Below are 144179 nucleotides of genomic sequence, written 5' to 3' on the forward strand. Positions count from 1 at the left end.
CAGGGGCTGAGGGAGAGAGAATCTCAAGCAGGCTCCACACTCAGCACAGGGGCCCAAAGCAGGGCTCCAAGTCACCACCGTGAGATCAACACCTGAGACGAAATCAAGAATCAGATGCTTACCCAACTAAGCAACCCGGGCGCCCCTGAAATGCTATTTTCTGAAGAGTAAACTACGTCATGAGGAGTTCTGTTTCAGACTTTTCCAGAATTAAAGGGTTGTGGTCTCTGTAATTTTTTCCATTAAAGAACCTCATGGCATAGACCTTAGGAAGAACATTTTGAGGCTTTATAACGTGAAATATTTTATTCTTGTCTGCTTTTTTAACCATGAATATTACTAATAATTAGAAGCTAATTTTTACAAATGAGGGATTTTTTAAGTCAGGAAAAGGTATACAATTTTTTTCAAAAGAAAAGGAAAAAAAACTATTTTTTATATTTTTAATGTTTTTATTTATTTTTTTTTTTTAATTTTTTTTTTTCAACGTTTATTTATTTTTGGGACAGAGAGAGACAGAGCATGAACGGGGGAGGGGCAGAGAGAGAGGGAGACACAGAGTCGGAAACAGGCTCCAGGCTCTGAGCCATCAGCCCAGAGCCTGATGCGGGGCTCGAACTCACAGACCGCAAGATCATGACCTGGCTGAAGTCGGACGCTTAACCGACTGCGCCACCCAGGCGCCCCTGTTTTTATTTATTTTTGAGAGAGAGGGTGTGTGAGTTGGGGAGAGGCAGAGAGAGAGGGGGACAGAGGATCTGAATCAGCCTCTGGGCTGACAGCACAGAGCCCAATGCGGGGCTCAAACTCAGGAATCTGAGCCTAAGTCAGATGCTTAACGGACTGAGCCACCCATGTGCCCCCAAAGGAAAAAAACTTTGAAAGAACTGATGAGTAATCAAGGAAGGGAGGTTTCCCTTCAGTTCCTTTCCTAGTATCTACCAATTGCTACAATTTCATAGATTTACTAAAATATTATAAGTGGGTTGGTGAATGTGTTATAGGAAGTAAATAGTAATTTTGGATTTTAGTTTTTATGGTATACTAGGTTATAAATGAACTAACTTAGAATTTGACACTCATTCAAAGATTATTAACATTGTCAAGATTTTCTGATCTAAATAATTTTTCAACTGAGTCTTTTAATAAGGTGTAATATTTTCAATTAGTAGCTTTGGTAATATGAAATCTAATTAAATTTTCCAGAAAAGCAATCTCTTAAAACTGAAATCATATGTGGTTACAAATAACCTAAATTACTGTTCTACTTTGGAAAGAGAAAAAAAAAATACATTTGGGAGAATTTTTCTTATAGATATTTAATTTAGTACATGAAATGTAATAGTTATCCAAAATTTGAAAAAAATATATATATTTGTGTAGAGTTCTAAAGTTAGAATGATAGGGGCGCCTGGGTGGCGCAGTCGGTTAAGCCTCCGACTTCAGCCAGGTCACGATCTCGCGGTCCGGGAGTTCGAGCCCCGCGTCAGGCTCTGGGCTGATGGCTCAGAGCCTGGAGCCTGTTTCCGATTCTGTGTCTCCCTCTCTCTCTGCCCCTCCCCCGTTCATGCTCTGTCTCTCTCTGTCCCCCCAAAAAAAATAAATAAATAAACGTTGAAAAAAAAAAAATTAAAGTTAGAATGATAGATCACAGTATATGCTAATTTTAATTTTAATACTTATACTCATTTACTAACTTATACTACAACTTTTGATATATGAGAGTAAATCTTTTCTCATACTTCATCAGTACGGGTTGTTTATAATTTTTTGTTGTTATTTAAGAAGTAAAAAATTATTAAGAAGTGATAAGTTGTAGAATTTTTGTTTCGGATAATTGCTGCAGTTAAATTTGTGATAGCAAAGAATTGGAAATGTCCTAAACATTAATCAATATACAAATAGTTACAAATTAGGGAATATACTTATTATGGAATACCTACTCTTTGCCATGAAAAAGAATGACGTAGATCTATTTTTAATTATTTCCCCAAAACTTAATTTTTTTAAAATGTCATACTTATTCTAAAGAGAGAGACAGAGCAGGAGCAGGTGAGTGGCAGAGCGAGAGAGAATCGGAAGCAGGCTCCAGGCTCTGAGCTGTCAGCACAGAGCCCGACGCGGGGCTGGAACTCAGGAACTGCGAGATCATGACCTGAGCCGAAGTCGGACACTTAACCGACTGAGCCACCCAGGTGCCTTGTTCCCCAAAACTTAAATGGTGTTTCTATGTGCCAGAACAATGTTAAACACTTTACATGTATAGACTCTTCTAATTCTCATCACAACCCTATGTGATAAGCACTATACCTATCTCACAAATGAAGAACCAAGGTAGTACGTCATAGCAATACTATAGGCTACTATGCAGCAATTAAAAAGAGGTAGGTGGGCCTATTTGTATTGATCTGGAGCAATATCTGTAATGTACTATTAATTGCAAAAGCCAAATGTGAGAGCAATATGAATAACATAATTCCATTATATATTTTAAGAATATAAAGGTTTATATGGGGCGCCTGGGTGGCTCAGTCGGTTAAATGACTGTCTTCAGCCCAGATCATGATCTCACGGTCGGTGACTTTCGAACCCCGGGATGGGCTCTGTGCTGACAGCTCAGAGCTTGGAGCCTGCTTCGTATTCTGTCTCCCTCTCTCTGCTCTTCACGCTCTCTCCTTCCCTCTCTCTCTCTCTCTCTCAAAAATAAACAAACATTAAAAAAAGAAGAAATAGAGTTCATCCTCAATGGTGAACCAAACTAGGGGCTAGACAATGTAGTAAACAGTCCTTTTCTTCCACCTGGTGATGGAGGGGTGATTCATTAATCTACTGTGAAATTGGAAGCATTCACAGAAAACCTACCTCTTTGGTTTGCTTAGACAAACTCACTCAGGTTCTCCCAAACTTGCTGTTTATTATATGGTCTGATATTGGCTACATTACAAATTGTGAATCACCACTTTCTTCCCATTCTTTACTTGCAGTACTAGCCTATAGGTGTTTTTTTCTCTGAAAGCAACAACAAAATATTTTATTTTTTTAAACGTCTATTTATATTTGAGAGAGAGAAAGAGAGAGAGAGAGTGTGTGCGTGTGAGGGGCAGAGAGAGAGGGAGACACAGAATCTGGAGCAGGCTCCAGGCTCTGAGCTGTCAGCACAGAGCCGGACACAAGGCTTGAACTCAGGAACCGTAAGATCATGACCTGAGCCAACGTGGGATGCTTAACTGACTGAGCCACCCAGGTGCCCCAAAAGATTTTGTTTCTTAATTTTTTTTTCATTTGTATTTATTTTTGAGAGAGAGAGAGACAGAGTGAGAGCAGGGGAGGAACAGAAAGAGAGAGGGAGACGCAGAATCTGAAGCAGGCTCCACATTCTTAAAAGTCTTTCACTGATCATCTTATTATATTGCTCTGCAACAAAACACAAAAATATGTGAATAAATAGTTGAAATTAAAAATTTTCTAGGCCCATAAAACTAAGTATTAAACATTTTGTATCAGTGAATATGAAATAAATAAATTGATAAATTTTTATCAATAAATTACTAAACCAACATGACGTATTACACATTTTTAAAAATGTTTATTTATTTTTGAGAGAACGTAGGCAGGGGAGAGGCAGAGAGAGAGGGAGACACAGAATCCGAAGCAGGCTCTGTGCTGACAGCAGAGAGCTAGATATGGGACTCAGACTTACAAACTGTGAGATCATGACCTGAGCCGAAGTTGGATGCTCAACATACTGAGCCGCCCAAGTGCTCATTTTCAATTAACAATTACACATTTTCTTTTTTTTTTTTTACATTTTTTTTTCAACGTTTTTTATTTATTTTTGGGACAGAGAGAGACAGAGCATGAACGGGCGAGGGGCAGAGAGAGAGGGAGACACAGAATCGGAAACAGGCTCCAGGCTCTGAGCCATCAACCCAGAGCCTGACGCGGGTCTCGAACTCCTGGACCGCGAGATCGTGACCTGGCTGAAGTCGGACGCTTAACCGACTGTGCCACCCAGGCGCCCCAACAATTACACATTTTCAATTAACAATTTTTGAAAAGTTGAATTTCATAAAAATACCTCAATTGCGTAGAAAGGAATTTTAAAAGTAGCTCATGAATCTTTGGATGAATATAATTTTTGCTATAATGGGCCAGATTCTATTTTCCCCCTTTTCAGTTTTATGGATGTAAATGATGAGAAAACTGGTTAACATAAATAAGTAGATTAAAGTAGGAGTAGGGGGAGAGGGGCGAATGGGTGATGGGCACTGAGGGGGGCACTTGTTGGGATGAGCTCTGTGTGTTGTATATAAGCAACAAATCATGGGAATCTACCCCCAAGACCAAGAGCTTACTGTGCACACTGTATGTTAGCCAATTTGACAATAAATTATGTTAAAAAATAATAAAACAAAATAGGTTATATAAAAAAGTAGGAGTTTCATTTAATGCAGTTTCTCAATTATTTTTAACTCTTTGGAAATTACCTGCTAAAAGCTACACATAGAAATCTGTGTTCATTTCCTAGGGCTGTTTTTTTTTTAACTTTCTAAAAAAGTTTATTTATTTATTTTGAGTGTGAGAGAGAGAGAGAGAGCTCTGAAGGAACAGAGAGAGAGGGAAAGAGAAAGAGATTCCCAAGCAGGCTCTGTACCATCCACACAGAGCCTGATGTAGGGCTTGAACTCAAGAACTATGAGAGCATGACCCAAGCCGAAATCAAGAGTCAGTCACTTAACTGACGGAGCCATCCAGGCGCCCCTCCTAGGGCTGCTTTAATAAAGTGCTAAAACTTGAGTGGCTTAAAACAGCACACAATTTTTTTGTCTTATAGTTTTGGAGGCTAGAAATCTGAAATCAAGTTGTTGGCTGAGCCAAGCTCTCTGCGGACTCTAGAGGAGAATCCTTCCCCGCCTCTTCCAGCTTCTGTGGTTTGCTGGTAACTCTCTGCATTCTTTGCCTTGTAGATGCATCATCCCAGTCAAGTGGCCATCTTCTCTGTGTCTTCCCATTGCCTTTTCCTCTGTGTGTGCCTCTGTGCCCAAATGTTCCCTTTTGACAAGGAGAGCAGTCTTATTGGATTAGGACTCACCCTTGTGAGCTTTTAAAAACTTGATTACCTCTGTAAAGGCCTTATTTCCAAATAAGGTCACATGTAAGATACTGGGGGTTAGGATTTCTGAACACTTTTAGGAGCAAGGGACAAAATTCAACTCAAAACCCCACCTGTTATCAAAAGTTATTTTAAGGACTTATCAGTTGACATCCCTAAGTTTTGTTGAAAATAAAGAATCTTTAAAAAGTTGTTACTCAGTCGTAAGAGCCATCAATTTACATTAAAACTTACACCAGTATTTCAAATTGCCCTTTCGTTGGGCACCATGCCTGCCTTTTGTTTTCAAGTGGGAGAAGGTGGATGTGAAAGCACAGCTTTACCCTAAGGAGTTCTCAGGCGGGTCAATTTTAGGAAAGAGTACTGCTGAACTTGAGGATGTGGAAACTGATCTGGTAAAGCTGCTTTTGCCCCTGTACTATTTGGAGAGTGTAAATCCCAGGGGTATGTGTACCCAAATATGAAGTTTCTGACTTAAAAATGAAATAGCTCACCAGACTGAGTGGAAGTCAAGTTTTTACTAGTTTGAGGTTATAGAACAAAGTCAGTGTCTATTAGAAGTGTCCGGAATGGTTGGGGAAGAATAAATCATCCAGGGTGCTTAGCATGCTGGCTGTGTAAAAAAATTTTTTTCATGTTTATTTACTTTTGAGAGAGAGAGGGGGGTGGGTAGAGAGAGAGGGGACAGAATCTGAAGCAGGTTCCAGGCTCCGAGCTGGAGCCCGATGTGGGTCTCGGGCTCACAGACCGTGAGATCGTGACCTGAGCCGAAGTCGGGGCCACCCAGGCGCCCCGACATGATGGCTGTTCGAGAGGAACCAGAGGGGAGTTGAGGGTGGATTAGTGGGCAGCATTGTGAAGTATTTATGGCCATTAAAAGAACTCTGGATTCTATATCCTTTGGGCAGCCTTGGAAGACACGGGTCTTTCTTTACTACTTCTCTTTTGAATATTTAAAAGCTCTTCTCTTCACCCTCATCCTTGGTCACTCCTTCCCTCCATCTACCACTCTGCATTCTGTGATCGTCCAGTTCCTAAGATGAGTTTAATTCTTGCCTTTCCTGCGATTTAGGACAATATTCCTCTGGTTATTCAAAACAGCCGCTCCTTTGGCAGATCTATTTAAATGTTACTGCCTCAGAAAGATCTTCCATATGACCATGAGTCTCCCCTGTTATTCTCTATAAAGAAGTTCTGTTTGCCAAAGCATAAGAGACTCTTAAAAACTGAGAACAAACTGAGGGTTGATGGGGGGTGGGAGGGAGGGGAGGGTGGGTGATGGGCATCTTTTGGGATGAGCACTGGGTGTTGTATGGAAACTAATTTAAAAAAAAAATTTTTTTTTTTTTAACGTTTATTTATTTTTGGGACAGAGAGAGACAGAGCATGAACGGGGGAGGGGCAGAGAGAGAGGGAAACACAGAATCGGAAACAGGCTCTAGGCTCTGAGCCATCAGCCCAGAGCCTGACTCGGGGCTCGAACTCACGGACTGCGAGATCGTGACCTGGTTGAAGTCGGACGCTTAACCGACTGCGCCACCCAGGCGCCCCGTATGGAAACTAATTTGACAATAAATCTCACATAATAAAAAAATTAAATTAAATTAAAAAAAAGAAGTTCTGTTTATTTCCTTCTTAGCACTCAAGTGTAATTATTTTATTTATTTTGCAGGTTCCGTGCTTGTTGTCTCCTTCTAGTCTAGGTTGTCCATTCCATGAGGGTAGGGATTACATCTTATCCACTGTTCTATGCCCGGTACTTTTCATCGTCTCTGACATGACATAGACACTCAATATTTGTGGAATGAATGAACAAAGATCTTAATACAAGTTCCACGCTAAGCTAGTAACAATGACAACTTTTTATTACCACCACTAAACATCAGTTGATAAAACCTTTCTGTCACATCAAGTTTGATAACTCTAATGTTGATTACAATTCTTTTTTCCTTGTTACATTTAAAAAATGATGGTCAGGCAGACAGCCTCTCCTTTGCTGACCTGCCCTCTACTCCCTTGCAGTATATTCAATGAATTTCTATCTCCTTAAAAAAAAAAAAAAAAATTAGATCCAAAATTAGTTCCTTCCCACCAAAGATATAGTCTCAAAAGCATTTTCCACAAACTATTTTGTATCACATCACACAGTAAATAAGTATGTCTAGTGTTTTTATCTTCCTACCAATTACGAGTATGCGGTGTATCTCAAAGTGCCACTTTTTCATGGGTGGATCCCTAAACCTGATTTCTTACCCAAAATTTACTGGTAGAAGGAAGCTAAAGTGCAATTCTTTTTGTAGCTTCATATTAGTCTCTACTATACGCATCTCATCTTAAAGTCTCTTTACCCGTCTGACAAAAGCAAAATGAAGATGATGACCCTATTTTCACAGGCGATTTTATTCCTCTGATCTCACCAGTTCTTTAGAGGAACTTTTCTTCATGTCTATGCCACACCATAAAAAAGTTACCAAGAGATAGTTTTGTGAGTGTTATAAATATTTTTAAACTTTGTGGAAAAGGGGGCACCTGGGTGGCTCAGTCTGTGGACCAACTCTTGATTTTGGCTCAGGTTGTGATCGTGGGGTTGTGAGGATTCTCTCTTTCTCTGTCCCTGTCCCTCTCCCTCTCTCTCTCTCTCTCCTCCCCTCACACATTCTCTCTCTCAAATAAGATTAAAATGTTTTTTCCTGTGGAAAAATAAAGTAAAAAAATATTGGTATGTCAGCATGTCGACGATGTAAAACGAGATACCACTACACACCTACGAGAACGGTAAAAATCCAAAACACAGGTAACACCGAATGCTGGCGAAGATGTCCAACAACAGGAAGCCTCATTCATTACTGGTGGAAATGCCAAGTTCCAATTTGGAAGACTTTTGGCAATCTCTTATAAAATTGCACATACTCTTATAGTCATATCCAGCAATCTCACTTCTTGTGTTTATCCAAATGAATTGGAAACTGACGTCCACACAAAGACCTGAACATAGATGTTTGTAGCAGCTGTATTCATAATTGCTAAACTTTGGGAGCAACCAAGATGTGCTTCAATAAGTGAATGGATAAATTGTGGTATATCTAGACAATGGAATATTATTCAGTGCTAAAAAGAAATGAGCTACCAAGCCAGAAGAAACGTGGAGAAACATTAAGTTCTTATAGCTAAGTAAAAGAAACCAATTAGACGGGCGCCTGGGTGGCTCAGTCGGTTAAGCGGCCGACTTCAGCTCAGGTCACGATCTCACAGTCTGTGAGTTCCAGCCCCGCGTCGGGCCGTGTGCTGACAGCTCAGAGCCTGGAGCCTGCTTCCGATTCTGTGTCTCCCTCTCTCTCTGCCCCTCCCCCGTTCATGCTCTCTCTCTGTCTCAAAAATAAATAATACGTTAAAAAAAAAAAAGAAACCAATTAGAGAAGGCTACATTAACATATGATTCCAATTATATGACATTCTGGAAAATGCAAAACTATGGGCTAAGTAAAAAGGCCAGTGGTTGCCATGAGTTAGGGGGCAGGGAAGGATAAATAGATGGAGAACAGGGTATTTTCAGGGCAGTGAAACTATTCTAGATGATACTATAATGGTGGATACATGTCATGATACATTTAGCAAAACACATAGAATGTACAATACCAAGAGCAAACCGATGTAGTGATGTAGTCTATGGACTTTGAGTGAATACCATATATCAACGTAGGTTCATTCATTGTAACAAATGCACCACTATGGTGTGGAATGTTGTGAGCGGGGGAGGCTATGCATGTGTGGGGACAGGAGGAATATGGGAACTCTGGGGGAGGCTATGCATGTGTGGGGACAGGAGGAATATGGGAACTCTTTGTACTTTCTACTCAATTTTGCTATGAACCTAAAACTGCTCTAAAAAGAAAGGTGTTGAAAAAGATGTTAACAATAGTTATCTTTGGGTGCAAGGATTATTGGTAAATTTTTTCCTTCACATTTTCAGGTTTTCCAAGTGTTTGGGTTTTTTTTTTTTTTCCCCACTGTGGAGACAGGAAAAATATTTAAAAATATAAATACATAAATTCAAACTGTTAGACCTGCTTAATTTTAGGTTTTAATGTCTTAGAGAATAACTACATAGCACAGAAACTCAAAAAATAATAGTTGTTAATATGAGGAACCCATAATGGGCAAAATTAAACTTGAAATTATTTTCAGCTTATGATTTTATAAGATCATATAACTGAGTTACAGGAAAGGACCTCCATAGTCATCTAATATATATATTCTCTCTTAAAATTTGCTTCTATTTTCCAGTGAGTACCTCTAAAGCTTAGAAGGCGCTTGGGTGGGCAAAACTGTCGGGCACATAAAATGAGGAACATGAGGGCTTCCCAGACTCCAGTGTGAACCAGGGAAGGAGGAGTGAAGAGCCATCTTTGCAAATAATATAGGGTAACCATATTTTATTATTTCATAAAATAGCCATAGGAGCTGACATGAAAGGATGGAGTGTTCATAATAAGCTGGAAAAGTAAGAAAGGGTTGGTTGAAGGTATTGGGATCCCAGGGGATAAGAAAGGAAAGGAAAGGAAAGGAAAGGGGGTTTTTCTTTACAGGCATATTGTGTACAATTCATTTTATTGAAGAAGAAACTGAAGCTCAGAAAGGTCTAGGGTCACAAAGCTAATGAGTGGTGGGATCAGTGTCCACTCCAACTCTGCATTCTTTCTAAATTGATACATTGCTTTTCCAGAGATGTTGTTAATCAGCTGCATTACAGTTTTATCAAGTGTAAAGCTTGTCGTTAGGAAGGAATAAGGAACTCATATATTTAGGAAGAATGACAGCTTAAATCTCTATTTTTAAAAATGAATTTGGGGCGCCCGGGTGGCTCAGTTGGTTAAGCATCAGACTCTGCTCAGGTCATGATCTCCAGGTTCATGGGATCAAGTCCTGCGTCAGGCTCTATGTTGAGGGTGGAGCCTGTTTGGGATTCTCTCTCCTTCTCTCTCTGCCCCTCCCCATACATGTGCACACGTCGGTGTTCTCTCTTGCTCTCTTTTCTGTTTCTCAAAATAAACTGAAAAAGAAAATGAGTTTTTCAACCCATAGTTGATTCTGGATTACTCAGTTTCTGACATCATCTTGTGTTTTTACTTCTGTTTTAGAATTTGATTTTATCCCTGATTTGCTTTCTTCAGAGTAGTGTTTTTCAAACCACAGTTTATAATCCATGAAATCAACTTGGAATGATGAAACCACTATTTATTTTTTTAAAAATGGAAGAAAACAGTATAGACTAGATTTAAATAGACTAGAATAGAAAATATTGAATTGATCTTAGGTACTAAAGGAAATAATTCTACTATGAAACTTTTGCTATCCAGTAATGAATATAGGTGACTTTGCAATTGGTCTCTACGCATAATATATATCCTAGTGGTTGTCAGGGTCAAAAAGTTTATAAGCCACTGCTCCAGAGTGTATTATTGGACTGTGTTTTGAATTATCTAAGATGATGTATTTAAGAGTTTAATTTTAAGAATTAGAAGAAGACTATCCTGGAGGGGCAGAATGCTGAGGTGGTTAAGAGTATGACTGTGGGGTCAAGAATCCTGGGATCATGAGTCCCTCTCCATCACTTTGTAGCTATGTGACCTTGAATAAATTCCCTAAACTTTTTTTTTTATTCTTTATTTTATTTATTTATTTTTAAACAGCAAACGCTACACCCCACATGGGGCTTGAAGTCATGACCCCAAGATCGAGGATAGCTTGCTCTACCAACTAAGCCAGCCAGGTGCCCTGCCCCTCTAACCGTTTTTCTCATATGTAAAAGTGGGAGAGTGATATTAACTACTTAGTAGAGTTCAGAAGATAATGAGTTATTACTCACAATGAACATACACAATTCCTGGAACTATAAATACTATACAAGCAGTTTATTAAGTAAAATTGCACAATTGACTTGTTTTAATTTTTCAGGACTTCATCTTTTCTTCTCAATGGTAGAATACCATTATTAAGATTTTTGATTGGTATAATATGATACCAAACATCGCCCAGTATAAGCAAATTAATAAAAGTCAAACATGCTAAAACTAACAATTTTTATTTGATATTATTTTTAATTCCACTAGAAGCAGTCTACCCAGGTGTACTATTTTTGTAAAGCAATTAGCCATGTTGAGCTGCTTTCACTTTCTCTTCCTTCTCCCACAGAAAAACTTCCCCAGTGCTTCAACAGTTAAATTATTGCTTTTTATGTCCTTCTCTTTTTTTTTTAAAGTTTATTTATTTATTTATTTTTTAAATTTTTTTTTCAACGTTTATTTATTTTTGGGACAGAGAGAGACCGAGCATGAATGGGGGAGGGGCAGAGAGAGAGGGAGACACAGAATCGGAAACAGGCTTCAGGCTCTGAGCCATCAGCCCAGAGCCCAATGCGGGGCTCGAACTCGAGGACCGCGAGATCGTGACCTGGCTGAAGTCGGATGCTCAACCGACTGCGCCACCCAGGCGCCCCTAAAGTTTATTTATTTTTGAGAGAGAGAGAGAGAGAGAGAGAGAAGCAGAGTGTGAGGGGGGGAAGGGTAGAGACACAGGGGGAAATAGAGAATCTGAAGGCAGCTCCAGGCTCTGAGCTGTCAGCACAGAGCCTGATGTGGGGCTTGAATTCTGGAACGGTGAGATCCTGACCTGAGCCGAAGTCGGAGGCTTAACTGACTGAGCCACCCAGGCGCCCTGCTTTTTATTTCCTTTTCAACAGTAAAAGTTAAAATGTTAGTCTGCATTAGCTCTCCAATCCCCAGCCTCAAACAAGTCTTCTTTCTGAACTTCTAGTTTCCTACAATCCATACTGGGAAGATGAGACATACTATGTGATTATACTAAGCTCCTTTCCAAGAAAAAAAAAAGGACTTTGATTTGAAATACATTTTTTCTAAGATTTGTGATGGTGATTATGATTATGATTGTGTGTTTTAGATTATGCACTAGCATAGTATTGATGGTAGATATATCAGTATGTTTCTCTTCCTCACATAATATTATAAAGAATTTAAAAAAATTCCACTAAATCAGTTATCAGTAATAAAAACAGCTAAAGCTTTGAGGTCCTAACAAGTATGAGGTGCAAATTTCACATGTGTATGCCCATTGAATCCACCCCCCAAAAAAAACTATGTGAAAGTGAAATTATTATCTACATTTTACACATGTTAAAACTTAGAAAGTTAGCACATCACTAAAATCACCCAGCTGGTTGTGGATAAAACCAGAATTCAAACTTGGACATTCTGGCTCCTAAGCTGTGCTCTGAATAACTATTATATTGCATGTCAATTACTGGTGAGCTCTTCTACACACACACAAACACACACACACACACAGTATAACTGTATTGATATATACAGAGAGAGAGAGAGAGAGAGAGAGAAAGGGAGAGAGAGAAATGATCACCACAGTAAGTCTAGTTAATATCAATGACCACACAATTGCAAATTTGTTTTTCTTGTGATGAGAACTTTTAAGATATACTCTCTTAGCAACTTCTAAGATTTTTATGTTCTAACACTTGAACAGAAGTTATTTGGTTGTTACAACAACGCTGCATTACTTTCTTTTATAAGTGACTGTGGGGCACCTGGTTGGCTCATTCGGTTAAGTGTGCAACTTCGGCTCAGGTCATGACCTCACAGTTCCTGAGATTCAGCTCTGCATTGGGCTCTGTGCTGACAGCGTGGATCCCACTTGGAATTCTCTCTCTCTCTCTCTCTCTCTCTCTCAAAATAAACATTAAAAAGTGACTATACTGAGGCTCAGAGAGAAGGTATTTTGTTCAAGGTTTTGAGTGGCCAACAAGTTGTTTATGTTGCCTTCCTTCAACGCTTAGTATGCTTTTGTGATTAGTACTGAATAATTCCACAAACGCACACACACATAGGCACACATTAAGCAACAGCTTTATTGAATTATAATTTGTACCATAGAATTCTCCCACTTAAAATGAACAATTCAATGTTTTTAGTGTATTCATAGATGTCCAACCCTCACTACAGCTAATTTTAGACATTGTTCCTTCTCCATTCACTCCCTACCTCCCTATGCCTAGGCAACCAATAATCTTTCTGTCTTTATAGATACACTTAGCCTAGACAATTCACATACAATGAGTGGTCTTTGGACTTCCGTTTATTTCCCCTGGCATAATGTCTTCAAGGTTCATCCATCCTGTACCGTGGATCAGAACATCATTCCTTGTTACAAATAATATTTCATTGTATAGATATTCCACTTTTGGCTTATGCATTCAATCAGTTAATGGACATTTGTGTTGTTTCTACCTTTAAGGAAATTAAGTAATGCTGTTATAAATATTCAAATATTTATTTTTAGAAATACTTTTATATAAAATTAAGTGTAATTTTTATTTAAATTATGACATACAAAGTTGTTTTTTTTTTTTTTCCCTACCAGTTCTAAGCTTTCAACTAGATTTCTCCGTGATATTATGCAGGCAACCCAGTGAACATTTTCTTGGACAAATAGATTTACTTATTTTTGTTAACAATTTTTAAGTTTATTTACTTATGAAAAAAATTTTAAATGTTTGTTTATTTCTGAGACAGAGAGAGACAGAGTGTGGGTGGGGGAGGGTCAGAGAGAGGGAGATATGGAATCTGAAGCAGGCTCCAGGCTCTGAGCACAAAGCAGGGCTTGAACTCACCAACTGCGGAGATAATGACCTGAGCTGAAGTAGCGTGCTTAACAGACTGAGCCACCCAGGCGCCCCAAGTTTATTTGTTTCGAGAGAGAGCGAGCAAGCAAGCAGGGGAGAGGCAGAGAGAGTGAGAGAGAGAATCCCAAGCTGGCTCCGCACGGTCAGTGCAGAGTCCAATGCTGGAACCCATGAACTGTGAGATCATGAGCCGAGCTCAAGCCAAGAGTCAAACTCTTAATGGACTGAGCCACCCAGGTGCCCCTTCCTGGACACATAGATTTAAATGAAGGGATACAAATGTGAATAATATATCCTACTGTAATTATCATTCATATTAATTAATTATAAAATGGCAATAATGCCAGGAATTGGTAGCAGTTTAGAACTTCCTCAAATTAGGGGTGCCTGGGTGGCTCGGTCGTTAAGCGTGGGGCAGTGATCTCATGGTTGGTTAGTTCAAACCCCACATTGGGCTCTGTGCTCACAGCAGGAGCCCACTTGGGATTCTGCTTCCCTCTCTCTGCCCCTCCCATCCTCATGCTCTCTCTCTCTCAGAATAAATCAATAAACATTAAAAAAAAAAAAAAAGAACTTCCTCAAATTGAACAACATGTGGAAGTCTCCGACAGAGCTTACTGGAAAGTATCGGTATTCAAGCCTTTCAACTATAAACTCAATGAGTACTGTCTATTGCCATGGTATAAGGTTACGGAAGAGGGATGGTGTAAGTTTTCAACAGAATTATTACAAGGATGCCCCGCATCTGGTAATAGAGGGTGTTTCTGTTGTGAAGATAGTGACATCAAGAACGTCAATGTGAAACAGCACTGTGTAATATAATATAAAGTCTTGCGAGGATATTGTATTGAAAACTGACAAAAATTTCAATTATGAAATAAAATGCTGAAAAATAAAAGCAAGCAATACTGTTCTGAGCTGGTTGACATACACGCTGGATATTCTCCAACTTAAATAAAGAACGGTGTATTTATTGCAATTAGCTCTAGGCGGAAGGATTATTTGATTTTTCAAGTCACAGTGAATGAATAAATTTCAATATCTGCTAGATGATGCTATGTAGTCAACGTCTAAAACACGTTTAACGGCAGTCTACCGAGAACTTGGATGATTAACTCACTAAAAAATTCGTGTTCCTCATCATCGTGTTGAACTTTAAATTGTAACAGAACACGTCTACGTATTAATAGGCAGTGTGTTAGATCATCATGAAATTGAGAAGTCTAATTTATCCATCCATTTATTACCCCAACACCGTCCGTTGTAATCCCACGAACAACCGCTAGGGTGAGACGAAAGAGGCCTCGCTTTCATCTTTACATGGAATCTTGGATGTCGCACGGCACCCTGACGTGCGCCGAAGACGTAGGTGTAGACGATGAACAAAAGAGAAGCCCCATCGTCGATGTGGCTTCTCCGGGCACACCCGCCCCGGGGCGCGCCGCAACGCCGCGCACCTTCGCTCGGCTCCCCGCAGCCAGGCCGGCCCCGGTTGGGCGAAGCGATGGAGCAGGCGGTGGAGTGGAGACCCCATCGACCGTTGAGGACCAGGCGATGGTGGAAGGCAGTGGGGAGGCCGGGTAGAGGCTGGGGGAGGGCACCCGAAAGAGGCCGCGGAGGAGGACGACGGCAGCGGCGAGGGACGCACCGAGGGGAGGCTCCGGCCCTTCCAACAGGCGGGAGCCCAGCTCCAGGGGAGCCCGCAGCTTCCTCCATCTTGGTTGATGGAGGCGGGGAGCGGCGTCTGGGTCCCTCCACCGTGGCGCCCGTCCCCCAGGGCCCCTCAGACGCAGACGCCGGCATCAGGGGCCGTCCCCCCGGCCGAATGGCGGAGCCCAGTTGGGGCTTCGCGGGAACAAGTTTCCCAGCCCCACGGGGTCTGGTTTTGAACTGGTCCCAAGTTCCCACAGCAGTCCCGACAAAATGGAGGACGTCGTCTCCTCCCGCAGCCATGACGGGAGGTGGGGGGACTATTCCCCACGGGGGTGAGGCGAGGGTGGAAGCGCTCCCACTCCCCGCGGCACGTTCGGGAACCCACTTCACCCGCTGCCCCGACCTCCCACTTTCAGTCGCTCCAGCCCGTGCCCGGGCTCGCCCCTCTCGGGGGGCTTCAGGAACTGGACAGGGAGGGCGTTGGGGACATCGAGGCGAGGCCGCGTCTCTCCTCGGGCAGGGTCGTTGGGAGCGGCTGCAGCAGCCTGGGCGCCCAGGCCCGAGCCAGGGCAGGCGGCCACGGCCTCAGATTCGCGGGCTGTCCCGGGCCCTGGGGGGCACCCCGGGCGCCCAGGGCCGGAGCCCGCGGCCGGTGCAGCGGGCGGCGAAACTCGGGCTGCCTGACCCTGACGGACCCGGGGGTGGGGGCGGGGTGGGAGGCGGGGGTAAGGAGGGGAGGGGACGCGGCCGAGGGCCGAGAGCGGGCGGAGGGGGGGAGTGGAACGGCGACGCCGGGGGGTGTGGCCTGCGCCTGACGGACAGCCTTTCGGACCACCCCCCCGAGGGGGGTCCTGAAGGAAGGCAGATGTAGCCAATGGACGTGCCCGAGGCGCCGCGGCCCGCCTTTCCGGCCAGCCAATGAGGGCGCGGAGGGCGGGGCCTCTCCGGGCTCGGCCGCACCGCCGCCTCCTCCGTCTCCTCCGCCTCCTCCTCCTCACCAGCGCTAAACCCGGGACTGGACCGAGCGGAGTTGTGCGTGTTGCCGAAGGGGGGTGGGCCGGGGGAGGGGAGGTTCGTTCCGCGGAGCCGCAGCCAGAACCGGGTGAGGCTTATCCCCGCTGTCTTTCCAGCCCAGGTCCGCCGATAGTGGGGGTGGCTGGGAGCAGCGCAGCCTCGGGAGGAGGAGGCGGAGGCGGAGGCGACTGGGGAGGCGGAGATGGGTGAGGGCAGCCTCCGGAGCCTCCCACCGACCCGGGATTAATACCCCGCGGCGCGGCCGCCGTCGCCGCTGCCGCGTCGGGGCCTCGGGGTCTCCTCCGGGCTCCGCTCATGTCACAGGCGTCTTCGCGTGCGGCCCGAAGGGCTGCGAGAGTGAGGGCGAGGCCGGGAGGGCTGGGTGAGGCGGACGCCAGAGGCGGGGGTCGCTCGGGGGGGCGGGGGTTGCCCGGGCCGGGGCGGTGGGAGGTCGCGGGGTATTTTTCCCTTTCTTTCTTGCGGGGGGGGGGGGGGGCGGAGGAGGTAGAAAGGTGGGGGGAGGGGCGCCTCAGTTCGTTCTCCCGCTCTCGGGGCTGCGCTCCCGCTGTCTCCGCGGTAGCCCGAGGTCCCCAAGTTTTTCGGGGCGAGGGTGCTGCCTCTTCCCCCACCGGGTCCCCTCCGTCGCTCTTCTCTTCCCTGGGCTGCGCTGCGCGGCTCTTGCTCTTCACGTATTGTTTGGCTGGGTCTCTAATGGCGGACGGGGAGGCAGCGCTGCCGGTCGCCGACTGCAGGGGGGGGGGGCAAGTCTCGGGCCCAGGGCAACTGCTTGGGGCAAATATGGGAGATAGCAGCCCAGCGGTGACGTGAGCCGCCCCTTACCTCCGAATTGGTGCCCCGAGTGACGGGGATGACGCCGGGTGGGCAAATTTAGGAGGGAGTACAATTCCCCTGCTGGCGTCGAGGCAACGTTTTCCCTTCCCCCCCCTCCCTTCCCAGTAGCAGGCTTGGTGCCCTCCAGCCGCCTCCCTCCGGATTTTGCCTTTCACGTGGGCTTTGGTCCCAAATATATGTTTTGCGCCGTTTTGCTCCACTTTACGTAGGAGGGGATTGTTGGTCGCGGGCTGTGGAGTAATAATAGAGGGGCCAAACCTCCTTGACCTCCTACTCCCGTCTCGGCCTCCTCTTGGTGGAATGGGCTTTGGTTCTCCCACCTGGTTAGATGTTCCTGATCCATTTGCCATTTTTCCTTTTACCCCAGGACCAGGAATCGCCTTCAACCCCAGCTGGTGCATCTTTGGCAGAAAGTGAGGAAAACACCCCCATTGTGAGTCCTTCGCCTCCAATTTGTTGCTCTTAGAGGACGTGGTTGGGTTGTAGGGGTTTAGCCGAGGGACTTGTCTCTCCCCGTTGTTTTGAGGGGGAGGAGCCTTTCCTTGGGTGGCAGCTGCCCCCGGGGTGAAGCCTGGGTAATGGCTGGTGAGGCAGCTGGGAGTGGGCGCTGCTGTTTCCACCGCTGCAGACATCTCTCCTGCTGCTGCAATACCAACCTCAGCAACCAGACGACGGGCTCCTGCAGCTGCTCACGTTACCCGGGAGGAGGGGTGGTGCAAAGGAGGGCATATTTCTGGTGCCCTCTAGAGTTCCAAAGTGGGAATTGAAGGTACTCGTTGGAAATGCTGTGCATGCAACCATCTTTAACACTTTTTCTTCCTTTGCAATGGATAATTGATTGTAGGGATTGGAAAAAATAGGCTCCCTGAACTTTTTGTTTGTGTCTAATTTGAAAGACGAGTTTCGACTCTTAGGGCTCATGAGTTGATGGACGGCGCGAAGTCCACTCTTCTAGTGTTGTAGCTCATCCAGGTGGTTGACCAACTAGTATGCTGATGACACTGGTCCACTGCTCCAGTTAAATCTCCCCCCGCCCCGTCTTCGGTGTTGATTGGTCTTCACTGGAGCCATTCTTGGATGTGTCACCTGAGTTATTGTTTAATGCTTGTAATCTGTTGGTTTTAAGGAAACGGTCTTGTAATATGCTAGCTAGTAGAATAAAGATGACTTGTCAGTTGAAATTAGTTACAAAATATCAATGAAGCCAGCACTCTGGACACATTGTCTTTCCTGAGCTCTGGTCACATTGTATCTCATGGACAGTTGACATTGTAACTTGTAGATTTCTGTCAGAGGTGACATAAATACAGTAGCTTATGCTTCGATATTAAGTCCCTAATGGTTCAGAAGATAGCTAATTGAAGATGAATATTTGCCGAATACTGATTGCGAATGATAACGTGAGGATGTTAATGTATATTTTAATACACAACATTCTAGACACACTGCAGGGCCCTTTCATGTATTACTTCCTTTAATCTTAGCAGTTATCCTGCGGAGTAATGAAAATAGCACATATTGACCCCTTAGTATATGGCAGTATAATTCTGAGTTTTAAAAAAATGTTTGTTATGATAACTTAAATTTGTGAGTGAGGATAGTATGCTGAACCTTTGTGTGCCTGTTATTTATATTCTATAATTATCAACACATATCCAAACTGATTTCTAATATGCATTTAATAATTTAATCCTCACAAAATGAGGTCCTCTCTGATAGTGTGACACTGTGAGAGATCAGTGATATAAGTAGTTTATATTCCTAATTTGTAGAGGAGGAAACAGAGGATACCCAGGTAGAAGTAGTGTTAGTATAAAACAGGCAGTTTGATTACAGTGCCCAAGTTTAGCTCCTATGCTGTCCTGTTTCAAAGTACTTAATATTCTTGTTTTACACATTTAGAAATTGAAACACTGGAAGAGCCAAGGTTAGAATTCTCTCAGCTTCTGTTCTTTTCCTAGAGAAGAGTGTGTAAACAAATAGCAAATGTTTGAATCTTACTGAGTATCTTTTTAAAAAGTTCTAGAACTGCAGTTGTCGATTAGATTATTTTACTGTCTTATTTAAAAACTGTATTTGAATCAGAAGTAATATGTTCCCTTTTTTCAGTATGTCTGTATACATTTTAGGGTCTATAATTGTTTCCTAAATACTGCAACTTGAATGAGTAGAACTTGTCTCACGAGTTTAAAGCTCTTTTCAGGTATTAGATCATTCAGATAAAATGGATCAAGGATCAGATCTTTCACATAAAAGGGCAAAGCTTATATTATTAACACATAGTTTCATGAAAGATTTAACTTTGTCATATTTTTTTCCTTTGTTCTCAGCTGTGATGTGGGGAAGGTTGGTAATTGGTTTATATTTAATAGACATTTGGGGAGGAGGACGTAGAAAATGTATAATCTGGATTATCTGTAATGTCAACACATATATACTAATGAAGGCCGTGGTTCGGTCTGATAATACCAAAATGTTGTCCTTGTTCTGCTTAATGATTTAGCTCAGAATTTAAAATTCCTTTGCTTAAAAGACACCAACTAATGGTGCTTTAATGTGCCAGGTAGTAAGATGAAGATAACATGATTTTTAATTGACCTTGGCTAAATAAGTTCTTTATTATACTTACTGTCAGACACTTAATGTGAGTTAGGTGCTTTTTATGTGTACTTATGAAGTGTTTTGGCAGTTAAAAATACGTTGCATATTAATGGCATCTTTCTTCAGAGCATCCTTAACAGTATGTATTCCCATCTCCTGCCTGCCCTTTTAAACACTTGGAAGAAAGATACAGGGTGGTTTCTACTTTTCCCTGTTATATATATAATCTCATGGGCTGGACCTTTGTATCTCATGTGGTGGGACAACCCCGTTTCACTCAGATATCACACAGGTGCTGACATGAATGTTTCAAACTTGCGTGATACGGAGCTTAATGTATGTACCGTCTTTGTATAACAGTGTTATTAAAGATTCTTCTATTTTGCCCTTGTTTGAGGTACATAAGTGCATACTCTTAATACATTTGAGACAAAGTCTTAAAATCAGATGGTATGGTATATTACTGTGATGGAAAGAATATATATGAAATCCTGGAACACTCTCTTTGTTGTCAAAAGGTGTATAATTGGAAATTTTATATTTTTTGTTTTCTAGGCGTTAATATCTCTGTCTATCCCCTTAGCAGTGTTACTAATGTACGTATTATTATATTGAATAATATTTATTTTAAGAATATTGGCATATTCAGTTTGCCTGTATTTTTTAGGTGAGCACAGTGGATTCTCAAATAGTATTTTGTGAAGGACATTTTAAATTAGGAAACAAGCATAGAGATTACTTTGTCTCTGCATTTCCCATTTTTTAATTTCAGTTTGTTAATTTTCTCCTGGTCCTGTGAGATCATAGAATTGGGATTAAAAAAAATTTTTTTTTTAATGTTTATTTGTTTTTGAGAGAGAGACAGAGTGCCAGTGGGCAGGGACACAGAATTTGAAGGAGGCTCCAGGCTCCGAGTTGTCAGTGCAGAACCTGACAACGGGCTGGAACTCAAAAACCGCGAGATCATGACCTGAGCCGAAGTTGGATGCTCAACTGACTGAGCCACCCAGGCGCTCTTGGAATTGGGATTTTAGACTTGAACAGGAGTTTTGAACTATGCAAATCTAAAAGTTCTCATGTGCAACTAATCTGTAAGACCTATAAAGTCTGTGAGAAAAATTGCTGTTGGATAAATTCATGAGTTTGAACTATGGAATTCTGGGTAATAACTGTAGCTTATTTTTTATTTTGGTTTGGCAAGAAAATTGTTTTACATAGTTGCAGTTGCACATTTATTAAATCTGCAACCTGTTTTTTAAACAATTCACTTTGTAATCTTAGGTTTCTGTTATTAGAATAGAAATGGGAAGGGAATTATGCGGGCCAGCACCATTCACATACTTAGTAATAAGATAAGTTGGTCATCTTAAAATGTCTTAAAATTTGGATCGCAACACATTTTGAGCTTATCTATTTTATTGCACATTTTAAAATCTATTAATTTTTTGCCTCAAGTTTCATTCAACACTAATAGCACTCTAGAACTGCAGAAAAAAAATTGTAAACCAATGGAGAAATCTATTGTAGAGTTAAAAATTGATGTGTAGAGAGGTTTGCAAAATCACTTGGTCACATGATTAGTTTGGGATTTGTTCTTAGTTCTATTTTATTTTTAACTTCATAGCAGTACATTGAAAGAAGTAATACAATTGAATAAAAATTCATGGACTTTAATTTGAAAGAAGGATATGACCATTGGGGTTTTATTGTTACTGATTTGATTAGTGTCCTATAAGTATTGATATTTACTGTTACAAGATATGATTTAAGAGTAAACTTCGGATATTAGGATAAGTAGGTAATGAATATTTCATAGCTCTGATTTAAGAAAAAACTTCTGAATATGTGTTTCATTATCCTGTTATCTAGTTTTTGTTTATCCTTCTTGAAGAGTTACATTACTGTTAAAGAATTTTAACCACTCTTATTTATTTTTTTAATGTTTTAATTTATTTATTTATTAAAAAAATTTTTTTAACATTTATTTATTTTTGAGACAGAGAGAGACAGAGCATGAACGGGGAAGGGGCAGAGAGAGAGGGAGACACAGAATCGGAAGCAGGCTCCAGGCTCTGAGCCATCAGCCCAGAGCGCGACGTGGGGCTCGAACTCACAACCGCGAGATTGTGACCTGAGCTGAAGTCAGACGCTTAACCGACTGAGCCACCCAGGCGCCCCTTATTTATTTTTGAGAGAGCATGAGCTGGAGAGAGAGAGAGGGAGACACAGAATCTGAAGCAGGCTCCAGGCTCTGAGCTGTCAGCACAGAGTCTGATGCGGGGCTTGAACTTGTGAACCAGCAAGATCATGACCTGGGCCAAAGTTGGGCGGTCAACCCAGGGTGCCACTAACCACTCTTTTAGTGTCAATAGACTGCCAAGGGTCAGGTTTCTCTTCTCCAGAGGGTTCTAGATTTTTTTTCCTCTGGTGTTCTTAGTGAATTCAAAGATCAAATTTGTTACATGAATTTAAAATTTAAAGGTTAAGGGATGCCTAGGTGGCTCAGTTGGTTAAGTGTCTGACTTTACCTCAGGTCATGATCTCGCAGTTTGTGAGTTTGAATCCCGTGTCGGGCTGTGTGCTCACAGCTCAGAGTCTGGAGCCTGCCTGGAATTCTGTGTCTCCCTCTCTCTTTGCCCCTTCCCCACTCACGCCCTGTCTGTCTCTCTCTCTCTCCTTCAAAAATAAACGTTAAAAATTTTTTTTAATTAAAATGTTAAAAAATCTACCTAAACTAATAAAATGTTATATGTCAATTTGATCTTAAGTTTTAAAAGGTTTTACAACATTTTATTCTTAAATTATTAAATATTTTAGTATGATTCTGATATTTAAAATTAATATTAAATTGTAATTTAAGATAATTGTAATTTCCTAGGAGTAGAATTGTTGCAACCTCATTAGAATAATTGAGAATGATATTATAATTCTTAGAGTAAACTTCTTTTTAACTGTACCTTTAGGTTGGATTAAAAAATACTTAAATGGCTATTTTAAGTAAGATTGTGGTGCTTACTTCAGATGGAAGAAAGTTCCCAAAATGTGACAGAATGAGACAAATTCTTCAGTTTTTTTACTTTGTGGCCGTGCCATGTGTATATTACTTTTGCCGTAGTCACCTAGATAGAGCTGTTGTCTGGATTTAGTGTTACAAGAATTTGGAACTGATATTATGGTTCTGTAACCAAAAGACATTAAAGTTTGAGACATTTTTTGTAATACTATAACAATTTTATAATTTATTTCTAAGAAGCATGTCTTTTGACTAAGAGGGATGTTTCTTGGATTATTGAGTTCACTGGACCAGACTGAATATAGTTTAGGGTAATCAGAAATCACTTATTAAAAAAATTGTGTATTATAACATTTACTATATATCAAGTAATTGTACGAAATGTGTTCTGTTAAGAGTTGGCCAGCCCTCTCTTTGCCTCAGTGCTTGGAAGAGCATTTCATTTAGACTTCTAATGCTATATTCTAGGACTTTAATTTGGAATTTGTAAGCTTTTGGTTAGGCCAGTGATGATCAGATTGGTTAATTGTGTTTCCAGTTCTATAGCATTAAAGAAATGTCAGAGTAGAAGTAAAAATTCAGTTTAAATAAAATTTTAAGGGGTACCTGGGTGGCTCAGTCAGTTAAGCATCTGATTCTTGGTTTTGGTCCAGGTCATGATCTCATGGTTTGTGGGATCCAACCCTGCGTCAGGCTGTGCACTGGCAGCACAGAGCCTGCTTGGGATTTCTCTCTCTTTCTCTCTATTTCTGCCCCTCCCTGGACTTGTTCTCTCCCTCTCTCTCTCTCTCAAAATAAACATTAAAAAATGAAATTTTTATTTTATCCTTTTGTTTTAGATCTCTTTGTGTTATGTATCGTCATATTTTACCTATCTATCTATCTGTCTATCTATCTATCTATTTATCTATCGAGAAGAGAGGCAGGGAGAGGGAGAATCCCTAGCAGGCTCTGCACTGTCACCTTGGAGCCTGGCGTGGGGTTTGAACTCATGAACCGAGCTGAAACCAAGAGTCGGACACTTAACTGACTGAGCCAGCAGGGGCTCCTTTATTGTTATATTTTAATTACTTAAGTTTATTTTAATTAATTCTGGCCCTCACATGGTATCTAAATTCTTACATGTTCATGGTTTTGTTTCTAAAGTAATGAAAATTTTGTTTTTGTTTCAATTTTATAAAATCATTACTATAAAATTAATCTAGTTTTAATTTTACAACTTTAATTATTATGCATATTGTCTCACTTTGTGTTTTTAATTTTGTTTGAGTCTCTTAATAGTGTATAGTTCTGGTTCTTAAGTTTTAACTCTTGCCTAGGAAGTCCTGTCATTCCAGTTTTATGTTGCATATCAAAGAGAAGCTTCTGTTTAAGTTAGTCTTTGTCTTTCATGACCCTGGCTCCTGACTTCTATGATGCCTTATTTTCTTCATTTGTATATCACATTTTCCATCCTTATGTCCTTGCCCAGCTGTTTTCATCCTATCTTTCTCCTGGATTTAAGTGTTCATTTCTCTTCTTCATTTCTAACTCATTTTGCATTTAGAAAAAAAAATACCACATAGTCTGTGTACTTTTTTTGCTGTACTTGTATGAGGCATATCCAAATTTTAGTAAACTTTTGAATTTGCTGAGATCATGGAATGTGGGTGTGGTTCTAGTGGTATGTTGGGGCCTCACATGGAAGGGGGACTAGTGGGACTTAATTTTAGAGTTTTTTCTGCCTAAAATTTTTATTTTTGTTACTTGATGTTGCTAGGGGATTTGCAGTGTGACATGAGTTTGAAGACGAGAGATTTGGGTTCAGATCTACCCTTACGAGGGAATTTTTGGGGTGATGAAAGTTTTCTTAAACTAGATTGTATTGATGACTGCATAAGTATATAAATTTACTAAAAATTTTCACTAAAATGAATAAATTTTTATCACATGCAAATTATGCCCTGATGAAACTGTTAAAACCAATTTTGCTCTACCATTTATTTACTAGTTTGTGATCTCTGGTAAGTTATTTAACCTATGAGCCTTGGTTTACCCATTTGATAAATGTGTATGATGATGCCTGCTTTTTTGTGATTGTTATGTGATAAGAATTAAAAATAATACAGAGTATATGACTGGCCAATAGATGTGTGGTTAACAGCAGCTAAGATCTATAATCTGTTTGAATGGACCAAATATGAGTTTCTTGCCAGTAGACTCACTGAATTGAATGCTCATCTGATCGAAGGAATTCTCTTTATCTTCACTGACTTCTCTCTGCCTGCTCCTTTGTTGGTCTATAAGAATGCTAAAGTGCTCTATCCTTCAGAATCTCTACAGAATCTTTTGCACATCTTCTGCTTCATTTCCCATACTTTTCAAAAGAAATTTCACTGATTTCACTCACAACACTATACAGATACTTTTTTTGAGATCACTGGTGATTTAATAGTCAAATCCTTAAGTGCTTCATTTTTGTCTTAATTCTGTAGCATTTGGAATTAAATACTCCTTGAAACTCTTGATTTCTGGGTCTGTGAAGTAACATGGTTTTATATTTCTGACCGTCTCCTTCACCTACCCTCGTTAGACTCTCAAATGTTGAGACCTTTAAGTGTTCTTTTATTCTAAGGCACTCCACTCTCTCTTGTTTTGTGTGTTGACCATAGTCCGTTTTGTTAGATAATAGGGATTTATATATACAAAGCAACTTTCATTCTATTCCTTATTCCAGTCTACAACCAGATTAATTTTTTCTAAAACCCGGTCTGATCACATCTCTTAGTTTGTAAAAACTTCAGTGATTCTTGTTGGCATGTGAAACAAAATAGGAACTAAGCTTTAAAACCCTTAAAAAAAAAAGCAATTAGGAAATGTCATATGTGATTTTTAGGTAGGTTCTCTGTGTTCATTTTGAGGAGACAATCATGTAAATGAATGAATATAAACGATGCATAATAGAAAATATACAGACATGAATAGTTACATGCATGTCAGAAAGGACAGTTCTTTCCTTATTTATTTTTATTTTATTTTAGAGAGGGAGAGAGCATGAGCAGGAAGAGGGGCAGAGGGAGGGAGAGAGAATACAAAGAAGGCTCCATGCTCAGAGGGGAGCCTGACTCTAGGCTCCATCCTACGAATCTGGGATCATGACTTGAGCCAAAATCAAGAGTTGGTCGCTCAACTGGCTGAGCTACCCAGGCGCCCCAGAAAGGAGTTTTTAATACTTTGGTTATAAAAATAAAACATGCCCTAGTGGTGCCCGGGTGGCTCAGTTGGCTAAGTGTCCATCTTCGGCTCAAGTCATGATCTCATGGCGCATGAGTTCAAGCCCCACATCGGTCCCTGTGCTGAGAGCTCAGAGCCTGGAGCCTGCTTTGGATTCTGTCTCCGTCTCTTTCTGCTCCTCCCCTCCTCATGCTCTGTCTCTCTGTCTCAAAAATAAATAAACCTTAAAAATAAATAAAAACAAATAAAACGTGCCCTTAAGTACTAAAATCTTCAAGTACTAAAAAAAATGTGGTGGAGAAAATGGAAGTTCCTCCTAATCCCATTTTATATGAGATGTTTCTGTTTTTAAATGTATTCCTATAATTGTTTTCCCTGTTCAGCATACTAATATTTCGCACGTATACTATTATCAGTAATTGACATTTTCTACACAAGTCTGACATTCTTGTAATTCCTTCCCTATCCTTAGGTTGCAAAAGTCTTCAGTTGATGTTTGAATTCTAGTGGTCGGTATATTAGAATAGTTCATGAGTCTCAGTTCTTTGTGATTAAGGGATGGTGTATAATGAAAGGTATGTGGACTTAGGCACAAACCCTGGTTTTGTACCTAACAGTTACAGTATACCATAGGAAAGCTACCTGATTACACAAAATAGCTTACTCATCTGCCAAATGGGGTAATAATAATATATTTAAGATATCTATTATGAGGTATATTTTAAGGTAGTTGTAATGAGTATGGTACCAAGTATGTCTTTTAAAATTGGTAGTTGTGGGGCACCTGGGTGGCGCAGTCGGTTAAGCGTCCGACTTCAGCCAGGTCACGATCTCGCGGTCCGTGAGTTCGAGCCCCGTGTCAGGCTCTGGGCTGATGGCTCGGAGCCTGGAGCCTGTTTCCGATTCTGTGTCTCCCTCTCTCTCTGCCCCTCCCCCGTTCATGCTCTGACTCTCTCTGTCCCAAAAATAAATAAACATTGAAAAAAAAAATTTTTAAAAATAAAATTGGTAGTTGTTATATTAGGTGTGTGATAAAATTCAGAGACAAAAATTAGAACTCAAGTCATGAAGGGGCTGAAGAAAAGGGATAAACTGAAATAAGACTGCCTCTGCTTCAGAGATTCACCTATTTATTAGACAGTTTAAAAAACAAAAAACCGTGGCTGTTGGGTGGTCAGTCAGTTGAGCGTCTCACTTTGGCTCAGGTCATGGTCTCATGGTTCGTGAGTTCAGTCCCCACATTGGGCTCACTGGTGTCAGCCTGTCAGTGCAGAGCCTGCTTCGGATCCTCTGTTCCTGTCTGCCCCTTCCCTGCTTGCGCTCGCCCAAAAATAAATATTTTTTTAAAGTAAAAAAAAAAAAAAACCCAACTACATTGAATTGTAAACGATAGGTAGGATTGTATACTTAGTTTCCATAATTTGTCTACCAAGGAGAAGAAAACACAGATTTTCTTTGGTATACTCCATGTTCTTTTTGTATTCCTTTCATTTTAAGAGCAATCAGTGAATCTCTGAGGAACATATCTCTAGGAAAGAATTCTAGTAATAAATTGAGTCTTAAAAAACACAGGGAATAGGTTTTTATTTAGTAGTAATCTGTATTGGAAAAGTAGACTCAGTACCTGAAGCTTTTTTGAATCTGTGGTTTCATTTGCTTATTGATGCAGTTATTATTGTGTCTTTAGGTTAGATGAGTCAGTCTTTTTTTTTTTTAAAGTAGGCTCCATGCCCAGCATGGAGCCCAATGTGGAGCCCAACGTGGGGCTTGAACTCACTACCCTGAGATCAAGAGCTGAGCTGATACTAAGAGTTGGACGCTCAACCAACTGAACTACCCAGGCGCCCCCCCCCCATTTATTTATTTATTTTTTTTAGTAAGATGGGTCTTAATCGTGGGACTTTTGAATTCATGTAAAGAAGATACATTCTTTTTAAAGCCATTTACTCAATCGTGTTAAAAAACATTGGGAAACAAAGTGATTACACTAGATCATAGATTAGGAATACCAAGTGTTTTAAGAATAAATGAATGTTTGTTTCCAAATTAACATATGTAGTTGAAGTTTACTTGTGTTGTTGTAGATTTTAAATTATGTTTGGAGAAGGAAGTGTGGGCTTATTTAGCTTCTTTGATTAAGGGTTAAAGAAGCTAGGGTAGGATAACCTTTTATTAGGGTCTAAGATTAACCATGTTACCAATTATGTATGTTGAGTATGGAAGTAGTAAAAAGTGATAACCAAAGATATGGGGCAGATTTCAGTTTTTCATCTTTTGAGGACTTTATTTTAATTTCCTATTCTATAATGGGTAAACTGAAGCTCAAGGGTGAAATGATTGTGCTTTGGACAACAGGAAGGGAGGGGGAGATAGAGTTAGAATTCACTTGTGGGGAGGTAATAGTGGGATAGCAGAAAAACAAAACAAAGAACAACCCAGAAAAGTTATTTGTTACCTCCCTTTATTAGAGAAAAATAGTAAATTTTGGCCAGACATTACGTTAAGTACGGAGGATGCAATAATAGACAATAAGGACATAGGTCTTTGCCCTCATGGAACATACAGTATAATGGGGGATACAGATGACAAAGTAAACTAAATTACAGGGGCCCTTGGGTGGCTCAGTCGGTTGAGCGTCCGATTCTTCATTTTGGCTCAGGTCATGATCTCATGGTTTGTGAGTTCGAGCGTTGGTTCCAGGCTGTGTGCTGACAGTGCAGAGCCTGCTTGGAAATCTCTCTCTCTCTCTCTCTCTCTCTCTCTCTCTCTCTCTCTCTCTCTCTCCCTCCCTCTCTCCCCCCCTCTCCCCCCCCACTCGTGTCTCTCTCTAAATAAACTTTAAAAATCGAAAAAAAGCCCATAAAATTACAAATTGGATAACTATAGCCGAGGAAATGTGTGTGATAATATAGTAAGGGAGAACTTACTTAGACCAGGGATGATGGGTTAATTAAATGTTTGACAGAGAAAGATCTTGGGAGAGTGACATTTACCTTTATTTTTTTAAGTTTTTATATAAATTCCAGTTAGTTAACATACAGTGTAATATTAGTTTCAGGTGTATAATACAGTGATTCAACACTTCCATACATCACCCAGTGCTCATCACAACAGGTGCCCTCCTTCATACACCATCACCTGTTTCACCCCTCCCCTCCCACATCCACCTCCCTTCTGGTAACCATCAGTTTGTTCTCTGGAGTTAAGAGTCTGTTTCTTGGTTTGTCTCTTTTTTCCTTTTGTTCATTTTTGTTTTTTAAATTCCACATATGAGTGAAATCATACGGTGTTTGTCTTTCTCTGACTGACTTATTTTCTTCAGCTTAATACTCTAGATTTCATTCTTTTTTATGGCTGAGCAGTACCCTCCTGTGTGTGTGTGTGTGTGTACCACAACTTATTTACCCATTTGTCGTGGACACTTGGGCTGTTTCCATAATTTGGCTGTTGTAGATAATGCTGCTGTAAACATTGGGGTGCATGTATGCTTTTGAATTAGTATTTTTGTAATTTTTGGGTAAATACCTAGTAGTGTGATTGCTGGATGAAAGTTTTAGCTTTTTGAGGAACCTCCATACTGATTTTCAGAGTGGCTGCACCAGTTTGCATTCTCCCCAGCAGTGCAAGAGTCTTCCCCTTTCTCCACATCCTTGCCAACACCTGCTGTTCCTTGTGTTGTTGATTTGAGCCATTCTGACAGGTGTGAGGTGACATCTCATTGTAGTTTTGTTTTGCATTTCCCTGGTAAGTGACGTTGAGCATCTTTTTACCTGTCTGTTGCCATCTGTGTGTCTTCTTTGGAGAAATGTCCTCTCATGTCTTCTGCCCATTTTTTAATTGGGTTATTCATTTTTTTTGGGTGTTGAGTTTTATAAGGTATTTATTTAAACACTTTTAAATGTTTTTATTTATTTTTAAGAGAGAGACAGAGCGCAAGCAGGGGAGGGGCAGAGAGACAGGGAGACACAGAATCTGAAGGAGGCTCCAGGCTCCCTGCTGTTAGCACAGAGCCCCACGCGGGGCTTGAACCCACGAACTGTGAGATCATGACCTGAGCCGAAGTTGGACGCCCAACTGAGCCACCCAGGTGCCCCTAGTTTTATAAGTTATTTATATATTTTGGATACTGACCCTTTCAGATAGGTCGTTTGCACATACCTTCTCCCATTCCATAGGTTACCTTTTAGTTTTGTTGTTTCCTTTGCTATTGAGAAGCTTTTTATTTTGATGTAGCCCCAGTAGTTTGTTTTATTTATTTATTTTTTAAGTAAGATCAAGGCCCAGTGTGGGGCTTGAGTTCATGACCCCGAGATCGAGAGTTGTATGCTTTACCAGCTGATCCAACTAGCCCCTCAGTAGTTTTTTGATTTTGTTTCCCTTGCCTCAGGAGATGAGGGAGTGACATTTAAACAGTGCCTGGAAAGATGTTCAGGAAAGATTGTTTCAGACAGAGGAAGATTGTGTGCATAGGGTCCCTTGAGCCAAGGAGGATTTTGGGCTCTTCCATGAACTAAAAGAAAGCTTAGTTTAGCAGAACCTTAGTGATCGAAGTGGGGAAGAGCAGTGCTGAAATTGAGCCTAGCAGGTAGGCAGGGATCAATCAGGCAGGAATCGGGGCACCTGGGTGGCTCAGTCGGTTAAGCCTCCGACCTTGGCTCAGGTCATGATCTCAGGGTTCGCGGGTTTGAGCCCTGTGTCTGGCTCTGTGCTGACAGCTCAGAGCCTGGAGACTGCTTCGGATTCTGTCTCCCTCTCTGCTCTTCCTTGGCTCACACTCTGTCTCTGTCTCTGTCTCTGTCTCTGTCTCTGTCTCTCTCTCTCTCTCAAAAATAAACATTTTTTAAAAAGTTAAAAAAAAGTTAAGAATGTTACAGGTCAGGGGGAAAATCTTAGGTTGTCTCCTTAGTACACTGGAAAGTCACGTAAGAAGTAATTGGCATTGTCTGATTTAATTTTTAAAAGGATCTTTGGGTACTCTGGTAGATAATGTCAGTAATCCAGCATCAAAATGATGGCGAATTTTTAGGGTTAGAGGGATATCGGAAGAGATGGATTAAAGTGGACAGTTTCTTGAAATGAAAAAAACCAAAAACTAGAATTTAAATAAAAATTTGAAAAGGAAAAAAAAATGGACATTTTCAATATTTATTTTGGAAGTAGGTTTGGATTTGGGGATGACATGACTGGAAGTGAAGAAAAAAGAAGTTGAGAATGACCTCCAGATTTCTGGTATGAATAGCTAGACATAGCTGGCAACGACTGGAGGAGTTGCGGCTACAAGAGTGAGAAACCGAGTTAAAAGAACTAGATGTAGGAAGCAGACAGTTTTGGGCTTTGAAACCACTTGATTGAGATAAATTAAGGAGACTAGGGTATTGGTAATATTTAAAATCAAGGGAATGGATGAAATCCCCACAGAAAGTTAAAATTACTTGAAAGTACTTTGCAGTTAAATTGTGGTCCTATGGGAAAGAAATGATTCCATATGCCTAGAAATTCTGTGCCCTAGAGATAACCTGAATGAGTTAATTGATTATTCAGTTATTAGATCAAAGAGATATTTGTTTAGATTCTATCATAACTCTTGAGTGGATTTTAGTATATAAATGATTTTCTATCAGTTTCTAAAACCACAGTAGCATCATTTTGAGTAACTGATGAAGAACTGTTAAAAAGAAACTTGTGGCTATATTGTAAGCATCATGAGGGTATTGATCTATCTGTTAAATCATCAGTCAGTGGTCTCTTGGCCTCTTTCTTCACTTCCTCAGAGATTAGTAGTATTACCAGTTTAGTGTTTATTACTCCAGATACTTTTCAGTGCACATACTAATATGTACCCATAAGAATTATAATTTCATGTGTGCATTTGTGGGTGTGCGTGCGTGCATGTGTGTGTGCGTTTTAAAAACGTATACTGTATATATCTTCCTGCTACTTGCTCTTCACTTACTGGTATGTTTTCTATATCTTTGAGTTAGTACATAAGGATCTACTCGTAGCTGTTGTGTGATATTTCATTTGGTGGATTTAATAACATAGTTTAGACATTCTTCTGGTGGACATTTAGTTTATTTGCAATTTTTTATAACAGTGCTGCACAGAATATATGTGTAGTAGTTTCTCTGGGTTCATGTGTGGTTTTGCTGGGGGAAATTCTGATGATAGGTGTGAAAATAGGAATTGCTGAGTCAGAGTATTTGTTTATGTATTTTAATAGATAATTGCCAAATTGTCTTCCTCTGGACCACTGTATTGACCGCATTTCCACTAGTTTCTCCACATTCTTGTGAACACTGGATATTATTGAATAATTAAATTTTTGTCAGTTTAATTTGTGTTCTTTCTAAAGTATAGATGTCAATTCTTTGTTATATCTATTAAAAAATATATGTAAATATAGAATGTGTATTTTTTATTTTCTACATTTCTACACCTTGTTTTTTGTTTTTTTGCTATGTAAACATTTTATAAGGTAATGGGAAAAAAATCCATGTTAGTATTGCAAGATAGAATAATTATAATGAATATATAAGGCTTTTATGAAGGAACTTATAAAATAATACCATAGGACATATAAGATAACCATAATGGAAAGGCATGCATATGTCTGAATGGGAAGGCTTCAATAATGTCAAAACGTTAATTTTTTTGTCTCTAAATTAATCTCTAAATTCAGTGAAACCCTAATCAATTCCAAGTGTATATGGAAATGGTACCAAATTTAAAAGGTAGAAAGGATAAACAGTGAGAAGGAAGACTTTCCTCTTCTCCCAACCCATTGGCACAGTTCTCTTCCCTAGAAGCAAACCACTGTTATCATTTTCTTAGATATTTATCTAGAGATAATATACGCATATGTGTGTGCATATGCTTCTCTGTGTGTGTATGATGTTTGTGTTTATCCATTGTTCTGTACCTGGTTTGCACTTAATTTAAATGAGAAGTTGTTCCATATTAGTATGTAAGGAGATTTTTAGAGCTGCCTTGTGTCCAGGACTGCAAAATACTGTATTGTCTTCATCATCATTCAATTTATCAGGCTTTTGAGAGAAATTTAGGGTGTTTCAATCTTTTTACTTTTCAACAAGTATCCTTTGATGTTTTGTTTTTAAAAAATGAGATAATGTGTCTGTAGGAAGGATGCTTAGAAGTGGAATTGCTTGGTTAAAAATATTTTTTTGAGGTGCCCTCCATAAAAGTTATACCAATTTACACTGACTTAGGGTATGAGGCTCTTCCTGTACTGTTAAGCCTTTATTTTTCTTAAGTTTTTATTTAAATGTTTATTTTGAGAAAGAAAGATTGCATGCACATGTGAGTGGGGGAATGGCAGAAAGAAGAGGGGAGAGAATAGACCCCGGGCTTATCCCATGACCATGAGATTACAACCTGAGCTGAAATCAAGAGTCGGACACTCAACTGACTGAGCCACCCAGGACCCCTCTTAAGTTTTTATTTAAATTCCAGTTAACATACAGTGTAATACTAGTTTCAGGTGTATAATGTAGTGATTCAACTCTCCTGTACGACACCTGGTGCTCACTATGACAAGTGCTCTCCTTAATCCCCATTACCTACTGAATCTCCCCCATCCACCTCCCTTCTGGTAACCATTAGTTGTCTATAGTTGAGAGTCTGTTTCTTGGTTTGCATCTCTCTCTCTTTTTTACCCCTTGTTTTGTTTCTTAAATTCTGCATATGAGTGAGATCATAGATATTTGTCTTTCTCTGACTGACTTATTTCCCTCAGCATAATACTCCCTAGCTCCATCCATGGCCTCGCAAATGCCAAGGTTTCATTCTTTTTTTTTTTTTTATGGCTGAGTAATACTCCATTGTGTGTGTGTATAAAGATACGTATATGTATGTGTATGTGTGTTCATATACATACATACATATATTTATATACATGTATATATACACATATACACACACACAGACCACAACTTCTTTATCCATTTGTCAATCAGTAGATACTTGGGCTGGTTTCATCATTTGACTGTTGTAAATAATGTTGCTATATAAACATTGGGGTACATGTATGGCTTTGAATTAGTATTTTTGTATTTTTTGGGTAAATACCTAGTAGTGCAATTGCTGACTCGTAGGGTAGTTTTTAACTTTTTGAGGAATGTTTTGATCTTTGTCAATGTAAGCGAAAAGTGGTTTCCCTTTAGAATTTAAATTTGCATCTTATAAATATTTCATATATTTAAGAGCCACTGTATTTCTTTTTCTACTGAACTGTATTCTTTTTTTTTTTTTTTTTTTTTGCCCTTTATTCTCTTTGGTTGTTGGTTTTATCTTATTGACCGTAGGACCTTTTTGTCTTGATTTTTTTTTTTTAGGATATGAGTTGTAAATAGTGCATCATTGTGGCATTCAACCCCCCCCCGTAAATGTCTGGTAAAATAAAGGAATGTAAAATTTATCATTTTTTTCTTCTAAGTATACAGTTCAGTGGCATTAAGTATACTTACAAATGTTTTGCAAAGATCACCATTATCTATCTAGAACTTTTTCATCATCCCAAACAAAAATTTTGTACTCTTTAAACAATAATACCCAGTACCCCTTTCCCCCACTTCCTGGTGACCTCTGTTCTATCTTTTTGTCTGTATTAGTAGGCACCTCAGATAAGTAGAACCATAAAATATTTGCCCTTTTTGTGTCTGAATTAGTTCATTTATCATAATTGTTTCCAAGGTTTTCTGTGTTGTAGCATGTATCAGACTTTTTAGGGCTGAATAATATTCTGTTGTGTGTACATTTTGTTTGTCCATTCATTTGTTGACAGACTTTGGGGCAGTTTCCAGCTTTTGGCCGTTGTGAATAATGCTGGTGTGAACATTGGTTCACAAGTAATCTATATGAGTCTCAGGTTTCATTTCTTTTAGGTATATACCAAGAAGTGGAATTGACTGATCATGTTAATTCTGCATATAACTTTTTGGGGAACCCCGAACTGTTCTCCATGGTGGCTGTACCCCATTTTACATGACTCTGGCCAGCAATGCAGAAGTGTCCAAGTTTTTTTCAGAAGTATTCTAATTTTTGTGCATTTTTGCCTTGTTATTATTTATAAAAAAAGAACTCCTTCCTAACTGCTGTGAAGTGGTTATCATTTTGTTTTTTTTCCCTTATTTTGTTTTATTTTATTTTATTTTATTTTTTTAATTTTTTTTTCAACGTTTATTTATTTTTGGGACAGAGAGAGACAGAGCATGAACGGGGGAGGGGCAGAGAGAGAGGGAGACACAGAATCGGAAACAGGCTCCAGGCTCTGAGCCATCAGCCCAGAGCCCGACGCGGGGCTCGAACTCACGGACCACGAGATCGTGACCTGGCTGAAGTCGGATGCTTAACCGACTGCGCCACCCAGGCGCCCCCCTTATTTTGTTTTAAATTGCATAAAACACATATAAAATTTACTGTCTTAACCATTTTTAAGTGTATAGTTCAGTAGTGTATAGCTCAGATATCCACATTATCACACAGCGGATCCCCTGAACTTTTTCATCTTGAAAAACTGACACTGTACTCATTAAACAATTCCCTATGTATCCCTCTCCTAAGCCCCTGGTAACCACTCCTACTTCATATTTGTATGAATTTGGTTTGTTTAGGTATTTCATGTAAGTGTGATCATACAGAATTTTGTCTTTTTTCACTTCATGTAATATCCTCACTATTCATCCATGTCATAGCACATAGTAGGTTTTCCTTTCTTTTTATGGCTGAATAATATTCCATTGTATGTGTATATACACATTTTACTTAGCTATTCATCTGCCCATGGACATTTGGTTGCCACCTCCTGGCTATTTGTGAATAGTGGTGCCATGACTGTAAATGTGCAAAAATCTCTTGGGAGATCCTGCTTTCATTTCTTTTAGATATATTTCCAGAATTGGGATTGTGGTATCATATGGTTATTCAGTTTTTAATTTTTTGAGTAACCTTTGTACTGTTTTCTATAGCTACTGCTCCTGTTTTAACCATCAATGCACAAGGCATCACATTTCTTCAACCAGCCAACCAACCAACTGACCAGTTGCCCCTCACCAACAATTACTACTTTTTGTTTGTTGTAGCCATCCTTATGGAAGTGAGATGATATCTTCTGGTTTTGATTTGCATTTCTCTAATTAATAATGTTGAGCATCTTTTCACGTGCTTATTGGTCATTTGTATATCTTTTTTTTTTTTTTTTTTTTTTTTTTGTATATCTTTAAGATACAGAAAGTACTTAAGTCTTAAGGCCCATTTTTAAATTTTTTGTTGTTGACTTGTATGAATTGTTTATATATTCTAGATACAAATCTCTTTATCAGATGTATGAGTTGCAAATACTTTCTTTAGCATTTTTTGCACAGAAGTTCTAAATTGTTTTCAGCTTTACCAGTGAATTTTATACTTTTTTTTTTAAGTTTATTTATTTGTAGAGAGAGACAGCATGAGCAGAAGAGGGACAGAGAGAACAAGAGAGAGAGAGGGAGAATAGATCCCAAGCAGGCTCCATGCCCATTGCAGAGCCTGACCTGGGGCTTGAACCTATAACTGTGAGATCATGACCTGAGCCAAAATCAAGAGTTGGATGCTTATTTGATTGAGCTACCCAGGCGCCCCTGAATTTTATACTTTCCATATGTTTTCCTGTTATTTTTATTTTTTTTTCAATGTTTACTTATTTTTGAGAGACAGAGTGTGAGTAGGGAAGGGGCAGAGAGAGAGGGAGGCACAGAATTCAAAGCTGAGCTGTCCGCACAGAGCCCGATGCAGGGCTAAAACCCATGAACCGTGAGATCACGATCGGGCCGAAGTCGGACGCCCAACCGACTGAGCCACCCAGGCGCCCCTGTTTTCCTGTTATTATTAGTGCCCTTTTGTTTTAGATGAGAATTCTCTTTAACATGTCTTGTAAGGTCAGACTAGTGATGATGAACTCCAGCTTTTGTTAGTTTGGAAAATTCTTTATTGTCTTCAATCCTGATGGAAAACTTTACTAGGTAGAGTATTCTTGATTGTCCGTAGTTTTCTTTCAGCATAACATTTTTAATTTTGATGATGTCAAGTTTATCTAGTTTTTCTTTTATTGCCTGTGTTTTTGATGTTTTGTATCCAGGAAATCATTAACAAGTCCAAAGTCATGAAACCTTTCCTTTATTTTAAGAGTTCTATAGTTTTAGTTCTTTAAATGTAAGTCTTTGATCCATTTTGAGTTAATTTTTTATATATGGTGTAAGGGTTCTGTTGCACCTTTTTTTTTGAAATGACCTTTATCATTGATTGATCTTGGCATTCTTGTGAATGTACCTGACTATCTGGAGATTTCTTTCTCGGCTCTATTGTTTGTCATTGGCCTATATATTTGTGTTTCTGTCAGTACCAAGCTGTTTTAATGTACTGTAGTAGCTTTGTAATAAGTTTTGCAATCAAAGTGTCAGACCCCTCTGGCTTTGTTCTTTTTTTTCAAGATTCTTGTCCCTTGAGATCCACATGGATTTTAGGATGACACTCTGCAAAAAAAATTTGGGTTTTGTTAGGGATTGCATTAAATCTGTAGATTGCTTTAGGTATAATATCGTCCTCTTCATGTTAATCTTTTCATCCATGAACATGGTATATCTTTCCATTTATTTGTGTCTTTAATTTTCTTTTAGCAGTGTTTTGTAGTTTTCATAATACAAGTCTTTCAACCTCCTTGGTTAATTTATTTCCATGTATTTTATTATTTTTGATGTTACTGTAAATGGAATTGTTTTCTTAATTTCCTTTATGGATTGTTCATTGTTAGTGTGTAGAAATGCAACTGATTTTTCATGTTGATTTTGTGTTCTGAAACTTTGCTTATCTTTTCAAAATATAAGATTATGTCATCTGCAGAAATGATTTTACTTTTTGCTTTTCCTATTTGGATGCCTTTTATTTCTTGCTTAATTGCTCTGGCCAGAACTTCCTGTACTATGTTGAATTAAAATGGTGAGAGTAGGGGCGCCTGGGTGGCGCAGACGGTTAAGCGTCCGACCTCAGCCAGGTCACGATCTCGCGGTCTGTGAGTTTGAGCCCCGCGTCAGGCTCTGGGCTGATGGCTCAGAGCCTGGAGCCTGTTTCCGATTCTGTGTCTCCCTCTCTCTCTGCCCCTCCCCCGTTCATGCTCTGTCTCTCTGTCCCCAAAATAAATAAACGTTGAAAAAAAAAATTAAAAAAATAAATAAAATGGTGAGAGTAGGCATCTGTGCGTTCTAATCTTAGAGGAAAGACATTCTATCTTTTACCATTGAGTGTGATGTCAGCTGTGGTTTTTTCCATATGTGGCCTTTATTATGTTGCGGAAGTTTCCTTTGTAGTGTGTTATTTCTATCATGAAAGCATGTTGTATTTTGTCACAAAACTTCTTTGCCTCAATTGGGATGATGATGTGTTTTTCCCCCCTTTTTATGTATTAATATGGTATATTATTTTGATTTTCTTACGTTGAATTACCCTTGCATTCTGGGATAAATCCCACACGGTCCTGATACATAATCTTTTTTATGCTTCTGATTTTCTCCTGTTTTGTTGGGGATTTTTGCATCTATATTCATAAGGAATATTGGTTTATGGTTTTCTTGTAATGTCTTTGTCTGGATTTGATATCAGAGTAATGCTGGCCTTGTAGAATAAATTTGGAAGTGTTCTCCCCTTCAGTTTTTTGGGGAAGAATTTGAGAGGGAGCAATGTTAATTCTTTAAATGTTTGGTAGAATTTATCAATGAAGTCATCTGTTCCTGGGCATTTCTTTGTTTGGAGATATTTGATGACTGATTTAATCTCCTTGCTTGTAGATCTGTCTAGGTTTTACATTATCTTATCCAATCTAATCTCTGCACCCAGTGTGGAGCTTGAACTCACAACCTGGAGATCAAAAGTCTACCAACTGAGCCAGCCAGCTGCCCCTAGATTTTGTATTTCTTCCTAGGGTAAGTTTTGGCAGTGTGTGTATCTAGGAATTTAGCCATTTTATCTTGGTTATCTGATTTTGTTGGCATATAATTGTTCATTGTGCTCTCTTATAATTGTTTCTATAAAATCAGTAGTGATGTCTTACTTTAATTTCTGATTTTGATAATTTGAGATTTTCTTTTGCTTCATAGTCTAGCTAAATATTTAATTTTTTCAAAGAATCACCTTTTAATTTTGTTGATGTCTCTTTTTTTTTCTCTATCTGTGCGCTAATCTTTATTGCATTCTTTCTGCTAGGCTTGGGTTTAGCTTGCAGATTCTGATTTCTTAAAGTATAAAAGTTATTGATTTCGGATATTTTTAAATGTAGGTGTTAATAGCTGTAAGTTTTCTGCTGAGCACTGCTGTCATTGCATTCCATATTTTGATATGTTTGTTATGTTTGTGTTTTGTCTTGTAAATTATAGGAAAAAAGTACTCATAAATTAACAGTACAGTAATACTGGCTTTCTGTTGATTTATGTAGGTAATTTCACTTACATTCTTTATTTCTTATGGCTTCAATTTATTCTGTAGTGTGTTTTTATTATTGCCTAAAGGGTAGCATTTCATGCAGGTAGTAACATTTCATGCAGGTAGTAAACTCCTGCTTTTGTTCTCCTGGAAATGTCTTAATTTCTCCTTAATATTGGAGGAATTTTTTGCTGGATTTAGAATTGTTAGTTGACGTTTTGTGTTGTTGTTGATCACTTTAAATATGTCATCTCACTAGCTTCTGGCGTCCATGGTTTCTGATGAGAAATGAACTGGTAATCTAAATTATATTGAGCATTCATTGCACGTGATGAGTTCTTTCTTAAAATTATCTATCTTTGGTGTCTATAATTTGATTATTATGTGTCTTGTTGTGGATATCTTTCAGTTTATCTGACTTGGAGTTTGTTGAGCTTGTTGGATGTGTGTCATCCAGCATTTGGGGCTTTTTTTGCCATTATTTCCTCAAATATTTTTTCCTGTCCCTTTCGTTCTGTTTATGATACATATGTGGGTATGTTTGGTAATGTTTTGTAGATTCCTCAGGCTCCATTCATTTTTCTTCCCTTTTTCCCTTGCTCCTCAGACTGGATAGTTTCAGTTATTCTCTCTTCCAGCTTACTGATTCTTCTGCCTCTTAAGATCTGCTATTGATCTTCTCTAGTGAATTTTTCATTTGTTATTATATTTTTCATTTACAGAATTTTTACTTGGTTACTTAAAATTTTTTTTTTTTTAACGTTTATTTATTTTTGAGACAGAGAGAGACAGAGCATGAACGGGGGAGGGTCAGAGAGAGGGAGACACAGAATCTGAAACAGGCTCCAGGCTCTGAGCTGTCAGCACAGAGCCCGACGCGGGGCTCGAACTCTCGGACCGCGAGATCATGACCTGAGCCGAAGTCAGCCGCTTAACGGACTGAGCCACCCAGGCGCCCCACTTGGTTACTTTTTATAATTTGTATCTGTTTGTATTTTCATTTTGATTATGCATTGTTTTCACATTTCCTTTTGTTCTCTGTCAATGCTTTCCTTTAGCTCATTGAGCATATTTAAGATAGTTGATTTAATGTCTTTGACTACTTTTTCCAATGTTTGGGATTTTTCAGGGACGGTTTCTGTCAAATTCTTTTATTACTGTGAATAGGACATACTTTTTCTGTTTCTTTGTATGTTTTACAACATTATGAGTATATTATGTGTAACTCAGGATGTCTGACTCTCCCAGTCTTCACAGATGGCTGAGTTTTTACTTGTTGAGGGATGGAGCCATTTGTTTTTTACTTTTTCTAAGTAACTTTTTAACAAAATGTATATTTCTTGTTGTCATTGAAGTTTCTGTTCCATTATTCCTGTGGTGAACTAGTGACTGGACAAAAATTTCCTTAAGTATTGGGGTAAAAAAAAATGAGATAAAGGGTCATGTCTCATTAGATAGATGCTTTTGGGAAAGCTGCTCCTGCCTATACAGATGAAACCAGGAGAAGATCGGCTCCAGACCACCCAAACACAGTCCCAAATTTTTAGAAGTTCCTCACTGCCAGTCCTCTGACAAGCCAGACTCTCCAGGAATGCAGGATGCTAACCCCATAGCCAAGTGGGGGTGAGGAATCGGGGATGGTTGCTGGTTCATGCATTTGCTCACTTGTGAATGATCAGCGTTATCTTCCTCAGGCACTACCCTGGTGATTAATGAGTGTGTTCAGTGGGGTTTCAGGGATCTATAATTGGTTCCAGTCACTCTGTCCAGCTCAGTGGTTACTTGGGTGGAGGGACCCTTACCTAGAACTTCCCACTTTGCCATCTTGTTGATACCTGTCTTGATTTATTTTTCATATTGTACTTAAGAGGACCTATCGCTTTGTTCCTCTGAAAATTTTGTGGTGATCGGGATACTTTTTACCTTATGACACTTGAATCTTAACTACAAGTTTAACTTTACTTGTAATTTAGTCATTTCAAAACTTTATTAGGTGTTAAAAGAATTTTACCTTTTTGAGGCATTCAGTCATGATGAATCCATGCTGTTCTGTTTTTCCTTTTCTAACATTTTTTACTGTAAATTTATGTTGTCTTCATTTTATTTTACTTATTGTTTATTTTTTTTTTTACATATTATTTATTTTTGAAGGAGAGAGAGCACAAGTGGGCCACCTTGAGGTGCAGAGAGAAAGGGAGACACAATCTGAGGCAGGCTCCACGCTCTGAGCTGTCAGCACAGAGCCCGATGCGGGGCTCGAACTCACAAACCGTGAGACCATGACCTGAGCTGAGCCGAAGTTGGACGCCCAACTGACTGAGCCACCCAGGCACCCCTCTTTATTTTATTTTATATATTTTTAAATATAATTTATTGTCAAGGTAGCTAACATACAGAAGTAAAACAATTTGCTCATTGTAAAATAGCTAATTAGAATTGACTCGGTGCAGGGGCGCCTGGGTGGCGCAGTCGGTTAAGCGTCCGACTTCAGCCAGGTCACGATCTCGCGGTCCGCGAGTTCGAGCCCCGCGTCAGGCTCTGGGCTGATGGCTCAGAGCCTGGAGCCTGCTTCCGATTCTGTGTCTCCCTCTCTCTCTGCCCCTCCCCCGTTCATGCTCTGTCTCTTTCTGTCTCAAAAATAAATAAAACATTAAAAAAAAAAAAAAAAAAAAAAAAAAAAAAAAAAGAATTGACTCGGTGCAGAAAAGGGCCTAATGATATAGGCTTTATATAGATAATGTAGAAGTGGTCAACTTTTAATCAGATTTAAATCAGATTTAATCAGTTCAACTTTTAATCAGATAAAAGGAGTAAATTAAGTGTTGGGTGGTTGAAACATGCTCAGTGACATGTAGAGGTGGCGAAATTTATTTATAGTCTAGGATTTGGGAACAGTTGTTATAGTTGAGTACTTACTCTGTTGTTGAGAAGTTGATTACTGCAGAGAACTAACTGTGGTAAAGAAAGTTCTATTCTCTGCTCCACTGTTTTCTTCCGAGAAGAATGAATTGGTACCTAGCAGCCAGCCACCAGAGGGAAGTCAGTTCTAGCTTTTCTGTCTTGGAAATCGTTGTGTTTTAGGTGTGCTAAAACCATAGAAAGGATCCAGAGAACTTCTGCATTAAAAGCCTATACATTTCATATCATAACATCAATAGATTTATACCTTATTCCTCCGAAAATTGTTACCTTGATAAGGATATTTCCTGCCTTATGGCACACGAATTGAATATTAACTGCAAATTAAAGTTCATTTGTTTTTTTAAATCCGTTTTAGCCTGGCACTTGGGCTTGATACCTCTTTTTTTTTTTTTTTTTTTAATTTTTAATGTTTATTTTTGAGAGAGACAGATACAGAGCATGAGAGGGGGAGGGGCAGAGAGAGAGGGAGACACAGAATCCGAAGCAGGCTCCAGGCTCTGAGCTGTCAGCACAGAGCCCAATGCGGGGCTCAAACCCATGAACTGTGAGATCATGAACTGAGCCGAAATCGGACACCCAACCATCCGAGCCATCCAGGTGCCCCAGGCTTGATATTTCTTCTTTTGGATACTTGCATATTTTGAATATTGAGTTGGTTTTTGTGTTACTGAATTTTTTATTAATAAGAACTGTGCTATATTATCTTATTGTTTAATATTTAATTACATACTGGATATCATGAATATTCAAATCCTGACATCTAACTTCTTGTCTGTGGTCTTGGGCAACTTAGCTTTGAAGATGATAATGATTATTTTTTTAAGTAAGCTCTAGGCCCAACGTGGGACTTACACTTACATCCCTGGGATCAAGAGTTGCATGATCAACCAGCTGAGCCAGCCAGCACCTCTTGTTTTTAGATCTGTATAAAGAAGACAAAGTGATTTCCTTCATGGATTTGCTTTAACATGAATATTTGGCTCATAACAAGCATCAAATAAATGTTAAATATTACTGGATGGATGCACTAATTTTTAAAAAATTTCATTGAGTTATGAAAATTTTGAATCAATGTTATTCAGCATATTTCAACTTTTAATACCTTCTGTAGAGTGGTAATGTTAAAAATTTTTTGATGTTTACTTAAATTTATGTGAAGGCCTTATGTGAAGGTTTCCCTTAGCATATATTATTGTTTTACCATGAAGAAGTCTTCCTTAGTGAGGAACTGTTTTAGAGTAATGGTGTATATATATTTTAGTTTTTGGAAATATTTAAAACATCTTAGAGTGTGGAATGGTAATTTGTAGATCTTTGTGAAAGGCAAGTAGTCACCCCTTACAGTTTTATATACAATTATCCATTTTCTTTAAAGCAGATATAAATGTATCTTCTGCCATTTTTCAGTATTAGCATGTCATCCACACTGGTGCACATACAGCTCTTGCTCTCAGAGCAATGATTTTGAGACTGGTTTTGGAATTCACCTTTTATTTATTTTTTTTTAAATTTACATTCAAATTAGCATATAGTGCAACAATGATTTCAGGAGTAGATTCCTTAGTGACCCTTACCCATTTAGCCCATCCCCCTCCCACAACCCCTCCAGTAACCCTCAGTTTGTTCTCCATATTTATGAGTCTCTTCTGTTTTGTCCCCCTCTCTATTTTTATATTATTTTTGTTTCCCTTCCCTTATCTTCATCTGTTTTGTCTCTTAAAGTCCTCATATGAGTGAAGTCATATGATTTTTGTCTTTCTCTGACTAATTTCACTTAGCATAATACCCTCCAGTTCCATCCACGTAGTTGCAGATGGCAGGATTTCTTTTTGATTGCCGAGTAATACTCCCTTGTATATATAGACCACATCTTCTTTATCCATTCATCCATCGATGGACATCTGGGCTCTTTCCATACTTTGGCTATTGTTGATAGTGCTGCTATAAACATGGGGTACATGTGTCCCTTCGAAACAGCACACCTGTATCTCTTGGATAAATACCTAGTAGTGCAATTGCTGGGTCATAGGTTAAGTCCTATTTTTAGTTTTTTGAAGAACCTCCACACTGTTTTCCAGAGTAGCTGCACCAGCTTGTATTCCTATGGAATTCAGCTTTATATATAGTACTTGAATTCTGATGTCTTGGAACCATGGGTAGTTTTAATGTATTGAAGTATGGCTTTATTATAGAAAAGTTAAAATCTATTTTATTTAACTCAGAAGAGGTTTTTGTCAACAGTTAAGTGAAAATACAATAGCCATTCCTATAAAATACTGTTTGTTACTACAAACATTTCATTACTATGTTAAATAGGATGTGATGCCCTCTGGAAACTAAACTTGGTTTAAGTAAGAGGCTTAATGGTTAGAGAATAGCACAATATATATCAAATAAGGGATCAGAATTTTATAAGTAAAGGTTACTTAAAAATAACTCTGGTAATCAAAGTTAACGTAGGGGTTTTTGCCTTCTTGCCTTTCCACAAATATTTGGGAAAACTGAGTGTATACTCTGTGCCCAGGCACTGTTTTAGACATGCAGTGAGAAGAGCAGTTAGTTATGGTCTATCCAGTGTTTTCCTAAAATGGTTGATATACCCCTATTTAATGTCTATGAAAAGTGCTTAACCTGTATTCCTCTTATATCTGGTGATAATTCCTTCATCTTTAACGCTTTATCAACTTTTTTAAATTTATTTTTTATTATTTATTTATTTATTTTTTTCCCAACGTTTATTTATTTTTGGGATAGAGAGAGACAGAGCATGAACGGGGGAGGGGCAGAGAGAGAGGGAGACACAGAATCGGAAACAGGCTCCAGGCTCTGAGCCATCAGCCCAAAGCCTGACGTGGGGCTCGAACTCACGGACCGCAAGATCGTGACCTGGCTGAAGTCGGACGCTTAACCGACTGCGCCACCCAGGCGCCCCTCAACTTTTTATTATTTTCTGTACTGACTCCTGTCTTCCCCATTATTTGTTTTTAAAAAACATTTATTTATTTAAATAATCTCTACACCCAATGTGGGACTCGAACTCATCACCCCAAGATCAAGAGTCACATGTTCCTCTGATTGAACCAGCCAGGTGCCTGTTTTTTCCATTATTCATTCAGGTGCTTAGCTGCCTGAAATTCTTTTTAGATTAATGTTGACTCTTAAGTACAATTTTGTGGGACTCCTGCGTGGCTCAGTCAATTGACTGAGTCTTGATTTTGTCTCAAGTCATAATCCCAGGATCATGGAAATGAGCCCTGTGTTGGGCTCTATGCTGAGCATGGAGCCTGCTTGGGGTTCATTCTCTCTCTCTCTCTCTCTCTCTCTCTCTCTCTCTCTCTTTCTTTCTTTCTTTCTTTCTTTCTCTGTCCCTCTACCTCTCTACCCCTCTGCCTCTCTCCTCTGCTTGTGTGCTCTCTCTCTCTCTCTCTAAAAAATATAAATAAATCTGAAGTGCAACTTGTTGGTCACCTCTCTTACTCAGACTCCCTGCTTCTCCCATAAGCAATGTCTATCAGTATAGTGTGATCCTTACAGAGTTTTTTTTCATGAATTTACATAAAAGTTATGTAATTTAGGAAAAATAGAATATGTGTGTGTATGGGTTTTTGGGGAATGCATAACGTTGTAGTAATAATACTCTGTTTTCTTGTAACGTTTTTTCGGTCCACAGTAATCTTACTGATCTTTTCATGTTAGTAAGATCTGCTTTTTAAAAAACCCTAATCTGTTCAGTTTTTTTCCATCTCCTGTCGTCACCTTTGTTTTCAGCTACCATCATCTCTCAGCTGGATCAATGGCCTTCTAGGTGGTTTCTTTGCCTCTGGTCTTTCCTTCTCATCCATTTTCCACATAGCAGCCCGGGAGATATATTAAAAACATAAGTGACATGTTAACCTTTTGGTGGAAACACTGCAATGTTTCAACCTGTTACAGTAAAATCCAAACTTGTGTTTAAAATTCATGATTTCTGATTGCAGGGATGTGTTTTGTTTGTTGATTCCCACTCTCCCCCCACCGCCCTCAGGTGTCCAGATCAGTGTCCTGTGCATACTAGGTTGGATGCTTTGTAAATCTTTGTTGAATGCAGTTAATGAATTAACTTGTTGTCATTGGAAGCTTGTTCTGTGCATGTTTTTATATCTCCTACAATTCTTCCCTACCTTGTTCAGCCACATTGGTCTTTATTTTATTGCTTGGATTCACCAGCTTCATTGCCTCAGGCTTGAATGTAGGAATGCCCTTCCTACAATTTTGCTACAGTGAATCTTTCTTGTCATTCCAGATTTCAGTGTAAATGTCACCTGGCCAAAGAGGTCTTCTCTGATAACTCTATTACCAATTTGTTGTTAAAAACTTTAAATTTTGCTTTAAAAACAAGTGAGAAATTGTGTTCAAAAATTAAGAAAAACACTGAAATATACAATGAACAGTTTCTCTATCCCTGTCCTTGTTACTCCATCTGCCAAAGTGATATGTATAGTAGTGTCATCTTCATTGTTTCAGAAGCTCTTTATAGCAAAATAAGCAAGTGGCAGCATATATGAAGTAGTAAATGTTCTTAAACCACCCGTTTTGTTTTTTATTTTTTTAAACCGGGCTAAATGACTTTATTAGAGAAAGAGGATTACAAAAGACTCAAGAGTTGGCCTTGGGGCTCTTGAACCAGTCTTTTAAGACTTGTACAACCACTGTTTTCTCACCATCTCAGAAAACCTACTTTATGAAAATTAGGCTACCATGTATAAACCACTTCAAATTCCCATCCACCTTGTCTCCAAACTAACCTACACCCCCCCCCGTCCCTTTTTTTTAACCTACAATCTATATCCACCCTTTATCCTCTGCCTGTTCTATATTTTCTTTCCTGTTTAGTCACTGAAACTGAGGTGATTGATGTTCAAGATTAGTGACCTCATCTTCTCCCATTGCTCAAGAACTTACCTTCTTTCTTTTCTGGCTCTTCACTGTTAACTCTTTGCAGTCTCTTTGGCTTCAGCATAGCCCTGCATATTTATCAGGAGCTCAGAAAATAATTGGTTGAATACAGCAGAGTAATGAAGAGTTTGGACTACTGAGTTATAAAGACCTGGGTATGCATTTTAGCTGTGTGACTTTGGCAGGTTAATTAGCATCTCCAAGACATAAATTCTTCTTCATTAAAATGGGACAGATATTATAACTATATCAAGTGTTATATTGAAGATATAACTAGGAAGTGTAGTGTGTATATTTCCTGTGGCCATTGTAACAAATTACCATAACCTTGGTGGCTTAAAACAATAGAAAATTTTTGCTCTCATAATTCTGGAGGTCAGAAGTTGGAAATCAGTGACACAGGGATCAAATCAATGTGTCAGCAGGGCCAGGCTTCCTCTGGAAGCTTTGGCAGAGAATCCATTCCTTGCCTCTTCTACATTCTGGCGACTGCCAACATCCCTTGGCTGCATCACTTCAGTCTCTGATCTGCCTCTATGCCTGTAATTTCCTTCTACCTCCCTTTGCAAACTGGTGCATTTAGGGCCCACCTAGCTAATCTGTTTCTAAATTCTTGACCTTAATCATATCTGCAAAGACCCTTTTACCATGTAAGGTAACATTTACAGGTTCCAGGGATTGGGATCTGATATCTTTGGGGGCCATTATTCAGCCTGATACACGGATATAAAGCATACAGCAATAGTGCCTGGCAAATAAGGATTTAAGCTTTCTGGATAAGGTCAACAAGGATTTCAGATTCTCAGAAGGATTCAATTATATAGTTGTAAGGGGGCCAGGGAATATGAAAAAAAAGGGATTAAAAAAAGATGAGGCAAGGGAAGTTAGGGATTAGATCATGTCACCTTATTCAATACAGTAGATACATAGGATAAATGTATAGACAAGGGATTTTTATTGCCAGGTTTTTGTTATTTTCCTGCTCAAACGTATATTGAAGGATTTATCGATGTTTCCAATGGTAAAGTTTATAGCTTAAATAGTATGGTAGAAAGGAGGTGGTGGAAGTGGGAATATACTACATATCATTACCGAAAATTGGAGGATTACCTTTTTATATGGCAAGAGGTTCCCATGGAAACTATATGAAATTTAGTGAATGACATCATAGAATGGATACCAAATTTTTCCTTTATTTAATAAGAATTGTCATTTAGAATAAAAAAGAAAATTACCTTTAAAAAGTTCTTTCAGGGGTGCTTTGGGTGGCTCATTGGGGCGTCTGACTCTTGATTTTGGCTCAGGTCATGATCTCATGGTTTGTAAGGCTGAGCCCCACGTCAGGCTCTGCATGGACAGTGCTGAACGTGCTTGGGATTGTCTCTCCCCGCCCCCCGCTCCCCCCCCCCCCCCACTCCGCCCGCCGTGCTTACATGTGCTCACATCCTATCTCAAAATAAACACATAAACTTTAAAAATAAAAACCAAATAAATAAATAAATCTTTCAGTTAGAATAACAAAAGATTATACTGACATTTGTTTTCTTTTTCTTCTTTCCATCTCCTTGACAGGTTTTTTGGCATGGACACAGGTTCAGTGGGAGGATTAGAATTGACTGATCAGACTCCTGTTTTATTAGGGAGTACGGCCATGGCAACTAGTCTCACCAATGTAGGAAATTCATTTAGTGGTCCACCTAATCCTTTAGTTTCTAGATCTAATAAATTTCAAAACTCATCAGTGGAAGATGATGATGATGTTGTTTTTATCGAACCCGTACAACCTCCCCCACCTTCTGCACCAGTGGTAGCTGATCAAAGGACTGTAACATTTACATCATCAAAAAATGAAGAACTACAAGGAAATGATTCCAAAATTCTTCCATCCTCAAAAGAGTTGGCTTCTCAGAAGGGAAGTGTAAGTGAGACAATTGTCATTGATGATGAAGAGGACATGGAAACAAATCAAGGGCAAGAGAAAAATTCCTCCAATTTTATTGAACGGAGACCTCCTGAATCTAAAAACAGAACCAATGATGTGGATTTCTCCACTTCCAGTTTTTCAAGAAGTAAGGTAAATGCAGGAATGGGTAATAGTGGTATCACCACAGAACCAGACTCTGAAATTCAGATTGCTAATGTTACAACCTTAGAAACAGGTGTAAGCTCTGTGAATGATGGCCAATTAGAAAATACTGACGGGCGAGATATGAACTTAATGATTACACATGTAACATCACTGCAGAATACCAACTTGGGAGATGTCTCTAACGGACTGCAGTCAAGTAATTTTGGTGTTAATATACAAACATACACCCCATCTTTAACTTCACAGACCAAGACTGGAGTAGGACCTTTTAATCCTGGTAGAATGAATGTGGCAGGAGACGTATTTCAGAATGGAGAATCTGCAACTCATCATAATCCTGGTAAGCAGTACGTGATCTACCCCATGTAAATGAATTTATTTGTTTGCTCCTTTTTTATTGTAGTAATTGGTACTACCTCGGTTAGTTTACTCATGTAAGATAAGTTAATTCTATTGACTTGTAAGTTTGAAATTTTAGCTAATAAGAGATGTAAAACCATGTATTTCTCTGCAGATTATTAGAAAATCACAGAAATTTATGTCTAAAGGATTGGAGAAAAATGCCTTTTACATTAACTACCACTGAAGTCTAACAGTTTGGCATCTTACTTGTCATGTAATTACTTTTTGCTAATACAATTTTAGTTCTGTCTAGTAGTAATGTGTAAATAGTGAAAAAAAGATAAACACACTTATGTAACAACCTCGTATTGTATAATAGGCACATTTAGATTTGTTTTTACTCTACTTGTGTTTAATTTTGACTCTTATCTGATTTTAATTTTTTCTTACTAGCATTTTATATTTTAATATTTGAAGGCTGGTAAATTTTGCAAGTATCTGAAGAATTTTTCTTTAGACAGTTTTGCTCTGTGAAAACATTAAAAAGAGAAGTTACAAGAACTCTGGCTTTTTGATGATCATGTCTTTGTATGTCCCTTTATCTTTCACCTCTGCCCCTAAACCTTTATATGTCTGTCTTTCTCATATATCCTTCTTTCTGTTTCTCTCATTTTTTCATCCTTTTAGTTTTATTAGCAACTTTATCAGCCTAGAAATTGTGGAGAATAATAAAGAATGACTAAAGCTTAGTGTAGAATGCTATAAAATGCTGGTCATTTTTCCTTTTTACTTATTTTTTTTGGTTATGAGTGATGTTTAATTGTTGAAGAATGTTTGGAAAATCTGTAATTAAATCCCTGATAGTGTTTTATTAACTGAAGATTACCGCATCAGTCCTTTGAGTGGTTTTCTTTCAGTCTTTTTCCTTTGCATTATCACTTGGTTGACATGCAACTCTGAATAATTTTGCTTCCTGTTTTTTTCCCATTTTAATATTATGTTGTATTTTCTCATACCAATAACATTTATATACAAGTTTTAATGACTGCATAGTGGATATGGATATATCATTCCCATATTTGGTGTTTACAGTTTCCCATATTTTGCTATTATAGATTTATGATGAACATCTTTGTTCAAATTTCTCATTATTTCTTTAGAGTATATTTCTAGAAATGAAGTTACAAGGCCAAACGATATCACTGTCCCTATCCTTCCAAAGACTTTTGGTTGAAAAAAAAAATCTATCTGGTTTATAATGACTTTGGAAGAAATAATGTTCCTTACTATTCAATTTGTAAAATATCTCATGCCTTCTAAGACCCTTTCCCTCTATGTGTGTATATGTATTTTCGTAGGCGAGTCTGGGTATGGGCATGTATCTGTGAGTTTGTATGAGCATTTTAAAGTTGTAGAAATATATTGTCATATTGCCGTCCAGAAAAGTCTTACAAACTTACACGTCAGCTGTCTATATGTTAGTTTCTTTCTCATTGTAACTTTCAGGCTCAAATAAAAGTTTAAGATGCTAATGCTCAAATTAATTTGAAAATAAGTATTTTGTCTTTATTGTAATTATAAATATTTTAAAAACATAAGAGTATGAGGAAGGAAATAATCTCACCATCGAGAGTAGTACATTTAATTCTAACCTGAGATCATAGTTTAGGTATTGTTTTGTAAACTCTTTCCTCCTACTACCCCTTTAAATACCTAACAAAACATCTTGAACTTTGGACCATATCAAGTCTATATGTTTGATTTATTCTCTATTTAGCTTGGTTCCAGTTTTCACTATTTAAGTAACTCTTAAGGATATTTTTATGCCTGTATCTTGAAATACTTATTTCTTTAGGGATATTGTTGAGTCAAAGGGGCATATCATTGTAAGAATTGTGTTTCTGGGGGTGCCTGGCTGGCTCAGTTGTATAGTGTGTTACTACTCTTGATCTTGGGGTTATTGGTTCAAGCCCCATTTTGGATGTAGAGATTACTTAAGAAAAATAAAAAATAAAAAATCTTAAAAAAAAAAAACCCAATTGTGTTCCTTTTTACTCAAGCTCTTATACAAGGGAATGTATACTACTTATCAGAAAAAAAACTGAACAGATATACCTTTTGGCTCTTTTGTTTCTGAATTAGCTCTTGTTAAATGTGCTGTTTTTATTAGTAATAGGGAGTTATAAAATCTTGGCTGTTTATACTAGCTGTCAGACTAATTGTGATTTGGGCAAATTAAACTGCTGCCCCCTGATGTCCTTTGAATAAAATAGAAGGTTTAGACAAAACTTACCTTCCTAAAAGTATTTTCATGTTGGAGGATGTGAAAATTTGGTAGCAGAAATATATAAGAACTGAAAAATAGATAAATGGAGACATATTATTTATACAGGGTCTAAAACTAAATTAGAAAAATGCCTTTTTTTTTTTCAAAATCAAGTTAATAGATGCCCTTAAATTTAACTCATTTCTTTAAGAATATGTTCAAGTGATAAACCTACAAAATTGAGCATATGTTCAAATACAAGTTTTGATTGGAGGGCCTTCATAAGGTGGAATTTTCAATTAGTGACTACAGTTGGCTCTTAAAAACATAGTAAGGGTTAAGAGTGTCAACTTCCCCTCTCTCCCCACCCCCCATGCACTTGAAAATCCATATATAATTTTTTGACTCCTCCAAAACATAATTACTAGTAGCCTTCGGGTTTTGTTTTGTTTTGTTTTGTTTTTAACTAGTAGTCTACTGTTGACTGGAAGCCTTACTGATAACAGCATGTATTTTCTGTATGATATGTATTATATACTGTATTCTTATAGTAAACTAAGCTAGAGAAAAGAATGTTATTAAGAAAATCATAAAAAAATACTCTTACAATACTGTACTATAAAAAAATCTGCATATAAGTGGACTCACTTAGTTCAAACCCATGTTGTTCAAGAGCCAACTGTATTTTCTTTATAGTCATTAATATTTGTATCTATTTATTAAAACTGGTCTATTACCCTGATCATAGCAGAATAACAGGATTCCAGAATGCACTGTTTATTCAACGTATGAAGTATAATTTTGTGGAGAGGGGTATTACGGACTAAGGTAAAATTTCAGTAGCAGTGTTATGTAGCCCCTTGAAATAATTATATTGATGGACTGGGTCGGAACCAGGAAATCTCCCTCTTCAAGGTTTTGAAAATAAAGAAGTTTCCCTGAGCTCTAGATAAATTTGTACTTCCTGTGGAAGGAAAAAGACCATTGTTTTTCATATAGAAGGGTAACTTTTTATGTATGGAAGTTGGAAATTTGGAATAACCTAGAAAAGAAAAAAATTACTAGAGACAATAGTAGAATTTAGAAATGGTGGCCTGTAAAGTTTCAAAAGGAAAAAAGGTTATGGTATTGATAGTGTAGTGAGAGATCTGTAGAGCAGTAACTAGTGTAGTAAGCAGGAGACTTTCTGCTAAGTACCAGCTTAAGAGAGAGAAAATAAATTCTGCACTCTACTGTTAATGTTGCACATATCTTTTAGTTCTGTGCTATGCTGAAACCGTTTGCAGTGAGACCGTAATAATGATGTTGGATGAGTCACTATACGTTGGCTTATCATTTCTGTGTAACACTCTAATTTCTTTGGTATTATGTGGTCTATTTAGAGGCCATGGAACTAAACATGGGAAAAGCTGTTTTTATTTTTAAAAATGTTTATTTGAGAGAGAGAGAGAGAGAGAGCCCACGCGCATGCGTGCAGGTACATGAGTGGGGAGAAGCAGAGAGAGATGGGGAGAGAGAGAATCCCAAGCAGGCTCCACGCTTAGTGCGGAGCCCTACGTGGGGCTCTGTCTCAGGATTGTGAGATCATGATCTGAGCTGAAATCAAGAGTTGGATGCTTAAGCAACTGAGCCACCCAGGCACCTTGGAAAAAGCTGTTTTTGAAAAGGTGTTTTGAATATAATCATATATACAGTTTATCAGACCTGTATTATATTTGTCAAGTGTTTGGCCAAAATTTTATTATAACTTTCATTATCAACTTTTATGTTTATGTATGTGTTCCTTACTTAAAGGAATATTCTGTAAATTCTTGTTTAATCAATAATGGCTAATATTTTTTAATGCTTCCTCTATGCTACTTACTATGTTTTATTGCATGTGTTATCTTATTTAATGTTACCATTCCTATGAGCTTGGTACCATTTCCAGTTTAGAGAAGAGTTAGGTACAGAGTTTAACTTTCCAGTTTAGTAGGTGGAGTCTGAATGTCAACTAGGCATTCTTAGTCCTTGGGTTTTTACCTCTCTGCTACATTGCTGCCTTATTAATGTCTTAAACTTGTACAGGATGGGAAGTTAAAACTGTTTCTTTGATAGAGATCCCAATGTGTATAAATACCTGTTTCATTTATTCTTCCTTGTGCATTTTGTTTTTAAGATTCTTGGATTTCCCAGTCAGCTTCATTTCCTCGTAATCAGAAACAACCAGGGGTGGATTCTTTATCACCAGTGGCCTCACTTCCTAAACAAATTTTCCAGCCTTCTGCACAGCAACAACCCACTAAACCAGTTAAAGTCACTTGTGCAAACTGTAAAAAACCTTTACAGAAGGGACAGACGGCTTATCAGCGAAAAGGATCAGCTCATCTCTTTTGTTCTACCACCTGCCTTTCTTCCTTCTCTCACAAGCCTGCTCCAAAGAAACTTTGTGTTATGTGTAAAAAGTAAGGTTTACCTTTCTCTCCTTTTTTTTTTTTTAATGAAGTACAGTTGATACACAGCGTTACATTAGTTTCAGGTGTACAATATAGTGATTGGACAAGTCTCTAAGTTATGCTGTGCTCACCACAAGTGTAGGTAAGGTTTACCTTTCAGCATAATTCCATGTGGTTGAATATTGGTAGTATATAATTTTAGGAAAATTCTGAGTCTTAGAGGCAAATTATGATGTTTGGAAAATTGGTAAGCTAGTTGATTGAATCTTAAAGCAAAACTCAGATTTGCAGTAGCTTTGGAGGATTACCTACTACCTCTGGGTGGCTGATGATTAAAAGGCTTCTTATTTGGGGTTGATTTAGATACCAGGCCCTTGTAATTAATTTTGGCTCTAATCTCCATTGAACTCCTTGAATTTGTCAAAATGCATGTTTATTTGCATTATTAATTATTAGAATTCTAGCCAGATAAAATTGTTTTGCAATTTATATCACATTAAAATAGGTCAAATTTTGTACTATCTTCATATTAAGATTATTTTAAATTGGCAAGTCTTTGGATTTTATGTTTTTATGTTAGTTTTGAACATTCAGTCATTACAATGCCCAGTGTTTTAAGACACAAGTAGCAGTTTTTGGATAGCTTTGGGGAGAGACAGTTCTGTCTTACATTACTTTTTAGGTCTTGCTTCACTAGTTAAAAATAGTGGAACATGGTATATTATGTGCACGGTCGAACCAGGGGGGCTTTCCTTCTGTGCCATCTCTTGGAGCGGCCCAAATTTGGGAAGATAGTTTAGATCTTAGAACTTTGGAAAGGTTCTGTGTACAAGTTTAATAAATGCAAGTATTGGAACGGTTACATAGTTTTTAGATTGCTTTACAGCAGTAGACTTTTACATACTGTAGTATAGGATCTTGAAGTTCAGAATTTCATTAAAGGAAGACTTCACAGGTCATCACTTTTGTTTCCTACCATTTCGAATTGCATTACAGAGCTGTACAGAATGGTAGGTGGGGTCCTTTTGGGTTATGGCTCTAGGGGTGTACCTAAATAAGTTCATATATCCTCTCTAGAATATATGTCACATTTCTGTGACCCAGATCGCTCCAAGTTTTCTACTTACCTATGGGAAAGGAATTGACTAGGTGTTACAAGTTTGTATCTCAGGAAATTAGGTTTTGATGTTAAACTCCATATATAAATAATAACAACTGATTTTTTTTACTTTTATTTTTTAAAGTGTTTCCAATGTCTGAAAGCCTTGTTAAGGAGTTTGAAGATAAATTGGGTACTGACAAAGATTTAATAGTATGAAATCATTTTGGTTCCTTATCTTCTGTGTTCACATTTTATTGCCAAGAGTTTTTAAATAGTAAACGTGATTTAATGGATCTAAAAATGGTGTTTGATTCCCAGGGTAAAATATGTGGAAATTAGAAATGTTAATTATTGCTCTTACGTTTGATTTTTTTTTTAAATACAAGTTGACTTTAAGCTGTTCACTTACTTTTCAGAGATATAACTACGATGAAAGGAACTATTGTCGCTCAAGTGGATTCAAGCGAATCCTTCCAGGAATTTTGTAGTACATCTTGTTTGTCTCTCTATGAAGACAAACAGAATCCTACTAAAGGAGCTCTAAATAAATCAAGATGTACAATTTGTGGTAAACTAACAGAGGTTTGTATTTTTGTGCCTTCTCTCTTAGTTCTAATTCATGGGAATATTCTTAGCTTTATTTAATAGTTACGACGTCATCAGTATATAGTTCTTTAAAAGTGGAGATGTATATTCCATTATGTAATCCCTGTGGGAGAATGATTTAGGAAATTTTAAAATATAATACTTTTTCCCTGAGGTTTGCAGCATGTAGAGACAAAACCATAGTGTTTAAATATACAGACTTGACTCGAAACTACCATGCTTAAGAAAGAGAACAAATGGAGGAAATATCTTTAATAACTTAACATTATTCATATGGTATTAAAGTTTTTGCATTTGATTATATTAAAAGAAACCTGTGTATTATACATACCTCATCTGAATTATTTATAACATTGGTTTTCTCCTACCTTTCTAGAGCAGTGTATTTTATTTATAGTTCCTTTTGAATTTGTCTAAAGTTTTCCAGTCTCTTTGTTTTAGAAGTTTTATCCAAACTGGGTTGTTTCCTATCATTTTTAGATCTCTCTAGAGAAGTTCGTAGTGATGTCGCTAATGCTGACCCCTCTGCCATAAGTGTATTTATTGTGTGTATAAAAATAGGTTCAAAGAATCACGAACGGTACTTTGTCTTTCTTTTTCCCTAAATAAGCCTTCCACAGAAAAATTATTGAGGCATTTTCTATTGGAGCACCTTGTTATTTAGCTACTTGTGATACTCATTTATTTTTTAAAATTTTGTTTGTTTTTAGATTCGCCATGAAGTTAGCTTTAAAAATATGACTCATAAGCTGTGCAGTGACCACTGCTTTAATAGATACAGAATGGCCAATGGTTTAATAATGAATTGCTGTGAACAGTGTGGAGAGTACCTGCCCAGCAAAGGTGCTGGAAATAATGTCCTGGTGATTGATGGTCAGCAGAAAAGATTTTGCTGTCAAAGCTGTGTCAGTGAATACAAACAGGTAACTCATGATCTAATCAAAACTGGCCATTCTTTTGAATATGTTTTAAATTGCTATAATAGCTTTATTTTAGCAGCATTTATTTATACTCTAGATTTATCCTGGAATCTCATTTAATTCCATTGTTATCTTCATCTCTTGGAGATAACATATCTCAAATGAATACTGATATATGTAAATTACTAGAAATTGTGATTTTACATATAATGGTAAATGCTAGCAGAATGATTACTCTTTTGAAATATTACATATGTATTTTTTGCTGGGGCGCCGGGGTAACTCAGTTGGTTAAGTGTCCGACTCTTGGTTTCGGCTCAGGTCATGATCTCACAGTTTGTGAATTTGAGCCCTGTATAGGGCTTTGCGCTGGCTGTGCAGAGCCTGATTGGGATTTTCCCTCTCTCTCTGTCTCTCTCTCTCTCTCTGTCTCTCTCTCTGTCTCTCTCTCTCTCTCTGTGTCTCTCTCTCTCTCTCTCTGCTCCTCTCCTGTTCACATTGTCTCTGTCTCTTTCAAAATCAATAAACTAAAAAAAAAAATATTTTTGGGGCGTTGGAGGAGAGGTGTTGCAAATATGATTTTTCAAAAAGCTTTGTTTAAGAAGATTTATATTTCAATTTTAAGGTCTTTTGATGTAGTTTGTTTTTGAATATATTCAAAAGTAAAATGTACATTAAAATATATGTTCAGAGAAAACCAGCTCCTGTTTCTATCTTCTTTTGGTTCCTACCTATCTTTTATAGGTATCAGTTTTTCAGTTTTTATTCTTTTATAGTTTCTCTTCTTTATGAAGAATTAAGAAAGTATGTAATTCATTCTTCATTTCTCTTTTTCCTATACAAAAGGCAACATATTGTATGTACTACGCTGCCTCTTCAATGTTTCATTTCACAGCGTATTTTGGAAATCATTGTCTATCAATGATATATGGACTTTCCTCTCTTCTGTTTTTTAATGGCTGTTCAAGTTAAATTTTCAGGAAAACTATGAGCTGGTTATTCAAAACATTAAAAATAAATTGTATAAACATAGATAAATTTATATTAGTCTTAGGGCTGCCGTAACAAAATGCCAGACTAGAGGGCTCAAACAAATTTCTTTTGTCATAGTTCTGGAGTCTAGGAGTTCAAGTATCAAACCTTTATGGGTTGGTTTCTGGTGAGTCTGCTCTTTGAGGATTGTAGATAGCCTCCTCTTTGTGGTTTCCTCACATGGTCTTTCCTCTTTACAAAAGGGTGGTGTAGGGAGGGGAGGGGAAGGGATCTCTGGTCTCTCTTCCTCTGCTCATAAGGATCTTTGTGTCCTGTATGATTAGGCTCGCAATCTTAGGACTTATTTAACCTTAACTGCCCCCTTAAAGGCCCTATTTTAAATATGATCGCATTGGGAGTAGGGCTTAAAGATACGAATTTTATGGTGCCTGGGTGGTTCAGTCAGTTAAGAATCGACCTTTGGCTCAAGTCATGATCTCATGGTTCGTGAATTCCAGTCCTGCACTGGGGAGCTAAAGCCCTGCTTCTCTCTGTCTGTCTCTCTGTCTCTGTCTCTCTCTCTCTCTCTCTCTCCCCCTCCCCCCCCCCCCCCCCCCCCCCCCCCGCCTCTTGCTCACTTGTGCCCTCTCGTTCTTTAAAAAAAAAAAAAAAGATGAATTTTGGGGGAACACAATTCAAACCTCAACAATATTGAAAATAAAAGAAGTACACAAAACCTATTACTTCCTAATTAGTTTAATGTATTTTAATGTTATTTGTGTTCTTAAGGCTATTTGTGTCTTATGTTTATACAATGGACATTTTACAAATAATGGTGTGCTTCTGTGTGTCTCTTTCCAGTTTCATGTTTGGTTTTATTTTGTAGCTGAAATTAGCCATAGTGGGAGTGTTTTCATGACAAATGTTGCCAATTATGGGGTCTCCCTTAATCTAAGAGCTAGTGGTTAACCATGTCCCAGACAGCACTGGGCTATATAATAGTTTATTTGATCACTTTGCTATTGGATGGTCTTCAGGTTATTTCTGGTACTTTGCTATTATAAATAGCAGGTGGTGAATAACCTGATGTATTTTCTCTGTATTTGTGGAGGTATGGTTTTAGGGTAGACTCTTAGAAGCTGGCTGCTTGCCAAAGGAGTGCATATGTTAGTTAGTTGGACATGTTAAATTCCCTTCTGTTGTAATTGTGCCAGTTTGTATCTCTCTTAGTACTGTATGTTGAGTGCCTGTGTCTCCACTCCCTCTCCAACAGAGTATTAACACATAATTTTGATTGGGAAAGATGGTATGTTGATATAGTTTTAATTCATATTCCTTTTATTAGGAATGATGAGCACTTTTTCATATTTCAGAGCTACTTGTCTTTCCTTTTCTGTGAACTGTTTATCTTTTACACATTTTTTCTTTGGGTTTTGATCTTCTCCGTTTTTTCCATTAAATTGAACATTTATTTTAATGAGCAAAATGCATTTGTAGTTTGTTTACAAACAATTGCCCCTACCATGTTGCAAGTATTGTCCTAGTTGCTGGAAATAGTATAGTGGAAAGTAAACATAGATCCTGCTTTCATAGGATTTTCATTTGAGGTGGCATACTTCAAATTCATTAGTGTAAGGATCAGACTAATTATAATCTTCCAAGACCTCCCTGTCGTGTTTGATGTTGATGATTATGTTGCATTTATTACCTTCTGATACATGGAAGGTTTGGTTAAGAGTGCTAGCTTTAGTTGTGTTAAAATCCTGGCCCCACCAGTCATCTATGTCCTGGGCAAATTATTTAATTATTTAACCTCCTTTGTGTCTTGCCTCATTTCACCATGTGTAAAGTTGTGGAAGTAGCAATCCCTGTTGCATAGTGTTATTAAAACGTGAAATCTGGGCCTCCTTGATTTTTAAGATCCTACTTCAAGAAACTGAACGTTACCAATTCAGCCCCTTTGTGTCCTCTCCCAGTGACTTTCCCCTTCTACCTCTTTAAAGATAACCACTGTCTTTGACTTCTAACATGGTTTGACTTTTTATAAAGTTTATTAAGTAATGATATCCTACCATGTTATAAATAACTGTGTTTGGATGCTTATAAAAATTTTTGCCGTGTAAAATTTTTATTTTTTTTAATTTGGTTTTAAGAATCTTTTTTTAAAGTTTATTTATTTATTTTGAGAGAGATAGAGAGTGAGCAGGGAGGGGCAGAGTGAGAGGGAGAGAGAAAATCCCAAGCAGGCCCCACTCATCCTGGAGCCCCAACTTGGGGCTCAATCTCAACGATTGTGAGATCATGACCTGAGCCACCCAGACACCCGTAATGTAAAATTTTTAATTATTTTCAAATTTAACAGTTTTTTTTCTTTTTATTAAAGTTTCTGGATTTTGTTTCACATACTTTCCTTACTCCCAGACTATAAAGGAATGCTTTTCTTATTTTCTTTCTAATGTTTGCAAGCCTTCATTTTAATATTTAAATCTTTAATGCATGTAAGGGAATTTATTCTGGTATATTGTTAAATTATGGGTCAAATATTTTTTCCATCCAAATGACTGTCATTGAGAATCAGCATCTTTATGTCAAAATATCCCATTATAGAACAAGGGATTTCATTCTGTTAGATCAGTTCTTATTAAACTTATTCATAAATACTTTATCTTTTTGTTACTATTTTAAATGAGGTTTTCTCTTCCATTATTGTGTATGTATATGTATATGTACATATATGTAGGTACATATATGTATGCCTACATATATTTTTAAATTGATTTTAAATAGCTGCTGTCTAACTAAATCATCATTATTGGTTGATTTTCTTGGATTTTTGACTAAGTCATCATATCATCTGCAAGTAGAGAAAGTTTAGATCTTCCTTTACATTTCTTATTCCCATTATTATTTTGTCTTGCATAATGGCTTTCCTAATAACTCCAGTAGAGTTATAAAGAGTGGAAGTATCTTTTTGTTTTTCCAGTGGGAATGCCTTTGGTATTTCCTCATTAAATTATTTGGCTTTAGGGTTGAGGTCAATATATATTAAATATATTAAAGAAGTACCCACTGATTTTTGTTTTATTAAGTATTTCACCGAAAATGAATGTTGAGTTTTGAAGGTTTTCAGTGTCTATGGAAGTGTTATGTGATTTCTTCCCTCCTTTAAATCTATTAATATGTGACTTTTTGTAATGAATTTCCTAAACCATGTAACCATTCTTGCATTGCTAGAATAAGCCATACCAGGTCATTGTTATATTTTAAATGTTTAGTTGGAACTGTTAATATTTTATTTAGTATTTTCCCATTAGTATTCATAAGTGACATCATGTTTAATTTTGGGGGGGATGCATTCTTTAAGATATCAATAGGATATTTATTTTAAAAAATGCTTGAGTAAAATTCAAATCCATACATGCTTAAAACAATAAAAATGAAAATAAATGAATTAAATATTCAACTCAAAAAGTTGTAAAAAGAACAAACTAAAAGGAGAAGAAAGAAATAAAGGTAAAAGTAGAAATTAATGAGTTAAGAAATAAAAACAGTACCAAAATAATTCAGAATACTGCTTCTATGATAAATCAGGTCTGTGAAAAACTAGACCAACTGATCATCAATCTAATCAGGAAAAGAGGCTTAAAAAATGGGTAAATTCACAAAAATAAGTGACAAGGTAGACTGAAGCATCAAAACAGAGGAAGTTGAAGAAAATCATAAGGGACTACTTTGCAGCTTTATATAAAAATACAACCCAGACTGAGTAATTTTCTGTGAAAATAATTTTTTTTTGTGTGTGAAAATCTAATTTACCTAAATTGACTCCAGATGATACAGTAAAGCAGAGACTCTCCCTAGAAGAAATAGAGATAGTTATCCGTGAACTAACCCACAAGGAGAAACAGACTCAGATGGTTTCATAGGAAAATTCCATCAGATTTAAACTAGGTAATCTGAGTGCTATTTTAAATCATTCCAGAGCATAAAAAAGGTGTAAAATAACTTGAATTTTTTTTTAAAATTGTGATAAATATATATAACCGAATTTCCAATTGTTCTGAAACATTTTTAAGTATACGGTTTACTGGCATTAATTACATTCATAATGTGCAACCATTGCCTCTATTTTCAAAACTTTGCAATGACCCAAACAGAAACTGACAAGCCAGTAACTCCTCATTTTCTCCTACCTCCCTGATCCCTGGTAATCTCTAATCTTCTTTGTGTCTTTATGAATTTGCCTATTCTAGATATTTCATATACTTGAAATCATATATTACTTTGTCCTTTTGTGTCTGGTTTATTTCACTTAAACATTTGTTTTTTATTATAATCATCTCAGTAGGTGTGGGGTGGTATCTCTGGTTCTCATTTGTATTTCTGTGATTACTAATGCTGTAGAGCATATTTCCATGTGCTTATGGACAATTTGTGTATCTTTGAAAGTATTGAAGTCCTTTGCCCGTTTTGATTGAATTGCATTGTTTTTCCTTTTATTTTTCAATTGTAGTAGTTTTTTATATGTTCTGAATATTAATCCCTTATTTGACATATGGTTGCAGATGTCGTCTCCTGTGTGTTGTCTTTCTGCTTTTTTGATAATGTCATCTAAATGTACAACAATTTTGATGTTAATAAAGTCCAGTTAACCTCTTTTTTCCTTGTTGATTATGTTTTTGGTCCATACCTAAGAATTTGTTTGCAAAATCAAAAGTTAAGATGGTTTATCCCAATGTTTTCTTCAAGACGTTTATGGTTTTAACTTATGTTTAGGTCTTTGGTCCATTTTGAATTAATTTTTGTTTAGGATATGAGACAGGCATCCAGCTTCTTTCTTTTGTATGTGGAAATCCAGTTGTCCCAGCAGCATCATCTGTTGAAAAGAGTATTGTTTCTCCCATGGAATGGACTTATTATACTTGTGAAATATTAATTGGCCATAGATGAGTAGGTTTATTTCTGGACTCTCATTGGATATTCCATTCATCTACGTGTCTGTTCTTATGCAAGAACCACACTATTATGATAACTGTGTAGTAAATTTTGAAATTAGGAAATGAGTCTTCCAACTTTGTTGTTCTTTAGAGATTGTTTGGATATTCTAGACTCATTGCAATGTTATGTGAATTGGAGGATTAACTTTTCCATTTCTCCAGAAAAGGCTATTAGAATTTTGATAGTGATTGCATTGAACCTGTAGATTGCTTTGGGTACTATTGACATTTCAACAGTGTTAAATCTTCCTGGCTGTGGATATGGGTTGTCTTCCTATTTATTTAGACCTTTCTTAATTTCTCTTAGCAGTTTTTTCATAGTTTTCAGTGTACAAGTCTTCCATTTTCTTGGATATATTTATTTCTAGGCATTTTATTTATTTTTTTTTTAAATTTTTTTTTTCAACGTTTATTTTTGGGACAGAGAGAGACAGAGCATGAACGGGGGAGGGGCAGAGAGAGAGGGAGACACAGAATCGGAAACAGGCTCCAGGCTCTGAGCCATCAGCCCAGAGCCTGACGCGGGGCTCGAACTCCCGGACCGCGAGATCGTGACCTGGCTGAAGTCGGACCCTTAACCGACTGTGCCACCCAGGCGCCCCTAGGCATTTTATTTTTAACACAATTGTTAATGTAATTGCTTTATTAACTTCCCTTTCAGATTGTACATTGCTAGTGTTTAGAAATACAAGTGATATTTAAGTGTTGATCTTGTACCCTGCAACTTTGTTGAATTTGTTTTTTAGCTCTAGTAGCTTTATTGTGGATCCCTTGGAATTTTTCCCATCTAGTTATGTCATGTGCAAATAGCAGTAGTTTTACCTCTTCGTTTCTAATTTGGTTGCCTTTTATTTCTTTTTCCTAAATGTTTTGGCTAGAACTTTCACTATTTTATTGACTAGAAGAAGTGACGAAATTGAGCATCCTTGTTTTGCTTCTAATCTTGGAAGAAAAGCCATCTATCTTTGACCATTGAGTCTGATGCTAGTTGTGGGTTGTTCATACATGGCATTTATTATGTCGCAGTACTTTTCTAATATTCTTAGTTTGTTGAGTGTTTTAGTCATAAAAGTATGTTGGATTTTGTCAAACTTCTTTACCATTTGATTATCATGTGGTTTTTGCCTTCATTATATTCATGTGGTTTATTACATTCATTATTTTACGTTGAACCACTCTTTGTATTACTAAGATAAACCCCACTTGACTGCGTTGTATAATACTTTCAGTATGCTGCTGAATTTGCTTAACGTTTAACCTCTTAAATTTATATCTATTTTAAGCTGGTAACAACTTAATTGGCATTTAAGAACTCTGCTCCTGTAGGGGCTTCTGGGTGGCACAGTTAAGTGTCTGACTCTTGGTTTCATCTCAGGTCATGATCTTGCACTTTGTGAGTTTAAGCCCCATGTTGGGCTCTGAGCTGCCAGTGTGGAGCCTGCTTGGGATTCTCTTCCTCTATCCTTCCCTCCGCCCACCCCCCTTTCTCATAAACTTTAAAAAAAAAAAAAAAAAAAAAAAAAAAGGAACCCTGCTCCTGCTCCTGTATAGCTCCAGCCCCATTTATGTTACAATAAATTACATCTTAAACATTGTTTGCACAATAACAGGTTTACAGTTATGTTTTGTACATTTGTCCTTAAATTCATGTAGGAAGTAAAAAGTAGATTTATAAACTAAAGTACTCCAGTACTACGTTTTATATTTGCCCATGTAGTTTGTTTTTTTTTTTTAATTTTTTTTTTAACGTTTATTTATTTTTGAGACAGAGAGAGAGCATGAACGGGGGAGGGTCAGAGAGAGGGAGACACAGAATCCGAAACAGGCTCCAGGCTCCGAGCTGTTAGCACAGAGCCCGACGCGGGGCTCGAGCTCACAGACCGGGAGATTATGACCTGAGCCAAAGTTGGCCGCTCAATCGACTGAGCTACCCAGGCGCCCCTGCTAAAGAGTCTTATTTGTTCACTCTGTTACTGTCTAGTTTCCTTTCCATTTCAGCCTAAATCTTTGACTGTCTTTAACAATTCTTTAGAGTAGGTCTGGTGGTAACAAATTCTCACAGTTTTTTATTTGATATGTCTTTATTTGTCCTTCATGTTTGGATAACAGTTTTGCCGGGTATAATATTTTTGTTTGAAAGTTTTTTTTCTTTCAGCATTTTATATATGTCCTCTCACTGCCTTTTGGCTTCCATGGTCTCTGATGAGAAATTGGTGGAAAATCTTACTGAGGTTTCTTTGTACTTGATAAGTAGCTTGTCTCTTGCTACTGAAGATTCTCTGTGTCTTTCAACAGTTTGATTATAATTTGTACTGTTGTGTGTCTTTTTGAGTTTATCCTACTTATAATTTGTTGTGCTTTTCAGGTTTGTGGATTTCTTTACGATCATCAAATTTATGAAGTTTTCTGCCATTGTTAAAATAAAAATTTGCTTGTTCTCTCTATTCTTTTAGAGCTGTCATAATGTACATGTTGGTCTGCTTAATTTGTCCTATAGGTTCTTTAGACTTTGTTCACTTTTTTTTTTTCATTTTCTTTCTGTTTTTTAGACTATATTTAATTTCAATTTTGGCCTTAGTACTGCTGGTGAAAGTTTGACTCTGCTAGTTCTCATTTTGACGGGTAGGTGACAAGGTACCTTGTTACTTTCTGATAGGTTAAGAAGCTCAGGCTCCCTACTTGACCTTTTCTTATGTCACCCTAGCTGGGTTGCTGGCGTGGGGTACCTCATTATAGCCAGGCAAAGGTGGAGTCTAGGCTTTCTACTTGTCCTTTCTAGTGTGGGTGGGGTTGGTGCCACATTGCTCCTGTGGTGTTTGGATTGAGTGGAGGGTCTGTTGACTGAAAGTTTTCTGTCCTTCTAGGTTGTAATTCCAGTTGTATTTCTCCTATAGCTGTGTCGTTTCTGTTGCTGGTTTTAAGATTTTTTTCCTTTGTTTTTATTTTTATCCAAATTTTAATATTATTTAAATTTTTTCAGAAATTTGACTCTGCTATATTGTGATTCCTTCAGTTTATCCTTCCTGGGGTTTGCTCAGCTTCTATCTGTAGGCTTATATCTTCTGCCTAGTTTGCAGTGTTTTCAGACATTTTTTTGAGAACTTTTTCAGCCTTATCCTCTTTTTCCTCTCCTTCCAGGACTCTAGTGATATGAAAGTTAAATATTTGTTACAGTCTTACAGATCCCTGAGGCTCTGTTCTTTTTTATTTTTTCCATCCAAGCCTGTTTTCTTTCTATTCAGATTGGATAATTTCTGTATTTTCCTTCACTGCTTCTTTCCTCTGTCTTTGTTCTGCTATTTGTTGTTTTTTTCTTGTTGTTTACTAATAATTTTTTTTAGAATGGTTTTAGTGTTATAGAAAAATTAAGAAGATAGTACAGTGTTCTCATGGTAAGGTCTTCTGTTGACACCTTAAATTTGTAAGGTAATATTTGTTACATTTACTGAACTGGCATTATGGAAAGTCCATAGTTTTGGATTTCCTTCACTTAAAAAAAAAAAGTTTATTTATTTTTGAGAGAGACAGAGCATGAACAGGGGAGGGGCAGAGAGAGAGGGAGACACAGAATCCGAAGCAGGCTCCAGGCTGTGAGCCATCAGCCCAGAGCCCAAGGCGGGGCTCGAACTCACGGACTGTGAGATCGTGACCTGGCTGAAGTCGGACGCTTAACCGACTGCGCCACCCAGGCGCCCCTCCATGTTGTATTCTTGAAAATGAAGTCACTGTCTCCTTTAGGGTGGAGTATACAGTTACTAGGGCTTTTTCTTTTCTCTTACATTTATTACTTTTTTCAGTCATTTATTAATATCAGTAGGGACTCCTAGATCACATGGCAACAAAAGGCAAAAGAAAAACAATTCAGTTTCTTTACAGTTTACAGCCCATTGACAAGTCCTTGAGACAGGCAGAGTGACCTTCCTCTAGGAATTCAACTGACTCAATATTAATACTTTAGCTTAACATTAGCCTGCCTCCAGGATCCTAGAAGTCTCCTTTAACATGTAAAAATTCCTTTGGAAGCTTCCTTTTATCTCTACCCCCAAGATGTACATTAGTAATCATCCTCCAAGCTTATGTCTCCATGATATTTATCTGAAAGGTCTCCTGACTAAGGTTTTACTAGACCATAGTAAATGACCTTTTCCTAACAACAGCTGGCTACTAGCCCCTCAAGGTTCCAGAAACCTTGCTTCCAAACTTAGAGTCTTATGCTATCCCTAACTCCCTCCCAGCTTGAAAGTGTATAATCAGCCACTCCTCACAACCCCAGTGCAGCTCTTTCTGCCCTCGGGTCCTATCCCTGTGCTTTAATAAAACCAACTTTATAGGGGCGCTTGGGTGGCTCAGTTGGTTAAGCATCCGAACTCTTGATTTTGGCTCAGGTCATGATCTCGTGGTTTGTGAAATTGAGCCCTGTTTCAGGCTCTACTCTGACAGAGCGTTGTCTGCTTGGGATTCTTCTCTCCCTCTGTCTTTACTGTTCCCTGTTCCTGCTCTTGCTTTCTCTCTCTCTCTCTCTCTCAAAATAAATAAACATTAAAAAAACAAACAAACAGAAACACCCCTTTTGCACAAAAGACACCTCAAGAATTCTTTCTTGACTGTTTGCTGCTAAACCCCAACGTTATCACATCAATGGGTATTTTATAATTTGGGGCTATAGTAAAATACAGGTTTCTTTTGTTAATCAAAATTTTCTAGCTTTGACCATTGGGAGCATTTTCACTTGATTCCTGTGTGATATATCTTATATATCCATTGATTTTTAAAATGTCTGTTAATAGTTTTTTTAGGTCTAGAATTTCCATTTGGTTCTTTATATCTTCTTTTCTTCTCTTTTGATGAGAATTTCTATTTTTCATTGCTAAATATTTTTATTCTTTATTGAAGCATTTTTATCATGGCTGTTGGGGCACCTTGGTGGCTCAGTGGGTTGAGTGTCTGACTCCTGATTTCAGCTGATTTCCTGATCTTGTGGTTCATATGATCAAGCCCTGCATTGGGCTCTGTGCTGACAGCACTGAATCTGCTTGAGATTCTCCCTCTCTCTCTCTCAAAATAAATATTTAAAAAATATTTGTCATATAATTCTAACATTTCTGTACTTTCTATGTTAGCATCTACTAATTATCCTTTTCCATTTAAATTGTTGTTTTTGTGGCTTTTGGTAGGATTCATGATTGATTGATCGATTGATTGATTGATTTTGTTAGAAGCCTGGAAATTTGGGGTATTATGTTGTTATATTCTGGATCTTATTTAAACCTTCTGCTTTAGCTGGCTTTATTTGACACTGCTGTGGCAGGAGTATGAAGGCCTCGGTATTGTCAGGTGCAGGTAGAAATCCAGGCTCTCCACTTGGCCTCTGTTGACACCCATGAGGTGGGAAGAGCTCCTTGTTACCTTGGAGAGGAGGGTAGGAGTTCTGGCTCCCCTCTGGGCTTTGACGGATCCACCCTAACTGGGAGGAGTAGGAATATCTTCTCACTGCTCTTCACCTAGCCTCTATTGACACCAAATGATCCTATTCTAGTGGGTATAGAAAATACTCTTTATGCTGTCGTTAAATAAAATAAAAATTATTTTAAAAATGTTTCATCTTTCATTCTATAAAATATCATTTTCATGTTTAATTCATATATTGCATGTTGATAATTTACAAGTAAGCAAATGGAAATCCATGCATACTGTGTTACTTGATAAAAGGACACAGACATTTTTGGAGAGCCCTACACATGATGCTGTAGTGAATGTCTCTTCCTATAGCCTGGGGAAACTGAAATTGAGTGGTGATCTTATCCTTGCCTTCCCCTCCCCTTTTGACCTTTGTCTCTAACATTTTAACTTGGCTACCATTGTTGTTTATGCCCCCCTTGGTGAATTAGTTTCTGGAATATACTGATACAGGTAATTAATAATTTAGATCCTGGCAGCGGAGATTGTATGATACTTAACACTTCTCTTCCAGTATTTTATTTTCCATTTTCTTGCATAGTATTTTGATTTTAATGGAAAGCAGGATGCTTTTCTGCAAGGAATAAAGGTGTAAATTCGTATGTGCTGTAAGCTGTCACGTGTTCTGAAAAGAGTTTCCAAAACAACCCATTTGCCGATAATGAAAACTGTAACTACATACTTTCCAAATCACTTCATTTAGAATGCTTTGAGGTACCAGAGGCTGTAATGAGATCTTACAAACATTGTCGCCTAAGAGAAATAAGTAATTTTTCTTTTTGGCTATGTCAGAATAGAGGCAAGTCAAGTCTAAGGGTCTGTCGATAATTTGTTACCTGTTATTGTATTATTTTATTATCAAATGAGGTTTTTTTCCTATAAAGTCTTAAAATCTTTTTTCAGGTAGGTAGCCATCCAAGCTTCCTGAAGGAGGTTCGAGATCACATGCAGGACTCTTTCTTAATGCAGCCTGAGGTAAGCAGGAATGTGTCTCTGGTTAAGCCCTTGAGAATTCCCTATACTGCTTTACTGTCTTTATTACGTATCTGAAAAATCACGGGCATTTAAAAATATTATGTTAAAATTTATGAACTTAAAATATGTCAGATGATGATTGTTTTCTTATGTCATTCTAGGCAAACTTTATTTCACTAAAATTTACATGTATTTTCTTGTGGTATGCTTGTTTGCTTTTAGGTATTTGTTATGAAAAATTATTTCCAGATAAAATTTAGGCACAGTACCTTGTCTACAGTAGGCACTTAAATTTAAGGTATAAAAGGCCCTTTTGTGCCTACTTCAAAGATATTACAAACCCTTTATTTCATAAAAATTTCCAAATTCATATTCCTTAATCCAGATGAATAAGTTGGTGTATAAATTAATATGTGAATGATAAATGTATACAACTAATAGTAACTGTAGTACAAGGAATTTCATATTGAGATAATGCTGCTATATGATTAATCTGTAGACCTTATTTGAACTTTAAAATATTGATGTCCCTTATGTAAATGAAAAACAATTATTTCTTGTTTAGGATCAAGTCTAGGATCATAGGCCATTCATTATTTCTCTAAAAATGTGTATCTTTTTCCCTCCCTCTTCTTCTGAGACCCGACTTCCAGATATATTAGATTTCCTGCTATTGTTCCATGGTCCGTGTGGCTCTTGTATTTATTGGTTTTCTTTCTTTTTTTTCTTCTTCATTTTGGACAGTGTTTACTGTGTCTTTAATTTTACTAATCTTTTCTAATCAACTGTGAGTCCCATGTGGTGTGTTTTACATCTTAGCTCTTGTATTTCTCATCTCTGGAAGTTCCATATGGGTCTTTTTTATATCTTCTTTTCCTTGCCTCATTATGTTCGTGTTTTCCTCTACCGATTTCTTGAATATATCAGCATATTTATCATAGCGCTTTTAACATTTTGCCTACTATTTTCATAGCTGTCATTTCTAGATCTGTTTCCACAGCTTGATTTTTTTTTAATTTCTACATAATGAGTTATATTCTGTTTTGTGGAATGTTTAAAAGCCATTGTTTCATATATTTGGTATAGTTTTCTAGTTTTTAAAAGTGGGAGGTTAAATCCAGCCTCTGATACTCCCATCGTGGTTGGAGTGGAAGTCCCGTCTGCTTTAATCTGAAGTAGTTCCCTAGTCTTTGTCTTTCATGACATTGACATTTTTGAATCCTATAGGACATTTCATAGAGTGCCCTCAGTGTCAAGTAGATTAAACCTTTATCTCTTGAGTACCTTCCCACGTGGTTCACCGACTTGGTCAAAATGTAGTCAAAGAAATGTATTAATTAACATGTAAAAGGAAAAATTAAAGGGAAGTTTTAAAATCATGTGATGATTAATTTTGGTGTGCATATGGAATTGGTTAAACTTGAAATGTAAGGCACCATTTTTCAATGAGTATACTGAAAAGGAACCAATCTGCCATAAACTCCCCATTATATTTACCTTTTGCCTTACCAGTATCTCGTTTTAATTAGTTCTACCTTAATTCTTTCACACTGAATTTATAAGTAGGTTTATTTTCTCCCATGCCCGAATGAGGAATATAATAATGGTGAATTTGTTACAGTTAGTTTTGTTTTAAAAATCACTCAATGTATAATTTATAGGATGAATGAAACTTAAATATGATTATTTTGATTGTTTACATATAAAACAGAAAACATGGCATGAACGGATGTCCTTTTTTTTGCTGATGTTCTTTCATTAAGTGAGTCCTTTTATTTTTGATGTAGTGGTGGCTGTGAAAGTGGCTGTGTTAAAATATTTTCAATATTAATGATTCTATCTTTCTGATAGTACTTTCTCATTCTCTTCAGATAAAAGTATTTGTCAGTGTGGACCAGTTGCTTAGCTCCTTGTTTACTTGACCCAATTCAACTGGTCTACTTTTTATTGGTACGTCTTAAAACTTACTAATTACTTAACCATTCTGCCAATAAAATTATTGTCAACTTGAAGGATGTTTCTAATAAGTTAAAACAAAAATCTAATCTGAGATTAGATTAGATGGTTGTACTTCATTTATATTGGGAAAAGAAATCTTTATGGGTGCTGCTACATGCAGGTCTTGTACAAACATCTACTGAGAGCTACTTGGCTTTATCTCTCTATAATCCTGTGATCTAATGGCAAGTGTCCTGATAATTTTAGTATTCCTAATTTGTACTGTGGTGCCAGATTTTAAACATTCTTTTTTTCTTTCATTGTTTTATTGATGTTTTCTTTTATCCTTTCCCCATTATAAAATTTTAAATTATCATATAGGCATCAGGAAAATATTTTGTCATTTCAAACAAAAACCAGCATTCTCCTCTTTGTAACATTGGGAGAGTCATAATTAGATTTCATAGGTTTGCAGCTATTCTTTTTTGTTCCCTGTTACCATTCTTTTGCTGTGGATAAGTATTTCCTTTTGCAGTCTGTCAGATGTTGAAGAAGGAGTTGATTTCTACTTTGAAAAGTAAAACTTAGGACTTATGTTGAAGTAATATGAGACTTAAGTAAATGAGGAGTAGACAGCGTTGGTTACTTTCTCACAGTACCAGAATGCATATAACATACATTCCTGGCACATAAACAGCTCTGTTTTTTTTAATACCTCTTCTGTTTGTTGCATGCTAAGAAAGTTTTTTTCTTTCTTTGATGTGGATGTTAGTTATTTGTTTTGGTTATTTTCCCTTCAACTTACTACCTTTATTTCCTAAAATCCTGTGGCGCTCATGAAATTTGTCCATGCAATTTACCCATTTTGTTATTTTTGGCCTGCTTGTTATCTTCCCCGATGTCTATTTATCAGTCATCTATCCGTGGACTATTTTAAGGCCTTTTAATATCATATTGTACTGAATGCTTTGGGGTATGATGAGGAGAAATAATCTCAACACCGGGTAGAAAGGTGGATACAGTTATTTTGCAACACGATACGTGATGCTTGATCTAAGTAGTTATGATGATTGTATAACCACTCAGAAGACAGCTCAAATACAAGTTGCACCTATCGCTTTTCCATATGTTTGATTTCTAATGTGACTATTTGTGTTTTTCATATAAACATACCAGTTCATCTGAATTGTATTTTTGTAAGACTCTATATTTCAGTAATACTGCTTTTGTCTAGTAATTTTCAACGTGTACCTCCTTTAGTCTTACCATCATGTATTTTACCTTGTTGCTTTGAATTAGTGTTGGCAAATATTCACTCTTGCCAGAAGGATTGGCTATTCTTATCTGTGGGCTAATTATTAGCTTTAGTTAATAGCCCAAAATCATGTTGAATGACTTTGTTTTAGTTAAAAAAATTTTTAAATACGGTGTTTTGTGGTTGAATGAGGTTTTAAATGTAGAATACAAAGGTATGGTTAATTGGTTTTAAGAGAAGTTCCATAAGTTTTTGGGACAGCAGCACAGCTCAGTGCAAAAAGTATTTAACATCAGACTTTTCTCTGAAGGACCATAGTCATTTGATTATTAAGGCTTACATTTTATAGACACATTTAATTTCTTCTGTCAGATGACAAAGAAGTGTGTCATGGTCAATAGAAAACACTGTGTCTTTGTTGTTTTCAGTTTTTACTTAAGTATATATAGGGATTCTGTTAAACTAATTAATAGGGGAAAAAATCCAGTTTTTGAAAGAGACTTAGCTGAGATCATTACTTTTGTTTGAACCTAATTTAGATGCATTGCAGTTAACAGTTTGCATCCAGATGAAGATTTCTGACCCACTAAACCTGATTAGAGATTAACAGAATTATTTTGCAGAGAGAAAAGGTGTACTGAAAAATAGAATTTTTTTCTAATTAAATTGTGATTTTCTTAATTTTCTTTTTTGTTTCAAATTTTAGAAATATGGAAAACTGACCACTTGTACTGGTTGCCGAACACAGTGCAGGTTTTTTGATATGACTCAGTGTATAGGTCCTAATGGATATATGGAGCCATATTGTTCAACTGCTTGCATGAACAGTCACAAGACAAAATATGCAAAATCACAAAGTAAGTTTCAGGTATTTGGAAAGTTAAAAAACTTTAATAACATGACTAATTTCTTAACTGCACTTTCCCTTTAACTTTGTTTTTATACTTGTTTTTAACTGCATAAACTATTTTTATTCATCACATTAAACTTTCTTACTGCAGACTTCTTAAAAAATTTTTTTTAATATTTATTTTTGAGAGAGAGACAGAGTGTGACCAGGGTAGGGGCAGAGAGAGGGAGACACAGACTCTTAAGCAGGCTCCAAGCTCTGAGCTGTCAGCACAGAGCCCACATCGGGGCTCGAATTCACGAACTGCGAGAACATGACCTGAGCTGAAGTCAGATGCTTAACTGACTGAGCCACCCACATGCTCCCACTGCAGACTTTTTTAGTGGTTTTTAACCATTCCATATATCTTTCATTTTCTTTAATTGAAAGTGATTGGTGAAGTTCTGTCCATGGCTGCATTCTTAGCAAAATTGTTTTTCCCTCAGAGATTAAAACTGAGATTGTTTCATATATCCATGTTTGTTTTAGAGATATGATATTGGACTCTTTATAACAGTATATTTTAAGGTGGACATGATCTTGGAAATTTATTTCAATAAAAGAATAGTTTACAGAAGGTTCCATTAAAAATTACTCTCAGAGGTCAAGTAGGATTTGTTTTTAGGCTTTTATTACTTGATAAAGAAATCAGATATGTACTTTTTCTCTCCTAGGTTTGGGAATTATTTGCCATTTTTGTAAGCGAAACTCCTTACCTCAATATCAAGCCACAATGCCTGATGGGAAACTGTATAACTTCTGCAATTCCAGTTGTGTGGCTAAATTTCAGGTTTGTTATTTATTTTGGATCTTTCCCACTCCCAGCAAAATACACACGGGAAATAAACAGTGTAATATGCTTCATCTTTATTTAATACGTTAACTTGCATGTTGTTTGTTGAGGGCCAGTCTGCAGGCGGAGGTCATAGGGTCACGGTAATAGACATGGCTGCAGATGCTTACTGTGTGGCATGGAGACTCTGATTGACTTTTCAGCTGTTATTTATAGAACAGACTTGAAGGAAAATAAGTTTTAGTATAATTGAGCGCGATGCCTGATGTGTACTATTTTCTTAGTGGTTTCAATAACATGTGACTCTGAGGGAGACTTCTGTTTTATGATAAAACAAAAAACTATGACATAACTATGACCAACATGAACAAAACATACGACAACTATTTGTCAGAAATCTGCCAGTTAAAAAGGGGATTGGACTTATTACAGTGGGCCCTAATTTAATACAAAATCAGTTTAGGGAGACCTTTTTCATTTTTGTAAAGGTAAAGAACTTTCTGGCATACTTCTTCAAAGTTGGGGTTATGGATAATTTCCGAAGATGTATTACTGGAAGTGTTCGGACTTAAACTGCCCACTGGGAGGGAATAGTTGAAAATGGGATTCAGCACTAGTTAAGTGGCATGAGTAGGTTTACTTATGTGAAAAATTCAAAATGTTTTTGAAATACTTGTGAATACTTGAAATATGTATGAAATACCTATGTGAAACATTCAAAGATTCAATCCAGTACATAAAGTGATGCTTCAGGATAGTGAATCTTCCAGCAGTTCCACAATGTTGTAGGTACCGTATTCTGCATTATATAGCCTGAAAATGTAGTCTCTTAAGTATGTGACAGTAGTTGTAACCATTATTATCATTTAAATTCAGGTGGTTTTTAATTCAACCAGGTAAATGTTGTTTTTGTTAATAGTTATATCCTCCACTGAGTTAAGTTAATAAGCCATATTCATAACTAAACTTTTATTTTGGAAGCTGGGATTGTGGCAATTGAGAAATCCTTTAGAGTGGTAAAATACTGCTTCTGACTTGGCTTTTCCAAAACTAGAAATTAAGGAATAAGGAAGGATTAATTAGATGAGAGAATGACAGAGTCTTTGACATGCTGCTTCTCAGACTTCACCTTTCTGTATTACTTTTTGATGTTTGAAATGTTAGTGGAAAATGTTTTTTAAAAAATGTTTTCACTACTTTTTTCATTTAACTGAAACTTGTATTGCCCATGATTTGATGAGACCACTCGTATATGTACATTGTATGTACACTGTATCTTGTAAATACTTAATGTGGATTCTTATAGCCAGATAAGCCTGCAAGCAGCCTCCTCACTATAACGGTGTAAAAGTAATACAAAGTTGACAAATAGACAAGCAGCATTTTTTTCCTTTCTCTGTATCTTAAAGCAAACCATAGATTTTGAGCTTTTTCCATTTCAAAATAAGGTAATAGGATAGGATTTCATTTGTTTTGAAAGAATACTTAACTTTAATGGACTTGCAGTTTTTTTGAAGTGAAGTGTAAGGACCCTTGCTGGTTTTTATTTAAAAAATGTATTCACCTGATGGTTACTGTCTTAAATCTGCATGTTTTGTTTTTTCACAAATCTTGATTGTGTTGTATGTTGTATGCAGAAGTTTTAAGAAATGTTTAAAAAACATCTTTTTTTAGATGTTTACTTACTTATTTTGAGAGAGTGCACACGCGTGTGTGCGAGCAGGGAAGAGACAGAGAGAGAGGGTGAGAGAGAGAATCCCAAGCCTGTCACGGGGCTTGATTTCACAAACTGAGATCATGACATGAGCCGAAACCAAGAGTCAGATGCTAAACCTAGTCACCCACACGCCCCAAATTTTTTTTAAATAAACTTTTTTTCCTCTCCTAACTGCCACCCTGACAAAAATTTAACTTTAATATATTCTGAAGATTATATATGCCATGTAATATATTAGAGAATGAAGATTACAGCATCCTCACCACTCACGTTTGAGACTCGAACAAAACTTTTAAAACCCATCTATGCTTATATCTTTTCCTGTTCTGTAAGTTGGTTGAACTTTTAAAAATGCCATAAAATTAAGACTATTGTTATCAATACCAGTCTGTTCATCTTTCCCCCCTGCCTAACTTTGTAAAAGAAATGACCGATTTAAAAAGGTATTATAGGCTGTTTTCCCTGATGGAATTGGAATAAAAATGATAGCAATATTGCATGTGGGACAAATTACGACTTAAACTAGGAGCTAGGCTTTTTTATTTTTTTTTTTATTTATTTTTTTTTTTTTTAAATTTTTTTTTTTCAACGTTTTTATTTATTTTTGGGACAGAGAGAGACAGAGCATGAACGGGGGAGGGGCAGAGAGAGAGGGAGACACAGAATCGGAAACAGGCTCCAGGCTCTGAGCCATCAGCCCAGAGCCCGACGCGGGGCTCGAACTCCCGGACCGCGAGATCGTGACCTGGCTGAAGTCGGACGCTTAACCGACTGCGCCACCCAGGCGCCCCAAGAGCTAGGCTTTTTTAAAGATTTAATTACTAGTTCAGAACTTGGTGAACTTAACTCTTATTTGCTTACATTTTCTTAAAGAGAAAAAAATCATACTTGAACTGTATGGTATTTTGTCCTTTTTCATATTATTTTAACTAAGTACTAGTAATCCTGTAGTAAAAGAATTTCAGTTTCATAAAACTTAACTAGTGTAGTTTTTATTTACTTGGTTATAATGTTTTATTTTTGAGAGAGAGAACACAAGTGGGGGAGGGGCAGAGGATCTGAAGCGGGCTTTGCACTGACAGCAGAGAGCCTGATGGGGAGCTTGAACTCATGAACTGAGCTCATGACCTGAGCTGAAGTCGATGCTCAACCTACTAAGCCTCCCAGGTGCCTCACTAGTGTCATTTTTAAAGACAAAATTGAGAAGTGTAATTTTATGTGTTGAGGAAATATTTAAGCAAAATACTGTTTTCTGGACATAGTCAATATTTGACAGTAGTTACAAATAAAAATTCTAAAATCTGTGTCAGGCTCAGAATGTTTTTATTCTTTGTTTTAGGCTCTAAGTATGCAGTCATCTTCCAATGGCCAGTTTGTAGCTCCAAGTGATATTCAGTTGAAATGCAACTATTGCAAAAATTCCTTTTGTTCAAAGCCAGAAATCTTGGAATGGGAGGTAAGTTCAATTTTGTTATGTATATTATCTTGCTTAGATGAGAGTATAGTAAACTAATAATGGTGTTTCAATTTGAGGATCTATTTCTTAGTGTATAGGGATTCTTCAGAATTTGTGATGATTGAATTCTTTACTTTCTTATGGGAATAGCATCGACAAAGGGCATGTTTATTTTTAGGTCAAACAAAAATTATTGAAGTCATATTCATATATTGACATTATGTTTGTGATAGTGTATGGAATGTTACTCTGTTTAGCTACATATCTGGAACATCTGTTTGTACCGTGTTTTTTCCTTTTTACTCTCATCCTTATAAATATTGTCTTTGAACTGTAATATCTTGTATTGCCTGCTACCTGTATAAATTAAAATTTGTTAGTCACTTAACATATTGCCATTTAACATTATATAATTGTCTTAATAAAAGAATCCTAATATAAATTTATTTTATTTTCCCTTCTCATCACTCTTGCTTTCACCAGTTTGACATATATTTTTGCCATTAGTAAAGTCCTATTGTTATTGTTTATTTAAATAAGGGAACAGTGATGGATGGATGGATGGATGGGTGGGTGGACGGAAGGATTAACAGACAGGTGGACCTGGCTGAACATGGCTTTCTTGATCAGTGTTCACCCTTGGCCATTCTTTCTTTTCTCCTTTTTTGATAGCATGGAATATGTAATAAAATGGTGTATAAGACATTAGTATTAACAATAAATTGCTCTTGAACCAAAATTTGTTAGTGGCTATTGGCAGTCACTCAGTATCTGAGTCTTAGGAGAAAGGTGTAACCAGAACGTGACTACATGAATACTAAAGTATTCTGGGAATCTGAAATTTCATTGTTTTAAATCTAGTCCCTAGAAAATTGTTTAGTTTGTTAATTTGTTTGGTGCTTTCTCAAGAGCACTTAAACCAATTCTTGGAGACTGTTGTTGGTACCCAGTGATGACTTTTAGTGACTGTAACTCTCTCTAAATCATAACAGGAAAAATGTTGAAGGCCTAGTAAGAATAAAGGAATGGTGGGGAATGAGGAAAGAAATCCATAAGCAAGCACATGGAATAATATCATATAGGGAATAAAGATCCTGCCTAAACTCAATTTTGATCATACTAGATGAAATGGAGGTCCTTTCTGTCGATCTCCATGTTAGAACTACCTGGCTTTTGTAGTCTTGGTGTTGATTTTATTTACATGAAGGTTAAGTATTAGGAGGAGTTAATAAACATTGTCTATCAAACTGAATTAGAGTTGAGCCATTCCCTCAGGTGATTGAGAATTCAGAGGCTTTGTTCTTCTCATTCCATGGTTGGCAGTTGTGGTTTCTTTGTTGCTGTTTTTCCTCTTATAAGTTAGATGTCCATGATGGGGCAATTTTCCACTGATGATTGCCTTACTACTTGAGTTGCTTCCTAGACTCTTTCACCTTCCTTATCTTGGTCTTCAGCTATCTTTGCCAAGCGTTAGGTAGATAGATTAGACCTAGTCTGTATCCTTCATAATAGCAAAGGGGAAAAGGTGCTGCCCTGTAAATTTTAACTTGATTGTGTTTGGCTGCATATTTGGAGAGTGTAGCTCTGGCTTTATAGGTTTGGGGCCAGGAGAAGTAACTAATAATACTAACCTAGCTCCATTCAAGGGAACCAACTGAGTCTCAAGTGTAGCAGCATACTTACGATGGCCCCAAATGAATACTTTATCCATCATAGGTCTGTGATAGGAATGTGATTGAGTCTGCTTGGCTGTACCTATGAAGAATATTTCTTTTTGAGTGAAACTGGTGTTAATGTCATATTTCTCATCTTTTCTTAGTTTACCCATGTTTTATCTTTCATTGTTTTCTACCCATTAATCCAGTTCCCTTAGCAACACCAGACTGCCATCTTGTTTTAGTGGTACCTTTACTATTTTACTGAGTAATTTTGGGGTAGTTAATGGTATTGAAGTTTGTGGAATTATGTCTAAATATAGCAGTGAATTAGTTAAATTAGCTGTCTGTGGCCTATTGAAAATGTATCCCCAGGGATTATCAATCACATTAACTAGGTAAATGATTTAAGTTTATTTCTGTAAAAGTGGCTTGTTTATTTCTTAAACTTGTTCTTGAGGTGGTTGTCATATACTTACCAAGGTTCCCATTGTGCATTTAGAACAAAGTGCATCAATTCTGCAGCAAAACTTGTTCAGATGACTATAAGAAGTTGCATTGCATAGTTACATATTGCGAATACTGTCAAGAGGAGAAGACTCTTCATGAAACAGTAAATTTCTCTGGCGTTAAGAGACCTTTCTGTAGTGAAGGCAAGTGTATATACAGTGTTGTTCATAACTTTTATTAATATTTAATGTTAATTTTGTGCCAAAATATTCTCAAATATATTAACTACATATGTCCAGGGTAGCTGTGCAATTTTAGTGTAGCTGAACAAAAAAATTGAATTTGATTTTCTACTGACTTGTTTTGTTATTTTTATTTGTAGACCTCTGGGCCTCAAGGTGTTTTATCTGTAAAAATTTGATAACCTTTTTTCCACTAAAAGGAAGTCTTGAAAATAAAAACATTATCATATGTCAAATCTAAGCATAGAAAATGTGATCTGAAAGTTGATTTTCCAAGTGGAATAGAATTATTTTCCTTTGGGTTCGTTTCCCTGCCCAGCTTACTGCCTAGCCTACAGAGATTTTCTGTATACCAGAAAGAAAATCATATGTGGCATTACTACAGTGGAAAAATACTTTTAGGTTTTAAACAGGCAAACACTGGCTCTTACTATTGTATATTCAAGAATTCTTTTTCTTCTCATTTGCACCTTTGCTGCTCTGGTGCCAGGCAGCTGATTATAGAAATGAACTCCTGTTCTTGATTCTGATTGTCCAGAGATAGGAACCAGGATTGTAACTATGGATTTGGGGCTCTGCTCTTGGTTATTATTACTTTCCCCCCCAAGTGACACACTCTTGCTCTACACTGGCTTTCACTTTCTATTCTTTCTTTGGTCCTAGGCACTGAACTCTCGCAGCTGTTCTATCTGCTGTCCTCATCTGTGTTTCCTAGTTAGATTCCACCCCTCCCCCCGGATCCATGTTTTATATGGTTTTCTACTGTTAGGGGCAAGAAAAAGGTTGGAGAGTCCTCTAAGTGCCAGCAGTAGTGAATGACCAAAAGCCCAGAAGATTATCTGTCCATTCAGTTAGTGTCTTCATCTAATATGTTATACATTTCACATAATAAGATCTATGTATAAAAGAGGGTATTGCTTATAAAACAAGGCATTCCTGTTTTTATAGGTTTAATTGAGTAGATTTCACCTGGAATGAGAAAGGTAAACATGTTTACTGTTAAGATCACAGCTGTGATGAAAAGTGACATAATGTTTCACTGAAAAGATTGATTCTTTATTTTGCTCATTATACCTGAATTTGTATGCATTGACAATCTTTAGTGATTCATTAAGTCTGAACATACTGATGTTGATGGCTAATATACCCATACGTGATCTTGTATCCTTTAGATAATGTAGATTTTACTAAAATGAATAGACAATAGCAGCGGATAGAGAATTGACATTAAAGAAAATTTTCAATTAGAGGGACTTCTATCTTTAGGCAATAAAAGTTTCAAAAGGATGTGTGTCTTTTTCCTGTTCAGTAATCTATTTTGTGCTTTCTCTGACTACACCTAGTTCTCTGCTGGAACTTGGCAGAAATAACAAAACATGTAATACCTGATACTACCATCAAAATCTAATTAGAAAGATAAAGCTTTAATAAGGTAAAATATTAAAAAGACTTAAATTTCAAGATAACAGAAAAGAAGTCACAGGACAGTACATAAATAATTGCCAAAGAAAGTAATAGAAAAACAATTAACAGTTTGAGTTCACAGATAAGAAGGATCACTTAAAACTAGGTTAGAGTACAGAGTTTGTGGAGAAGGCGTAATTTGAGCTCCTTATTAGTATGGGTAGGATTTCAGTAGATATGAGTGCATGGGCATTCTTATGTGGCACAGCATGAGTAAAAGTATGGAAACTTTTTTAATTCTTTTTTTTTTAAGTGTATTTTTGAGAGAGAGAGAGAGAGAGAGAGAGAGAGAGAGAGAGAGAGAGAATGAGTGGCGGAGAGGCAGAGAGAGAGAGAGTGGGAGGAGAATCCCAAGTAGGCTCTACATTTCCAGCATAGAGCCTGATGCAGGGCTTGACCCACGAACCATGAGATCATGACCTGAGCTGAAATTAAGAGTCAGACACTGAGCCATCCAGGCGCCCCAAAACTTTAACAGAGATATTATAGAGATTAAGGCTGATACGTGAAAACACTTAAACTGCTGCATTCATATAATAGACAAAGGAAATACTTATTAATAAGAATAACAACGTTTTCTCTAAACAAGTCTATATACCACTTTTCCTTTTCTGAAGGTCCTTGTAGGTTGACAGAAAGGTAAGGCTAGAAATTTTGGCTAAAATGCCTACTTAGCTGAGTATATCTTTATGTTTACTCAGTGCTTCTCAACAGTCTACATTGTTTCATTTCTCTAATGCCTATTTGTGGTGTGTTTGCTGTATGATACTTCTATTTAAATAGAGCAAACAAAATAGTTATGAGGCATTGCTAGATTTGAAAGTCTTAGAACATTAATTATTTGAATTCACATGAGATCTAATAAAGTATTCCATATTCTGTTTCAGTATTTACAGGTTGCTGATCATACTAGATTTCAGTTTTGGTCAGGAGAAAAGAGGATTTTATATGCGAACTTATAGACTCTTCTATAAAGCTAATGAACTATTTGACCTCTAAGTACTTTCTTAATGTGTTTTTGTTTGTTTGTTTGTTTGTTTGAATATGAAAACCTTGTGTTTTTCAGGCTGCAAACTATTGTATAAACAAGATTTTGCACGACGTTTAGGACTGAGATGTGTTACTTGCAACTATTGCTCTCAGCTGTGTAAGAAGGGAGCAACTAAAGAACTTGATGGTGTTGTGAGAGATTTCTGTAGTGAAGACTGCTGTAAGAAATTTCAGGATTGGTACTACAAGGCAAGTAACTAAAATTTTTTATTACAGCAGCTGCTTTAACCAATCTTTGATAAGACATTACAGTTATTATCATTACACTTATGGTAGCTTATGTATTTAAAAAATGTGCACACATTAAGCTTAGCCCAGATTATGGAATTCATTAAAATTTTTATCATTTCAGTTTTTCTTTATAACTTGAATAGCATTTTTATTTGTTTTATAACTTAGCTATTCCCCAAAACTAGGGTATAGCTTTGTTTTCAGCAAAACAGAATCTTTGTTTTCATTTTAAACTATATTGCTTAAACAAAATAGATTATTTCTTTAAAATTTGTTGGGTCTTTATTTCACCAAACAGAAACTTTTTTTTTTTAAATGTTTGTTTATTTTTGAGAGAGAGAACAGGGGAGGGGCAGAGAAAGAGGGGGGGGACAGAGGATCTGAAGCAGGCTCTGTGCTGTCATCAGACAGCCTGATGTGGGGCTTGAACTCACAAACCGTGATATCATGAGCTGAGCCGAAGTCAGACACTTAACCAACTGAGCCGCCCAGGCACCCCACAAATAGAAGTATTTTTGATGAACATGATCAGTGTTGAACAGTAGCAGGTAATTGTTTTAGGCACTTATGATGTGTTTTGAAACACTTTGTTCTTTTTTACCTTTTAAATTGTCAAATTGAAAAGACACTATATGAATAGAGACCAAAAATATTTAATTTGAAACTGTGAATAAGTGTGTGTGTGTGTGTGTGTGTGTGTGTGTGTGTGTGTGTGTGTGTGTCTGTCTGTCTGTCTTATTAAAATCTACTTCTAGAAGAGTGAAGATAAGTCACTTGTTGTCTGCTGTAATTTTTTCTCTATAAGAAAAATGAGTGTATATTTGAGCTTTGTTTAGTCAGATATTACCCAAGAAAACGTTATTAGTTCATATGTCCGTAACTAGGAAAACCATGCCAATGTTAAAACTTCATTATAGTTGCACTTCTAAAGCATGTGAAGACAGACATCATCATAACTTCAAAACTGAAATATTGCTAAAAGAAATAAAGAGTAAAATGGCTGAAACATATAGAATATTATTTAGTTCATTTAGTGCAAGTGATTATTGTTAAATGATACTGTTTAGGAGAATTCTTGGTGTAGTTCTTGAATGTCTACAGCTCAACATATTAAGTAACATTTGTTAAATAAAAAGAAGATACTTTCCAAGTTGTAAGAGTTGTGGAGGCTAAGAGTTTTGGTGCACTTCATTATTTTACTGTTGCTTCTGACTAATTTAAGTCTTACAGTTAAGGTTCAAATTTTAGAAACACACAGGACAGGGGCGCAAAGGTGGCTCAGTAAGTTGAGTGTCCGACTTCGGCTCAGGTCATGATCTCTGGGTTTGTGAGCTTGAGCCCTGCATCAGGCTCTGTGCGGACAGCTCAGAGCCTGGATTCTGCTTCGGATTCTGTGTCCCTCTCTCTTTGCCCTCCCCTGCTTATGGTCTCTCGCTCTCCCTCTCTCTCTCATTCTCGTTCTCAAAAATAAATAAACATTTTTTAAACATTAAAAAAAAAAAAGAAACATACAGGACAAACATACTAACACCCTCTAACATGCATTTCTTTTAGTCTAAACCAACCTCTTATTTTGTTATAGACAGTGGCAATTTTGAGAACAGTCGCTCATAATGTTACTTTAGTACCTTTAAAACCTCAATTTTAGTTTAGCACACGTGAACACTGTCCACTGTTTAGGAGGTTTTATTTTTGAAAATTCGTTTTGGGTAACCTCAAAACAGTAAAGTGGCTACAGATGGGAGAATTCCATTTTATTCTTATGGTTACCTTTTTGATAATTTATTTTATAGTTTGAGAGGCAAAGTTGTTACCATGTGATAATGATGATTTCTCTGTTATTTCACTGTATAAATTTCTGCTTAATTGTGAATCCAAACCTTTAATTAAAAAAAATTTTTTTTTGGAGGATTTTGTTTTTTGTTCAAAGGACACTGAAAGTATTTCTCTGTTTGGCTTCTTTCTTTGAATGAATTCTTGTTTTCCTTTTATATTAAAATAGAGAAATCTTTTGGTGGGTTCTCCCCCACCCCGCCTTTTTTTTTGGGAAAGCAAAGAAGTGTTCTTTGGCAAATGACCACATTATTCTAGATGTTGCCATTTGTTCCATTTTGCTATTTATTTTAAAGGATAATTGTATCTAATGTTTTTATTTATGCACTGTTTAATGAGGAAATTTTGGTGAGGCAGTGCATTTCAGAACATATAAGAACATGTTAGTTTAATAACCAGTTATTATCTGTTGGTTTAATGTCAGTATTCTATACCTTAAACACATATTTATTATTTGTCTTATTTTAAGCCCAACAAATGTTTGTATAATATGCACTATAACATTATTATATACTATACTAATCTGAGGCATAAAGGTAAGAACATTTTTGTCATGTGGTAGGGATTTTTAAAGCAAGTAATGACGATTTTTCTGTGTAATCAGTAGGAATACCAGCTTTGAGATGAAGAGTTGCCCCCCTCATTCATCATAGGCTTCTCTGTGAAGGCAGCCAACACTGTAATCAGGGAATACGTTTGCTCTGTGTGCTTTCTACTTGAGTCACGTTGTATTTTCTTACACCTCCCATGAATCTCTTCTGTTCACTGCTAGCATCCTGTCACCCTCTCAAAAACGTAGTAAGTTGAGTCCCCACCAAATTTTGATTATTTTGACCTTCTTTCCTCTTCCACTTTTGAAATTTAAGAACTCAAAAGTTTTACATTTTTAGTTCTTTAAAACATGAGACCCTTTATACAGTCCATCCAGCTTTTATTAGAAAAATCATTTTTTAAAAAGTGTGGCATCAAGGAAACTTTGAAAGCAATGGCTAGCCAACCCAGTTTAACTTCGCCTTTAGTCATGAGCATTGCTACCTAACCAGAGGAGCACATACATTGCAGTTTCCACCTTCTCTTAGCTTTGTGCTTCAGTTGGAGAGACTGTCTAGAGTACAAGTAACTTTATGTTTTTATTTATTTAAATTAAATATTTATAATTCTTATGCCTTAACATTTTTGGCTTATGTTTGTTTTACTGGACAAGACGTTTTGGATGATCTGTTTTTGGCATTATAATGGTTTACATTTGGGTTTAAATAGAGGCTTATTAAATACTCTTCTCTTCTAAATTGGAACACATGCAACCAAAAGATGTTGAGAATAAAATTAACAAACATTTTTTTCTTCTCCCAGATAATTCTTTAGAAGGAAGTAGATTTTACTTTTCCTCAAAATAAATGTTTCCAGGCATATTGTGAAACCAGGTGGGAAGATAGTTCTTCGATCTCTATAAGTTAAAAATTTGGGGAGAGAAAGGAGTTAGTATTATAATGGAGTGTGATATGTTTAATGTAAAGTTAATTTAAAAGACCTACTGTTTCTTCAGAATACTTCACAGTACTTAGTAGAACTAATAATCTTGATTTAAATGTTATTACTTCAAATTACAGTGTTTTAGCACAGGTTTTGACTTGTTGTCCAAACCAGTAGTAAATGGTAGGGGTATTAAAGGCTTTAATGTGAATACCCTCTAATAGTATAAAAGTATGATTTATGGGTTTTGATCAAATTAATACTTATGTTTTAGTAAATCTGAGTCATAAAAGGAGCTCAGTAAAAAAGATTGGGCTTTAAAAATTTTGTCTTTTGTAAAAAAAAATTGCTGTAAGTACTGATTTTAAAAGATTATTTGCTTTTGAAATAATTTTAGAAAGGGAATATCTAATATTCTCACTTTAGATATGCTTTTTGGATAACTGAAGAATTCCTAGCACTTTATTAGATCTGATTGATAAAATAGGAAACAAGTAGATACGAAAGTTACAAAGGTGTATATATATCACCCAAAAATGAGAATTTGAAATGGCCAAATAATAGGGACTGCATCAGTACAGGCTGAATGAATAACCCTTTGTCAGTTACTGAAGGAGAAATTCCTGTATTAGCTGAGATGTTGGATTAAGAGTTTTGAATTAAGAATTTAGCACCTGCGTATTTAGGTTGTTTGAACTGTTGACTGTTACCCACTCCCCCCCCCCCCCCCACCCCGACCCCTTATAACAGACAATCCCTGATTTTCCACAGTGACAGGGAAACCACTAAGTAGATGATGAAGTGGTATTTTTTTAAACCAGCAATTAAGTCATACTTCAGTTCTTTTGCATAGAAATGTTCAGCTTTTCTAAGAGTTCTCTTCTGTGGTTGGGAAGAAGTGGTTTTGGTAAAGGAATGATGGTCATTTTTAACCATGTTTCCCAATTAGTCATTGTATTTGAAGCTCAATTCCAAACACTTGCATCCAGAATTTGCATGAGTGGTTGTAAAAGAAAAAAACCAAATGGAAAAAAGGTTTACAACTTTTAAAACTTAGATTATGGCATTAAATTTGGGATTAGGATTGAGTACTGCTATTATCCTTCCATTCTGAAAATGTGTATACACGTTTTGTTTCCATTTGCACATTGGCATTAATTTTGCTCCTCTTCAGATACAGAGAAATCAAATTAATTCAAACAAATTCAAATTGTTTTAAATCTTTCTGGAAGAAAGGAGCTTCAAGCACAAAATCCAAATGTCTATAGTAATCATGAAGTGATTTCATTGTTCAGATTCTTTGAATATAATGTGCTGGGCTTTATGTCCTTGACCTTCTAAATTACTGTGGAAATGGAAGTATTTTAAGAGTTAGCATAGTATAGGTAGTGATTTGAGTAAGTTTTACACAGATTGATTTGGGTCTTTGATATTACATGGAGAACCTTCTTGCAGCATTTTACTTCTGTTAGGATTTGTATTCTCTGGTTAACTCATATTAATTCATTTTGTCTTTCCATTGTCTTTGTAACTTGTTTGATTTGGATTGTCTGCCTTGAATCCTGTCTCTGCATTTTTAATGTTTGACCTTACACAAGTCACTTGATCTGTTTGGACTTTAGTTTCCAGCATTGTGTTGAGGATTCCAGGGAGTAGATACGACATGCGGGGCTTTTATTTTTCAGGTTCTCGAATGAGGTAGTCAGGCAACAACTTCACTTATGCTATGTTCTTACACTGTTTAGACTCAATGGTTAGAAGGTTAAGCTTTTGATTTCTTCCTTTGAGCTTTGTCCTTTAGTGTAAAATGTGAAAAGGGAACCAAACACTGAAGCTTTTAATACTTCAGAGGTTATTTTAAAGAACAGCTTTTGGGTGGTGACCAGGGACCTTTTTCTTTATTGAGTAAAATATGACCTGGGTGATAGTAAGTGCTAATTATACTGAAGTTACCACATAGTCTTACCAGCAATATAAAATTTGAGGTCACAGTTTTTTGGACAAGAGATGTGATATTGGCATCACTTAATAGTCATAATTTATACTACAAATCTTCATTCATTTAACATTTATTCAGCAGGAGAAATACCTGACCTGGAGAAAAAAAAGAGCCTGTGTTCTAACCTTGGGGTATGTTTGTTATATAAGACCTGTTTATCAACAAAATCATTTGTAATATTCCTGACTAGGAATTTTGATACAGTATTTATTCATAGAACTCCTATTGAAACATAAAATGAGAGATTTCAAAACCCACAGTATAGAACCATAGATTACGTAGAGTAACGAGGAAAAACCACGTGATTATGAACGTAATATGTATTGCTTTATCAAAACTTATAAGTTGTTAAACCAAAGGGTGATTTAAGAAATATGGTAATTTATTTCTACTTTAACTGGATCAAATACTTAATTATGAAAAGAACTGTATTTGAAATTAACCATTCATATCCTTTGGTCCACTCATTGATCAAGTTGTTAAGAATTAGTGAAAATGGGCAAAATTTAGGGGATCACTAAAAAATAAAAATCTGTCTCTCTATTATGGATTCACCATCATAAGGTTTAACTTTTTAGGTATGGATTTTATTTTTGTTTTGTGGGGTTTTTTTTTTTCTCTCTTTTTTTCTTTTTTCTTTTCTTTTTTTTTTTTTTTTTTTTTTTGCCTATGAAGTTGTTAGACTAGTTGAGGGTGAATTGTGTTCCTAGAGGTAGGTCAAATTTGTTGTCTTAAAGTATAATTATTTTTCAATCAATTAAATATTTTGAGTATTTGAAACATGAACTTGAAGTTCTTGTTAATAGTTAAATCAGTGTATTTAATAAAGCTCTTTAAATTTATTAAACTGTTGAATACACTTCAACTTAACACGCATGATTTTCTCATAAGAGCTTGTTTCAGAGTTTTTCTGGTCTTACACAACTTCTTTAAATTGATTTTTCATGAGCTATCAGTTGAACGCAGGAAATCTGTTTATTACTCAGAGATTTTCAGTGTAATGATTGTAGAAAACTTCTACAGTATGTCATTAGAGTCCTCAAAATTATTTTAAAATATTAAAATATACTGTACCTATTTGGTCTACCAATGTTCACTTTTTTAGGTTATCCTATCTTTGTAATGCTGGTCTTTAACTTCTGGTAAGTATAGAAAGGATTTTGATAGTTAGGTAAATTGCTACAGTTTTTTCACTTTTATCGTGGATTTTATTGTATGTTTATGATTCATACCATTTTTTATCAGAAATTGTTTTATCACATTTGGCAGAATTACTGATAAACTTTTAGAAATCTTTTAAAATATATATCTGACTTTAAAAATTTTCTAATTTGAAATGTCTGATACCTTCCTTTTTTTTTTTTTTTTTTTTTTAATTAAGGCTGCAAGGTGTGACTGTTGTAAATCTCAAGGAACACTTAAAGAGAGAGTGCAGTGGCGTGGGGAGATGAAACATTTCTGTGATCAACACTGCTTACTACGTTTCTACTGTCAGCAAAATGAGCCCAACATGACAACTCAGAAAGGACCTGAAAACTTACATTATGGTATGTAATAATTTAGGTGGTAACTTGAAAAACCTGTACAGCAGTGTTTAGTTTCTAAGTGATCTGAATTCAAAGTAATGATAATGAATAGTTGATTTTTCACCTAGTTTACTAGCAGATTTCATAGTTTTTCTGGGTGGAAGTGCCCCACGTGATATTTCTGTAGATTTATTGCTTTTTATTTTATCCTCTTTTAAAACTTTAGTGCTAGTTAAAAGCAATGCAATTCTGAATGAAAACCATTTTTAGCACATCGTATATGCTGAAACTCGGTTCAGAGGAACAATAAAAACTCTTTACAAGTTGTGACTTACTGAAGAGTTAAACATAAGAACATAGTATTGACCCCAAAGCAGCGAATACTTTTTGAGAGGACAAAATGGGAAAAGGGTTAATTCCACTTATTTAGCTTTGTGTCGCAGCTCTCACATTTGATATTCTTTACTTAAAATAGCTTAAAATATTTTCTTCATTAACTCTTTTTAAAAATCAGTAACATTTAATGAGAAATACAGATTGAGAACATTGTGCAGAAAGTGTTACTTGTCTTATTTTTAATTTGTTTGTTTTTAGATCAGGGTTGTCAGACGTCCCGAACCAAAATGACAGTAAGTATTATTTAAGTAAAGTACTAAGTGTTGATTTTTTAATGTGGGTATAAATAAGGAGTCCAATTTAATCTGATCATAATAATAAAATAATTTTACTTTCCCCTGTTGGGACAGTTGAAGTATTCAGCTGAAGTACCCAGCATTAACACAGATACTTTGAATTACTTATGGCCTCTGCCCACATTGGAGGAGATAGACATATAAATGGTATTGAAGTTGAAGTGCCTATAATCTTTAAGGCAGTAGCAATAGTATGTTTGAAATGACTGACTGAATGATTGTGTCTGTTCCTGGTGGCTGTGAAAAAACTTCTCAACAATTTAGTAGAAGGTTGCCAGGTAGAAAGGGATGAAAAGTAGGAGAAATGTGCTAAGGGCATGCATAACTATTCATTAGGGCCAAACCTTAAGGGGGACCTGTGGTGAACTCAAGGGAAATGAGGCTAAAAAGATGGGCTGGGCCAGATTATTAATGGCTTTGAGCATATATTTCTCCAATAGGTATCTGAAGATATATGTTGGGGCCCAGAACTTGTGAGTTTTTAAATATGAGAAATAACTTTCATAACATGTCCTGTGGACTTTTTTTCTTTTTTCTTTAGCCTTTTGGTGTAATACATCAAATTCTGCTTTATGTTGGCATTTTAAGACTTTTGTAGTTTGAAAGTGGCGGCCATTTGAGTAATGAATAAAGAGAGGAAGCAAAGTTTTGCTATACTTTGAAGCAGAGTGAGATACCCTTTTGTATGCTGAGTGACAATAATCACCAGTGTTGGAATGCAGGTATTTCTGGTATGCTTACCCAAGGGAACCTCTATAGGAGTCATTTATTGGCATTATATTAACCCTCTGAGCTAGTTTTTATCTTGGTAAGAAAGAATAAATCAGTGGTTCTTAGCTCTGGCTACACATTAGAATCACCTGAGGAGTTTTCAGAACTTTCCAGTGCCTACGCCCCAACTCAGAAATTCTGCATTTTTAGAAAGTTCTTGAGGTGATTTTAATATGTAACCACAATTTAGGATCACTGACATTGGTGAAAAATTGGTGATTTTACATTATTCCATTCAGTTTTTGCTTGTGATGTTAATAGTTAGAATCCTAGAAAGTAAGAGTGCTTTCTCCTTTGCTTTCCTCCCCTATACGTCATCCCCTCTGCCTTGTGGAAAATTATATTTAAAATCAGATAATTCATAAATACTTTGAAGACTTCGGCTGAATCCTCTGATTTCAATACCAGGCACTTTTATCCGTAATGAGGACTATAGGGATGGCCACTCCCTATTTTGTTAACTTTGTACAGCCATAAGGCAGTTTCTAGCCTCGTTTCAAAGGCTTTAAGGCACCCCTTCTACCAGCACAGTATTAAATACTTTTTTCCTCTCAGAGCACTTGAGCCACATTATTATGACAGACAGGATGGTCCAGGGGAGAGTAAGTCAGTGTGCCGCCGCAGCTATTACCTTTTGTCTTACTAAAGCCCTCTCCCATTTTTTCCTTGTAAGCTTTTGGAATCTTAATTCCTCACCCATGAACTTCAAAGGGTGAGAGCCTAGCTGTATAATTTTGGACAAGCCCCTTCACAGAGGTTCTCTGTGAATTTCCTTATTTGTAGAATGGGGATGAAGATAGTGCCTGCTTCAGGGTTGTCACATAGTAAGTATTAAACTCATGGTAGCTGCTATGTTCCAGACCTCATAAAGGCGGCATGTGTGGTAGTTAAGAACACGGGCTTTGTTGTTAGATGAGTTTACGAGTCCTGACTTCAGAATTTTTAGCTCTGTCATTGTTACCAGGTGGTTAATTTCCGAGCCTTAGTTTTCTCATCTGTAAAGTGGGAGTGATTAAGTGACTTACTTCTTGTAATGTTACAAGAATTAAATAACCCATTTCATGAGTTATGTAAATTTGGTGCTTTACATAATGTCTTAGCCCGTTTGAGCTGTTGTAACACAATGCCCTAGATGAGATGACTTACGAACAACAGAAGTTCTCACAGCTCTGAAGGCTGGGAAGTCTAAAATCAAGTTGCTAGTTAGTGTCTGGTGAAGGCTCGCTTCCAGGTTTATGAACAGCTATCTTTTCACCGTGTTTTCATATGGTGGAAAGGGGTGAGGAATCTCTAGGATTTTTTGGGTTTTTTTAAGTTTATTTATTTTGAAAGGGAGAGAGAGAATCCCAAGCAGGCTCCACATTCTCAGTGCGGAGCCCAAGGCAGGGCTTGATCTCACGAACCATGAGATCATGACCTGTGCCAAAATCAGGAGTCGGATGCTTAACAGACTGAGCCCCCAGGCACCCCAGAATTTCTTTTATGAGGGCATTAATCCATTCATGAGGGCTCTGCTTTCATGACATAATCACCACCTAATGACCACACCTTCACATGCCATCACATTGGGTATTAGATTTCAACATACGAATTTTAGGAGGATACAAACATTGTAGCACATAGTCCTTGGCATGAAGCAAATACTCAGCAATTGGTAGCTTTTGTCATTATAATTTTCATTGTTTTGGGTCCTCCTTCAGTACTTATTTTTTTGAGTTTTTATTTATTTATGTTGAGAGAGAGAGAGAGAGCGTCAGCTGGGAAGGGGCAGAGAGAGAGAGAGAGAGAGAGAGAGAGAGAGAGAGAGAGAGAGAGAGAGAGAGAGAGAGAATCCCAAGCAGGCTCCACGCTGTTAGCACAGAGCCTGATGTAGGGCTCAAACTCACGAGACTGTGAGATCATGACCTGGTCAAAATCAGGAGTCGGACCCTTAGCTGACTGAGCCACCCAGGTGCCCCAGGTGATGTAGTTTAATTGACATGATGTAATGTTTCTAGAATGACAGGAAGTAAAACATTGAGTAATCTAGGACATACATGATTTTGGACCCCTTATTCTTATGTGGGGATTCTAGAGTATTTTGCAGTTTGGACCGGACTTACCTAGTCTTAGTATATAATAGATACACAATAACTCTATGTTAAATTATTCTTTCCATTTTACAGTTGAGGAAATTGAGACATGAGATTGAGTCAGTTGCCTGATGTTAACACAACAGTAGTGTTAGAAATAAATTCCCTAGGTTCTTGTTCACAGCTCTTTTTCTTAGCTGATTAATTATGTGGTTTGAAATCCTGATGAATCTAGAATAAGCTCATACTAGTACCAGCCTTGTGGCCATATGTATTAGTTTTTAAAAATTTATATCTTTCTACATCTTAAAATATGCACAGAGAAATTTATTAAACAGTGATAATGTTTTAAGTACAATTGATCATCATTCATATTTGCAAATTTGCCTCTTCTATAAAATTTATTTGTAACCCCTAAATCAATGCCCATGACACTTTGCAAAGACATGTGCAGACATGTGCAGAGTGGTAAAAAAATGTGAATTTCCTGAAGTGCATCTTCCTACTGAGGTGTGGAACAAGGCAGAGCTTTCCCTTCTTGTCAGCTCATCCTGTAAACAGGTCTCCTTTTCATAGTCTAATTAGTGTACCACCTTTATCATATTTTGTCCTTTTTATTGGTGATTTTGCTTCATAAAAGATCCCCTAAACATAGTATTAAAGTGCTGGCTAGTGTTCCTAAGCACAAGAAGGCTGCTTTTTGCCTTACAGAGGAAATAAGGTGTGTTAGGTGAGCTTCATTCAGTTTACAGTGAGTTTAATGTTCGTGAATCAACAATATGGTATACCCAGAAAAAAGGAATAAGGAATTCACCAATCTGTAGATGAGGCAACTCCAAGTGCTAAAATAAAACCTATAGTGCATGGTGAAGCTGTGGAAAAGAAGGAATAGTGACTCTGTTTATGGATTCATGGACTTAGGACTAATTAAAAGGAAAACCAAAAAACAGTGAAATAGCATTGTGGTGAGACTTTGAGCTTACAACACGTTTCCCAGGATCAGGGCAATGTTAAACGCTCCTTGCCTCCTGCTGGCTGGCTCACGCATTTTAAGGAAAAATGGTGTGAAAAATGTTAAACTTGCAGGCAAGGTGGGTTCTGCAGATCAGAACCAGGATGCTGTGGAAGAATACCAGCTAAGTGATAACACAGGAAGAAGGGATATCCAGACAAGCAGGTTTTCCACACTGATGAGACTGGCTTGCTTTCACAAGGTCAGTGGCAAATGAACCCATAGAATACAAGTGGTGTCCAAAGCCCCTGACCTTTAAGTCATTTAGAGACCATACAACCTTGCTAGAGTGTGCCAGTGCCAAGAGTGGTTTTATGTGTAAATCCTTCGTGGTGCATAGAGCCCCAAATCCATGAGCGCTTACAGGGAAAAACTGAACTGTGTGCCAGCCCATTGGAGGTGGGAGAGAATGCATGAATGGTTATCTAAAATATTCTGGGATTGGTTCTCCCAACTGCTTCATCCTAGAGGTTGAACATGGTTTTCAGAATGAAAACCGTGCCTTTGAGGTTTTATTCCTGGATAATATCCATTGCCTTGAAGAACTCAAAAATGCCTATCTCAGTGTAGTTCCTTTTATGCCCCCAAATACTGTGTCTCCCATCCACCCCCTCGATCAGGGCACACTTAAAGCTTTCAAGGCCTACTTCATGAGAAAGCTTTTGAGGCTCTCAACACCAACAAGGAAACCACCCTGATAGATTACTGGAAGTCAGTCACCATACGCAATGTGATTGTTTTGGCACAGCTTAGGACAGCATCGAGCAGGCTACTGTGAATAATTGTTGGGGAAATGTTTGACCAGACTGCGTTGAAAAGTTTCAGAGGCTTTGAAGGTGTTACAGAAAATAAAAAGAACAGTGTTAAAAACATAATGTGTGTTGCACCAAGTAAGTGAAGAAGGCTTTGGGGCCATGCAGGAAGAAGATGTGGAGGAAATTTTGGTAGAGAAGGCAGTAGAGCCACCGAAGAAGACCTGGACAAGATGACCAAAAAAGGCATCAGATTCAGTGATGCAAGGCAGCCTAAGACTCCCAAGAATTGCTCTTCTAACAGTGGCCAAAATACTGGAATGGAATTCTGCCTTGGGAAAAGTTGTCAGTGACACACATGGAAGAATGTGACTCTGTACTTGAACAAAGCCTCAAATTTAACACCACTGTGTTTGCCCCTTACGTCAAGACGCTTAAAAGATTTGAGGTGAGAAGTTAAGCAGACAAGGCTGACTTAATTCTTTGAAGCCAGTTTGGGAGGGAAAGTTGCTGATATTGTCCACAAGTTGCAAGAACCAAACTCTTGAGGTAGAACTGCCAGATGTCACCATGTCACCCTCATCGACTTCTTCCTCTTCTGCAGAATAATTGTCAACAACCTTTCCCTTGGTTTTTATGGGCACGCCAAAGGTTGAGAGGTTTAACCACACAGTGCACTGCCCCATTGTACATCCTGCAGGTCCACTAAGAGTAAGACGTTAATGTTTTTATAAAACTTTCAATGTTTAATCTTTGGTTTTTTTCCTAGGACTTTATTTGCATTAGTGTACAATATATAGTGTGTGTTAACAGGACTGAGTATGAGTACTGTATGGTATGTGTGTATTGTATCTGTGTACTGTGTGTGTGTGTGTGTGTGTGTGTGTGTGTGTGTGCGCGCGTGCGCGCACATACCTGAGTGCGTCCGTAATCCTAGTACAGTACGCAAAATGCTATAATCATAATGTGTTATAAAGAATCTACATATAATTATTTGTAAGAAATATATATGAAATCAAGGGTGTTTTCAGCAGAAACAAGGTTATGCATTGATGTGACCAGAGGCTTGAGGCTTGCAGGAACCTAACCTTGTATTTCCTTTTGGAGTAATGGTTCAGTAGTGTTCATGGTGACCGTCTAGAACTTAAGTACCTCAGATATTCTGTACCTTTTTTCCTAGATCAATAGGTGGTATGGAGAGCACCTTATGTTTTGTCCCTTATGGACAGATCATTAGCTTATTTTAGATTTTATGTGTGTGTATGTGGGCGGGGGAAGGGGGAAGTGTTCTCAATTGTAAATAATGCTACAGTTAACATGGTGAAAACATCTGAGACTATTATCTAGAATAAGTTTCTGAAATTGTAATTGTTGGGATATAAGAATATATAGTTGGAAGCTTGATAATATTTTTGGTAATTCTTTTCATCGTTTTTTTTTTTAACTTTTAAAATTTAGTATATAAATATACAAACTATATATCCAGTACAGGGAACTAGTATGTATCAGATGGCCATAATAACTAAGAACTTTTTTCTTTCTCAAGTAAATTTTAAAAAGCCTAATTATTTGCAAAATTCAGGTTAACAACCTTGCTTTTTTTTTCCTTTTTATTTAAAAGTGGCAATTGTCTTTTTATGGTTTTTTAAAAAATGTGCTGGTGGTATCCATTGAAGGTCACAAAGTTCTGTAGAATGAATGATTACTACTGCTTTGTCTGTAGTTAGGACAGATTCATACTGATCCTTTCAGATTAAGACTATGGTAAACATAGTAATAATAACATAATTTGGTTATACTCTTATACTTTTGTGTGTTCCCTCCACATGACCTAGATATTCATTAACACCAGGAAGTAAGAAAATTAGAGGCAAAAATAAAATGTTTCCCTTTGCTTCTCTGTAGGGTTCAGCTCCACCCCCTTCTCCAACACCTAACAAAGAGATGAAGAACAAAGCCGTTCTCTGCAAACCTTTAACAATGACGAAAGCTACTTACTGTAAACCTCACATGCAGACCAAATCTTGTCAGACAGGTAACTTAGGAAAATTTGACTTAACACCTCACTCACCGAAATTCATGCTTGTCTCAAATAATAGGCTACGGAATGTGTCTGCTTGGTCACTTTGTCATTCCCTGTTGATTTTGCGTATCCAATTTTAGATATTGCCTTGAGAATACAGCATAATATTTAAAATCATTAATGAAAAGCTGTGTTAAAGGTCTAGAATAAAAATTATGTCAGAGGTGAAAAGCTATATTAAAAATTTCCTTGGGGCTAAAATTCACTAAAGTTAAAGTGTTGCCTCAGAGATCACCTCTTTAAAAGTGACCTGTAATGTTAACAATTCTATTTCCTTGTCAGAATGCGATGAAATAATTCAAATATGTGTTTTTATGAGATTTAAATGTATCTTAATTGATTAGATACATATTTTTGCAGGGGTTAAGAGGGGAATCTAAGCTATCTGGAACTATGTAACATTTTTAAGGGATATTTTCTTTGTATTAAGAAAAAAAAAGACCTAAATTCTATTTTTATTCTCTTTAGGTTAATACAGCTGCTATATTTAGTTTTGTTGTTTTTACATCACCTAATTTTGTGAAAACTGAGAATTTCTTTTAAATGGGAACAGAGGCACTTAAATATTTCTTTGTTACCAAATTATTTTAACACTGAGTAATGATATATAAGTGCTCTTTAAACACATTTTGTATTTTTAGATGATAATTGGAAGACAGAATATGTTCCAGTGCCTATCCCTGTGCCTGTGTATATCCCAGTACCTATGCACATGTACAGTCAGAATATTCCTGTTCCTACTACAGTTCCTGTTCCTGTAAGTCGGACTTTAGGTTCTTTTTCATTATGAGGTTTATCAGGCATTAAGTGGGAGAACAGTGTTGTTGTAATTACTATCTCAGTGAAGCTAGTAGAACAGAGGGTTGAGTCTTCAGCTTCACCAGTTAACTTAGGTTTGGTTGTCTGTCAGTGTTTGATTTGTGTTTAATCAAGTAGATCCTTAAAGGTGACGTTTAGCAAGTGTCTGCATCTGCTTTATGCACATGATGTTTTATATTCGAGTTCATTGTAGAGAAAAACATTTGTAAAGTTGTCAGGTTTAAAACTGAAACACGGAAGAGAATTTCGTATATATTATAATTACATTATTTTGTCCTAAAACACTTGCGGTACTTAAGACACTATGCCACGGCTTGGCTGTCCCAGTCCTCCGCGGGGCGGGGAGGGCGGGGCAGAAGTACCTCACTTAGTTTTCTTTAATGTTTATTTCAGAAAGTAGCTGGCTTATATTCTGGGCTTACTCTGTTATAGTTGATATCTTAGTTTTGATATGTGTTTTCTCCCCCAAAGCTTTTATCCATCCTGTGTTAGAATAATTTTTAATTTGGAAAATTATCTTTTTTTTTTTTAAGAAAAGATTTTATTTTTAAGTGATCTCTGCACCCAGCATGGTGCACAAACTCATGACCCTGAGATCAAGAGTTGCATGCTCCACCAGCTGTGCCAACCAGGTGCCCCCGGAAAATCATGTTTTAACATGGAGTAAACTTAACAGTAAATACTTTGGTTAACTAGGTGCCGGTTCCTGTTTTTCTGCCTGCCTCCTTGGACAACAGTGAGAAGATCCCTGCAGCAGTTGAGGAGCTAAAAAGCAAAGTTTCCTCAGATCCTCTTGATGCAGAGCTGCTTACAATGACAGATATGATGACTGAGGACGAGGGGAAGACGGAAGCTGCCAACATCAACAGTGAGCTGCTCTGTATTTCACTTTGTGAATAAGTACTTGTATTATTGGTTTTCAGAGGGTTGTAATTAACTGTTCCAGAGCATATCATTAAGTTTCAACTTGATACGGGAATGGGGGAGGCATTGCAGCAAAGATGTATTTGAAGAGACCCATACTCCAGCCCCAAGCTCTCTTCTGTCAAGCCCAGTTTCGAGCAGGAATTTGAATGGTCCATGTTTTAATTATAATAGGATTTGACTTCTAAAATTAACTAACTCAGAATTTTTCCTGTTTTACTGGACTACCTCAGACACAAAAACAACTTGTAGTTGGCTTTAATAATGATCCAAACTCTTATATTGTAATGGTTATCCCCAATTTGTTTGTGCGCTGTACTTAGTAACTTGCATTATCTAAACGAGGGTTTATCCCAACTTCTGTTAGGGCAGTGCTTGCCAAATGGTATATATGATGAGTATGCCATGGATGATTCTCTTAGAATATTTATTCCTACCCTTACTCCTCTGGTAACACGTAGAGTCCTGTTTCAACCATAAGCTGCTTAATTCACTTTACCCTAGTGTACAATAGAAACACTATAAATTCTCTCTATTTCATAATGTGACCTTGTTTGTGAAAGACTTGGTTACAGTGGTTTTGTTTTTTAAGGAAGTGAAATGGGAAAAATGTCACTGTTAATCTCATAGAAAGGGTATTGTTTTGTGAAACCTTTGTTTCTTGTGTGTGTGTGTGTGTGTGTGTGTGTCTGTGTCTGTGTCTGTGTCTGTGTGTCTTTCTGTCTGCTATCACCAAAATGGATAAAATGCATATCTTACTGTGGCTTACAATACAAAAATGTTTGAAAGCAACTGATCAGAACATTAGAAAGCTGTTGTAATTGAATGATATGGATAACCTAGGTCACAGTTCGTAAAGAGTGCTGAAAATTGCAGTGATCCACCCTCATTAGTTTATTTTTGACAAGAGATTGCTTTTAGAAATATCACACATACATACTGGAATTGCTTTACTATCATTAACTTTTGAAGAGGGGCAGTCAGAAACTTAAAGGATTAAAAGTTTCCATGTACTCATGATCATGTAACAATTGTATAGTATTTTACATTTCAAGATGGCTATTTAACTTTTCCTTTTATGACTATTAATACATGTGTTTATTCTTGTTTATATATTGTTCATATATGTTTCCAGACTAAATATAAGTACTGTTTGCCAGATTAAATACAGACTAAATATAGGTGTTTTGATTTGTAATTATATCATGAATTGATTACAGGTGTAATTATTGAAACAGAAATAATTGGTTCAGATCTCTTGAAGAACTCTGACCCAGAGACACAGTCCAGTATGCCTGATGTACCATATGAACCAGATTTGGATATCGAAATAGATTTCCCTAGAGGTACTCAAAATGCTATTATGCTGTTTTATTCTTTCAATGTGAACTTTGGTTATGGAATTTAGTTATGGAGTCATAATTGTGGTTATGATCATTAACCATTTAATGTTCATGTTATTGCCTTTACTTTGGTTTTGTCTGTTTTTTTTTTTTTTACCAAACAAAACTCAACAGTTAACTTCTGAGATGAGGCATAGGACTTAAAGAAAATTTCTTAGAGCCAAAAAAAAAAAATCTTTCGCAAAGTAAGATTACTTTGAAAATAGAGAAAAGTTAAAGAAGTGACTGTTTCTTTTCTTTTCTTTTTTTAAACGTTTATTTATTTTTGAGACAGAGACAGAGCACAAGCATGGGAGGGACCAAAAGAGAGGGAGACACAGAATTTGATGCAGGCTCCAGGCTCTGGGCTGTCAGCACAGAGCCTGACGCGGGGCTTGAACTCACGAACTGTGAGATCATGACCTGAGCTGAAGTTGGATGCTTAACCATCTGAGCCACCCAGGCACCTCTTTTTTAAACAAATGATTGTTTGTTTTTAAAAAAATTTAAATAATCTATTGATGGCTAATAAGCACACTAAATAGAATGTAAAGCATTTTGGGGCACCTGGGTGGCTCAGTTGGTTAAGTGTCCAACTTGGACTTCTTCCCTGGCAGTGGAGAGTTCTCTCTCTCTCAAAATAAATAAGCATTAAAAAAAAAAAAAAAAGAATGCAAAGCATTTTATTTTGAGAAAGATTTGGTATGTTGAAACAGATTTGTACTGAGATCATTTGTTACTTTTTAATTTTTTTAAATGTTTATTTATTTTGAGAGAGAGAGAACATAGCAGGGGAGGGGCAGAGAGAAAGGGAGAGAATCCCAAGTAGGCTCCACACTGTCAGCTCAGAGCCCCATAGGGGCTCAGTCCCGTGAATCATGAGATCACGACCTGAGCCAAAACCAAGACTTGGACACTTAACCAACTCACCCACCCAGGTGCCCCTGTACTGAGACCATTTAGATCTTAGAATTGAATTTCAGGTTGTAATATTTTTCTGATATTATACATTTCATGAAAATGTCATATTGGTATTCAGTATACATGTGTTTTATGAGTCTGAATAGGGTTTATCAGAACTCAAGACAATTCTCTATTCACCCTCTCCTGTAGCACAGGTTACCCCCTGTATATAGGTGTTTGTTTATATTCTGTGATTAGTTCTTTGTTGCTGGCTGTATTTATGTAACATAAGCCTGTGCTGTTATATTTGGAAATAAAAGTTCTTCTGATTTGATTGTTAGCTGCTGAGGAACTTGATATGGAAAATGAATTTTTATTACCACCTGTTTTTGGAGAAGAATATGAGGAACAGCCTAGACCTCGATCTAAAAAAAAGGTATAAATTAATAGTTTTCTTGCATTCAGCCACTATCTCTTTGTAGTGATAACCTCTTTAGTTATAGAGCAAGGATACAGTGAGTGACCCACAGTTGTGCTGAGAATATGGGAAGACTTTTTTCCCTTAGATATAAAAAGACTTCAAGAGTTAATGTGAAAGTAATAATTTTCCAAGTAATAAAAATGTCTCATATTTGTAACTTCATAGAAGAGCAAGTATTTTTGCCATTTAATTTTTCTTTTTAATTTTATCCTGACAAAAGGTTGACATAGTTGCTCAAAAAGTAAACTCCATTCTTTGCCAAGAATTGAGACTATTTTCTAGGGATCTGTTTTTTCCACTGTTATTTCTGATGAGACTAATCTATGAGGTTAAGTTACAGTGTGTAATATCTGGTCTTTTTTACGCAAGCTAGTACATAGAAGGACATGCTGGACAGTTTAATTGTTTAGGCAGACCAAATCTTAATGTTGTTAACAGATGTGATTTAAAAAAATACTTTGTCAACAACTTTACTTATTTCTGATTTTCAACATAAAGCAAGATCAAAAGAAACAAAAAGGATGACTTGCACAAATTTTCCCACAAAGAAAGAAAAAAACTGAAAAAGGAGTGAGTACCTGCAGTAGAATGAAGTTGGACTCCTATTTGACACCACACACAAAAATTAACTCAAAATGGGTTATAGACCTAAATGTAAGAACTAAAATATAAAACTCTTAAAAGAAAACAGGCCTAAATCGTCACTGCCTTGGGTTAGGCATAGTTCTTTGACAGGATACCGAAAGTACAAGGAACAAAAGGAAAAAATAGGTGAATTAGGTATACTACATCAAAATTTAAAACTTTTATATAGTAAATATGCCATCATGGAAGTCAGAGGGGCTGAGTGAAATTGAAATTGAAAAGTTCAGTTTCTCTCTTACCTTAAGATTTAGAACCCTTTTCAGATTATTTATTGATTATGTCTTAATTTTCTTACCAGTGACTCTCATAGCAGGAGTTATTATGATTTTGATATACAAAGTGGATTATGTAGAAATATGGCATTTCTGGAGATATATTTCAAGTAATGTTATAGGTAGCTATTCTCAGATTTCAGAACACCAGTCAATTCTAAGCATATAAATAGATGTTATTTCTCTTTTAATTTTCATTTGTTGAGGGATGGCTTACATAAAGTCGTGAAATAATGTAGGTATTTTTTTAAAAAAAGATTTTACAATGGTATTTTACTATTAGGGAGCCAAGAGAAAGGCTGTATCAGGATACCAGTCTCATGATGATAGTTCTGACAATTCAGAATGCAGCTTTCCTTTCAAATATACGTATGGTGTAAACGCATGGAAACACTGGGTCAAAACTAGGCAACTTGATGAAGATCTTCTTGTATTAGATGAGCTAAAATCCCGTAAGTGTTCTGATTTTGTTTCCTCTACACCCTATTTCAAATCAAGATTTTTGTTATTAACTACCTTTACTTAAAAAAACATAAATGTAGCTTAAAATATTTTAAGTACATTTAAATGTAGCTTTCATTTTACTTTTAAATTCTAATATAGTCTAAATCAATTTCAGAAAGTTTCTTAATCTTAAAAAAGAGAAAGTTTCTTAATCTTAAGAATAAATAATAATAATTACTAATGTTTTACTTCTTTTTAGCTAAATCAGTAAAGTTGAAAGAGGATCTGCTCTCTCACACCACGGCTGAGCTTAACTATGGGTTAGCTCATTTTGTGAATGAGATCCGACGGCCAAATGGAGAGAGTTATGCACCTGACAGCATCTATTATCTTTGCCTTGGAATACAGGAGGTTAGTAATTTGATGGCTATTTTTGGATATAATGTTAATAAGAAAGGTTGTTGTGGTAGGGGTGCCAGGTGGCTCAGCTGGTTAAGCATCCGAATTCAGCTCAGGTCATGTTCTTGCAGTTCATGGGTTCGAGTCCTGTGTTGGGCTTTGTGCTGACAGCTCAGAACCTGGAGCCTGCTTTGAATTCTGTGTCTCCCTCTCTGTGCCTCTCCCCTGCTTGCACTCTGTCTGTCTCTCTCTCTCTCTCTCTCTCTCTCAAAAGTAAATAAACCTTAAAAGAAAAACAAAAAAGGTCGTTGTGGTAGTTTTGGAAGAGAAAAATGTTATGTTTCAAGAATATTAAGGGTGGCTTTATGGAACATAATGATTTCTTGGCTTGCCAAGAAAGAAAAAAGAATTTACTCTATTTGAATATATAATACTAGGATATTCTAAAGGATTTTCTTACTTTGTATATAGGTGTTTCATAATGAGATCTGTTCCTCAAAATCCTCAAATTCTTGAAAACTGTCGTACCAAAACCGAAAAGAATTCATGTTTAGGGGCACCTGGGTGGCTCAGTTGGTTAAGCGTTGAACTTCAGCTCAGGTCATGATCTCACGGTTTGTGGATTCGATCCCCGCATCAGTCTCTGTGCTGATGGCTCGGAGCTTGGGGCCTGCTTCAGATTCTGTCTCCCTCTATCTCTGCCCCTCCCCCACTTCTCTCTCGCGCGCGCGCACGCGCTCTCTCTCTCTCTCTCAAAAATAAACATTAAAATTAAAAAAAAATAGAAAAATGGTGTTAGGGACAAGTCACTTGAAACTCCTGCATCTATCTTTTGTTACAGTTAGCAAAGCTGTATATTTGTTGCCATATATATGATAATCAGGATGGCTTCATTTCTTCCTTAAAATTGCAAATAAATGAATTAACATCCTGAGGTGTGATCCTATATATGTATATATAGATCCATGCTGGTATACATGTAAACAGAAAAATGTGTTCCTTTGCAGATAGTGGATCTGTTTCAGTTGTACACTCCTGATGTTTCTAATTTGTTATATAGGTAAATTACTCTTTATTTTTTTGGAATCATCTTATAAAAGAAGATCATTCTTTAGGGGTTTAAATAAGCCACATATCTGTGAACCTTGATTGAGTCTACTTTCCGTAATAGACATAAATACCAACTTTAGGTGTTGGCTTGTAATTCTGAACAAATTGTTCAGGTTTGAGCCCACAGGTCAGAAAGTATCTTAGCTTAACATCCTATGTATTTTTTAGCTGTGATAAATGATAGAAGGAGTTGTTTTTACGTCGAGTTTTGTTTATAGCCCGAGAATTTATAAATTTTTTTTTTTCAACATTTATTTATTTTTGGGACAGAGAGAGACAGAGCATGAACAGGGGAGGGGCAGAGAGAGAGGGAGACACAGAATCGGAAACAGGCTCCAGGCTCTGAGCCATCAGCCCAGAGCCCGACGCGGGGCTCGAACTCCCGGACCGCAAGATCGTGACCTGGCTGAAGTCGGATGCTTAACCGACTGCGCCACCCAGGCGCCCCATATAGCCCGAGAATTTAATGTTATGTTGCCAACTGATGTAGTCACTGAAATTATTCAGAAAACTAGAACTGTCTTAATTTGTATTTTAAGTTGTGTTCTCTTCGGGGTAGAAATTTGCCCAAGATTACATAAGTGGTAGTGGGAAGGTAGCACATGGCTGTAAATTATTGTATGTTCAAGGGCCATCATATATTTTGCAGTAGCAACCTAAAAAATATATAGTAGGTTTTACTTTTCCTCATTCTTCTTTGATAGATTTATACGTACCTTAGCCTCATATTTAGATGGTGACAATAGGTCATCCACCATTCCAGATCTCAAAATCCCTGAAAACTAGAGATTTTACTCTTTAGTTTTTCAGAAACACTCATTTGGTAGTAAAACCTGAGTTGAAGAGTTGTGAAGTTTTTGTCTATTTAGTGTACTTTCTGTTTGATCATCTACAGAATATTAACTACATAATTCACTATAGAATAGTTAATGTTTCTAAAGGAATAAAGGGTACTTTCCTAGATCACTTTAGGAATATTATGTAAATATGTACATGCCCTGAATTTCCTCTGTAAAATCCAAAAAAGTTATGAATTCCAAAACATATCTGGCCTCAGTGGTTCTGGTTCAAGGTTTATAGACCTGTGTGTGTTCCCCCACCCCCCGTTTTCATCATACCTAGGAGTAAAAAAGAGTAGGAATAGCAGGCAAAACCATCTCAGCTGTCTGGTTTCAAAATAAGTTACCTGTTAACATAATAAAGACTCTTCTTCAGAGCAAATAGGATTTGGGTTTTACTCTTTGTGTCTTACACCATGCAGGCCCTATTGTAGGCACTCATTAACCTGGATAATTGTCAACAGCTAGTACACAATAGACCTGTATTGTCCAGTTTTTCTGCTGCTTTTTATTGTGTGTATGTATTTAAGATGGTGGAACAATCTTTTTTAAAAAAGAACATTTATATCATCATCTTGGAAGTAGTTCAGTTGTTCAGATCAATCATTTGTAAAAGTGTAGAAGAGGATATTAGGGTTCTCCCAAGTTAACTCAGCAGGAAGGAAAGAGATTGAGTTCTAGGCTCTTATTTGTGTTGTTTTAATGCAGCTCTACTTTTTGGTATGTTTTGGGGTTCTGTATAAAATTTCATTTAAAAATGGCTTCTAGAAATTCACCTTAAAAAACTAGTACCTGAATAATAAAATTTTAAATCACAGTGTAATAAAAGGCAACACAATGAGCAGTCTCTGTCTTACCCATCTCTGTTCCACTTAGTTCACCTTCCTGAAGTCAAATACTCTCTGTTGGCTCTTTCCTTTCCTCGGACATTACTTTGCATATAGAAATATAATGGATTTTTGTATATTCATCTTATATTCTCTATGTACCAATTCATTATTAGTTTTGTTAGGTGGTGTTAAAGACAGTTTTGCCTCTTTCTTTCCAATCTGCATGTCTTCTTTTTCTTGTCTTACTACATTGGTTAGGGATGTCAGGCCTCCTTCCCCCTCCCAACATTGAAAGCAAATGATGAGAGCAGAAACCCTCACCTTGTTTCTAATTCTTGAGGAAAGATGCTTCACCATTAAGTATGATGTTGCCTATAGGTTTTTTGTAGTTTCTTGTTTGTTACCAGGCCAAGGAAGAGAACTTCTATCCCTAAATGGCTGAGAATTTTTCTTAACTTTTTATTTTGTTACTGAGGGTTTTTATCATAATCGGTTACTGAATTTTGTCAACTGCTTTTTCTGCATCTATGGAGACAATCGTATGGTTTTTCTCTCTTATTCTCTTAAGAGAATTAATTTTCAGATATTAAATCAACCTTGAATTTCTGAGAGATACTGCATTTGATAATGATATATTAACTTTTTTATATACTGCTGATTAAACTTGCTAATTTACTGTTAATGACTTTGCAGAGGTTCATGGAGGATACTAGTCCATGGTTTTCTAGAGATCTTTCCCTGGCTTTGGTGATACCACTGGCCTCATAAAATAAATTGGGAGGTGTTCCTTTCTCCTTTTTTTTTTTAAAGCTTGCTTGCTTTTCCTTCCTTCCTTCCTTCCTTCCTTCCTTCCTTCCTTCCTTCCTTCCTTCCATCCTTCCTTCCTTCCTTCCTTCCAGAGAGCATGAGCTGGAGTGAGAGAGAGAGTCAATCTTAAGCAGGTTCCACACTGGTGTGGGGCTCGATCCCAGGACCCTGGGATCATGACCTGAGCTGAAATCAAGAGTCGTATATTCAACCAACTGAGCCACCCAGGACCACCCCCCCCCGCCCCCGCCCCCCCCCGCCCCCCCCCCCCGCCTTTCTTCTCTTTTCTGAAAGAATTTGTGAGAATTGGTATTATTCCTTTCTTAAGTGTTTGACAGAATCCAGTGAAGCTATGTGGGCCTGTTTTTTGTTTGTTTGTTTGTTTGTTTGTTTGTTTATTTTGTGGGGTTTGAGGTAGTTTAAATTACTAAGTCAATTCATTTAATTTTTATACGGTTATTTAAGTTCACTCTTTATTTTGAGTTCATTTTAGCAGTTTTGTCTTTAAAGAAATTTGTGCACTTGATCAAAGTTGTCACATATTTGTTAGCATGGGTTGATGTTGATAGGTAGATAGCAGCTTAAAAATGTAATGGTTTATAATGATAAAAAACACAGCCCTTAGTTTATACATTGTGAAAAACAAATGGCTAGTGGGATTGGGCCTAATGGGGCTAGGGTTCTGGTTTGCCTGTATTTGCTGATCTAGCTAAAAGTTTATCAGTTTTCTTTTATTGATTTATTCGGAGAGCCAGCTTTTGGTTTCATTGATTTTTCTCTGTTTTTCTGTTTTCTCTTTTTTGGAGTCTCTGACCTCCATTTGTTTCCTTAATTTGTTTTCTTTTTTCCAACTTAAGATCATTGATCTTAGACCTTTTTTCTTTTCTAGTAAAGCATTTAAAGGTATACATTTTCTTCTATCAACTAGTTTACTTGCGTTCCATAAATTTTTAAAAATATTTTCATTTTCCTTAAGTAAAGAGAATTGGCTGGCTACCCTATAACTCTATTATAGGAAGTTGAATCTCTGGATTGCTTTTTACTGAGTGGGTTATTTAAATATTAGAACTCCAAATACTATTAGAGGTTTGAGATCTAAATGGATTGCATAAGAAGGAATTATAAATTATGTCTTTAAGTTGGTCTTTTTTTCTAATTTTTTTTTATTGTGGTAAAATACACGTAACATATAACTTACCCATTTTAACTGTTTTTAATGTACAAGGCAAGGATATTAAGTACATTTGTAATCCTGTGCAAAGATGACCACCATCCATCCCCGTATAGCATAACTGAAACTCTGTACCCATTAAACGGTAACTCATTCTCTCCTCACTCCACCCTTGGCAGCCATCATTCTGTTTTCTGTCTCCATAAGTTTGACTACTTACGGTATCTTGTATAAGTGAAATATTACTCTTTTTGTGACTGGCTTTCTGCACTAAGCATAATATCTTCAAACCTTATCCATATCGTAGCATATGTCTGAATTTCCTCCCTTTTTAAACAGGGTCTTTACATTTGACTAAAACTGTTTCCTCAGGAATTTTTTTTGCTACTGAACTATACACTTTAGAATGGTTAAGATAGTAAATTTTTCTTTTCTTTTTTTGTTTTTACCCCATAATTGAAAGAAGTTTTTTTTACTATTCTCATCATTGGACATATTTTCACAGACTTGATTTAATTTTGTAAAAGGCTGTATGGTATTTATAAGCAGCTTTAAAAATAATCTTAAACCTCAGTGTAAAGATAAGCTATCTAAAATATACTTTACAGAAATCATTGCTGTTTAATGTTATTTCAAGGATGTGTACAGAAATAGAAGCTATTTTTGGAAGAGTGCATATTTTTCTGTTGCATTTATTGATTTTGTTTGCATCTGGGAATAAAATAATGTCGAAGAAGTAGGACTTTTTTTATATTTGTTTATTGAAGGAATAACATCTTTAGTTGTAAGGACCAGGTGTTGTGAATGTAGGTAGTAAATAGGTAGCTGCTTCTGTACTGCATATTGAGAAATTAGGTATAATTATGGATGTTTAATTAGTACTGTGTGAAGGGGGTGCACAGCATTTTTCTTCTAGCTCACAAACAGAATAGCTGATTTTCCCCCCTGATTTTATAAGGATAACGGTTATTGTTAAAAAAGAAAATTATGTGAACTCCTACAATCATGATCATTCTTTCCTCTCATCCACTCTTACCTTATACATGTGAACACACGCCCTGCACACCAAAGGCATTGTCAGTGGAATTGTGGATACCGTTTTCCTGAACCTTCCCCACTTCATCATGGTTAGCTAAATGTGTATGCTTCTCTGTATTTTTTTATGAACACGGCAAAAGATACAATAGTTTGTCAGCTAAGAACATGGAGCCATATTAAACTTTTGTACTACAGTTTCCTTCCTTCTGTTTCTCAGCACATTGTGGCAGTCCCTCTAAGTCAGCTGGAACAGACTTAACTGTGTGTATTTCATACTACATTTAATTTAGTCATTTCAACAATGATGAGCATTCCCTTTGTTTCATAAAATTTTGCTATTATAGATGAACAGTGTACACCTTCTTTCCCCTCCTTTGCCAAATATTACATAATGATCCTAAAGATCTTTTTCAAAAAAAAAAAATTTTTTTTAATGTTTTATTTTTGAGAGCAAGAGACATAGTGTGGGTGGGGGAGGGGCAGAGAGAGAGGGAGACAGAGAATCTGAAGCAGTCTCCAGGCTCTGAGCCATCAGCACAGAGCCCGATGCGGGGCTCGAACCCACAAACTGTGAGATCATGACCTGAGCCAAAGTCCGATGCTTGACCAACGAGCCACCCAGGTGTCCCGATCCTAAAGATCTTAAAGATCTTATTTCTATGAGATTAGATTTCTGAAAGGGTATTATTAGACCATAAAAAAAAGCATATGTTTTATCTTTTTTTTAAAGTTTATTTACTTAGAACGTGCACATGCAAGCGGGGGAGGGGCAGAGAGAGAGAAGGGGAGAATCTCAAGCAGGCTCTGTGCTGTTAAGTGCGGAGCGTGACACAGGGCTCGAACTCACGAAATTGTGAGATCATGACCTGAGCCAAAGTCTGACACTTAACCGACTAGCCACCCAGGTGCCCCAAACATACTTTTTATTGTAAAAGCTATCACGATATTGCTTCCCAAAAGTGCTGAGGATCTTTTTAGTTGGCCATTTGAGTTAGCTTTTCTGGGAAGTTTTGCTTTGTTGGGTTGTTTATCTCTTTCCATTTGTGAGAATTCTTTGTTTATTCTAGATAGTTATTCTCATTTTCCAAAAATTTTTCCAAAATTTCTTATCTTGAAAAATGCATTTTTCAAGAAGAGTTAGAACTCCATTTACTATATTAAAAACTAGAGTAAACTCTCTTATTAATTTGAGCTTGTTAATTTGAGTTCTATTATATAGAACTTTATAAAATTCTATTAAAATATGTATAACATTTTAAAATGTATTTAATCTTTGATTCAGAAGGGCCTTAAGAATTTGCCTTATTTTTTTTTTAAATTTTTTTTTTCAACGTTTATTTTTTTGGGGACAGAGAGAGACAGAGCATGAACGGGGGAGGGGCAGAGAGAGAGGGAGACACAGAATCGGAAACAGGCTCCAGGCTCTGAGCCATCAGCCCAGAGCCCGACGCGGGGCTCGAACTCACGGACTGCGAGATCGTGAACTGAGCTGAAGTCGGACGCTTAACCGACTGCGCCACCCAGGCGTCCCAGTGACATTGTATTTTAACCAATTAATGCTACAGTCATAACACTGAGAATTTCCAGATATTTTTATAGAGTTTCTGCCCTCTGACTAACTCATCAGTAGGGAAGGGATCTGACACTGTCACTTCATTGATTGCCAGGCACCTGGTTTGTCATCCTATTCGCAAGGTATCAGTTACGAATTTTTGTTCTGCCATTTTGAAATTATGCTGTCTCCCTTCTGACTAGCAGGACTGACATTATAATGATCAGTTCAGATGATGATACGCTAGTCTGATATTTGATTATTATATGGTGTGGTTTTTTTTTTTCCATTCTTTTACTTTTCATTTATCTGTGTCTGCATATTTAAAGTGAGGTGTCTTGGAGCACCTGGCTAAGTTGGAAGAGCATGCAACTCTTGATCTTGGGGTTGTAAGTTCGAACCCCGTGCTGGGTATAGAGATTATTTTAAAGAAAATAAAACTTAAAAAAAGTAGGTTTCTTGTTAAGCAGCATATTGTTGGGCCTGGCTTTTTTTTGTTTGTTTGTTTGTTTTTTGTTTTTTGGTGTTTTTTTTTGTTTTGTTTTGTTTTTTGTTTTAAGTCCAATTGACCAATCTTTGTCTTGGTATGTTTGGACCAACAAACCTTTTTTTTCCCTGTATATAAAGAACCAGATAGTAAATGTTTTATTTGTCTTTGCAGGCCACACTGATATATCATGCACCCATTCAGCTCTGCCATTGCAGTATGAAAACAGACTTTGGCAATATGCAGATGTCACTTGTGTCTGTGTTTCAAGGAAACTTTATTGACAAAAATAGGCACTGAACCAGTTTTGGCTCTCATTTGCCACCCTGGTTTAGATCTTTTATACTTAGTATAATCACGGCTGCCATTGGATGAGAATCTGCCATTGGTTGTTTTGTATTTATCTGTTCATTATTGGGGTTTTTTTTTTCTCTGCTTTCTTTTGAATTAGTTATTTTTCTGTGATTCTATTTTGTCTCTACTGTTGGTTTATTTTTTGCCTCTTAAATAGTTTTGTTGTGGTTGCCCTAGGATTTATAATATGGGTCTTCAGTTCATTATCTACCCTCAAATATTATTGTACCACTTTATGTATCACGTATGAACCTTATAACAGTGTCCGTTTCCCATCGCCTGCCCCTTTGTGCTGTTGTTGCCATACATTTAACTTTTACATTATTTTATTCCAGATTCCACTGGAGATGGACTTTGCAAACTTTAGTTTTTAAATCATTCCTTAACAACTCTCATTGTTAAGATTTGTCATAGTAAGTTATTAGAGTCAAGTTTGTACTGACTCACAGGAGTTAGAGAGGAGCAGTAAGTAAAAAGCATTCCTTAACAATTGAGTGCTAGAAGAGACCCTCAGACCACTGCAGAATAACATTTCATCCAATTCAGAATTTTTCTTTAATAATTTATAATTTAATTACTCTTACTTGAAAATCTAATTTTGTTTTCTCCATGTTCTATATAATGAACATTGGAACCAGATATTCTGTTTTTATCTGACAGACTGAAGATTTCTGCTAGTTCTTACATTCTGGATTCTTGGGTTTGTATTTCAGCTTTGAGTTTTTTAAGCCAAAGAGTAATTGGCAACTTTGATTCTTTATGATTTCTAGGTATATAGATAAAGCCAGTAATCTCTCCTGTTGTATTATGTTAGTGTGCCTGGTTTTTTGGTTTTTGATTTTTGGTTGTTTTTTTTTTTTTTTTTTTTTTTTTTTTTTTAAGATAAAAGCTTTCTTTCTTAAGACATATTGTATAAGTATATATTCACTCTTTATAATAAGCTGGTTTTCCTTCAAGAAACTTTTTTTTTTTTTATTGTAGTACTTGTGTGGTAGTAATCGAAAAGACAACATATTCATTGATCCAGGATACCAGACATTTGAGCAAGAATTGAATAAAATACTTCGAAGTTGGCAACCAAGTATACTTCCAGATGGTAATGCTTGCTTGCTGTCTCTCTTATATATATAAGAGATACATATGTATCTTTACATATATACATATGTATATGTAAAACTTTTCAGGATTGAGAGTTTTTAACGTAACTTCTGTACTATTGTATCTGTCTCCTATGAGTATTCTGGTTCTTGAGGTAATCCTCTCTTAAATAAAAGTGTTGCTGACTTGCTACTGGGATTTTTATTTTTACAGAAAGTATGTTAAAAATAATTAGGAAATAATTTAAATTAGTGTATTTTTCAGAGTACTTATTCATGAACTCATCTGTTCATCTTTTGTTGAATTAGAAATGAATGTAGTTGATAACTAGTGTTTATAAAGAACTTTGTAATAAATGTGACCTGCTTTCTCTGGAGTAAGAAACTGGGTGTGTATTCTTAAGCCCTGCTGTGGATATTGTGATACAAATTTCTCTAAGAAATCTGTTTTAGATGTGTGAAGAAAATGTGTTTGTGAATGGAAATCACCTATTTTTTTCCCCCAGCAATCATGCAGATTTAAGTTCCTTTCTGACCGTTGTGTGCTTGTCCTATAGAAGACCAGAAGCAAACATCTAGTCTCTTATTCCAGAGATGCTAGCACCATAGTCTTGTGTATTCCCTAGCTTCTTTTGTCATAGAGCTGCATAGGTAATTCTGAAAGTGTGTTTTGACCTGGTGTGAATGGAGGATTGAAATAGGTTTGTTCTTGAATTAACATTATTTTTTTTTAGATGGTTAAATGATTATTATTTTATTTGTTGTAATTTTTAAAAAATATTTCTGTTTAAGGGTCAATATTTTCTCGAGTCGAAGAAGATTATCTCTGGAGGATAAAACAACTGGGATCACACTCTCCAGTAGCTCTTCTGAATACCCTGTTCTACTTTAACACTAAGTATTTTGGTCTGAAAACAGTGGAACAACACTTAAGACTTTCCTTTGGCACTGTGTTTAGGCACTGGAAAAAAAATCCTTTAACAATGGAAAACAAAGCATGTCTTCGATACCAAGTGTCTTCCTTATGTGGAACAGATAATGAAGGTAGTGTAACATATTTTTATTTTTGTATTGTCTGTGGCAGGGATGGCCAAACTTTGCCTTAGTAAAGGTCACCTGGGTCACTTGTTAAGACTCTAAGGACTGCCATTTTCATAAAGTAAGACAACCTATATCTTCTTAAGACATCTTAGTTCATTTTGTTTGAAAAAGTCACATATTTGGTATAACAGATACAAGGAGTGAATAGTACTATTCTTTCTTCAAGATTAGTCTCAGGAAGTTCATGTAATTTTTATTTTTTAAGATAAAATTACTACTGGAAAAAGAAAACATGAAGATGATGAGCCAGTATTTGAACAAATTGAAAATACAGCCAATCCTTCTAGATGTCCTGTGAAAATGTTTGAATGCTACTTGTCTAAAAGGTAAGTGTTAATGATATTTAACTTTTTACATGGTAGTATAGGTTAGTTTCCTTGAATTTAACACTACCAAGAGGTGACATTTTTCACTGATCTTTCTTAGATTTTTCTCTCACTTCTCACTCACATCTAATGTTTGTAAGTCTCATTATTGTAAAATACCTAGCTTATACTTCATACTTTAAGGTTCAAGCATATGTTAAGAAATTGTTGTTTAGTGAAGTTGCTACTATTATTGTCATCTTTTAAATTACAGCAATTCCAATAATAAAGCATAGGACACAAACTTTTTTTTGTAAAGGGTCAGATAGTAAATATTTTAGGCTTTTTAGGCTATAGAGTCTCTATTGAAGTTAATCCATTCTGTTGTTATAGCCAGAAACCAGCCATATACTATTATAAATAAATGGCCCTATAGTATTTTTATAGTACTTGTAGTATACAGTTTTATTGTGTTCTAAAACCTGAGACAAACAAGTGATGGGCTATAGTTTGCCCACCCCCTGGTGAAAAGGTATGTTCAAAGGTAGAATAGATAGATGGAGATAAAAATGAAATCTTTACATGTAAGAGAAAATGTTCCTTTAAGAAGGTCTTACATAGTGTTCTGAAAGTACTGTACTTTTCAACTATACCACCACTTTGTTCCCTTAATCTAATACCAACAGGCATTTTAGAAAATGTTAAACCATTGAGATGTTTAGAGATCATAAACTATTTTATGCTTGTCCATTGCTTTATATATATGTACTCTTTAATTTTCGAAGGCTTAGTAAGAACTAAGAGTTCATTTCCTTATGTTAAGTTGTATAAATTATAGATAGGTCCCCAAATGAGTTCTTAACTAATGATGTCATCTACAGATAATAGTAATATTTTTGACTGGTTTGGGGTGGCCTTGTTCGGCTGCAACAGTGTTAGATCTTCCAGTGGTGGTAACTCTTACTTGGAAATCCCTATCTCAGTATTGTTGGTATTTTAAAAGTTAAATTTCTATTGTATAATGCTATTAGGTATTTTTATTTTATGGGCTACTATATTTCATCAATTTTAAGACACACTTTTCAAATTTTACTATCTCTGAAACTGGGATGCATTTTATAATTGATACAACTTAAAATTATAATTGACAGTGTTCTACTTGTTTAGTGGCAACATTAAAATAATGATTAAAATATTATTTCTTTTGATGGTGTTTTGGATTCAGTGAAATAACGGAATTCAAATGGTGGGGAAATAATCTTTTATCACAGAAATTAACTTTGAAAATATCTTAATGATAAAAAAAATTAATATAAGTAATGACATGATCTGACCACATAATATGGTTAGTAGTAACAGCATTGTTCTTGGAAGACGAAAAGAAAGTTGTGGGGAATTTTGTATATATACTGTGAAATTGACTTTCTCCTTTCTCCCAAAGTCCACAGAATCTTAATCAGAGAATGGATGTTTTTTATTTGCAACCAGAATGCTCTAGTTCTACAGATAGCCCTGTCTGGTACACATCTACTTCACTGGACCGAAACACCTTGGAAAATATGCTTGTACGGGTTCTTTTAGTAAAAGATATTTATGATAAAGACAATTATGAACTGGACGAAGACACAGACTAAAAAGGAACGTTTCAGAAGCAATCGGGATAAAACAGCATTAGATAGTCATGCTGCTAGATCTTTATTATGGAAAACATTTCAAGTTTACTCCTTCTGTTTTGAGTTTTGTAGCAGTGTACCCACACTGGGTATTACCATGTAAATAATCTGTGAGTGAAAGTTGCCATTATTCTATGTAGTGGTTTTAGGATACTTAACAAATACATTCAAATTCTTTTTTTATTATTTATTTGATTAGGTATGTTTGTAACTTTTTACATTACAAAATACGAATGAGAATGTGCCATGTATAATTTTTTTCTTGTAGTAAGAAACATCCATATTGCACAACTCTACTGTTGCAAAGCTTCCTTGAAAGGAGGCTCTTTTACTGGGTTCTTTACCAGATGGTTGTGTATGGGTAGCACTACTAAAAGTTTAGAACTTGCAGTGTCTTTCCGAATTTTTAAAATAAACTGTAAACTAATAGGCTGGGTTTTTTGTTTTGTTTTTTGGGGGTTTTGTTTGTTTGTTTTACGTTTTAGTTACTGAAGCCTTACAAGGTTATGTAGAGAGATACCATCTTCTGTACCAAAAATAGACAAGAGAATGCTGTCGATATTGGTGTACTGTAATGTGAATCTTTACTGGTGAAAACAACTTTTTGTTCCCCTTATTAAAACCTTAGTGTCCTTTTCTCATTTGTGGCTTTCTGCATCACCCCAGTCAATAATATATATATATATATATATATGTGTGTGTGTATATATATATGTATGTATATATGTGTGTGTATATATATATATATATGAAGAATGATGTTGAAAACATGATCATTGAGACATTTTCTTTGTAAAAATGTCCAATGAAAGTACAAAATTCTGTTTTCTGTGCCAACCATAAGTATCCAAAATCCCATTCATTTATAGAAGTTTGATTTTTCTTTTTTCCCCTTAAAGATACAGATCATGTTGCAGTATCTGAGTAGTACTCTAAAACTTTACCAACTTTATTAGGATTTTTATATTGCCTTCAAATATGACTGATGGATACATTGGATAAAATTATTTTTAGAGATGCCGCTCCTAAAATAGTTGTTACAGAAGGTCGATCAAGTTTAAATAAGAGAGTATCACATTTTTACTATGAAGATTACCAGTGTAGTGATTCTGATATTTCAGATGATTGAAGAACAAAGAAAGAAACTGATGGATAAAGTCTATCTCAGAGGAAATCACATTTGATGTTAGATTGTTTGGCTTTTAAAATTACTTCTTATAGAAGATAAAAGCATTTTAAAACTTTGTGCTTCTGCATAGCAATTTATCTGTTTAGACCTTTTCTTTTAGAATAAGGAAGTTTACTTAAAATCCTGTTTGATAGAGACTGAGCAAAATGCTGGCTGCAAATTATTATAAAGAAACCATTTGGCTGACTTCATAGAGCATGTATGTAATCATATTGTTTTGTTTCTAATTCCTGACTCACCATGGTGACGTTAGTTTTTTAAAATTGTTGCGGGGGGTGAGGGGGGGGCTGAATTTGGGCTATTTTCCACAGTGATTAGGCAACGTCTACACATCCCTTAGGTATTTCTCCTTTGCTTAGGATAAATGTTAGCATTCAGAAGAAATTTTCTCAATCATGATATAGAAAAATTCACAAGTATAATCACTGTATTTTAAAGCAATAATTATCAGAAATGGTTTTGGCATAAAATTACTTTATAATGTCCTAATTTGTTTTATAAGTTTGAATAACATACCTGTCCCTTAATTTTATATTTGTTGATTTCATAATCACACAGCAAATCTGATATTACTTTACTAAAATAGATTGCTCATTGTCTATTTAATTAAGAAAACTGGGTAACATTTAAAATATATACTATAAAAATTTCCTCACACTTAACCTTTTTCCAGAAGTACTTTAAGCACTTTTCCTATAAATGCATATTGTTGATTAAAAGGTGGTTAATCCTAGCCATCTTTTATTCTTCACAGTGGTGCTATATTCCATCAAGAGCAATAACGTTTTCCCCAAATGTCACTTAATGTTTATTCTCCCAGATACCATACATTTCTGCCGCGGTGCTGTTAAGCACCTTGTCTGGCTATTTACATCTCCTTTATTGTACATTAGCTCTTCTAAACAGAAATGTCTACATAAGTTTGATCTCGACATGATTGAGGATTTAGAGCTCTTGTTTTTGTCTTGAATGCAATCCAAGGATTAACTTGACTCTCAGGGGGAAAAGAAAAACAAAACTTTATAAGAATTGTTTGTTCTGTGAAACTTATTTCACCTAGAATACATTTCATTGGTTCCTGGATGTCCTTAGTTTGTGTGGTCATAGCTGACTGCTGAGAAAAAGGACAGTGAAATGGTAGCAGTTTCTTTTTGCTTCTTAGTGATTTCTGTTTATAGCATCCTGTAAATATAACTTTATTGTCTTTAGATGTCTATTGGAGATGCTATATTTTTTTGTTCTGAAGGTTTTGCCATTTAAAATGAATCAAAGTTTTTATTCCTATTGAGAAAAGTGAATTTCCCATGCAAATTGAATCTTCATTAACACAGTTTTTAGGTTTTAAACTGTATGAGGTAATATAAGACATTAAAAGATTTTTCTAGGCAAGAAGCTCAACTTTTTTTTTTTTTTTTTTTTTGGCATAAAAATATTACACAAGTTGTCACCAGTGTGTTAAAACATCTTGAGACAGGAAAGAAGAAGATGCATATTGTACTGTGCATTCAAACTTTTGTCACTGTTTTTCTGATGGAATTTCCCTTTGTCCTGGCCAATATGGAATGGGTGACTCATTTATGGGATAATCTGGAAATGAGATAAACTCATTTATGCATAGCATGAAGGTTTACAGTAATGGAGAAGTCAAAATTGCAAATTTTTGGTTTGTACTACTCTAATGTGGGTTCATTTTGTCTGAAATCTTAAATACCATGCAGTCTTAAATCACTATAAAAATTTACACTTTTATTTTGCCAGTTATTTCCAAAATGTATTGTTTTACATATGTCACTTATGTTCTAAGTTACCACTGACTGTAGGATAATGTCCTTGTTCCCCTCAAACAAAACAGTCATGAAAGTGTACATTAAAATATTTTTAAAGAATAAATTTCTTTAACTAAATTATAATACTTTTGGATTTCCCCCCTTAATAAGCCCCTTTCTCATTTTTAGAGAAGTTATTTGAATTTCAGTTATTCCATTTTACTGTGTTTTTAGGAATAGACCATTTTTAATACTGTTTTCCAGTGTTAAATACTTTTTATTGTTTCTGGGTTTATCATACTTGAAAATGATACTACTAACAATATCTTATAAATATAGCAGTTGATGTCCAGAACAGGTTAACTGCATCGGTCTGGGTTTGAGAGTAGAGGCATTTAAAGTGATGTTTCAATTTGTACTATTTTTTTTTCTTAGAAGCTACATGTTAGACACCCCAAATACGTTACTGTGATTCCTTGCCTTATAGTGAACTGGACAAGAGAAAGTCGTTCTTAAAATCTGGGCAGATGGTGTCCTAATTAATTACTGAGTTAAACAAGGTCATGAATTTAGGCCTTTGGAGGAAAAAGAACCAAAGAGAAGCTAAGATTTATTCTGTAAATAAAGAATTAAGAATAGAACCAAAGAGAGGGCCACAGACCGTTGGGTCTAGAATTGGAGGTCTTTGTATCTTTGAAGGAAGGCAGGTGTAAATCCTAACTGAGTGTATTTTATTTTCTATTGTAGTGCAGTGAAAAGAATAATTACAGCTCTTTCTGAGACTTTCAGCTGCATACTTGATTCTTTTTTTTTTTTTTTTTAATTTTTTTTTCAACGTTTTTATTTTTATTTTTGGGACAGAGAGAGACAGAGCATGAACGGGGGAGGGGCAGAGAGAGAGGGAGACACAGAATCGGAAACAGGCTCCAGGCTCTGAGCCATCAACCCAGAGCCTGACGCGGGTCTCGAACTCCTGGACCGCGAGATCGTGACCTGGCTGAAGTCGGACGCTTAACCGACTGCGCCACCCAGGCGCCCCTGCATACTTGATTCTGATTGGACCTCAGTTTCTTTATCTGTAAAATGAAGGTATTGCCTTAATTTCTGATTCTGGAGTTTCAAATTAAGCATAGTTGATACATGGCTTAAGAGGCTTAGTAGTAAATCTTACAGATTTATGTTTGAAGCCTTATGATTTATTTAGAAACACATTTTCTTGGAGGGGAAAGATCTTTCCTAAAATAGACTTAACACAGGCTGTGTCATACCTGATTTTTATGAGTCCTATTCAAGTAACTCCTCAGAAGAAAACTCAGCGTAATGAAACTTAAGTTTTGTTATAAAACTTAAACAGTGGATCTTCATTACATATTTCCTTTGTGCCAAAGAACTATTGTCAACCATGGTAGTTAAGGAGGAAGAGAAAGTAAAAGATTAAAAAGGCATTAGTGTTGCAATTATGGGTCGTGAACAAGATGTACTGTTGTATGTATATTTAACTCCTAGGGAATATAGAATATAGTCATGATAGTTTACAACACAGAACACTGTGTACACTCAGAAACCCTAAAAAGCTTTTATGTTCTAGAGTAGGTTTCATAGCATTACCACCACCTGTAATTATATGAAACATTGGATTCCTGTAACGTTCTTGATGGTGCTTTTAGCTCTGTTTAAAATGGCCAGTGGCACAATTTCTGACTATTTTGATGACACCAGTCTTCATCTCTGGCTTTCAGGCCAACTCATTACAAGAGTAGTTAAATATAGCACCCAAAGGAAAAGCTTAGAGTACCTTCATCATGCATTAGAGAGGATTCTAAAAGGTGTTAAACCACATTGAATCAAGGTGAGTAATTCAACTTGTAGGTTATGTTATATGGATGGAAGGAACACACAAGGTGCAATATATTAAGGATATTTTTTTAAAACTTCATCCACTAAGGATTTTTTTTCATAGTAAATGCTTTTGGAAATAAAACCTCTCAAATATTTTCTAAATCATGGATGTACTATTCTTAAACCTATAAGCAAAATTAAGCCTTTCCATTTCGATTACATATTTGTAGTTCTAAAGTGATGTCAGCAGATGGCAATAGTATACAGCACAGAGTTTCAATTGCCTTTTTTTTTTTTCCCCTCCCCCTTTGTTAATGCTACTATGAGTAAAATGACCCTTGATCAGAAACCTTTGGGAGTTTTAGAATTGAGAAATTTCCCCTTTTCAAAAATATGTAGATTACATAACACCCTCAGTGGAGCCAGGGGCAGCACCCCATAATCAATGTCTACAGCAGTAGGTCAGATATTCACAGTAACTAGAATAAACTATGGCTATAGAAAGCTTTACATGGTTCAGGTCATTTTTTGTCACAAACAGGAAAAACTAGATTTTTAGTTTTTTTTTCAGATCTCAAAATTGCTAACAAGGAACTGCAGGCCTGTAATAAAACGAATGTTCTATCTAGTGTTTTCCTTTTAATAAAACATCTGTTATGTTTTATTGCTTAGTTTTGATAGAAGTAACTGAAGGCTTTCTGTAAAATTTGCATATTAGATTTAAAGAAAACATGCAAGGAATGCTTAGAATAAGCATAACTATAAATGGCAGTTCTAGAGCCATTATTGAATTCTGAAACTTAAAAAATAACTACTTTTACTTTCCATTTTGCATTTGTATTTGTAGCATAATTATTCTTCATAGGTGATACACCTTTATGAATAGCTGCAGTCATGTGATGGAGCCAGTCATTTATTCATTCAACAAAAACTTGAGTGATTATTTTTTTAGTTGCATTAAGCCAGGTGCTGAGAATACAATAAGATCTAAGACCCACCCCCTCCTCTTAATGACAGTATAGCTGGGGAGAAATGAAAGTGTGATGGTATGTCAGAATAAGCAAGGGTCTCAGGCCTTATTAAGAACAATCACTTGTATTAGAAAGCAAACTAATAGTCAAGTCATTTATCAATATCCTACTCTTAGCTCAACTCTTTAACTCTTGACCGCAGTTCCAGGTTTCCCTATTACACCAATCTGTTTCCCATTCTGGAAAGGGAGAGGTGCCAGCTACTTTTAGGGTGAAGAGGAAGATGCAAACTGAAAAATAGCAGTGAACATCTACCACATTGAAATTTCTCAAAGGTTATCAGTGTTTTTCATTTCGGTTTTTTATGATCATGCTGCAGCAGCAGAATATATCTTATTAGAATGTAAGTTCTTGAAGGTAGGGAGTCTTTTGTTCCCTGCTGTATCCCAAGCACCTATAAAAGTTCCTAGCTTAAGCTAGGTGTTAACAAATGTCTGTTGAATGAATTAATGATTGATTATAAGTACTTTGAAATTCATTAACTTACAAAATAAAGGAACCATTCAAACAGGGCCTGCGATCCATAAAGTCACACCTGATTTTTGGTGTGCCTTTGAACACTTGCTTGTGTTTCTGTGGGCGTGTGTGTCTTTAATTTATGCTGTGTATACTAGTACTGCTTGAGCTTCTATAAGCTTGAGCTTCCATTTATGAGGGCCAAGGGGATTGGGAAGTAGGGCTCAACTTGTAGTAGTGTTCAAAATATAGACACTTAAAAGTCACCTGTGAAGTTTGTTAAAATGCAGATTTCTGACCTGTCTCTGGAGATTGAAACAGATTAACAGTGGGTCTCAGAGCTGCATTTTTAAAAATTTAGTTTTCAGAGCGAGAAGGAGGGGATGGGCAGAGAGGGGGACAGGGGATCTGAAGCGGACCATGTACTGACAGCAGAGAGCCTGATGCAGGGCTCAGACTCAAGAACCGCGAGATCATGACCTGAGCTGGAGTCAGAGGCTTGCTTAACTGACCGAGCCCCCCAGGTGCCCCACAGAGCATCTTTAATTCCTGGGTTAAAAACCCGAAGGCCTACAGTCAAAAAAAAATGGCCCACAAGCATTTTTTAAAACAGAATTGAGTGGAATAGAACACAATAAAGGTATTTTCCTCATGAAACTTGTATATTTGGGTATTGGGTGACAGCTATAAAATCTATTTCTTAATGCTTTTCAGTCAAAGTTTGAAAGCCCTCTAGGAAACTCAGTAAGGGAAACTCCACATTTACAGAAGGATGTATTGATCTCCGAGCCTCCCGTTTTGTTTTCAAATGGCACTTAATTTTATCCACATTGAGCTCCAGAGAATTGTGAGCTATGGAGACACATGCTTTTCATTTTGAAATAGGTAAACTAATGTGGACTGAGATAGACCTATTTCTCTGCCTCTTTTCTATAAATTTGGGGCTTTTTTTTTTTTTTGGAAGAGTGGGAATAAAATCAATAGTTATTGGTGTGCTTTTTGTGTGATAACCCATGAGGTTTGTTTGTATTCTCTCCAATTCACAGATCAGTTAAGTGCTTAGGGCCACAAAAACAGTGCTGGGGCTGTGATCCAAATTGAGGATTTTATATGGGAAAGCTCATATGTGCTCCTTAACCTTTTGCTGTCTGTTTACTGTTACAGACATGAAAGTGGGTAATCCTCTCAGTCTACACCAGTCATCCATGAACTGCTTTTCAGTGATAGAACAAGCGTTTAGTAAGCGTATGCCAAGACAAAAGTGATAGGTGAGGATACAGCGACATTTTGGAAGCTAGAAACCAGATGGCTGAATGGGTAGACCACGCAAGGCTAGTAATTGCCGCACCTACGACACTTCACTTCGCCTGTCCTCACCTGCAGGTCTGCAGGTTGGTATACCTGAGAGAGAGACACGGCCATGACCGGCACTGTTCTAGTCCATTCATTGTCTCACTCTCCTAGGTTACTATTTCATACCTTTCCCTCTTCTCAAATCTCCCACCCCCCATCCTTAAAAGCTGACAAACACTGTAAAAGGCCAGAGAATCTATATTTTGGGCAACATGGAGGTTATTATGTAGATACTATTATGTAGATACTATTATGTAGAGAAAATACATTTCCACAAATTTATTGACGAAATTCAAAATCTAGTAATTTAGAGTACAACTTTTTCTAATACAGATCTATTGAGAAGGGTGGAATGCTTTTGGGGGCAGTATTTTGCTTAATTGGAATTCAAAGTTTGCTATCAAAGTTGATTGCAAATGTTCATCTGTTAGATTTTGTGCATTTCAGCTTTGAAAATATCTTTTCAAACATAAGTACTGCCAAATACTGATGAGTCCACGACTGTATGATTTTGACCAAGCATCTTCATCACATGGAGGCATTTATACAATTAAGATTCTTGATGGTGGCCTTTTAGCATGTCATGTTGCAGATGAATCACTTCTAATTGAAACTTAGATGGAATATCGTCAGTTGCACAGTTAAATGAATTTTTAAATCTGGAATTTTCCTTTACATTTGCATTGATCTTTGAAATACACTGCTGGAGCTGTAGTTTGTGCTTGGAAGACGCACCTGCTATAGATACGTGTGGGAGTGAACGTGCTGCTGTTAACTTCCAACGGCATGAGAAGTGTAAGCAGCTGGATGGTTCAAGCAACATTAGTTGTTGGAAATTACAGCAATGTGTTTTTTATAAAAGCACTGTTTCACCTTGTAATATGAGGTTGAATTTATTAAGGACCCATTATCAAGTCTAACAAAAACTAAAGTCCAAAGTTATTCAGTGTTCTATATTAGTGGTTGAGTATGGTTCTTCTCAATGGAAAGGCCCTGAACTCAAAACCTCACAATACCCCACCTTATTGATAAGCCATCAGACTGCTGTCAGGGTATTCAGGATATTCAGCTTCTTATCTGATGTATTCACAGAACTGATGGGTGATGGTTGAGTCCAGAGAATGAATGAAGTTCACCCTTGATAGGACAGGTTCATTAACACATGACAGATTCAACTGAAGTACCTGCTGGAGAACAATACCGTGAACAACCAACCATGGGCTTTAAACATTTACATCTCAACTAAGAGTGTTTATACTCCATATACTTTTTTTTTTTTTTTTTTTGCCACAATTGCATCCATCTTACTTTTTCGGGTTTTACTAAATTAGGGTTTTCCCAACTTCTTTGAAAATGTTCTTGCCTGTAGTTACCTACATACTGTTCATAGAGGCTAATTCTTCAGTCATTTCAAACTTGGCATTGACTGCTTGAAAAGACAACTAAGCAATACTGGTTTTTAAAAAAATCTCTTGACTCCTCAAGGGCTAAGAAAAGCCACTTGAAATCATTTAGCTTGTTTTTAAATTTTTAAATGACTTAAAAGACTAAGCTTATTTTATCTGGATACATTGCTGCAATCAGATAGGATTTAATTTGCCATTGGTAAATGGTTTGCTTGGCTAACAGATGAACCACTTGGAAACTTATTTTGGTTGCAGTTTGTGAATGTTTTCTTTTTTGTGAGGAAATTCTGCTGGAATTCCATATTAAGTTTTCTTATTTTTCTGACCATTGCTTTCCTCTGAGTTGAAAATACTGTGATGAATGCCCCATCTGGTCATGTCTGTGGCTGTTGCATTCTTTTAGCACAGCCATAGTATCATTGCATAAAAAGGCAATGCTTTCTAATTTGATAAATTAATGCACACTCCACTGTGCTTTAGGAGTGTGACATTCAAAAAACGTTTTGACACGATGGGTTTGTACTGGTAAAAAAAAAAAAACACCAAAATTAAATATTGGTGTATGGCAATACACATGGCACTTGAGACACTGTTTTCTTATAACTAAGTCACTGAGTAGCCTGAACCTAGGAAAGCACCACATAATACTCTTGCAGTTCAACTGCCCTAGTATTGCAGAAGCAGCCATAACAATATGTAGATGAAAAGCGTGACTATATTCCAATAAAGCTTTGTGGACACTGAAATCTTAATTTCATGTGGTTTTCATGTGTCACAAAATATTTTAAAATTAATTTCCCAACTAGTGTTGGGCTAGTGTGCCATGCAAAAACAGGCTGTGGGTAAGACTCGGCCTGCTAGTCTGTAGTTCGCCAACCCCTGCTTAAGTCGTTTACCTTGACTCCTAATTCAACAAAAATAATTAATGCAATGTTAAAGCAGTCAAGAGACTTCCACTGATCCCACCATCACCTTTACCCACCAAGTGCATATGGATTGTTTCTATTAGCATACTATCTCTTGTGGATCTCATCTTTAAAACCTCTTAACTACTTTTCTGCCTCATTTCTCCACCCCTCTTTTTAAAAGAATTCCTCAAAATCGTTTTATATTCTCATGGTCTTTAATTTCTCTTCTGTTTCCTCTTAAGAAGGTTTTTGTCCCATCATTCCACTAATTGTGCTCACTAATGTCACCCATGACCTCTGTGGTGAAATCCAACGGGCAATTCTAATTCATCGTATTACTTACATATCGGAAGCATTTGAAACTGTAGACCACTTCCTCCTTTTTGAAATGCTTTTTAAAACTTAGTTCCCATGGGGCGCCTGGGTGGCGCAGTCGGTTAAGCGTCCGACTTCAGCCAGGTCACGATCTTGCGGTCCGTGAGTTCGAGCCCTGCGTCGGGCTCTGGGCTGATGGCTCAGAGCCTGGAGCCTGCTTCCGATTCTGTGTCTCCCTCTCTCTCTGCCCCTCCCCCGTTCATGCTCTGTCTCTCTCTGTCCCAAAAAATAAATAAACGTTGAAAAAAAAAGTTTAAAACTTAGTTCCCAGTGTTCTACATTATGATTTTTCTCCTATTTCATAGAGCTCCTCTTCTCAGTGTTTTTTTGCTATCCTCCTTATCCTCTGATTTCTTTAAAGTTGGGGTGCCCAGAGGTCAGGTCTTGGGCCTCTTTTGTCTAACTTAATCCTTTGGGATTCTCATGTGGTCTCAATGGCTTTAAATGCCACTGACATGCTGAAAACGACCTTGGGAATAAATAAATGAATGAATGACTTTATTTTATCCTTATGCTTCAGCTGTATTAATTCAGTTAATACAACTACGCTATAAGCCAGGGGACAGAAAACTTTTTCTGTAAAAGGCCAAATAGGTTATTTTAGGCTCTGTGGTCCTCTTAAGGTTTTGTCACATGTTCTGTGAGTTCAGGTTTTTTGTTTTTTTTGTGTGTGTGTTTTGCAACCTTTAAATATGTAAAACCATTCTTAGTTCACATTAAAAAAAACAAACAAAAACGGGCTGTGGGCCAGATTTGGTTTGAGGATTGTAGTGTGTTAACCCTTGATATAAGCTATTATACAGTAGTTGTATTATCCCCACTTTACAGATGGAGAAACTGAGGTACAAAGAGCCTAAATAACTTGTCCAAGCTCACCAGCTGGTGATGAAACCAGGGTTCCAGTAAGCAATGATGGCTCCGGAGACTGTGTGCTTATTCACTACACTACAGTTTCTAGAAAGTGAAACATGTATGTCTGCAAAAAGATAAGCTAACAAAATGCTAGTGATTTATGCCCAGAACCTGCAAAAGTCTCAGGAACAGGAGACACCAGTTACTCTGAAGATAGGATACAGGAGATTGTTTAAGAGTCTACAAAAGAGGGACGCCTGGTGGCCCAGTCAGAAGAGCATGCAACTCTTGATCTGTGGGGGTCATGAGTTCGAGCCCCATTTTGGGTGTAAAAATGACAATAATTAAAATAATTAAAGTCTACAAAAGAAGTCATTTAGCCCTTTGCAAAATCCTCTCCTCAATCTATGCAGCCTTTCCCTACGCCTGTAGAAGTCTGGGGGTTTAGTGGAGGGTGAGACTGAAAGACCTGGGACTCAGAAACCAGGCATAACTGAGGCAGGAGCGAAAGGCTTTTCTGGAAACAGGATTGAAAGCGAGAGTCCTGGTCTTTGGTGCCCAGGATGCTTGAGACCAGGCTTCTAGCCTATCTGGCAGAAGATCTGAGGATTCCTCCTGGGAAACAACCATCCCAAGACAAAAGACAGATACCTACAGTCGCTGACATCACAATCTATAGTGAACATATACCGAACTCCGAAAGTCAGGAAACTTACCCACACCCACAGAGCTTCCTCTCAGGTGCTTTTACATTTTTGAGAAAGATGGACTAAACATTTGAGGAAAGCTTCAACGAAATATGGAGATCAAAATGAAGAAGGTGGAAGAAAAAGCCACAGTGTAGGAAGCAAAAAACAAAACAAAAACCTTAAAAAAAATTAGAACACTCAAAAAAGACTAAAAAATTTACAATAGCAGAAATAAAATATTCAGTAGGAAAACTGGATAACAAGGTTGAGAAAAATTTCATAAAGCCAAGAAAAAAATGAAAAAAGGGAAAGTGTGAGAAAGGAAAATATATTGCCTCTCATCTCTAAATGCTATTGGAGCTGAACCCCATGAACACTCACTTTGCCCATGTAACAATGTCGAGCCTTGTCAGTAGAGGGCACTGGAGGACATTGCAAGAGGAAGGAGCTTCTGGATTTCAGGCTTTGGTTTTCTTGTTTTCAGTGCTCAGAGTGCAACAGATTGTCAGTGGGCAGCTTCCCAGAGGTTCAAACCAGGGGGTCCAACATCAAACAACTAGATGTTTCAGAAAGAAAACAGAGAAAGTGCAGGTGTGGAAAATGGCAGAGATATAATATGGGAAAAGTTCCCAGAATTAGAGAACAGGATTACCCATATTGAAAAGGCACAGAATGGCCAGAGAGATTAATTTAAAATGACTCAGACCAAGACACATCATTGTGAAATTTCAAAAATCTATATAGGAAAAAAGGATCCTATAACGCTTCCGCAGAGGAAGAAAAACAATCCAAAAAACGGATCACGTACAAAAGATCAGGAATCAGAATGTCATCAGGATTTTTTTTTTAATTAAAAAAAAATTTTTTTTAACATTTATTTATTTTTAAGACAGAGAGAGACAGAGCATGAACGGGGGAGGGGCAGAGAGAGAGGGAGACACAGAATCGGAAGCAGGCTCCAGGCTCCGAGCCATCAGCCCAAAGCCTGACGCGGGGCTCGAACTCACGGGCCGCGAGATCGTGACCTGAGCCGAAGTCGGACGCTCAACCGACTGAGCCACCCAGGCGCCCCTCATCAGGATTTTTAACAGCAGTGCTGGAAGTTAGAAAATAATGGTGCAATGCCTTTAAAATTCTGAGGGAGAGTGAGTTTAGAATTCTGTAACTAGCCAAACTATCAGGTACTGTAAGGACATTTTCAGGATGCATGTTCTCAGAAAGTTTACCTCTTAGGTAGCTGTCAAGAAGTGACACTTCTACTAAAATGAGATTATAAATGGAGAAAGAGGGAAGATATGGATCCAGGAAATAGGAGACCAACCTAGATGGGAGGCAATGAAGCATGGTGAAGGGGGTTTCCGATTACCTATGTCTCAGAAACATGGTGTGCTGTTTGTCATTATATTACATCTCAGCTCTATACCCACCCGTCTTTGCCCTCCTTTGTGATATTGGAGCTGGACTCTATGATTTCTTTTGCTGATGTCACAATGTCAAACCTCGTCAGTAAGAGGCACTGGTGGACACTGAAAGAGGAAGGGGCTTCTCTTGGGTTTCAGGATTTGGTTTCCTTGTGTTCATGGTAAGGCTGCCCAACAGATTCTCAGTAGGAAGCTTCCCAGTGAGATTCACCGGCACCTCAGTGGTGGGTTCCTGGGTATTAGCCCAGCCTCAGCACCTCATCACACTTCTCTGCCACAACCACACCCTGTCCACCTTGGGGAGAGGGCTTTTCTGAGCGGGCCCTTCCGTGGGCACTCCCCTTCCATCCTGGAAATATTAGTTTCTCTGTACACCTGATATTTCTATATTCTTTAGGGTTCTCTGTATCTCAGGTATTTCCCTGGTTGCTAATCATTCTTCCTGTTAGAGTTTCTCTGTTCGTATTACTGGTATGGTTTCTGTCTCCCAGCTGGACCCCGATTGGCACATATAGTACTATCAATGTATTTTATCAAAATGTGTGATGTAGTTGTATTGGCACAACGGTAGAGGGGAGATAGCTATAGTTACAAGAAGGGTGTGTGCAATAGGAGAGTCAGCTTTTCTATGATGGAGGGGTGGTGGTTAGCAGATTACATTAAAGAGTTAAAAACGGGGGCGCCTGGGTGGCTCAGTCAGTTAAGCGTCCGACTTCGGCTCAGGTCACGATCTCGCGGTCCATGAGTTCGAGCCCCGCGTCGGGCTCTGGGCTGACGGCTCAGAGCCTGGAGCCTGTTTCAGATTCTGTGTCTCCCTCTCTCTCTGACCCTCCCCTGTTCATGCTGTGTCTCTCTCTGTCTCAAAAATAAATAAACGTTAAAAAATTTTTTTTTAAGTTAAAAACAAAAAAATACACTACAAGTGCATTTAGAAATATGGCTGAAACGACCAGAAAATGGAGCTTAACGACATGAAAGTTATTCCCTTTGGAGAGCAACAGGATGGCAGACGGGAGACTGCTAGTTTTCGTTATACGGCTTTCAGTACTGCTCCATTTTTAAATTATTTAAATGTGTTACTTAAACATTTTAAATTTACTCACAATAGCCAAAAGGTGGAAACTCTCCAATTGTCTGTCGACAGATGAATGGATAAAAAAAATGTAATCTACAGATACAAAGGAATATTATTCAACCTTAAAAGGAAAAGCAAAATACTGACACATGCTATAACATGGATGAGCCTTGAAAACGTTATGGTGGAACAAACCAGACACAGAAAGGCAAATATCGTGGGATTCCACTTATATGAAGTACCTAGAATAGGCAAATTCATAGAGACAGAAAGTAGAATGGGGGTTGCCAGGGGACGGGGGCGGGGGCGGGGGGAGAGGAGGGCAGGGGATTACTGTTTAACGGGTACAGAGTTCCAGCTTGGAAAGGTGGAGAAGTTCTGAAAATGGACAGTGGCGATGGTTGCGCATCTACGCGAATGGACTTAATGCCACTGAACTGCACATTTAAAAATGGTTAAAACGGTAAACTTCATGATGTCTATTTTATCATATCAAGAAAGTTTCAATTTCATAAAATTGGTACGTTCAAGATATGGGAACATGTCTTGAAGAGGCAGAACATTAATTCATACCTGATGACTTGGAATATTAACACCTCTGAGGAGAAAATTACACGCTGGTTTGAGAATGAGGGATTTTGGGAATTTTATTCAATCGTCCACCATGCAAAGTTATCTCGTCTCTGTCTTCCATACTAAATGGCCGCCCCCTTGTTTCTTTCACCTCAGTCATCATTTCACTCCTGAGAAAAACGCGTGTATCGAAGAGCCGTGTTCAACATGGCGGTCCATGACGTGCTGAACGGGCACTTCCGCCTCTTTCCAGAACTACTGAAAGACCCACGACGGTTTCGGGCCTGCCAGGCACTGGGGAACCAGAGATGAATAGTATTCCCTCAAAATATTCCTCATAATCTAACAGGACGGGCCAGGAGAAAGAAGGGCCCGCGACGCAACGTGAGAGAAGAGCAGGGAACGCGCGGCACCGGGCCGCAGTCGGGCCTTCCGAGGTGAAAGGGAGCCTGTCCTGCGGCCGCGCGAGCCAGGCAGGGAGACGCGGCCTCGTGGGTGCGTCAGGCCTGAGCCGCCTGGAGCGCCCCGTCCCTCGCTCTGCCTCGAGCCCGTCGCGGCCGCAGAGCAGCCGATCCCGACACTGCACTTCCGGGCCCGCCGGCTCCCGTGCACGAGGGCTGTGAAACGCTGACCCTCGGGTCCCGACCGCGGCGGAAGGCTGTGGGGAGTCTGTCTCCGGAAGCGTTCAAAACGGAGTCACAGGGTCAGCGGCGGGGCCTGGGCCAAGAGGGGCGAAGCGTCACGCGGGCGCCGGAGGGCGTGTGCGCCCGGGGACCGAGGGAAGGGAGCCCCGGCCCCGGGCCGGCCTCGCGCTCCGACCTCTGGCGGCGGCTGCACTCGAGGAAGAGACGGGCGGAGGGCTGCCTCTCCCGCCCGCCGGCGGGGGGCGGGGGGCGGGCCGTGGCGCTGGCCCCGGAAACGGAGCCGGCGTGCGAGTCAGGCGAGCAGCGCCGGGTGGCTTCACGCTCTGGCACCCCTTTAAAATAACGCTCTTCGAACAGGATTGAATAGCGACGCTGCCCTGGGAGTGCTGGTGGGTGGGAAGGAGGCCGGGAGGAAGGACTCGGCCGGCCTCTCGCCAAGGGTCCTGCGGGAGTCCGCTCGGGCCTGCGATTCACACACCCCACTCGGCAGGCAAGGGGTCACCTGGAGGCGGCCTCCTCCGGAGGAGGCAGTTTGGGGGCCATCTGTTGTGGTTTGGGTATGTCCTTGGGGGGTCGCCTCAAGGCGATCCAACGGCTGACCAAAGCCCATCCTCCCACCACCCTTGCTGCTCTTGCTGAGAGGCGGTCTGCAAACACCAGTTCTCTGTGTGGTCGTGTAAGCAGAGAGAGAGTTAGGGTCCCCCCCCCCCAAAAAAAAAAAAAAAGACAGACTTAGCTTTTTGGTGATACAAGAAGAAGGCATTTTAGGCCCCGGGCATCTCGTGAAAGAACGTAAGAATAAATAGCCCCTATCGGGCCAGGAGAAACCCTAATCACGTCGGGGACAAGAAATCGGTGGTAAAACTCCCAGTGCTGATTCCAAAGTGGAGACTGACCTGACGCACATCCTTGAGTTATCTCCGCAAGATCTAAACCCCCGTGAGCACTCAGATAACAGAGCGACTGGAGCCAGAGACTCGTTGACATTGACCCTTGCTGGCCCTCCTGACTTTGACCTGTATTCTCTCACCTTGGGATGACTTCCATGCCCCCCCCTCCCCGCACCGCCCCCTCCGTGAATATGTATGCCCCTTAGCCTAAAACTTCCCCTGTTTTTTTGTTGGAGGAGACACTGCTTCGGGAAAGATCCCTGGGGCTTTCCTTTACTTGTTGCAAGTAAAACCCTTCCTTTTCCGATTCTTTGGCCTGGTTGTGTCTCTCGGCCTGACACTCACCAAGCACCAAATGCAGCTTCCGGTAACAGTTACATTTCTGGTCATGTTTTAGTGCCCTTTACTGGACTGGCATCCCAACAAGAGGCCACCTGGCCTACCTCGTCTCCAGTTCTAGTGGTGAGGATGGGCCGTGCGGCAGGCCTCGATGTCTGGCTCATGGTAAGTAGTTGGTAAGAGCAATTATTATTATTATTATTATTATTAATTATTGGAAGTTGACTAGGCTTACAAAATTCTTCAGTTGAAAAGCAAGAGTAAGGGCATCTGGGGGGCTCAGTTGGTTAAGCGTCCGACCTCGGCTCGGGTCATGATCTCACGGTTCGTGGGTTCAAGCCCCGCACTGGGCTCTGTACTGACAACTCAGAGCCTGGAGCCGGCTTCGGATTCTGTGTCTCCCTCTCTCTCTGCCCCTCCCCCTCTCATGCTCTGTCTCTCTGCCCCTGTCCCCCCCCCCCCCCCCGCCAAAAATAAACATTAAAAAAGAAAGAAAGAAAAGCAAGAGTAAAACCATGTCCATTTTTTCTGAACCTGAAGGAAAAGGATCTATATTTAAGTGTTATCTGTTGTCACCTGAGCCCAGCCGGGTATACTTGAATTTGTTCCTTTGGGTAAGAAAACAGCATGTGTTGACTTACGTTGGTGGGTAATTCAAAGAGCTTCAGATCTTCACATCTTGAATAGCTTGTATGTGTTGGTCAGGCATCACGTACAACTATTTTTTTCCTCAAGGTGTACACGAAGGAGAGTTTTCTCTTTGGCAGCGTGTGTGGGATTGCTCTGTTTGAGGGACGTTTCAGCTAGTGATGAGGACGAGCGTCACTAAAGAAAGAATTGCATTTATTTTATAACTGAAGTCTCTGTGGTAGCTTCGTAGAAGCCCTCAAGACCTAGCCGAGTTTTTTTCAAAGCTTTTTCTATGAAAAACCACGCCATCTGAAAGAAGAGGTAATTGTTTAAATTTCCTTCTTCTTTCTTCTTCTCTCCCCCCAGTCTGATGATGTTGACCAGAAGCTTCTCCATCCTACTGAATTAAATGTCTGAGACCGTCATGTGGTCAAGCTTTCAGCTAATACACAACAAAGAACTGCAGGCCACGCACTGACACTGTGTAATGAAAGGCTGATGGAAACGCATTCTGGGAACTGCAGGAAGTCGAGGACATGAAGGAAAAAGACATTAAAGACTTTCTGTGTCAGAGATAGTAGAAAATGATTGATTACCTTTTAGAGGTAGGATTCTTGCATAACGGCTTTCTGGACAATTCATATTCTTCTGGGTAAAATACTCTGCTTTGGACTTTTTAATTGTGGGGATCAGATTATTTTGTAAGAGCAGTAAAGAATATTAAATTGTAACCAGGAGGGAGAAACATCTTAACACAACAAATAGATCTGAAATTTGATCTTTTAGCGTGTGATTTCCCCTATCTGGTCCTTATCTGTGTATTCATATTCTTTGTATATAAATACAATTATGTTTATATTCCACATTTTCATTGAAATATGTGTTTTTATATAGTTCCTTTGATGGGTTTTCATTATGTACAATATTGCTGTAGTTACACACTTAAAAATGTTTTTAAGCATAAGGTCATTGGGAAGAGGCTGCCATTCTGTTTTACTTGTTGCTGTTGTCAAGGTGAATTTCATATTTATTAAGGCCCACCAATGAAATTCATGTCTGTGCTAGTCTTTGAAATAAGTTAAAAGATACAAAAAACTTAACCCCCCAAAGACTTTTGTGGATCTTTTCTCCAGAAATGGCAAAAACAATACTCTTCTCTCATTAATGCTTATGTATTTGATCAACACTCTTAATTGGATACACACAATGGGCAAGTCAGTTTCTGCCCTCGGTGAGTTCATTATCTACAGGAGAGGTAACTGACTGTCTTATAGTGATGTGTCTCAAATACCGTGCTTTCACTCATATGTGGAATTGAAGAAACAAAACAAATGAGCAAAGGAAGAGAGAGAGAGAGAGAGAGAGTGCAAGTCAGGGAGGGGCCGAGAGAGAGGGAGAGAGAGAATCTGAATCAGGCTCCAGGGCTGTCAACATAGAGCCTAATGTGGGGCTTGATCTCATGAACTGCGAGATCATGTCCTGAGAGTCGGACACTTAACCAACTGAGCCATCCAGGCACCCCTAGACAGAAGACATTTTAGTATCAGAGATATATAAAAGCAGTCACTAAAGAAAGGACCCCTAGGCATGTCAGAAGAATAACGAGTGGTCCACATTTGTTGAAGTGTAGAGTTCACATGGGGAAATGGTGCTGAAAAAGCCAACAACAGTGTGGCTCTGGGTTATGGAGGGTCCTGAGGATTTGTCTAAATGAAAAGCCACAGATTGGTTTTCAGTAGGTAAATGACTTCAACATGCAGCTTTAAAATGTTAATCTGGGTGGTTTCGCTCAAGATGGGCTGAACAGGGGCCAGTCTGCAGGCAGAGAATACAGTTAAATGGCCAGGAAATGAGTGGCAGAAATAGAAGGTGAGGGTTGCCAGGCAGAGGAGCTGGGAACAGAAGAATGAATACGATTTGGATTGAAGAAGAGGGAGAAATAAACGATTATTCTGGGGTTTTGAGTTTGGGATGGTGAAAGATGCCACAAACTGAAAGGACCCTTAGGACCCTTAAGACCCTTAGTACTCAGTTTGAGGCAGTTCCTAAATCCAGCTTTGGACATGTTGAGTTTGGGGTCTAGATGAAATATTGAAGCTCAAGCGAAAGGCAGGAAGAGACGGGGGTTGATCACAAAGACATACAGACCTAGAAATGAATGAGATCTCAAAAGGGGAACTGTATACACGGAAAGGAACAAAGGACAGAAATTTGGGGAATGACCATATTTAAGGTTAATAGAAAGAGACTATAGGCACAACCAGGAGCCTGGCAGTCAGTAAATACATTGCTGTAAGGCAGGGGTGGGGATTAAAAAAGATGGGGATGTCTAGGATGTCAGAAGCACTGGGGCAAACACAGATGTTGAATTAAAAACACAGACTAGATACTTGAAAAAGTTCCACTGCCCCCTCCAGAGAATTTTGCTGGTGAAAAGGAAGAGGAGATATTGGAGCTCGGTTTCCCTTCTGAGGCTGCCCTGGAAGTAGGCACTTCAGTTGTCAGAGGGTGATTCATCCTGACTCATATTCCCTGTAGAAGAATCCGAGAGGTGGGGTCGGACTTCAGCGGCGCCCCCGCCCCCCTTGGGTTCCCAGCCCTCTGCGCACTTTTGCCTTCTGCCTGTCATCTGAAGAGCTGAAAGGTTCCACTGGCCACTTCTCATCACAACACAGGCTAGGAACACATTCAGCACACCTGTAGAACTGGAAGATGCACCCGTGACTGAAGAAATTTAACAGGAATTGAATTAAAAAAAAATTCAAATGGTAACATCTGAGCCAAAAGAAAAAGGGAGAAAACCCTATGTTTGGCCTCTTCCAGCTAGTGGTTTTTACTGGCCGGTATACCGAATCCATTTGCATCTGGAGATTAGCAGAACTTCCCTCTTCTCCACCCTCATCCCAAACAGCAGCCCACATTGGACAACCCAAATCCAAAATGCCACATGCCCCAGAAGTCCGAGCCCAGTGACAGATTCGAAGAATTGCAGAGTAGGAAAGACTTCAGAGATAAGTAGTAGGTTGTGAACTACTGCCTGGTGGTCGAATCCTGCCATGGCCCTTTTGGGTAAAGTTTTATTGGTACACAGCCACACCCATTGGGTCCCATAGTATCTATGGGTGCTTTCTCGCAACAGTGGCAGAATTGAGCCGCTGCATAGAGATCGTCTGGCTGGCAAAATCTAAAGTGTTTACTGTTTAGCTCTGTACAGAAAGTTTGACGAACGCTGGATTATAGGGCTGGCTACCTAGCTAGCTGTGCTCTCATTGTGAGCGGACAGACCTCTCTCTTTCAACCTGGGAAAATTGTGATGCTTCTAAAAAGCACCAGGAACACTTTTTGGAAGTCAGAGTTTTCCATCAAGTGGCTTTGGCTAGATTCCAGATAGTTTCTATTCATCCGGCGGTAGAGCTGGACTGGGGCACATGGCATAAAAACAATTCTCAGACCTCACTTTTGTTTCTGCTCAATCCCTTGTCCTTTTAACCAGCACAATAAAAGTGCTTCAATAAGCAGGGTCAAGTAGGATATACCAGAGAGAAATGTGAACACGAGATTACAGGCTGTGATTAGAGGCTCCGACGTGTGCTGAATGCCCTTCAATCACATGGTCCGAACTAAGGCCACCATTTATTATCAAACAAACTGCCCAGCTCTTGGAGGCATGGAATAGATGACAACTGCATTTTAAAATGTTTTGTGCAAGTAAATGAATAGTCATTTTGGAAAACAGGGAAGCAAAGTTTCAAAACAGCTGAAAATGTTTTCAAATGTCCATATTTTTGTCTTCTTGGGGATTTTGGTTCTTCTAGTTCTCAAGCGGCATGTGAAATGATGCTCTCACACCAGTTCGCAAGCACCAGGGTCTTTTGGTTTTGGACAGATGGAAAAATGAAAGCCCGTTAACTTTTGGGGATTAAGTTCACCGAACTATTCTGAATTTACTTGAATAAAGTCAGGAGAAGTCCTCCCATGTGGTGAGACGTGTGTGCTCCTGGGCTGCCGAGAGGGGAATAATTCGTTATGGTGTTTTGGGGAAGCAGTTTGACAATATGAATCAAAAATCTTTTTTTTTTACTTTAAACAAGTAATATTTTATGAGCACATATTAATTTTATAATTTTTATTCGTTTTATTTTATTATCATTATTTTTTTCATCAGGATAAATGTACTCTTTAGTTCCCACCCTTTATTTCACCCATCCCCCCACCCACCACCCCTCTGGTAACCCTCAGTTTGTTCTCAACAGTTAAGAGTCTGTTTCTTGAGTTGTTTCTCTCTCTCTGTTTTCCTTTGCTCATTTGTTTTGTTTCTTCAATTCCACATATGAGTGAAAGCATGGTATTTGTCTTTCTCTGACTGACTTATTTCTCTTAGCATTATATTCTCTAGCTCTATCCATGTTGTTGCAAACGGCAAGATTACATTCTTTTTAAGGCCGAATAATATTCCATCATATATACATACCACATCTTCTTTATTCATTCTTCTACTGATCAACACTTGGCTGCTTCCATAATTTGGCTATTGTAAACAATGCTGCAATAAACATAAGGGTGCGTGTATTCTTTGGAATTAGTGTTTTTATATTTTGGGGGGTAAACAACCAGTAGTGCAATTACTGGGTCATAGGGTAGTTCTATTTTTAGTTTTTTGAGGGCCTCCATACTGTTTTCCAGAGTGGCTGCACCAGTTTGCATTCCTACCAACAGTGCAAAAGGATTCCTTTTTCTCCACATCCTCACCAACACGTGCTGTTTCTTGTGTTTTTGATTTTAGCCATTCTGACAGGTGTGAGGTGGTATCTCATTGTAGTTTTGATTTGTATTTCCCTGATGGTTAGTGATGTTGAGCATTTTTTCATGTGTCTGTTGGCCATCTGGATGTCTTCTATGAATCAAAAAGTCATAATCAAGTTTATATCCATCAACCCAGCAATCCCACTTCTAGGAATTTGTCCTAAAGAAATAGTGGTGTGGGGGCACCTGGGTGGCTCAGACGGTTAAGCGTCAGACTCTTGATTTCAGTCCAGATCATGATCTCATGGTTTCGTGAGTTTGAGCCCTGAGTCGGGCTCTGCTGATGGCACAGAACCTGCTTAGGATTCTATGTCTTCCTCTCTCTCTGCCCCTCCCCTGCTCATGCTCTTGCTCTTTCTCTCAAAAACAAATTTTTAAAAAAGTAAAAAAAATAAAGAAAAAAATAGTGATGTGGAAGATATTTACATATAATATGCATTCTTTAAAATAAACAAAAATTGGAAATAATTTAAATGTCCAACAATTAGATTCTACTTAAACAAATTGTCATACATTTATTTATATGGTGGAATATCATGGAACCTTAAAATTAGGGTTTTGAAGAAAATGCATTAACATGGAGAAATGTTCATAATATATTAAGAAAAAAAGTATTTTTTTTGTTTTAATGTTTATTTATATTTGAGAAAGAGAGAGAGACAGAGACAGAGCACCAGCAGGGGAGGGGCAGAGAGCGAGGGAGACACAGAGTCTGAAGCAGGCTCCGGGCTCTGAGCTGTCAGCACAGAGCCCGACGCGGGGCTCAAACTCATGGACCGTGAGATCATGACCTGAGCTGAAGTTGGATGCTCAACCAACTGAGCCACCCAGGCACCCCCCAAAAAAACCATTAATGAATGTTAACAAAGTTTATCTCTAGGTAGTGAGATTTAAAAATTTATTTTTATTTTTTACATGTATTTATTTTTGAGAGACAGAGTGTGAATGGGGGAGGGGCAGAGAGAGAAGGAGACACAGAATCTGAAGCAGGCTCTAGGCTCTGAGCTGTCAGCACAGAGCCCAGAGCGGGGCTCAAACCCACGAACTGTGAGATCATGACCTGAGCTGAAGTTGGACACTCAACCAACTGAGCCACCCAGGCGCCCCTAGGTAGTGAGATTTTAAATGTCTTTTATATTTGTCTTAATGCTTTGGTGTTTGTACTTTCAGTATAATGTGAAGATTTTTTTTTTTTTTTTTGGACTTGGGATTTATTGGGATTTTGATCTACGGATCAGATCTTTCATTAATTCTGGCAAATTCTTAGCTGTAATCTTTTCAGTTATTTTCTCTGCTCCTTCTCCATTTCCTTTCCCTCTAGCATATTGGTTACATATAAGACCTTCCCTATTCTTCCTGTCTCTGAACCTCCTTTTCATACTTTCCATTTCTTTGGCTCACCATGCAGCATCCTGGATGATTTCTTCAGCTATATCCATATTGTTCAGATCAGCAATTCTTTCTTCAGTTTTGTGTTAAATCTATCTACTGAGTTTTAAATTTCAATTATTATTATTATATTTTTAATTTCTAGAACTTCTGTTTGGTCATTATAATTTCTTGTTCTCTGCACATATATTTTTTAAAGTTTATTTATTTTTGAGAGAGAGCATGAGTGGGGGGAAGGGCAGAGAAAGAGGAAGAGAGAGAATACCAGGCAGGCTCCACACCGTCAGCATGATGCCAGATGTGGGGCTCAAACTCATGAACTGTGAGGTCATGACCTGAGCCAAAATTAAGAGTCAGATGCTTAACTGACTGAGCCACCCAGGAGCCCCTCTGCACCTATTTTTATCTTGTCTTTTAGTTGTTTAAAATAGTAAATATAGTTATTTTACATCCTGTGTCTGATAATTCTAAAATCTCCAGTCTTTGTAGGTCTGTTTCTGCCATCTGTTGTTTCTGTTGATTGTCACATTTCTTTTGTGCATGTAATGAGTTTTATCTGTGTGCTGTATAAAGGTAAATTAAAAAACAGATTTTTGTGCTGATGAAAGGGAAAGGGATGATTACTTCTCCAGTAGCTACTCACGGGAAAATCATTCAAGGGTTTCTTTGAGACGTAGGATGAAGATAGAGAGATTCCTCTACAAAGGATTTGAAGATGTTTTTCCCAGTTTGAAGACACTGTAAACCCGATTCTCAGTGTGAAGAGGTTTTTTCAAACTGCTATTGTGAATTCAGGCTGCAAATTGCATGAGAACTAGCTGTGACTGTAAGTCATCTGGGGCATGATGCCCTGTCCACTGAGCTCCAAGGACCAAAGCAGACAAAGTTTCTTGTGGTCTTTGAAGAGGGGAGGGATTTTTAATTCTTTTTTTTTTTCTTCTAGTTTTTAATCTGTAGTCGTTTGGGGTGCCGAATTTTGGGTACCCATCAGATCCCTTGGATGGACTTTGTCCTTAGCCCTTGTGTTCCCCATCAGGCCATAGAAATTGAGGCTCAGATGAATCCTTGACCCCTTTCTTTCTCACCATTTTGCACGATGAATCTGGCAGGATATCATAACGGCTTTATCTTTAATTATAAATAAGATCTTACTACTTCACACCTCCGCGACTGTTACCTCTGGTCTGAGCCACCGTCACCCCTAGCCTGGGTTGCCTGAACCTCCTGCTTCTGCCCTCACACTCTAGCAGTCTAGTCTCAACACGGTGGCAAGAGTGACCTGTTACAGGTCAGATCATATTACTTCCCTGACCCAAACCCTGAAATGGCTCACTTCCCTTAGAGCAAAGCAAGTTTTTACAAAGCTCCAATTAGACATCTTGCCTCTCCAACGTCATTAACTGCCACTGTCCCCTCCCCCATGTCGTTCAAGGTACACGACCCCTCTGGGGTTTCCTTGGCCGTGCAAACTCGCTCTTCACTCAGCTGTTCCTCACCTCGTTTAAGGCTTTTCTCAAGTGTTAGTTTTCCAGTGAGGCCTACCCTGTTGAAGCCATTAATAATTGTGAACTTAGCAACACCACTGGACATCCAGTTGCTTTATTCTGATCTAAGTTTCCTTTTTCTTTGCATGCGCTTGTCTGATTCTAAGTATTGTCATTTTCTCGTGTTTGTGTTAATTTTTTATTATCCATATTACCTTATTAGATTTCAAGTTGCTTCACGTAGGCAAGAATCACTCTTTGCTGAGAAATATAAACCACAAACCCTCATTCACATGGTGTATGGTCAGAATCTACACTATTTGAGTGGTTTGAGAAAACCTGAGCCACCTGAGACACCACGACCACCACCCCCAACGACAGCAAACAGAACAAAACGTTCCTGAGTTAATTATGACCCCAGCACTCAAAACTAGACCTCAAACTATTCCAACAGAAAAAATTCTAAACAACAAAAGCTCATGTCGCTAAATGCGCGGAATACAACGAGTGAGAGTCAGCGGAATGAAATTCCTGAAGCAGACCCATGAAAATTGAAGAGACTGGAATTATCATATGAAATCATAAAATGAATGTTTAAAGAAATAAAAGAGAAAGTTAATATATGGCAATCAAAATGGAGTTATAAGGAGCGCCTTGGGTGGTTCAGTCGGTTAAGCGTCCGACTCTTGATTTCAGCTCAGGTCATGATCTCGCAGTTTGTGAGTTCGAGGCCTGGGTCAGGCTCCACACTGACAGTGTAGCGCCTGCTTGGGATTCTCTCTCTCCCTCTCTGCGTGCCCCCTTCTCCTGCTCGTGCACGTGCTTTCTCTCTCTCTCTCTCAAAGTAAATAAAAAGATGGACTTATAAGACCAGAAAATAAATTTTTAAAACCCTTTAGGACTGAAAATCATAATGATTGAAGTTAGAACTCAGTGGATGGGTTAAATAGCAGATTAGACACAGCTAAAAGTGTACCAGGGGAAACTACGCAGAAAGCCATTGACAGAGAAAAAGAGATGAAAATAAGACAAGGAGATACAAAGAAGATGTCTGATAGAAGTTTAACTGGAGTTCCAGAAGTCAAGAGGCAATGTTTGAAGAGATAATGGCTGAGAATTTTCCAAAGTCAACAAGGGACAGCAATCCTCACAACTCAGGAAGCAGAAATCTTAAAGGGAAATCCATTCATTATAATAAATATGCTGAACACCAAAGAGAAAAAATTCTTTTAAAATACATGCGGTAAGAGGTGTTCTTAAAGGCCTCTTTACAAAAATGGGGAATGACCTGTGCTTAACTGCCCCAAATTACAATTTGCTTCAAGTGATATTCATGTGCCCCTTAGAAACATATAATGAGAAAATGTCCATAACTCCTCTGTATAAACACTAGAGAATGGTCTTGTGCTTATCTGGCAAAGTCTACACTTTCCTCAAAGTGGGTTTCAAGAGAATCCTTGGAGAAGTGAGGTAAGAAGTTTTTAAAACAATTTTGCATAGCACTGGGGCTCCTGGGTGGCTCAGTCGGTTGGGCGTCCGACTTCGGCTCAGGTCATGATCTCGTGGTTTGTGAGCTCAAGCCCCGCGTCGGGCTCTGGGCTGACAGCTCGGAGCCTGGAGCCTGCTTTGGATTCTCTCTCCCTTTCTCTCTCTGCCCCTCCTCTGCTTGCACTCTGTCTCAAAAATAAATAAATAAACATTAAAAAAATGTAAAGCACTAAAAAGTGGCCTTTTCTTTGACTTCCTGACACTGCACTGGGAAGGGAGAACAAGCCTTAACAGCAGTTGTGAAGAAAGAGGAACTTCAGGGAAGAAAGAACAGTTATGCTTAGAGCAAGTCACTTTTCCCACAGTAATGGGGACAGAAGACAGCGGGACGACATTTTCAAAAGTACGTTAGCCTAAGTTTCTGCATACATTGAAACTGTTTTTAATTAGAAGGGGGAAATGAAGATATTTTGGGTAAATAAAAACTGTGAGTTTACCAGCATTAAGTCTTCCCTCAAGGAATTTCAGTGCTTCCTTCAGGAAGCGGGAAAATGTCTGAGATTCAAGAAAGAATGTTTAGTAAAGAAATGATAAATACGATTAATCCAAAAAGTTACTGTATGATTAAAAGAATCTCTTCCATAAATGGTAAAATTTTCCTATGGAGCCATCCTATGAACCTAACTAGAAAACCGGTATTTTCTTTGCGGCGAGATTTTTAACTACTGGTTCAATGATTTTTTTTTTTAATTTTTTTTAACGTTTATTTATTTTTGAGACAGAGAGAGACAGAGCATGAACGGGGGAGGGGCAGAGAGAGAGGGAGACACAGAATCGGAAACAGGCTCCAGGCTCTGAGCCATCAGCCCAGAGCCCGACGCGGGGCTCGAACTCCTGGACCGCGAGATCGTGACCGGAGCTGAAGTCGGATGCTTAACCGACTGAGCCACCCAGGCGCCCCATCAATGATTTTAATGGTTATAAAAGCATTCAGGTTTTCTTTTTCTTCTGGAATCTATTTTAGTAATCTATATTTTTCTAGGAATCTTTAAATTTTATTTTTAATTTCTTAAATGAGTTTTTACTTTTCTTAAATAGCTTTTAATCTTCATTACTAATACTGCTCATTTGTAGCTTGTCTCATTTTGTAAAACAAGTTGGTATTGCCTAATGAAACTGAACGTGTAAATGCCAAGCAAGTTCACTCTCAGATATATAAAGTAGACATACTCTTGCACTTGAGCTCAAGAGACATGTGCAAATATGTTTGTAGCATCATTGCTTAAATTAGCCTACAGCAGAAAACAACCTGAATGCCCACCAACAGTAGATTAGATAGTAAATACAGTGGATAGAGCAATATAATATGCAGCGATGAAAATGAGCTTAATGGATAAACGATATGGATAAATCTCAGAACCAATTTTAAGGAACAAAAAGCGACGTTCAAAGCAATATATGTACACTGATTCTATTTATATGAAGTCCAAAGTAAAGGAAAATTAAGCAATGTTTATTGTCTAGGGATAGCTACAAACGCTGTAGAACCATAAAGAAAAGCAAGGGAATTATTAACATGAAATTTAGGATAGAAGTTACCTCTTGGGGGGAGGGAGGGCATGGTGATCACAAAGAGGCAAATGAGAGCTCCCTAGGTCTTAGTAATATTGCATTCCGTACTCTGAGGGGGGATGCTCGAGTGTTCAGCTTTTATGATTCTTTACGCTGGATAGACGGAACTTATACCCCCTCTTCTCTGTGTGTGAAACATTTGGCAATACAAATACCGAGGGGAAGAAAAGCGACTCCCGCGACTCCAGCGCAGGCTAAATTGCTGAACTGTGGACTCAGTTCTCGTAGCAATCAGCTGCTCTGAGATCGACGACACTGGGGGACAAGGGCGTGCTTCTGCATCCCAGTCCCGGGCCTCTTGATGACTTTGTTT

General features: G+C 37.5%; 1 protein-coding gene and 1 long non-coding RNA gene across 4 annotated transcripts; both read left to right on the forward strand.

Moving 5' to 3' along the window:
• Positions 1–16717: 16717 nt before the first annotated feature.
• On the forward strand, positions 16718–116271 carry ZMYM2 (zinc finger MYM-type containing 2). Of its 2 annotated transcripts, XM_047842880.1 has the most exons (26): positions 16718–16872; positions 17710–17775; positions 49060–49561; positions 49823–49916; positions 54343–54628; positions 56138–56303; positions 57038–57250; positions 69577–69648; positions 73548–73698; positions 74405–74520; positions 77580–77696; positions 79854–80004; positions 82574–82746; positions 89475–89640; positions 90214–90248; positions 96824–96953; positions 97643–97758; positions 98517–98688; positions 99965–100090; positions 101371–101465; positions 102711–102879; positions 103131–103282; positions 112440–112554; positions 113348–113599; positions 113862–113982; positions 115403–116271. In XM_047842880.1, the coding sequence occupies exons 3-26, from the start codon at positions 49070–49072 to the stop codon at positions 115593–115595; spliced, it is 3873 nt and encodes a 1290-aa protein (XP_047698836.1). In that variant the 5' UTR covers positions 16718–16872; positions 17710–17775; positions 49060–49069; the 3' UTR covers positions 115596–116271. The 2 variants fall into 2 exon arrangements, with proteins under 2 accessions (XP_047698836.1, XP_047698783.1); XM_047842827.1 differs by lacking the exon at positions 16718–16872 and having other exon boundaries at positions 17007–17775; positions 49060–49916.
• A 12741-nt stretch (positions 116272–129012) lies between these two features.
• On the forward strand, positions 129013–133978 carry LOC125167468 (uncharacterized). 2 transcript variants are annotated; one of them, XR_007152796.1, is made up of 3 exons: positions 129013–129080; positions 132499–132605; positions 133437–133978. It is a non-coding gene; the product is annotated as an uncharacterized LOC125167468 (long non-coding RNA). The 2 variants fall into 2 exon arrangements; XR_007152804.1 differs by lacking the exon at positions 129013–129080 and adding an exon at positions 130588–131270.
• The last annotated feature ends 10201 nt before the right edge of the window (positions 133979–144179 follow it).

This window comes from Prionailurus viverrinus, chromosome A1 (genome assembly GCF_022837055.1).
Source record: "Prionailurus viverrinus isolate Anna chromosome A1, UM_Priviv_1.0, whole genome shotgun sequence".
NCBI lineage: Eukaryota > Metazoa > Chordata > Mammalia > Carnivora > Felidae > Prionailurus > Prionailurus viverrinus.

Excerpts from the sequence above, each read along its gene's own strand:
- ZMYM2 (XM_047842827.1), top strand. The coding sequence starts at position 49,070 with ATGGACACAGGTTCAGTGGGAGGATTAGAATTGACTGATCAGACTCCT. Across the intron at positions 97,759-98,516 it reads CTACTACAGTTCCTGTTCCT|GTGCCGGTTCCTGTTTTTCT; the intron begins GTAAGTCGGACT and ends TTGGTTAACTAG. Across the intron at positions 113,983-115,402 it reads GAATGCTACTTGTCTAAAAG|TCCACAGAATCTTAATCAGA; the intron begins GTAAGTGTTAAT and ends TTTCTCCCAAAG.